We start from the raw sequence: 143,038 nt of genomic DNA, 5'->3' as shown, positions 1-143,038 counted from the left end.
TATTTCACATTCCTAAGATTTAATTATGTTATCAGAACAACAGGCATCGGGATTTGGAGTGCCAGAATTCACATTAGCAATTGCTATCAACAAAGAAAATGGGCACAGCATGCCCATGCCAGAGGAGATGTGGGCTGCTCTCCTCAATCTACTCACAGTTATTTATAGCCTGTTTGCAAGCCATCCACCTCCCAGGTTTAGCTTCAAGCTTGCTTCTTTCTGAGCACCCTCTCTCTCAAAGAAAAGCCTTTTGCTTCCTCCTTCCCCAGCACCACACTCCAATTTGGACAAATTTATTTAATTTTGGGTGGGGGCAAGAGCAATATAAAACACCTTTGAATGCACAACAGCAGAAAAGATTGGAAACAAGAGTGCCACAAATAAGCAGCTGCAGGGACACCTAACTCTCAGCAGAAGAAATTAAAAAAAAACCCTAAAAAAATAGGTATTTATAGTTTTTAACACTTCACCACATTGCAGCAGATCACCACGCATCTTCAGCAGCTTTCAGCCCTCCCCACAGATGGGGATGCAGGCACAGGATCTCTAAGGAAGGACACATGCTTGAAGGCAAGAAATACCCACCTATTTTGAGATGATTGTGAAGAAACTGCTCCGTGGTAGCAGGAGGGGAGCGATGGCTGTGCCTCCACACCAGCATTAACTATAACCTGCTCATCCTTTAACCAGCACCACTCTGAGGCAGCCCCACTCTGCCAGGGATCTTTTGCTTCCAAATAATTAAGAAACACAAGACACAGTGCTCGTGGTGCAGGTGCAAACCTACCCTGAGGAGCAGCCAGCACGGACAGCTCGAGCCTTCTCCCTCCCAGTCCCAGCTCCTGCTAAACCCAGCCCAAGGATTGAGGCAGGTTAGGAGTGGGTCAGAGTCAGCTCCCCAAGGCTGGGAGAGATTCTGCACTTAAGAGAACGCCCTCATGCCAGTCAGCCAGCACTGTGCTGGGTCTGTATGAAGGTGCTGCGCTGTCCTCACACACCATGTCACCCCTGTGCTCACAGGTTTGTCACCGGGCCACCACCAGCATCACTGGGGACAGCGCTGGCCCACAGCTCCCCCGGGGCATCCAGGCAGCACTGGGCCCCAAAACAGCCCCAAAAACCCTGGTCAAAATGCAGAAGTGGTGCTGGGTTAGGTCCAGCCCAGGCACTAAGGAAATGTTCAGTCAGGCTCTGACTGAGACACGGCAGCTCCTTACACGCCTAAAATTCCAGATGGCCCTGGAAAAGAAAGACATTATTAAAGTATATTGTAATAATTCTTTTTTAAAGTGGCAAATTATAAAGTACTTGCAATTAAAGTAATCGTTATTAATACATCATAAAAAATGGCAAACACCACGCCCCTTCTGCTAAAGGGGGGAGGAAGCTCAAAGCTTACAATTCTAGCACGTTTTATTTCACGTAAATTTATAAAGACAACAATCCTAGTCACGATTGTCACATTGTACAGCACATACCAATACAGTTGCAAACAGAACTCCACGCAAAACTAAGCGCTAACAGTAGCCTGAATCACTCTTCCTGCGATTGTCGTATCTAGACTAACAGTATTACACTAACACTGAAGGAAAAATAGTTCACTATAAAACAGTGATAGAACATTTTTATAAAATATATTCCGTTCCAATAGCTTTTCTACATACTGTATACTATAAAACTCTCCCACAAAAATTAGTGTCTTTAAATATACATATTTAATCTGAACTGCACCAAGATTAAAAACAATTAAAAATATCAATGATTTTTTTTTTACATTAACTTCACAGTATTTGTTTGTAGTAGAAGACAAATCCAGTGTTTAAAATGCAGAGCAGGACTGTTCCCTATGGAGACAGCAACTGCCCCACGGAGAAATAGTTTATGAAGAGACAAGCCTTAAGTGTGCCATGTTTCAGTACTTCTCCATAGAGCCATGAACCATTTTGAAAACATGCTCCGAGCTATTGCAACTTAAAAATAAGAGACACACAGAGAAATAGCCAAAAAAAAAAGTCACCTTAAGAACAAAAATAAGTGCAAACATTTCTTTACTTTAGAAATTCAAGCTAAGAGGAGTGGGAACACAAATACCAGACTATGAGAACAGTGTGTTCATGATGTAGTCAAGGATGAGAAAGTATTTTTTTTTCTTATTAAAAAAAAAAACAAAACAAAAACAACTTTTGCCCCATATTCACTGCAGCACAGAGCATGCTCAAAGCATCAGTTTAATGAATTATTTCTATACTAAGATCAGACAAAAACTTGTTTCAACTTTTCCCTGCTCCATACGCTAATGATGTTCTTATGGCACATCCTATTTTATGATCTTCTAAAAAAAATAAAACAAACAGTAATTGAAGACTGAAATGCAAACAAAAGTGTCACAAGAATGCAAAATTAAGATTACCAGCTTCAGTAATGCTGACTCTACATTAAACTCTTTACATGTTGCTCAACATGCAAAACCCATTGTTATAAAATTTAAAGTGTAAATTAACTAGTTTTGAAATAGATTAACAGTAATAATTCCACTTCAAAAACAAAACAAAAAAATCTAATAAATACTATATCAAGTATCTTCAGGAGAAAAAAATAACTTAATTTTAGTAGAAAGAAAAATAACTTAATTTTACTAGATTTTGTTCAGTGCTATTTCCAATCACAGCAAAAATAAAAAAAGAAAAAAAAAAAAGAAAAAACTGATTAAGTAGAATAAGACCACAGTACCAAAGCCACTTATGTTCAAGATACAGTACTCTCCCATAACTTTCATATGTAACAGGTTCAGCAAAAATATTTTACAGTTGAGAAATTAAACTGAAAACAAACCCCAAAACTATAAATAAAAGCAAAATTTCACATTACATGTACATTCATAGTTTAAGAGATGAATAATAAGAGGCTGTAACAAGTATATCCTGATTTTCCTTAAAGAGGAAGTACTTATATTAAAAAAAAAAATTCAATCCCATATTATTTATGTAGGTAGTGCTCAGTTTTTGGACCAGAGGGGGGAAGGCATCGGGAAGGTTTTTCTTCATAAGATGCAATACAGTATTTTAAGCACAACTTTTAAAAATAATCTAAATCAGTGCTTCAAATTCATTTCAAAACACACACTTAAGTTTCACCAAACAACTCCAGGAGTGTCAAGAAAGCTGGTGAAGCAATGCTAATGCAGCAGAAGGACATTCACACCCCTCAGATATTATTATTATTATATTTCAGTCCCATGTACATGTACCTTGAATGGGTAATTTGACTGGAAGGGAACAAAGTGATATCCACCGACATGCACAGACCAAATGATGATCTAATAGGCAAGAAAGTGAATCATCTGGAGTAAAACTGGCTATAGTTACAGGCAGCCTCAGTTTACAAACAAACTAAAAAAAAAAAAAAAATTACCCCAAACAACTTCCCCTGAAAAGGTGGAAGAAGTCAGGCCATGCTTTCCCTCCAGCGGTTCATCTTCATGCTGCCTCTTGGGAACACCAGCAATTGCACACAATTTGGCTCAGAGGGAATTGCCAACTTCATAAAAATAAAATAAAATGTAATTTCATGCTGCTGGTTTTAGCATGGCAGCAAACTTTTCGGGCAAGACAGCAGGGCATCTCCTAATGCACAAGGCATGAGTCACTTTGAACTAGGAAACCCCAGAAACCTGGTATCAGGAGGGGTATTTGGCCACTTTGTAGCTGCTGTTCCCTCCAAGGGAGATGGGATCAGCCTCTGGATATCGATATGGGAATGAAAATATTCACATATTATACAATCTTTTTGTATGTCCTAGTGTGCATCCTTCAACATTTCGGGAGTGAATAGGCTGCATACAGAAAGTGTTTTTCCATCCACATTCTATGCTCAAAAGCAGCTTTTCAGCAGGTCAGCCCAGTGAGGAGGATGGGTGGGAAGGGAAAATTTAAGTCAAGTCCCAAGGCAAAAACTTCTCATTTAGATTTTAGGACCAACGGCAGAACAGTATTAATGGAATAAAGAGAATAAAAAATGACCAGTACCAAAGATGCAGCCAGGAATCCTCAACCCCTGCAAAATCTGGGCCAATTCAATGTCTCATCTAGCTCTAGAAAATAAAAGCACATCTGCCCACTCTGCAATGAGTGGACAGGTTTCTCTACACCAAAATTTAAATCATAGTTCATCTCTTCAGATGTTTCTCTGCAACACACAGAGGGCATTTGGGGAACTTAATGGAAGCCAAATTTTTCTCCAGAATGTGCTGATAATCTTTTTCAAAAAAAAAAAAAAAAAAAAAAGTTAAAAAAAAAAAGGAAAAGAAAACCCAAACCAACAAAACCCTGACCACAAAGCAAGTACTTCCAGTGTGAAAACTGATGCTAAATCATTGCAGAATTACTTAAGATCATTTCACATTAATAATGTAACATGGGTGCACAAGAGAAGACCTAAAGGACCGTGCTAGGGAGGGTGGCAGGGAAAGGGGGGAGATGGAGAGGTGGAAGGATTGCATTAAAAGGCCTCTGGAGTGTATACCGCTGCATCTTTTAAAGATCATATACCTGAAGTGAATATCACCAAAACAAAATAAAGGAAAGGGAGGAGAAAAACAAAATTAAAATTCTGATGCTGCCTTTTTTTTTTTCCTGTTTTGTTTTAAAAGGCTTGGGGGGGGGGTTGTAGATGTTAAAAAAAAAACAACAAAAAACCAAACTAAACAAAACAGAAGTCACACATCTCAAACAACCAAGGACTTTACAAGGCCACAATGAAATTTGCGGATATGTCTGTAGAGATCCCCGGACTGCGTGAAGCGTCTCTCGCACCACTTGCACCCGTGGGGTTTCTCCCTGGTGTGCACGACCGCGTGCCGGCTGAGGTTGTGGGAATACTGGAAGCTCTTCCCGCACTGGCCGCAGGTGTAGGGCTTCTCCCCCGAGTGAGTCCTCTCGTGCCTCTTGAGCGTGTACATGCAGGAAAAAGTCTTTCCGCAGAGGGTGCAAGTGGGCACCGACCCGTCGGGGGACAGGCGGGTCCGCGAGCCGTCCTTGTCACGGAAGTGAGAGCTCAGGTGCAGCTGAAGGATGTGCGGGCTCGGGAACACCTTGCTACAGAGGGGACAAATGCAGATATGCCCAGGAGGCACCAGGACGCCCGAGGAGATGTCCGACGAATCCATGTCGTCCTCGCTCTCGTCTCGCTCTTGATCTATATCCTCCTCTCGGGCATGAGAGCTGCCATTCCCCGCGAACATGTGTCCTAACCCTGTCACTAGGCTTTTGGCTGAATTCCCAAAATGCTGACTCTCTGGACTCCTGGCTTCGCTGTCCTCCTGATCTGACAGCAAGTCTTGTTCATCTTTAACAAGTGGCTCGGTACCCTGCTGCTGGCTGTCGGAAGCCAGCTGTCCAAAGACATAGGAGGGGTGTAAGGAATCTCTCCCCGGCACGGGCTTGAAAGACAAATCCAGCGCGCAGTCCACATCACTCGAAGCCAGGGGATGGTTAACAGACCTTTGGGACAAAGGTCCTGTGGAACTATTGACATTAGCCTTTGTTTTTCCAGCTGCTGCGGCGCACGGTTCTGCCTCTGTCGGCACAGAGCTGACACTTATATGATCAGAGGACCAGGCGGGGTGACTGCTGACCTTTTCTTTGCCTGCTGCTCTCTCGTATTCTGCAACGCTGAATTTTTGTTTGTTTCCTGGGTCAAACTCGTGGACCAGGGGCACTCCGGCGTCTAGAAAATGCTCCGCTTTCTCCACACTAGCCGCCTCATCATTAATCTTCTCTTCGGAACATAATTCTTTATCTTTCAACTTGCCCTTGCAGACTTTCACAATGTCATACATGTGAAGGTAGCTCGCCGCAGCCAGCACATCTTCCACTGGGAGACTGTTGAATTCCAGCTTTCCCTCGTACATGAATTCGAGCAGCAGGCTGAAGGCAGGGGCTGTGACAATGTCACTGTTCAGATGCACAATATCCCTTTTGTCTAACTGGTCCCTGTAGAAAAGATGGAAGTACATACTGCAAGAGGCAAGAACAGCTCTGTGAGCTCTGAATTGAGCTTCTCCAACTAAAACAGTACAGTCACACAGGAAGCCCTGGTGACGCTGCTGACTCAGACACTGCAGCAACTGGCGGCTATGGTCTGGAAACTCCATTCTTCCTTCATAACCTGTTCAAAACAGGAAAAACTTGAATGCTACTGTAAACTAAAGCCTCCTAGCAGCTGTAACAAACAGATCGGCTTTTTGGTAACCCAAGCCAAAGAAACAGCCTTGGAGATAACATTTACTGTTAATTGTCTGTAATAGTTTTATTAAGGGGGGGGAGGAAAAAAAAAAAACACCAACACAACATGTTTCTCATCCTTTCGCACCTGCTCCGAACAGGAAAAACTTGATTGTAAGTAAACAAAAGCTAGTAAAGCAGCAGCCCCTCCAACCTTTGTTTCTCCCACTAAGCACTTTAATAAAATTATGCACAGGAAAGCGCACACACACCCCCGAAAAGAAAAAAAAAGCATCAACTCCCAGGCTGTCTTCCCAGCAACGCTAACTTGGGGCATCTTTTAATAAAGCATATTCCCCGCGTCACGCAGCACACACACACACACACACACACACGCACATTTAAACTTTATACTCAGTCGTTATGCACCGAATCACAACAAAACAGCGGCGGCTGGTGCTGGGGGAGCGGCGGCTCTGCGGGGAGGGGGGCGAGAGGCCCCGGCCCCCGCATGCAAAAAGGGCGGGGGGGATAAAGGGGGGAGGAAAAAAAAAAGTTTCCCTGGAAGTTATTAAAAGGCAAGAAGGAAAATAAGCGGCGGAAGGCCGGCGGGAGGGCAGGACGGAGGCTGCAGCCGGCTGCGTGCCGCGGCCAGGCGCTTACCTTGCGCGGGGCGCGGCGGGGCCGGCCGCGGGCGCGGAGCCGGGCGGGCAGGAGGGAGCGCGGTGCGAGTGCGACCGAGGCGCGGCGGGAGGGAGGGGGGGAGAGAGAGAGAGGCAGGCGGGAGGGAGGAGGAGGGAGGGAAGGAGGAGTGCTCGGTTTGCTAATTACACCGCAAGCTGGAGAGTCAGCTGCTCTGACTTCACTGCGATGGAAATGCTACCTCCAGCTGTGCGCCTTTTAATGCCATATGTTACTCCAAATCTCGCTACCAGCCAACCACAGCTTGCTGCCTTTTAAAGTTCCAGCAGCCCCATTTATAGCCCGCGATTAAATCCCACAAACTTGCCCCGAGCCCGCCCCCCCCTCTCCGACACTCTCGCCACCACCAGCCCCCAGCCCGGACCCCACCTCCCGCCGCAAAGTTGCTCCCCGCAGCCCGCCGCTGTGACCTTCGCCGGTGCCCGGCTCCGCGCAGCGCTGGGGGGGCCGCCAAGGGGAAGCACCGCGGAGCCGCTCCTGGGATCTCCCCCTTCCACAGCCGCGCTCCCCAACTTTGCGGGGAGCACTTTCCCCCGCCGGGGTGTGGCGTGGCGGCGAGTTCCCCCCGCGCTGCCCCGCTCCGCGGGTCCCCCCGCGTTACTCACCGGCGGGCGGCAGCGGCGGCGCTCGGCGTCCGCATGTGCGCGGCGGCGGCGGCGGCGCGGGCGCTCCGCGGGCGCGGCGCGAGGCTGTGGCGGAGCAGGTTGTTCGCCGGCCGCTCTCGCGATACTTTGGCCGCTGCGCGCCGCGGGTGCGGGCGAGGGTGCGGTGGCGAGCGGCCGTGTTCCCGTCTGGAGCACACAATGGCCCCGCCGCCCCGGCCAGCCCCGCCGCCGCCGGCCGGTGCGCGCTGCCGGCTGCGCCCTCCCCCTCGCCGCCTCCTCCTCCTCCTCCTCCTCCCTCCTCCCGCTGCTGCCGCCGCCGCTGCTGCTGCTGCTGCCGCCCTCCCCTCCCGGCCGCTGCATTGGCAGCGCCGCCGTCCTGCTCCCAACTCCGCTGCGCCGCCGCGGACAGGGCGCGCCCGCCCGCCCGCCCGCCCGCTGCAGCCCGACGTGCCGCGGAGCGCGGGGCCGGGGCTGCGCGGCCGCGGGAGATGCGCGGAGCCGGGCCCGCCGCGGGGCTGGGGCGAGGGGCGCGGCGCTGCCCCCCCGGCACTCACACACACGGATACACAGACACACACGTATACACAGCCCGGGTTTGTCTGTCGTTGCGCGCCAGCTGATAAATACCCAAATGCCGACGGATTTCTCAAGATGACCTTTTGGATAGTTGATTTGAATTTTAAATTTTAATTAGCTGTAATCGCATCAGAAGTGAGCGCCCTGCGAGGAGGGGGCGCGGGGTTCCCGCCGGGGCTCCCAGCCCGGTCGCGGCCGGCAGACGCGGCCGAAAGCCGCCGGGAGCTGCGGCTGCCGGAGCCCCGGTGCCGCTGCCCGGGATGTCGCGGCTCTGGCTTGTCCCGGAGCCTCGGGGCTGCAGCAGCGCCCGGAGGGGAGGCAGGGGGCTGTGGGTTGAGGCTCCGGGTCGAGGTGGATGTTGACGTTTTTGAGGGATGAATGTGAGAGTGCTGGTGGGTAAGGCGGAGTGGAGGGGTAGCGGAGCAGCGGGGGCACTTCAGAGTTCCCCTGCGAACGCCGTGCGTGGTGCCAGCTGGAGTCTCCAGACTGTGCTTTAGTCTCCAACAAGTACAGCAGGCAAACTCCTTTCCCTTTCCTTCCTCTAGGTTGCTTTGCGTAGATTGTAATATCTGCAAAATAGCAACTTTTTTTTTTTAATTAATCCACTTTCCCCACATTTTTCTACAATGGTAGCATTAGCACCTTAAAACATCAGGTTTAATTTGGATTTAATCTAATTTAATTTGGATCTCTGATATACTAAGGCTCTTTGTCACAGGAGCTGTGGTCTGCATCACCAACACCACTTTTCTTCCACAGACCTCAACTCTTTAACTCCATTGGCAGTGAATGCCAGGGTATTTGGGTGGGTTTGAGCATTAATGATTGCACTGTCACAAAGCCCTTCTCAGAGTAGCAGTATTTGGTAATACTGTCAGCTGTAAGGTTCAAATTGGAAAAGTCCAGCTCAGAATGTGGAGGTGCCCAGCTTCAGCAAAAGAGTTAAAGGTCCTGGGGTTAAATCTGTCATCCATTCAGTAAAGCTGAGAGCTTTATCTATTTGTCCACCATGGCAGACAGGACTGGGAGCTCTGTCTGTTTAAAGACAGTGTCATCCTGCAGTCACAGCCTGCACAGGCTCCACCAAAACAGGAGCAATTTCTTCCCCAAAATGCAAGTGCAATCTCCATGAAGTTGCTCTGTGGATTTTTTAACTTGTGGAGTTTTGTTGTCTTTCTACATTGGAAATGTTGGCAGAATTTTGTACTTGTATGAATTAGGCTTCTTGGCAGTTTTGTGTAGCTAATAATTCATGTTACCCTTTCTCCTTTAATAAATAAATTGGTAAAAGACAAGATTACAAAAAGAACCCAGGTCTTAATTCCTATTTGGGTGCTGTAAGCTCAGTGTAATTGTCTACAATCTAGCAGTGTCTTATTTTTAGGAAGCCAATTACAATTTCACAGTAAGTCTGTGGTCATTATCGGGTTAGAAGTGTCAGAAAATACAACAGCATTCCCATTTCCTCTAAGTATCCATTTGGCATGTTGCTGGCTTGCTTTTTCAGGACTCAGACACACTATACTCACCTTCACACCAAGGCAACGCTGGGTACAATGCAGGTGTTGTACTGATTTAGCTACGGCTGTATAAAATACTGGTAGTACAACTCACTAATGTAAACAAGCACAAAGTCATTACTGGAAGCAAGGCAACAGGAAGAACTGCCCCAGAAACTTTATTCTGAGAGCTCCTGCGCTTCTGACAGCCCTGGTGAGAGCACGACAGGGTGAGCAAACGATCTGCTTTCCTCTCCCTGGCCCCTGAGCCCTCCTCAGGCTGAGGGCTCCCCTCCCACCAAGCCCAGAGGAGGCTCTGTTTTCAGTCCTTCCTCAGTGGAGCAGAGCCAGGCAGAGCTGCTTGGCCAATACAGAGCTTTGTGGCTGGTGCCTGTGCTCAGAGGAGAGCACAACCACTGTGCCACCAAACAGCAGGACGGCTGAGTGTGGATGGGGGCTGATGGAAGCTGTTGGGAGTGACTATGTTCAGCATCCTTGTGCAGCTGTGTGCATTCCCGGGTCTGGCTAAAACTCTCCTGAGCTCCAGCGAGCCTTTTGCTGCCTATGGAGCTTTCCAGAGTTGAGCAGAAAGCCCAGCTTTAGGGCAGAGAGAGTAAAAATCAGTGGTGCTGGCAGGGCTTCCACTTGCCAGGCAAGGCTAGCCCTGCTCCTGGTTGGTTTTGCTGCCTGGACACCAGCCAAAGCCCACAGAAATTAGTAGAAAAACCAACTGGATCAGGTCCATAAAGCCTGAGGACTCGCTTCCATTCTTACCCCTTTGATCCAACAAGAGTAGGTATTTACTGAGTGGGGCCTCTCTAGCCCTCTTTGTTGGCCAGATGCAGAAGCAGTAGCAACAGGTTTTTCATGCGATTTAATCGTTTTCTCTCTCACCGCATTGGGCAGAAGCCTCTTTGTGTTTGTTTCTACATGACTTCAGTGCTTTTATGTTCTTTTTTATTTTTAATAGGACATCTTCTTTGTGATAGTCCAGTTGTATTTCAGAGGGAGAGTCAGAGCCTGAGACTGTCTGATGCTTGCAGGATTGAAGCTATTTTAAGTGCATTGGTCATAGTGAGGTTTATTTGCAGAAGTTCTTCCAAACTTTTTCAAAGGCTGTTTTATCCCTTGCAGACAGCAGCGAGCATTAGAAGGACCAAATGCTTCATTCTCTCCTGTGAAACGGGGAGGAATTTAACCCCAAAAGATGCAGACCTGTTGGTGGTAAGACAAGGAGCTGCCCTTGGCATCCACGGGACTTCCCCAATTAGCAATCTCCTCCAGCACTTACCCTGCAGTCAAATCCAAGGTCAGCATTTGGGGGGGGTTGCTCAGTTTGCAGTCAAGTCATAAAAGTGGGCACGACTTTCCCAAAGATCTTTTCAAGCATGTCATCCAAGACTCCAGAAAGCATTAACTTGCCCTGCTGCCATTCCAGACATTAATCAGAGCATATATTGCAGACAGTCTCCTCAGCAGTGTTCTTATGTGAGTCGTATTTGTTTTATGGCTGTCCTGCTGATTTCTCCCCGATAACGAGACCCTGCGTGTGCTGCAGTATTTGTGAGAATATATTGGAGCAGCCAGGGCCATTGTCAAATCATCCTAGCAAATGGAGAGGCTGGTGGCACTAAGCTGCATGTATAAATTACATATTGTTCTATTTGCCATAACGTGGTTGTCAATAAGGCTGCATCAATCTAGGAACAGGCATTAAAATCAAAAAGGACTCTGCAGAGGTACCACTGGCACAGGTCACATTTGACTCTGCAGTGAGAGCTTGCAACATCCCTGTCCGAGCCAGCCAGGCATTTAATATCACACCTGTACCTTGGCTCCCCTGTCAGCTTTCACTCAGTTATTCATCTTCCATAGTTCCACTCAGCTTGTCTAGCCCTTAGCTTCTGGTTGTTTGGGTTTTTTACAGTCTGCTGTGTTCTGTTTTTCTGCAAATGGTAAATGAAGGTACCTTTTCAGCCTTTATAAAGCCATTGCTTTTTCAGTAAAGAGAGCATGCTTCTTGCTTTGCAATGGTGAAGGAAATTTGCATGGCATTGACAAGGCACACTCTTCTTTTAGAGTTTTTCCCCTCTTTCACTCTTGTTCATCACCCTGGCAACTGTATTTTGACATTGCTTGGGTTTTCTTTGCCAAATTAGTTTAAAAATTCAAATAAAATTAAGCAGGTTCCTTCCTTTTTAATATTTGTTTTATTTATTTATCAATGCCCAGGAAGGAATCTGAGAACCCACATTATAAAATAACAGGTGTATAAAAGTTTGTAGCAGGATATATACAGAAGGACAGTGAAAGACCATAAATATCAGTGGACAGTAAGAAACAAAATTGGTGTCTGCTTTGGGATCAGACATAAAATTTATCAAACCCAGACAAAAGTCTTTAAAACAGAAGTTGAGTTGCTGTATCCTCAGTAAGGGTCCAGTGTAGAGTTACTAATTTCTTATTAGAGGAGAGAATTTAATAGGCGTTGCTCTATTTGTAAGCAAATAATGCACCGTGTTAACAATGCACTTTATTTTGGTAACTCCCAGAAGAGACCTTAATACTGCAGAAGTGTTTTGCTGGATTAGGACTGGGAAATCTCAGGATGAAAATACTTGCTAAGCAAAAAAATATAACCTAGAATAAAAGGCTTTCATTCTAAAGATGTTCTCATACAACTTTTGCAGCAGTTCCTCAGAAAACACTTCGTCCTAGGATGAATCAATGTTACCACAACCACTGCCCTGAGCTTTGTAAGGCAGAGATCTGGCATAGTTATCCCACTATCTGCAAAAGGTCTCTTAAGCAGGATCCATTCCTCTCCTGGGACTTGTGGGGTTGGCAGAACATGTTCTTGGAACAAGTGTTGGGTTCCTCATTAGATAAATCAGCAATCTCAGGGCATAAAAGACTCTGTCTTTTCTCACATTGGGGTATATAATATCAGTCTTCTCTTTTGCTTTTCCATGAGTCTTCCAAATCAACCTAGCCTGAGTACAAACAAGCATCCCAAGATGCCTGTTAAAGTAAGAAAATCCCAAACATCTCTCTTTTCTCCATTGTCCATACCAAAACCTGCCTGTTACACAGTTCAGACTGTCCTTGCTACAATGCAATACCCACTCCTGCCCTCCCAAACACAGCCCCATGGCTGCAGCAATCACCTCTACTATTCCTTTATCCTTTTATCAGGTGCTGAATCAAAACCAAGCTGCCTGTTCCTACCTCCAAGACCCTCTTTAACTTGGAGTGCTCACACTGGTATCATCTTCTAACCCTATTCCTTACCCTCCTAGGATGTTTTCCTCTTCCCTCACCCTTGTATCCTTTTTGTGCTGGCCCCTTCAGCAAAGGCAAGTCCTGCTCTTTGCTGTGCCTCAACAGTGCCTTGGTGTTGCTCACCATGCAGTCAGAGGAGCTGGGATGAAGATTCCGGTGACACTGGATAGGAAGGATTTTGGGGTGACTCAGGGAGCTCTGTGCAGAAAGAAGCTGGGCTCAGTGGGCTGTCTCTGCTTGACTCCTTAGGGAGCCCGAATTCCAAACTTGTGCCTCTGAGAGCAGCCCAGCTCCAGGTATGGAGAGAGAAATGGGAGGCCAGGCATGAGGAGAGCAAGACAGACCATTTCTCTAGTCAAAATGAGCTGCTTTTGTCTCAGGGCTGTACAGTAGCCATCACACTGGTTGCTCCGCTTCCCTCTGATGTATTCCAGGTGGAGGGGAAGTCCAGAGAATGCCATGTAAGAAATGCAAATAAAAATGTCTTTCTAGACTTCCTTCTTTTATGTACTGTCTGCCAGCACCTTCGCTCTCCTCTTCTGCTGTTTTGCCTATGGATGTATTTTATGCTTTTATGTTGCTCTTCTGGTAAAAGAAGAATTACTTGCTGTGAGTTTACATAACTTGCCTTTTACTGCTCTGGAAATGAATACGGGACTTCAGTCTTAATTAGACTTTCAGTGTAAGTCCTGCTTTAATGAATCACTGAAAGATGTGAATAACATTAAGCTTCAGAATGTGGCTGCAGAGTTGGATACCTGAGGCTGATCACCCCACTGGGTCTGTGGGAGGATGAGCACTTAGTACTGAGGTGAAGGTGCAGTGAGGGGGAACAGACTCCCTGAAGCCTGAGTAAGTTTGGATTTAGATGCAGGTAGACCCCTGCCTGTGGAAGAGTTTTGATTTCAGAGCCTGTACTCGTGTATCCAACACTTTGCTCCTGCATCATGGCTTCACAACAAAGCGAGAGACTTCACTGCATCAGGAAGTTCAGGCTGAGATCCAGGCTATCACATTACCGAGTTCCTCTTGCAGCGCAGCGACCAGCCTGAGCTCCGCCTGCACCCAGGGAGGAGAGGGATTTCAGTAGTTTGCTCTTGGAAACAAAGTGGGATGGTAAAGATGTCAGAAAATGTACAAAGCCTCGGGAAAAAAATATATACTCCCGATGCTTTTGCGAAGTGTCTGTCTCATCTGGTGAGCCTGGTGACACTTGCTGAAGAGCAAAAGACACTCAGCACCACACTCAAGCTGGAGGCCAGCCCATAGCAGTTAATAAGTGAAAGGAACAACCTGGAATGGTGATCACCTGCCGGGGACCTGCGGGTGTCGCTGGTAGGATGTCACCTGGTCACAGCACAGTGGGATGAACGGAGCACTGCTGTGGAAATGGTGCTGGTGGCCATTTGTGACAAAAAGGGGTTTTGTAGAAGCTGGCATGACGATGTAAGGCTCCTTTGCAGAAGACAAGGAAGGGGCCAAACTAAAAGTAAAACTAAATGGACTGGGAGAGTTGCAGAAGTAGCAGTGGGCCAAAACCCCGTGGTTTTTACATCTCCCTTTTTTGTCTGACCTTCATGACCCAGACTTGATGATGTGCCATGGGGGAATGGACCCCTGGGCTGGGGTGACTGTAGGACGCAAGGTTTTTGTAGCCAGCAGTGTACATGGTGTGATGTGCTGCTGCTCATGCCTGCCTTTAATTCCATAGTCCAAAAGGCTAAGTGCTTACTCTCAGCTGAGTGAAGCAGAGATAGCCTCCAGCTCTAGTCCAGAGCAACGTTCAAACTACACCTTTGTAATCAGGATACTCTCAGGCTCTCTGCTGCATCTTAGTGATGAATATGGGAGAGGATTTGTAACTACATGCATTTATACCAGACTCCTAAGAAGGCAGGGACAGAAAAGGAAAGCAGAGGTCCTTTTAAGATCAGTTCTAACAAAAATATAGTTAAAGAGGATTTTTTTAAAATTTGGTTATTGAGAGTTACCTGAATTCCCCCAGCTCTTCCAGCACTGCGTTTGATGTGGAGTCAATACTGAGAAGATCAGCCCTGATGGAAAATCTGAAATCCAAACAATTTCTCTCTCCTAATTTGGAGATCAGATTGCCCATTTGATTCATGTATACAGGTAAGGTGGGCAAAAGTAGCAAAAATTATATAGAGCAGAGATGAGAAATAAAGGAATTGCAAGGTAAATGATGTTTGGAATCATAGGGAACTCTGGGAAAATAAGCAAACACCAAGGAACAGTAAAAGGATAAAAATGGCAAAAAAAAGTACATTTTATTTACTGGAAAAATAAGACGGGTAAAGGCTAAATCCCACAATCCTTTACTCATGCAAGGATTCCTGTTGACTTAAATACTTGTGTAAAGTATTTCTCTGGGTAAAGGAATTGTTGGACTGTGTCCAAACCTGGGTTAAGGTTGATGTTTTCACAGAGGCAGCAGCCTTTCGTATGCCACCCTGGGTAGCAAACGGCATCCACGGGACACGTCTTACAGGACACACCGCACAAGTGAACAAACAACAACAAAAAGCAGCCTCTGCTGAAGTGCCTGGGATGCTCAGGGTGGCAGGGGGCTGGCAGGAAGGTGACTCAGTGCCTGGAGGAAGGGTCGGGGGTGCTGGCTCCGCGGACCCTCGGCCGGAGCTCACGGCTGCCAGCACAAACTCACACAAGTTGTTCTGGCGCCTGGCCTAGAACAACACGGGGCTGTTTTTTCCCTTTTGTGCTCAACTCTGTTGCACTGGGACAGCGTGAGATTTTTAATTTTATATGCAGAAGGAAGAAAGAATTCGACCTTTTCTTTTTTTTTTTTTTTTGCTTTTCTGTTTCTCCACTGTACTTATCTTTATGTGTGGCGGTGTTACAAGGCCAGGTCAGCAAATACTTTATTCCAGTGGCAAGTTTTTGTGCAAAGGTCACAAGGGGTTGCTGTGAGTGATCAGGGCACTTCTAATAGTCTCAGACAGATGTGCTGCTCCCACCTTTAATTTTCTGCTTCTTCTGTGGGCTGCCAGGTCCAGCTGTTGCAGAAAGAGGAAGAGAACAACAAGTAGAGCAGTAGAAGGGAGGAGTTTGGTGCTTAAAGCCTGACAGAAAAATGAGATAAAAAGTCCTGTCTCCCCTGTGCCCTGCTCTTGGCACCAGTGACTCAGGGAGCCACGTTGCAAACCTTGCACTTGTCCAGGTGTGCCTCAATGGAGATGCAGAACTCTGGCCAGCCACAGCTCTTCCCACACCTTCAGCAGAGCCATCAGAGTGAGCCTGCATGTACCTGCCCAGCAGCACCAGCGAAGGCTCCACTCTGCCAACGTGAGCCCAGTCTGAGAAAGAACTGCTCATCATCCTTATCCTCTTCCAGAACTTTGCATTAGGCGCCATGAACATGCACAGCCCTGGTGTCACTGAGGCTGAACTCCAGGCAGGTGCTCCCTGGATCAGGACCTAAATGGTTAATTTTCAAGTGGCTTCTTAGAGCAGATGTTCCCATGTGTATCCCCTCCTTCCTTCTTCTGACACATTTCCTACACAAACAGCAGATTGCATTGCTGCTGTCCTTTTGATCTGTGGGAGGGGGAGGAAAATCCCACACAAATGATATTAGTTCTCTTTTCAGGCAGGCTGGTGGTGGTGGGTATGGGCATGTGCCTCCCTCCCACCTCTCCCTGCCCAGATGCTTTTTCTGGGACTTTCTTCTTTAGTCCCTGCCCACTTCTGGAGCTGCTTTTGAGGTTGCTTACCTTAAAGTCTGGAAAGAAAGAGGAGGTAAGGGTGGGCAAATTGCAAAACACTGCTGTCTGTCTAAACACATCCAGAGGCTGGGGATGCCTGGATGCCTGGATGCCTGCTTCATCTGCTGCCACCCTGCTGGCTCTTGTGCTTGGGTATCTGCACTCCTTGTGGGCGCTGATGAGTTAAGCCACACTGCCTGGGTGAGGCTTAAGTTCTTACCAGTCAGGAGACTCTCTTTGAGCTTATGCCTAGATCATTCCCAATCCCAAACTTAGTGTCCAGCCACGTAGTCTCAGGCTGGTTGCTGAGGGGCAGCTCTTGCAGCCTCTGTGAGAGGTGACTCAGGGTGGGGTGGCAGGAAACTGCAGGGTCAGATTATTAAGGGGAGATCAGGCCTTCCCTCCTTCTTCCAGGATAAGAACCAGGAACAGCAGAAAACTCAGCAAGATTGTGGGTTCAGGATGAGTTAAAGGAGGTGATTCTCTATGGGAATGTAGTTCAGGTGTGTAAGTTTGAATTTAGATTCATCTCCTTGGTACAGCACCTCTGGGGTGTCAAGGCTGCATGGGTTTGGAGGACCATGAGAAAATTTCATGGTTAATAAATTCATCAAAAGGTGTCAAATGCAATGCACAGATTTGGGCTTATAAAGCCACACAGTGCTGACAGCATGAAAATATTCTGGGGTAGCATCACTGATTGCTTACCCTGTTCTTACATTCATCTGACCACATCACTGCTGTTCTATTTTGGAGAGAAGACACTAGACTTGATGTTCCTCCGGTCTGTCCCAGGATGACCTTTGTTTGTACATTATTATCCTGAGACAGAGAAGAAAGCTTCCTGTCACTCTGCTATGGGTGGCAGTTGCAGAAGCCCTCAAGATGTGTGATGGGGAAGATGGAGTCAAGGTGTGGTGGAGATGATGGAGTCAAGGTGTGGTGGCCACTAATTTTTCTAGCATCACCCACCTGTGACTTGGCTGAGGTGAACAAAACAGCTCTGCCTGAGCTCCTTCCTAGAAAGACCAGCATTGCTGTTCAGGAAGGAATTTTTGGGATGTCTGGAGGGCTTTACACTGCCAGTGTCCCTGGCTCTGCCACAGCAGCAATGTGGGTGCATTGACACAGGGCAGGATGCACATGTGAAGTAGCCTAGCACTGAGCTGGCAGCTGCTGAGACATCTAAACGTAGACAGTGGAGTTTCAGAAATCAGATCTTTTTCTTTTTTTTTTTTTTGGTCTTTTTTCCCCTGCTTTAGCATCATCCTCATTTCTAACCCTCAGCAGTGGGCTTATAGCATCAGTGCTCTCTCCCATGGCCTTTGGAGGCTCCCATAACAAACACCTGATTGTTATGAGGTCGATGATTCTTGAGGCAGGGGATGGGAAGGCTCAGACGTGACACTGTGACCAGCCAAAGCAGCAAGGCAGGGAGTGACTGATTGAAATGCTCTAAATAACAAATTCTTTTAAACCAAAACCAATTCCAAAGAGACTCTGCATATTTGCAGATGTTATTCATATAGAAGGAGAATCAAATATCATCAAATAACCCACTAAGCTTGACTTGCTCACTGGCTTAGATGGGATAAGCTAAGCTTTGCATGTTATTTCGCTCGATTTCTTGAGCTTGTAACCAGAACCAGGCAGTTTGCAGCAGTCAGCCCTCACGTGCAATTCAGCTCCTTCTTCTGTTGCTAAATTTATTAAAATTGCCCAAGAGTGTGCACTGGAGCCATCTCCATGTGGCTGTTCACCAGCATTTCTGCAGAGACATCGAGTACACGGGGATCCTGGGCGGGCTGTGTGTGTGGGGGAGGGCGTGTGCAGCCATGAGGGCTGGCTGGCCTCTGCCAGCACCTCTGCCTTCCCAGAACATCTGGGAAAGAGCCAGAACATCTGCCCCTGGCACAGGCCACCGGCCTCAAGCAGTGCTGCTCTTGCAATTGCTCCCACAGCAACAGGCAGCAGTGGGGAAAGGGAAGAACAGGCTTGTTTCACTCCTGCAAGGAAAAGTGCAGGTTTGCTTTTCTTTCTTTTTGCTGTCTTCTTTCTGCTTTGCTTTCATGGTGTTTCACACGCAGTGGTTTTTACAGTTGTGTTTGGGATGTTTCCTAGATGGTGATTTATGAATATCTTTGGATTTCACAAAGGTCTGATGTTTGGTGTTTCACCCTGTCTGCAGGAGAAAAAAATCACCTGCCCAGTTCTTTGTTTTTCTCATTTACATTTTTTTCTTATTCTTCCATTGCAACCCATCAAGTGAGCTCTCATTTCAAAAAGTACGGGGGTAGAAAAGCTACAGTTTGCTCTATTTTAATTTCCCTGAAACTTTTTTGAAATTCATGAAATGATGAGGAGTTAGAGACTGCAAAGAAAAAGCAGCCAGAAAAATGGGGACAAGAAAATCCCTCCCACTCGTCACCCTGGCATCACCCCAACATCTTTCATTTCGTTTTGTTCAGCAATAACAATAATAGGAAACACACTTTTTTATCAAGTTATCAAGTGTCCTTTGTGAATACTCAAAAAGGATAATTGTTTTTTTAGTTTATTACCATAAGCACTGGGCTTCATCGTTCAACAATTGGAAATGGAAAAGTTAAAAAGGAAAGCAGGTTATGGTGGGGACAGTCCCAGTCACCAGGAGCTCACACTGAATATGGGAGACAAGGATTCCCCCACAAGCATCAGAACCCTGAGGTCTCCACAGACCATAAGTGTACACTTCTCTTAGACATTCAGTCCATCAGACAATATTGGCTCTGCAATATCAGTAAAAGCTGAAAGCAATTTCTTTGTGCCTTTCCCAAAGCTGCCTCTCAGTCCCACCCAGCATCTGTCCCAAGGTACAAGCTCCCCTTCCCTGATGCTTTCACAGGTTATTCACAGGGCTTAGGTGGTTATCTTTCCCATCAGCAGACTGCATGATGCATTTCAGCTCTTAAAAATATAAACTTTCAGTTTCATTGCCTTGTGTGTAATATATGTTTATGAAGAGTGTGTCCATACAATTTATACCACTAAATTTTCAACCTTGTGGCAGCCCTTAGTAGCCTTAGATGCAGCAAGAATCAAATTCTTTCCCTTTAACATCAAATTGTTCGTTATTGTGTGATTTATTCAAGGGCTGCAGCGTGGAAAGTAAGAAATGCCTGTTGTTGCCAATAATATAATCACATGTGGGGCTTAATCCTGTAAACATGCACAAGGAAAGTTACTTACATATCTAAGTCTTTGGTGCAAGCAGCCATTTGAATAAACTCCTCAGCCTGAACATGCATCTGTACAGTATTTAACATGTAGGGTTTGAGCCAGCCTGGGGTCTTCGTGCTAAATATATAATAATTATTATAATGAGGGTATTAATGATTTGTTTGTGTGCTGTTCTTACATCTAGTGCCAAATATTATACAGAATGTGAATCTGGGAAGAATTTAGCCCTTCACATTTTATATCTGTAATAATCCATGACTGAATTGCTGGATTCCATCTCATTTGTATATGCCATATTTTTTTCCAGAACATCTGTTTAAACCCACACTGGATAGCTGCCAGATTAGTGGAAAGGATATGGTATAAAGAAGACTTTTGTTTCCTCCGAGCAAGGAGAAAAAATAAGTTACAAGTTGGTGCAGATTGCCGAGAAGAAGCAACTTTTTCTCTCCAGAAGCAGATGTCCTGTAGTGTTTGAAAATGAAATGTTTTTGTGTCTTGCAGGCAAAGGTTCTGTGCTTCAACAATATTGATTGTCAGTTAGTGCAGGCTGTCAGCCTGCCGTGGTTAACCTACCAGTTGTTGGAGAGACAATCATGAGCAATTAAGAATCACATTTCCCAGTTTCAAATGCATCCATATTGCCACTTCATTCAAAATCCTTTTTTTTTTCCATGTTGGAAAGTACATTGGTGAGAGAGAGAGAAGGAGTTTTCTTTTTTCCTCCTGCCAACCATATTTTCATTGCTGGCCAAATTAAGAGAGATATATAATGCTCATAAAGTTGCTGCAGTTTCTTGATTAAAATCTTACATCCAACACTCCTTTCAACATCAATCTATATTAATAAGGAGGGAGCACATTGCATTGCATGTCTCTGTGTTGTGCCTTAGACACAAAGCACCAGGGAAGCATCAAGGAAAGACTCAGCTGCAGAACAAGCAGTAACACAAAGAGGAAAGGACTGCTCTTCATGAGGACAGGAAGATTAAAACCAAGAAGAGCCAAGCGCTTAGCAGCTGAAATTACACCAGTGCTGGCTGTGCAGCAGTTATGGGAAAGGCTGATGGAGTCAAGGTAGCAAAGAGCTGAAATCAACCTGATACACTGAGAAAAACAGCCCAGGTGAGATGAAAATGGAGCACTACAGATTCCCCAAATCAGCAGTGCCTGGAAAGCCTGTGGCTCTTGCCACCCCTCTGCCAACCATCCTTCAAGGCTTCAGTAGTGGTGGCCTTTTAAAGAGAAATATCAGAGACACTGGGTCTGGGCACTCTCTTACCATAACTCAATTTGTCACAAGCCTGTGCCAGGCACTATGCACGTTAATTTGTGACAAACTGTGCAAACTGTCACCTTAGTTGGTGGTTTCAGTCCAAACACCTGGGAACCATCTCAACACCATAAACCAGCATGACTTAGAAGCACTTTAGGCAAAGATAAATCCGGCCTCCTTTTCCAGAACTTTTCCATACGAAATCATTTCCTAAAAGCAGCAAAAAGTCCATCAGTTCTTCAAAGACACCACACCACTCACAACCTCAAAAGAGGTTTCTGACTATCAGATGACTCCCACCATGGGGTTTCTCCACACCCCAAACCTCAGAAGCCCTTTCTGTGCCTCTGTAACCCACCTCTCCTGAAATCCTTGTGTTGTCTGGGTCTATAATGCTCGGGGGAAAGGGACAGGGAGCAGCACTTGCAGGTTTTGTTGGTGAGAATATGCCCCTTGCAGACACATGGGGTTCTGCCTTATACACAAGGAGAGCAAGAAAATGTCAAATCCTAAGCAAACCCATATACATAATTCAGAGATTGTCAGGAGCAACCAGTAGAAAATGTCAGCACATGCTTCACAGCTCAGAGGATCAGAAAAAGAAGTTGGCTGTGACCCTGTCCTTGGGATGGGTTTTTTCCCCCACCCTGCACTCCCTTCCAACAGCATTGTAAGCACAGAACAGCATGCAAACACACTAAGCCAGCAATGGACTTGAGCTGAGTCCCACAGAGCTGCTGTGGCATTGCAGCACTGATGGATGAATACAGTGAAATCTTCAGGATTTAGGATCTCAGCAGAGGTATTTCAGAAAGGATGGGCAATTTGGGTCAGCAGCACTGCAAATAAAAGATGCTCAAACTGAGGAATCCAAAGAAAAAAGGGAAATTATGCAGCTGAATAATATTGAAAAATCATTTCCTACATGCAAATGTACACAGGTTCTGATACCAAGGCTGATGTGAGTATAGAAGTGAAGAGTTTCATCTTTAGTAAGACTTTGTCAATTCAAAACTTAGATTAAAGGGATTTCTGCACAGTAGCTCTCTGACCATCTTCACCTCTTTGTACAAAACACGAGTTTGTGGTTTTACAATCACATTTTCCTATTTTTAAAACATGTTTTCTCTGCTGTCTTGCTCTGTGAGAAAGACATTGAAAGTGCAAGAGAAACTGTCTCAACAGAGGAAACTGAAATGGTTTCGTGCTTGACATGTGAACAAGGGAACAAAGTAAACACCGACAAAAATAGAAAGCAGTGCTTTATTTTCTCTCTGATCTTTCATTTTTAGGGGATATTTGTGATTACAGAGAACTTCCAACATTTCAGGCAAATGGGAAATTTTTAAACAACTGATGTAAAAGAGAGTTTAGGTGTTAGCATGCGATGAAACAATATCTTATTCTTATTGACAGCAGGATACAAAGATTGTTTGTATTTAGGACTCTTCCTGAACTGAGCAAGAGCAATGGATGAATGGCTTTAAATGGACTGCAGATCTTTGCAGCACACTCCATAACTCTGATAGGTCTGTCTCTTTGATTCATCTAGGGTTAAGCATTCAAGAAAACTAAACATGATTTTCCCCCCCTTCTCCTATGTCTGTCTTTGAGCTGAGGAGGAGTTTTCTATCAAGCAATTCAAGCTGTGAAAAAGTACCCTGAGCACCTCACTGTTATTTATGATCCCCAAAATCTTGCTCCTGGTACCAGAGATGAGAAACTTGAGAAAATCACTTGGTTATATGCTAATCTCGATCAAACTGTTGACACTGACATTAAGCAAACATACTGGGGTGTAATTACATTTCACACTGATCTATGAAATATTCATGTAATAATAACGAATACATACATGCAATCCTACAATATCATCATCATAAACTGTGGTCAAATATGTATGATATTTGCAATTCTTATACCTTGTTCATATAAATAAATATTCATTAGAACTGAAACTAATTACTGCATGGTTGAAGACAGCTCAGAATATTAAGCACTACTACTGAATTATGCCTTCAAAGACAATGAAATGACATTCATTTTTAAGCTGGGTCAGTTTATTTGTCCAGCTATGATAATATTTTTTTTCCAATGGAAAGAATAATGTTTATACTAATTGTCATGAGAATGTCTAAGCATTTTCTGTGACTAGTAATCAAATTAGGGAGCTGCAAGTGTCTGTAACTACACCAATGTTAGTCTATTTTCATATTTAAAATTGGCCTTTCCCACAGCTCATTCAAGTTTATGTTCCAGCCACATGTCCCACAGATAAATAAACAGATGCTCTATATAAAGAGTTAGATCATATTCTGAATGAGTGAGGAACATATGTCATCATTAAGGGAAGCTTCAGTGCCAATGCTGGCATTAAGGTAGAGGAAAGAAAACAAGGAGGAACTTGAAATAGAGCAACATAATCCCAAGGAAGTTGTCAAAACCAGAAGAGAGGTTATTTGTGCTAGAGTTGGCAAGAAAATGTTGTTCGGCAGTTTTTACTGAAAAACAAAAGAATAGCTAGAGGAAATTTTGATTTTTAATTAAAAAACATCCTCTGTTGTTGGTAGTTCTGGCCTGAAACCAGAGAGTATGTTTTTTTACCTTAACATGCCAAATCCCTAAGTTTTGTTTGCACTGAACTTTTTGTGCAGTGTTGGAGGTGCCCAGTTTTCCAGTGAAAACAAGAAAACAAATAAAACTGAAATTTCCCAAGAATATTTCTCTTTGTTGGAAATCTAATTTTTTTTTTGAGTGAGAAATTTTCATGTAAGTTTTTTTTCACATGCTGCTGATGAAAGGAGGATATCCAGATATAGCTGATGATAGATCTTTGCTGTCTGAATGCAACCAGATGACATTGCTTTTATTGTTACTGTAGTGTTGTGTGCTTCATAAATAGAGACTGGGAAGACAGTTCATGCCCAAGAGATCATTGTAATCTAAATATAAGTCTAGAGGCTTTATTTATAAAATGTACAGAATCAGGGGTTTTTAATTGCATGCAGAAATATTGTTCAGAGAAAAGTACTATGCACACATAAAAGGAATTTTAGTTCTGAAGTTTTGAGAAAATCGTAAGTGAAAGCTCATGCTATAAGTGACAATAAAAAAAAACAAAAGAAGAAAAAAGATATTTGCAAATACCTTAAGGATTTAACTGCAATTCAGTCATAGCAAATGAGCAGAGGACTGACACAGAAAACCTGGAAAAGACCAAAGATCTCCCTGAAGAACCAAAAGAGGGAGGTGAAGTCTGTGATGGGCAGAGATCACTGATGCTATCAGAGGGTTTATGCAGGATATTGATCCAGGTGATGGTTGATTTCCCTAAATAACAATTTTTCAAAGATACATCCAAAGGTGTGGTGAATAATAATGCGCAAGCTATTGGAAGGAACAGCAGAGCTGCTGCTACTCCGATTTTTATCGCTAAATTACCTAAAAATGGGTTAATTTTTTGGTTTTGGGGTGGGAAGGGAGAGACTGCCTGGAGGAAAAGGAAAGACCCAGTTGACTGCTATCAGCAAGGGGGGTGAGGATCAGGAAACTGGGGGCCAGGCTGGGGAGCCTCTGGCTGGTGGTACATGGAGAGGAGGGACGCTCTGCATCTGCACAGCGTGCACCACCTCCGGGGGAGGCTGCTGCATTTAGCAGCCACTTTTGGCTGCCAGTTGCATTGGTCAGTGGCAGTGTGTAAAGGTCTGGCAGTACACAGCCGGATCTGTGTGAGACTTGGCTGCCTGCACCATCTTTTTATGTACTTGATTTGAGAAATGAGTACACGACAGAAATTTCTCATGGCCTGACGCGACAGAAAACATCCAGTGCTTTGTAAAGCTGAAAACCTCCCTTAAAGCCCCAGATCCAGGAAACACCCGCCTGGCACTCTGCATTTGGAAAAGAAACTTTACAGGAAAATTGTTGAAAGGCTGTTTGGAGCAGGATTGTTTATACCAAGAAGCCTTATGGTATTTCTTGTCCCTGGCTGTGCAACTGCACCTCTGTCCAGGTGTCCAGCATTGCCACAAAATGAGTCTACACCAACCAGCCCCTGCCAAATGTCCTGACCTCCTGAAAAAGGAGTGAGGGAAAGGGCAGCCTAGACCAGGGTGATTGCTGTAATTGTCTATTCACAGTTGTTGTGGCCACGACCATCTGCTCTGGGTCCCTTGGATGGGCCAGTCTTCTGAGGCTGACTGGAAGAAGAGCAGAGCCATAGGTTGCCAAACCCAGTCAGCAGGCACTGGCAGGCTGTTGGCAATCAGGTATGTTCCTACCTTGCTCCAGCTATTTCATTTATGTGACTGTTTGGGGGAAACATCTGGCACAACATCTGACTGACACATATCGAGCTACAGAAAGCTGATAAAAACCAAAGCAGCCATCAGGGATAACAAAATGAATTTTTGTGCATCTTAAGCCTCATTCTCTTCTCTCAGCCACCAGGAGTGAGCCAGGAGTATCTCAGCTGAGGTCAGTGAAGGACAGGCTAAAGATGGTGTGACTTTTGGTTACTCCTGCCTGATAAGACATTCTCCTAACCAAGCCATCCAAATTTCCCCACTTGCACCATCACTGATTTTGTGTAGGATCTGGGATAGTAATTTTTCTTTCCCTCACCTCAGTTTCTCTCTCTAAATGAGGGAAACAAAAGGCTGCTTTGGGCACACATGTTGATATCTGTCAGTCATTCTAGAAGAGTTAAACATAATTACAGCCATTCTGGCTCCATTGATGATTGCATGTAACTTTTGGTGAACATTTAACAAGCAAAGGTAAAACAGGATCAGGAGCTGGAAACCCTTGCAGTTTAGCCTGACTGTAAAAAGCATGTTTTCAGGACAAATGATGAACCACTGCAACAGCTTCCCAGCAACCATGGTGGATTCTCCATGCAGAGCATTTACAGGCTGCCTAGCTTTTATTCTGACATTAAAGACAGGATCCAGAGGACTAGAAATGTGCTTTAACATTTAGCTTTCCTGTATCTCACAGCTGCTGTCCTCACTACTTTAAATTAAAGATAAGGGGGTGATGTGAGGGAAGCCCAGGTCCCCGTGGGGCTCAGACGCACGATCCAGCTACCGCGAGCGAACAAGCCACCTCATGTCAGCTGAGATGTGGTAACTCTGTGGGTGCTTGCTCCTACAAGCAATAACAATAGCTCCCTACAGCAACTGCAGGGTGCTACCTCAGCCCTGCTTTCACCACAAGCAAGTGCCATTCTGCTGCCTTTACGGGAGGCAAAGCAGGGCCACGGTTGCAGCAGTCACCCTGCTCGGCTGGGCTGACAGGCAGCAGCTTGTCAGATGGAAGGAGCTCCACTGAGACCTCTCCAGAGATGTGGTCATCCTTCAGATATCTTAGAAGTGGATAGTGGCTGTGCAGTGGCAAAGTTCAAACAGGAAGCCCACAATCTTCTCCCCAGGTCTACGTGAAGTTCTACGGCTTCACAAGCAGTCGCTGCTGCTGCTATCCAAAAGAAATGCTTAAAATACTTTCTGCTGTTGGAATATGCCAGAACAGCCCTCCTCCCACATCCAGCCCCCATATGGAATGATCTAAATGCAAAAGAAATGACTAAAAGGGTGGTTTTGGAAATAATTAGGTCAATTAGAATGTAACAAGGAGAGTGGTCTAGACATAGAGAGCATTTAAATTAGAAACAAACTACTCCATTTGGGTTCTTCAGTTCAATCAGCTATTTAATCATCAATTCATCTATGTGAATTCCTAGCAAATTAGGGAATTTGCTAATTTAATGTACCCTCAAGGTGGTGACTAAATTATATATCAATGTCACTGATGCCTGCTCTGTCTAAAGCAGGAGAAACACAGTCAAGCTCTTCAGAGTGGGGCTTTGGTGTCACACACTCTCCAGGGATCACACAAACTGATGTGTTTTAGAAAGGTCTGTAAGGGTAAAAAAGAGACTTTGGTTTTGCATTAGCTACTCTGAATTTTGTTTAATGTTTCCTTGCCCAAACCTGAAGCCCAAGCACAAAACTGCTAATAAATGAGAGGGAATAGAAATGAATTTGTTTCTCAGCATGTCCTGTACTCTAAAGTGGTGGGTGGACATTTTTGAAGCCAAAGGTAACAAACAATAATCACTTTTATAACTGGTACAGTATAAGCAGATCTAAAAGTGGAAGGTGATCTAGGAAACCACAGCATCCTCTTACATGATATGTTAAGAAAGCAGTCCTGGGGCATGTACAGCATGTCTCCCAGGCAATTGAAAATGCCATCAGTCCCTCCTAGTGGAGCTAACCCTTACCTGGGTGAACCTGGCCCCTGTGCAAAGCCACACAAGAGTTATCCATCACTCAGGTCACTCCTCTAATTGTAACTGACACATTCAAAAAATCTGTTCTGACTCTATAATTGATGTCCTGCCAGAAGCCAAAGCATCCCTCCTCTGGGGCTCAGATGTGATCATCTCACATCCTTTAGGACTGACACAGACTGAAGTCAAGCTCTGAAGAAAACAAGTGTGTGGTGTGTCTCTGAAAGGGACCTTTGCAGAAAACATGGGTGGGGAGGAAATGGAAGATGAGAAAGTTGGGTAGAAAGGAAAACAAAACTGGAATTTTTGAAAAATTTAATTTTGTGCTGCACAACCTGCATGTTTTACCATCTTTGCCATTCCCTTTCATTTAGACTCACCAATTTGAGGAAGCCCCCACTGTGTAGTCAATAACAGGATTCAATCCTGGGTCCTGCCTAGAGCAAAATGGATGCTATTATTTGTCACACAGTAGCTCTGCTTAAACACCCCGTAGAAAAGGGTGTGGTGCTGTGTGCTGAGAGCAGGCTGACAGCCCCAGAGATCCTTTCTGGATGGAGTGGTACCTCTACAGGTAAGAGGCAGCATCATTCCAGCACGAGGTGCTCTCTGGCAGACACTGTCATCTGCAGGGGTTCCTGAGAGGTGACACGGTGACGGAACCAGGCTGAACGTCACAGGGTTCAGATGTTTCTTGAGTGGTATTCAAATGCCTGGAGATAGAGGGATGGGTGCAGCCTTGGCAAGATCTTAAAAGCAAGATAAGGAGCAAGGAATAATTAGGCATCTGACTGGAGCTGAAAATTCACATCTCTCCTCAGGATTGGTGAACAGCTTTGGCTAAAATAAGATGCAGTTTGAATCTCTGCCAGTTGCCTGTATTAAACTGAACCCTGCTTTTCTTTTCTTTTTTAATTTTTTTCTCCTCAAGATCAGAGATTGCTTTGTTCAATGTTGGAGCACGTCAGAAATTCTTCTGTGATCCTTGGAAGTCTAAATGGGGGGGAGTGGAGAAGAAGGAGTTGCCACATTGCTGCATTTCACACCTGGTGCAACCAAGCGAACGCTGCCTCCAGGTCTGGGTCTGGGATTCAGCAGGGATTTCGTGGAATTACAGAAGCTGCATAGATACAGTTACCCACTTTGCTACCTCTCTGTGCCTGTTTTTAGGATATTTGTCTTGGTTAAATATAAACTCCAGAGAGAGGGACCCTCTGCTCATGCTGGGGCTGGCTGTTTTCAGAGATGTTTGCCCTTCAGCCCAGGACCTTGCACAGAGATCAGCTTCCTTCCATAGCTATTTGCTGGCTTTAAAATGACTTGCACCCTTCCCACATGGGCCTGAAATGGCATAGAGCTGGCCTCCCCAGGTCCTTGGGATACTGAAAGCTTGCAGGCACCATCACTGAAGCCCAGAGCAGACCCAGGAGAGGGGTTTCAAGAAAAATACCCTTTGACTTCAGCAGAAAGTGAGATTATTTGGGCAATAAATGAATACACCAAGTATAGACTAATGTGGTCAGATCTGAAATGAAAATAAAGACAATTTTAGCATTCCTTTACAGTGCCTGATTGAAGAATTTGGTCACATGGCAGGAAAGAAGGTCACTGATGAGAGCTCTTTTAACAGAAGCTCATTCGCATTTTAAACTGGTCACATGCCTTCTCATTTGTGTCTTCTCTGATGTGAGCCCCCTCTTCCTTCATCTTTATTTACACTAACCTGTTTTCATAATTTGCTTTGATTTGCAAGCAGACTTTTCTCTGTCAGCCAGTTTGAAGGGGCAGCAGAGGCATCCCCCTCGACTCCTGTTTGCCCTGTGCCCAAGAGGAATCTTTTCTCCTAAGGAAAGAGCATCATGGCAACTGCTTCGACACGATGCATTTCATGCTGACTGGTCAAGATCAATTTTAGAAACAAACTGTAGCACGCAAGTGTTGCTACTCTTCCATTTGTCTCTGCAGTCAGGCTCACATCAAACACATTCCACGTCACGTCACGGGCCCGAAGAAAAGGTTTGCAGCTAAAGCAGTGGGACTCACAGCTAACACTATCAGAAGTGTTCCATGGTGATGGCAGTGTAGCAAAACACAGATTTCTATCACAGAAACATAGATCATGCTCAGGAGGACAGCAGTGTTTGCGAAAGCGTGCAGTACATAATGAGGAGCATTTCACCACGCACAGCAAGGAGATGTGGCGGTGGCTACAAAGCAATAGATTTAATTCATACCTGCGAATAATTTGATCTTCAATTTTCCTCCACGTTACTTTCTACACCCAAACAGCTTGTACAAGCTATCAATGGGCAGAAATTGTCAAGGAGTTATGGCTTTTTAAGATCTGACTTTCTCAGCAGTTGCAAACGCAAGAGCAGAATGCTGATTAGCCCTGAGATGACATATGCATTAAAAAAAGGACCCCAGGAATATAATAATTCAAGGCTACTTCAAATGGATTGTGTTTTTGTAAACACTACACAAACAGTGATTTGGGGAATCTGAGCCCCGAGCTGAAAGCCAGGCTGAATGCATTTCCAGGGAACGTGCAGTTAGCACCTCGACTGTGCCAAGATTACAATGAGCATTTTTGACTATTGCTAACTATACATTTGAGCTGTGTGGGTCAGCGTGGTGACTCAGCAATCAAAGTTACTTCATCCTGCTGCAGAGGACTGCAGTTTGGTTTCCAGCACCACATTTAGGATTTCCAGGGGGAGCAGGAGATGAGTCAGGGAATTAGAGCAACCTTGCATTACTTAACTAGTGCTTGTGGCTTGATCAATGGCACTGGGAAGGCACTGCTGTAGGGAACCCCTGCAACAGTGTCGCAGTGTGCTCACTGCTACAGAGCGCTGTGGAGGCTGCCAGTGCACTCAGAAACAGGGGAGGAAATAGAGAAGACAAAAAAGACACATACTGTGAGCAAATAATGTGAAAAATTACTGTAGCATCACGTGGCAGGTATTATTTACCTTAATTTAGCAGAACTGATGCAGTCTGTATCCCATCTGCGATGCAGGCAGACACAAAACTTCTAAATAATACTAAAATTACTAAAATAAAAAATACTGCTAGAAAATACTGCTATTTTATAGGTATAGTAAATTCTTGGAATGTACACAAACCCCACAACATTCCTTAGAGCAGGAGTGTGTCCTTGCTGGTCAGCTGCATCAGGCAGGTAATTAACAAATGCCAGGATAAAATGAGGAAGGTCTTGTTTATCAATCAACATCCCATTAATTAGCTCACATGCCAATTTAAATTGAAGTGATTTGTATTAATAATGGTCGTCTGTGCAAGTTGTGTGGCTTACCTGCAGGAATCTGTCCTTGCTCCTGGGCTTAAATTTTGGCACATATTCCAGCCTAGGAAATACCCTCACAATTTCAGAACACTGATTTTTGAGATCTAAACAGCTATGTAACTGATAGCTATTTATTAATAGAACCTTTACATGGGAAACCATCACCTGATAACTACATCTGAAGTGAAAACAGAATAACAGTGTTATGTAAGAAACTCTCTAACTGAAACCATGTCATAAAAAAGCTCCAGTGACACACATAAGGGGGTAACATTATTTGCAAATTATAATAATGGCTTTCCACATCTGTTCTCATGAAGAGGGAAAGCTGTGTGGCTGCTGGTGTTTTATTTAAGGTTTGGATCCATCCCATATTGCTTTACATTTTACAAAAAACCCACAAAACTATTACCCTTATTCATTTTACCTTTTCTTATTTTGTTAAAGGCAGTGCTGTAGCTCAGGTTACTCGGAGGTTGTCATCATCCCAAGATCAGGTGAAGCCTCTTCTGGAACTGAATTATCCCAGGTGTGTTTTCAATTTAAAAATGACTCTGTGAGGACAAATATTAGGACAATCACAGCTGCTTCTGTGCTACTGCACGTGATTGTTATTTTATCATTTATAGACTTGCCAGAGCTCCCTGGTGCTGTGTGCTGTCCTCACACTTCACAAGAGGCAATGCCTGCCCCAAGGAACTTACAATCAAAAACCGCAGAATGGGCTGGGAGAAGGGAATTAATCAGTGATTGACTTTCTCTGCATTAAATACAGGAGTATCTGAGGCATGGAGATTCAATGACTTGGCTAGGTTATGCAGAGAGTCTATAAAAGAATTGGGAATTGAAAGTAGCCCTCTTCCATCTAAATCCAGACATGTTGAGTCATCAGTCAATAACAAGACTGATTTCCATGGCAGTGGTGTTTGGAGGCTTTAATCAGGTTTCATGTCCTATTATGCTGGGTACTGTGTAAATATAGAATAACAGATACTCTCTGCCAGCATGTCCTTAAACAGATCCCTGCTGATTTCAGTGGAACTCTACACGTCCAGAAGGATACCCTGGGGTAGATCTGATTTTCTAAATAGGGATGAGGCACAGTAGGCGGGAGTAGAACCTGCAGGATTTATGGGGAATATACCATTATAGGAAATGGGTAGCAACTTATTGGATCCCTTGTTTTATTTTGGAAAAGCTTAAATGAACAAGGGAAAATCATTAACTTTCAGTGATAGTCTGGTACCTATATGCTTTGAAGTATCTCAGTAGTGGTGTTTTACTGAAATGTAAAGTTTTTCTGCCCAAGAATAAATCAAAACCACTTAAAATAAGTTTGGCAAAGCTCTTCTCCAGTTTTGGACACAGTCTTTAGCAAAGAGTAACCTCTTTTCTAGCTGAAAATGTGGGACTGTGAAAGGTAGATGGAAAATAAAGATGCTATAATGGGAGAGCTGCGAGCACGTTTGGAGGACATCTGCTAAGATGTTATCGGTGGCAAAGAAGCCCTGCCCATTCGGTGACATCATTCCCTACAACTGCCAGCCTGTCCTGGCAGGCTCCGGGGCTGCAGCGGGAAGGGAACGCTGTGTGAGAGCCAGGCTGGATGCGGCAGAGGAACACAGTGGGCTTGATTCCCTCTGGGCTGCCAGGAATAAATGGCTGGGGAGCAGTCGCTCCTCCAGCTGAATGCAGATGACAAGGCTGAGGGCAGGGAAGGCTGCAAGGCCAGCCAGCAGATTGATTTCTTTCACGGTTGCCTTTGTTGTTTTAAAAGTTAGTATGTAAGATGAGCACCAAGAAGCTCCTGCAGCGATGGTGCTCAGCACAGGACATGGACATGTGGAAAGGTGGGTTCTGTCCACATAGCCCTGGGGGATAGTCCTGTCCTGACTTACACAGGCTCCTCTTGGATCCAGCTAATGCATGAGCCCTTCTGCTCAAGGCTGGGAAGCTGAGCAGACAGGCAATGTCCAAGAAAACTGATGCTACGTGCCAAGTATGCTGAGGGCTGGGGTGGGCAACCAAACAGGTACTTGTTACATCAGCACGTGTGCAGGGGTTTTGACCCTGAATTTTGCAGTGCTTGTGTCTGATTCTTGCTCCTAATATCTTCTTAAACTTCTCCCTAATATCTACTTAGCTTCTGGTTTCAATGCCTTACTCTCTACTAGCGTGCTAGAATCAGGACTGTGTTGTTGAGGCAGACCTCTAGATCACATTGATTTATTGCTGTTAGGTTTGTGTCACAGACCAGTTTGGCAGTGCATGAACGGAGCGCCCTTGCAGTGAACCTAAAGCAGTGTGATCCTGCAGAGCAGTTCAGTGAACTCTGGCCATCAGAGTTATCCCCTATATATGGATCCCACACCCCATAGACTACTGGGTATATAGTCCATGGGACCCCATTAAAGCTAGCCTGGAGCACCCCCACTTTCCTGAAACACCTTTGGTTTGGAGATCAAGTCCTCAGAAAACCACTCCTCAGGGCCACTACTGCTCACACACACCAAGTGCATTGCAGCTTGTTGCTGTCAGGGAATTTCAGGCTGAGGGCAGAGGAAGAGGGTTTGGGCTTGGAGAGGAGCCCAGCCCCCTCAGACAGGATGGACATAACTCACTCTGGCCACAGAGCTCAGCAGCCACAAGTCTATCTGTAGGCACAGCTAACAAAACCAGTATAGAAGTAGCCAAAGGCTAGAAAAAGCACTCAAAAGTTTTGTGACAGTAAGACATCTTATAGAAAAGGAGAACTCAGTGATTTCACTGAAGGCAAGTGTAGCATAAGTTTAGATAACAAAGAAACACAGGAGAGAGATGTTCGAGCAAACAAAAAAATTATAGTATAAAAAATTATTACTTCAACTTTCCTTTCACAGGACTGCTCTTGTATTACAAATAAAGCCGAATCTGAATATAGATGAAGACATCATTAAGCACAATTTTGTGGCTGCAGTAGTGTCAGACCAGATTGATGCTGAAATAGTCACTTCTCCCCTTAATTTTCTAAACTATATAATTTTGAGCAGGTGATTCAAAGCATAGCAGATTGTTGTGCACATGCAGATGCCATTAAAAACACACTGAAGAAATTACAGGCAATCTCCTCTCTTCTAGCATTATTATGAAAATGATAAATACGCTTGCCAGTCCCCCAGATAAATGTCATAGGTATATACACTTTAAAGGATATGGAAAGCCTCTGTCACCATAATGCTTAAAACCTTAAAAAGTTGATTGCAACTCTTGCTCTTTAGGAAACTGCAAATGTCATGAGGAAGACTGAGCTGCTCTGTGCTGGCTGTCACCTGGAGATCCATGTGGCCAGAACCAGTGCTCCAAGAACCCACTGCTATGCCTGTGCCCTCATCCAGCAGAGTGGCTGCTGCTCCTTTCACAGAGATCTGTATGTGGGGATCTGCAGGGGTAATCAAACACTGAAATAACCCCCAGCTCAATATGCTCACGCCATGCTTAGCTCTGTAATTTTAGGTGAAGAACATAATCAGAACTGGGTGTGTGAGGATTGGGAATGCAACAGGAACCTGAAAGTTTTTGCTTTTCTTTTAGTATGTGTCTGTAATGTCAGTATTTCAGTCTCAGAGGATTTGTCTATCTGACTATAGTTAAGATTGTGATGTTGTCTCACACAGATCATTGGAATTTAGCTTTTTCAGGTATCTTTCCTATCTAAGAATTCATGACAAGTCACTTTACAAGGAAGGGGAAAAAACAGTGGTTTGAAGCAGACTTCAGTGCCTTCACATCAAAGCCCAAGTGTTCTGATGTGCCTGCAGTGCCTAACGGTGCTTAGTCCAGACTGAGACTTGTGGTTATTATTGTAACAACAAAAGTGACTGCAGTGGGGTATGGCACACAACTGAGTATTTGCTAGTTTTGTATGTTTTATTTAGTGCATTTTCTATGCAAACCAATTGGGTTCCTGTTTATGTATCAAACTCCCCACAGCATGTTTGCCCCTTGTCATGGCTATCATATTCCTGGTGAAGAGGACTGTACTGCTCTCACTTTGGGGTTAGCAGCATTGACACCCCGCCATCCTAGGGCTGTCTAGCTTTAGCATCCCAGGAACAGAAGCAGCAAACCAAAGCTAGGTCTCCTGTCCAGCCTGTTCCAGGACTTCTAGCAAGCCATGAGGAAGAGCAGCAAGGCCTCATCCAGTGCTGCTCTCCAGCAACCTTACCAGTTCAGCTGACAGCAGTTTTGTAAGAAATTCATCGGAGAAGTACAGACTCATACATCTATTTAGTCTCAAGATGAATTTCTAAAAAGCAAATGCACAATGTTTCAGCATGACTGTATTTATTATTTTTTTCCAGAGAGCCTGCTATTGTTTTGCTATTGAGAAATATACCTTCAAACATTGGATTAGCTCAGTTTTAGAAGCACAGCTATGTTTATTATATTTGGCACTGTGAAAAGCACTTCTAATTTCTATTTTTATTGAGCTAGATTTTTCTCTGAGACCAAAACTGAGTTGTTTAAAAGTTAATAATGCCTAGACTGAGATACCAGCTCTGTAATTCTAATAAGATGTCACAGTTTTTTTCCTCTGAGTACAGCCCACCTTTTAAAAAGGGAGGAACAAATTCATTGCTGGCCCACAGAGATGCTGTCATTACTTGAATCATGGAATAGAGCTTGTTCTACTGGGGGTTAACTCAGTAATTCCACTTCATCTTACCATGATCATACATTTCTTCTTATGCCTGACTGGATAATTTTATCCAAAGCTTCATAATTTAAAAATTTAGAAATAACTTTTAAAAGAGATGCTGAATTAATTGTTATCTATATATGTGTTAAAAATGGATGGGAACAGGAGTGCCTGCTCCTCTGGCATGGTATCAATACACTGTCTGGAAATCATCCATTCTTTGCCACTAACTCCTACATTCAGTATTTTCGGGTAATGTAATACCAAGGCTCAGTTGATGCACCTTATCCTGAAGCACTTAATAAACTAGAGTTAACAGATGTGAAATCTGAGGAAGTGCTCAGGGAAATCTAGGGACTTCCCTGAAAATTAGGGTTTATAGACTATAATCCCACTGATGATAGCTGAGTGATAAAACCCACATTGTTTGTATTTATAACAATTCTTGAGTGATTTCATTGTTCTCAGAAAAAAAAAAGCTGCTTTTGTTCATTGTTGATACAAAGTCACTCTTGTTGTTGCAGACCAGGCACTTCCTACTTTACCTGGGTATTTTTATCCACAGTACTTTGCTGTGTTTGAGAGATAAGCCCTTTCTCCAGACTCTGAATCACGCTTCCCCCTCAGATTTGGGGAATGTCAGATCCAGATCGGGATCCAAACTTTCTAGTTTGGGCCTGTCGTTCATCATGGTAAATCAACAGTCGGCAAATCTAAACAATATGTTCATGTTGAAATCTGGAGGGTTTTTTTTAATTGTACTTCCTTTCTAGCAAACAACGGACGTTTATTTTCTTCTCTTCAGGACAGAAAACTGTTTACTCTATGATCTTATTTTTTAAACTGCTGCTTCATGTGCAGGGGGAAGTCCTAATGACCTTGCTCACCACGCAGCCTGGGAGCTTATCAATCAAGAGAGGGTTTGTCAGGAAGGTGAGAAAGCTCTCCTGAAATCAGATCTATTACCAGAGATTCCCCTGCCCCCACTGTCTCACGGCCAGTGAACTCCTACACTTACACACACTCTTTATTTCTAGATGTAACTACAGTCTGAAGGCTCAAAATTAGTTGATAAATTAATTTTGTTCTTGTTTTTGTTAAGTAAAATACATGTCCTCTGAGCTGCCTGAAAGTTTTGCACACTGGTGATGAATTTAATTTTAAATATATCTTTAAGGACTACCTACATTTTAATACACACTAAGTATTTTGTAAGTAATGCATGGTAGGTCAAAATGTAATCACAAACCAGGATTTTTTCCTTTCTATTACCTTTACATCCTAGAGTTCCCACAGCCATTCCATTCTGCCCTGGGTAACTGGGCCAGTACCACAGGGCCTGCTTACTCTGCTAAAGTGCCTGAATGGTACATTTTTAAAACTGTGCTGAAATATGCCCCAGTAAACCTAAAGGTGACGCACAGAAAATCCCACACTGATGTAGCTGCTCTGCCAGCAGGAACTGCTCTGTATGTTGGTGGGAAAGGAGGCATTACTCTTTCTTCATCTTCTATGAAGAAAAGTGAAACATTTCTCTTTTGCCTCATTGTTGGCTCCTCTAGCACACCAGTGTACCCAAAATCCAGGAATCCATTTGATGCTCAGGAACCCTGATGACAGATATGATCAGTCAGACCTAGCTGATCAAAACGGAAGAAAGTGAATTTCAGTAAATATTTACAATCATCAAAATGATGTAGTAAAAAAGCCTCTTATTATATCCAGTAGGTTTGTAAAGGCAGAGCTGTATTCCCAGCTTTACTGCTGTAAATGCGTTTTATGCACTTTTATGTTGCCAACAGTGCAAAGCTGTGGGAAGATGTGCTGTTTCCTAAATTCCAGGCAGCTTCCGATTGCAGAAATGTGATCATCAGTGATCGTATGTTTCTGAAGAAATCCAATCAGTTCTTACAACCCAGTTAACGTTTATGGCACTGCCAGTTTGAGAATAAGCGAGATCTCTTAATGACCGAAGAAGACGAATTTTGATAGCGGGAGGGCGGAGAAACGTTAATCTGTCATTGGTGCTCCCACAACATTGTTTTTTAGAGCAGAATGGCTCTCAAAAACCTTACCAAAAATATTGTCATGCTGTAAGCAACAGTTGAAGCAATTTATCATGTTTTGAGCCATTCCTACCATGAAAGCAGGACGGCCTTGAGTGCAGCATCCAGAATCACTACCCCAGCCCCTCCACAGGCAATTACTTAATTCAGCCTTCCAATGTGGAAATGGATATTGGAGCATCCGCCAATGTACCGTGGTACCTTGTTAGTTAGTTATCTGGTATTTTACTGGAGTGTAAGGGAAAACTCTGAGGGCAGAGAAGCAGAAATGAGGTTTAAAGGAGCCTGGCCCTTCCTAGAGTCTGAAATCCTGGGGCTGCCTGAGCCTCTCACCTATGTGGGGCAGGGTCCCTCTTTTTGGGGTTGCCCTTTGTCCAGAGAAGGGCACTCATCTGGTGAAGGGGCTGGAGAACAAGTCTTACAAGGAACAGCTGAAGGACCTGAGGGTGTTTAGCCTGGAAAAAAAGAGGCTCAAGGGGATCTTATAATTCTCTAGAACTCCCTGTCAGGAGGGTGTAGCCAGGTGGAGCTCGGTCTCTCTTCCCAGGCAATCAGTGATAGGACCAGAGAACATAGTCTAATGCTGCACCGAGAAAGGTTTAGGTTGGACATTAGCAAGAGATTCTTCACAGGAAGGGTGTTTTGACATTGGAAAGGGCTGCCCATTTCAGTGGGATGTGGTGGAGTCACTGTCCCTGGAGGTGTTTAAGGAACGACTGGATGTGGCACTTAGCGCCATATCTAGTTGACATGGTGGTGTTCGGTTATAGGTGGGACTCAATGATCTGTCTTTTCCAACCTAATTGATTCTGTGATTCTGTGAAATTGTCCATGCTTCAGGCAGCCGGTTCACAGGCCGAGTCAGGGCAGGCCACATCCCTCCGCTCCCGGGGCACAGCGTCCCCAGCGCTCTGCTCCGGGGCCGGGCCGGTGCCGGGGGAAGGGGGAACACCCGGCCGCCCGGGGCCAGGAAACACCGCCCCCGGGGCCTGGGGCCGGGCCGGCGGGTGGGCGGAGGGGGCCGGGCTGGCGGGCGCTGCTCCGCCGCGCTGTGGGAGCTCGGAGGGTGGCGAGGCCGCGAACCCCGTCCGGGGAGCGGCGCGGAGCGGAGGGGCGGCCCCTCGGCACGGGCGGGAAGCGGCGGCGGGACCCGGCGGCCGCTCCGCGGAGGGTGTGAGCGAGCGAGCGAGCGCCGCGGAGACGCGTGCGGGACGAGCCCGGCGCGGGCGGCGGGAGCGCGGCCCGGGGGTGCGGGGGAGGCGGCGGCGGCGGAGCGAGGCGAGGCGAGGGGCGGCCTCGCAGGGCGGAGCGGCGGGGAAGGCGAGCCGGCAGCCGGAGCGGGTGTGCGAGCCCCACGGGCCGAGCGCCTACGAGAGGGGGAGGAGGAGCCGCCCCGCCGCCCGGGGATGGTGAGGAGGAGGCGGCGGCTGCCGGGAGCCCAGTGAGGCCTTCGCTCGGCGCCCGCCGCAGAGCCCGCCCGCCTCGCCGGCCGCCCCCTTCCCCCGCTCGCTCGCTCGCTCGCTCCCTCCCCCCCTTCCCTCCCCTTCCCCTGCCGCCGCCGCCGCCTCCTCCCCGGGCTCCAGCCATGTAAGTGACCCGCTCCCCGGCTGGGAAGGGCTGGGGGAAGGAAGCGCCGGGGCCGGGGCCTGCTCGGCGCGGCCGCATTGTGCGGGGCCGGGAGGGAAGGGAAGGGCCGGGAAAGGGGGCGGCCGCTTTCCCTTCGCCTTCCCCGGGCGTGGGCTGCCCCGCCGGCCCCCGGGCACGGCCAGGCAGGGTGGGGGGCGAGGAGGCCCGGGCTGCAGGCGGCCCTGGCCGGTCGGTCCGTGCTGCCGGCGGGCCCGGAGCGGACAGGAAGCTGTTGGCTCCCCGGGGATGCGGTGGGTGAGAGGGCGGCGGGGCGGGGGTCTCGCCTCGGGCCTGCCCCCGCCCCGGCCCCTGCGCGAGCATCCCCCGGGGAAACGGCCGTGGGGGCGGCTGGGGGGTGGCTTGTGATATTTCTTGTGATATTTCTGAAACAGCGGCGAGCAAACTAGCCGAGGGCTCCCCATTTTCCCACCTCCCCCGCCCCCATTTTCTCCCCTTGTCTTCTGCGGCCGCGTTGTTCAGCCCAGCTCCGCTTTGCGGACCACTGAGTGTTTGCCGGCGGGGGTGTGATTCCCTCCGTGGGCATTTCGCGTGTGTAGGTGGCTGTGCAGCGCTTGTGGACTTGATATTTTTTCTTTTTTTTTTTTTTTTTTTCAGTCGTGTTTTGCAGAGGTGTAGGGAGCTGTCTGCAGAATCCCCCCCGCCCCCCCAGGTGAAGCAGTTGCCGAAATTTTCTTAGAGACTTGTAGTACTTGTGTCTGTTTCTTTGTAAAACACATAATCAAACATATAAACGTTCTGGTACTTCCAATTCATTTTACTGACAGGACACTGCTGATGCAGATGCAGCTTGCACCTTATTGGTGGTGTGTGCCTCCCCCCCGGCCACCCCGGTGGGAAATATTTAACTGTTTTGCTTTGTTTTCCTACCACCTCTATCATGTAAGAAGCAAATCCATGTTTTTCGCTTGTTTGTTTTATTTATACCACAGGAGGGATGTACATTTCAAAATACAGTTATAAAAGGGAGTTACTAACACTTAATGCTCAAGAGTATTTGTTTGCAGGTAAATAAATTTGACATACTGCATGACTAGTAATTACTTTCATGTAGCAGTTAGTTTCATGGTGACAGCCACAACATTTGTCTGAGTTAGCAGATTTAAAGACACTGTGGAGCTACCTTTGATTTTTTTTTTAATAGTAGGGTTTGTGTTGTGTGTGGTGTTTATAGAACTGTTTTTGGTGTGCAGCAGCGGTAAATCAAATTTAAGAATTGATCCAGTGTCCACAAGGTCACTTTCAGCTCCAGTATTCACTTACGGTCTTATAAAAATGTTCTGTAAGTGATTACATTAGCAATTAAATAGTTTCACAACTGTCTTGATTTCTTTGGGGACTGAACGAAACTTCAGTTACAAATACTTTAAAATGGAATTTGATTAAATAAATTTATCTCAGGTTGGTAGCAAAGTTCCAGGCAGCACAGTTCTTAAATTATATGAGCATAAACTGTAAAAAGACTTGTCCTTGTTTGGGAACATAAAGAAGATTTTGTCTGGGCTGCAGAGGGGCTTATGAAGAAGTCATTTTTCTGCCATCACTCGGTTTTGAAATAGATAGCTTAGTTTGTCCTATCAAACTGTTGTTGTGTTTGCAGCATGGACAGTTGGATGTCGTAACTGTGGCCCCTCACCTGAACAGCATTAACCTCCTGTCTATTGATCAGAGGCAGGAGAGCACAAATATTTCAAATTAGTTTTGTAAACCTAGATTAGGCTAATAGATTGGGGAAAAAAAAAGGGGGGGGATATGGCTGTAGAGATTTTTGTTTTCGAGTTGCCATTTTCCCCATAACTTAGTATCTGAGAATCCTTTGTGAACCTCGTGATCTGCTGCACTTGCTGCCATGAAATTCCAGTATAGATGTGGTGTCATTGGACACACAGAGCACACAGTAGCAAATACTGGTGGCCACACCTAAGTCATGGCCCACAATGCCTTTTTGTAAGGGAAACTAAGATGGTGGCACAACCTGGTCCTTCTAAGCTTCCTTGAAAGCTGTCTGCCCAGATTTGGTAACTGGGTCATGGTGCGAAGCTGCTGCAGGCTCAGAGGGCCTTGAGCACGTTGGAATCGCTGCTGCTCCCGTGAAACAGCCAGGGCAGGATTTGCGTAAGGCAGGAGATGTACTTCACTGGTCAAAGCCTGGTGGGAACATCTATCTGTACGCTCCACTTGAAATGCTGGCTGGAGCCCAACTTTGTTGTGTCTGTGCTGTTTTGGTGCAGTTGGCTGTCAGCTGGGAGCTTGCACTGGGAAGAGAGGGAAGGTTGCTCATGGCATCCCATGTAACGGGCCTGAACGCACCGCCCTGGCCCGCTCCAGCTCCCCTGTACCTGGTCTGCTCTCATGACAGTGTCATGTGGCCACAGTAGGCAAACTTGGGCAGCTGGATCCTGTTTTGCCTGGTGCTGCTGCTGTGCGTTATGAGAACATGTAAGGATGTGCAGCACGTTTGGGCTCATTGTGTCCTGGGAGAATCAGGACTGTGCCACACCAGGGCAGTGGGCATTGGTAACTGGTGGTGTGACAGGGCAAAGTGTTAGCCCAGGGGAATGCTTTTTTGTAATCTGCTTTCTGATCTGGGCTAACGAGTGCAGCCCAGACACAGTCTGACGTGCCAGGACTGAGGCTGGTGGGTCAGTCTCCCTTTAGTCCCTTGCTTACTCTCCCTCATGAAGATGAGGTGATTACCATAGGTGCTCCTGCATCCCATAAGCTTAAGCTTCAGCTTAATGCATGACTTTCTTTTCTTCCTGATCTGCTCTAGGGTGTGAGTGGAAACAAATGTAAAACTTTGCATTGAAAAGAGGACAGGAAGTACAGATTAATATTTCTACTTTCTTAGAGAAAAAAGAAGGTGAGGATAATGTATAGAAGAGAACGAGAGAAGGAGCTCTAGTACGACTCTCCCAAATACGGAAAAGGTGGTTCTGCTCCACCTTCTGTTGGATGCTTGGTTTGACTGACTCCTTAAAGCAGGTTTCATTGCTGCAGTGCCTATGAAAGTGAGTTATCTCATTATTTATGAAGAACTTAATAACCTTTAAGGCATTAATATGTACAAAACCGGTGTCACCATGATACAATGCTGATGTCATGCCATTCATGATTTACAGCACTTCAGCTGTGTGAGGACTATTGCACTGTTAAAAAAAGTACTACAGAAATGCATGTTGAAAAACAAGCAAAGAGAAGACTAAGAGAAAGACCAAGTTGTTTAGCTTTTGACAGTATTCAGTCCTGTGCAGACACAGACTGGAGCAGCCAGGTCATACTTACCTCAGATGCCCTCTCTTCACTGGGAACCATTCCTAGATGGCCATAAATGAGGACTGTAATCATTCCTTTTCTTTTTTTTTTTCTTTTCCCCTCTAAGGATTTTATGGAAAAGGAACTTTTTCTGGTTTACACATCTTCAGTAGTACATTGACCTATAGTTAACTTGCTCTTCTATTCCGAGTGATCACTCTTGCTTGCTGCCACTGTCTTCAATAACGTCTCTTACTAAAATAGATGTATTAGGCACAGCTTGAATGTGTGTTTTAAAATACAGTAGATAGAGCAGGTTTGCTGCTGCTGGAGCTGTGCCTATGGACATCTTGTTAGACAGTTAGAAGGGATCCCCAGCTCTTCACATTGCAAATTAAAAATAGCTTAAGTTTCTCCATGTGAAGTAAGTGCTCTGACATGGCTGACTGAAGGACTGAGGTGGGACAAATGATGCAGGTTGGTGTCAGGAAGTGTTTAATGTTTTTCCACTTTGTTGTGCCATGGCTTCTTTACAAAACTCTCCACCCCCTTCACCACCCCTCTCCCCTGAAATGAGGTGGGCAGGTAAAAACACATCCCTGAGAGCATGGCTTCAGTAGCAAGTGGGAAATGTTTCTTGGGTAGGAATGGTAGGGAAAAGGCAGTCCAAGCTGCTTGGACACCACAGAGAGTAGAAAAAACCAGTCCCTCGGAACTTTGTATTTCTTTGTTGATCTGCTTTTTTTGGCTCTGTTGTCATTCACATTTGGATTATTAAATGACAGTTTAGCTGATGACAAGCAGGAAGCTGCCAAGTTGTAATCCTGACGAGTGTTAATGCAGGAAAACCTGGAGTAAGTTAGCTGCACATTGGAGAGTTCTGGTCCTTCATGCTTTTTTATGTTTTTAATAACAGTATTGCCCTTTCTACAGCCTAGTTTGTCTTATAGCCTCCATTTTTATGTATGGTGGTTGGTAGGATATTGATTGCTCAGTGCCTCTAAGTGGTTGAATTCAGGATGCAGAGGTAGGATTGCACAGTCCCTGCACCCTGTATGACACAGAGTTAAAGCGTTAACTTTCACACCTGGGTGTTGCATTTCCATACTCAAGCTGTGATAATCTTGGGGGTTTTGTTCAACACTTTGCAAATTGCTCAATCCTCTAAGTGAGGTCTAGTCTCCTCTTGCCATCAGCAAGCAAGTGTAGCTTGCATGGCTGTTGAGCATTGTGCATGGCCATTTTGGAAGGAAAAAGCCTGCTGTGTTTGTCAGGTTCTGTCAAAATTGCTCTGGAGCTCAATGAGTTTGTTCCAAGGTATCTCTGGCAGCTGTGGATTACTGGTCTCTATTCTGCAGCATACAGTGTTCTCATATTTATTTATGAAATTAGGAATTACTACATGTCACTTGTTCCAGTGTAATTTTTTGTGTATCTTCACTCCCTCAGGCAAACATCTGTTTCGTGGAGTTGATAATTCTAACTAGTGAGATCGGCAGATTTGTAATTTGGAAAAAAAATCCAAACTCACCTTGTTTCTGGGGAGAACTTCAACATAAACTGTTAACTGGAAAAGCTGAGGAACAGTAACAAACAGTGTAGGTTTGTAGGCAGAGTGTCAGGGGAGTGACCTCCTTTCTCCATCCATTTCTGCTGGCAGTGGTGGAACTTCTTCAAATTCAAGCTCTGTGCTTTGAACGCTGCCTGTTTCAGATCACTCGGATGTAGTACAAAGCCCTCTGCCCCTGCTGGGGTTTCAGTTCTAGGTTGGATTCATTTTGACCACCTGTTTTCTTCCATCCAGTGTTGTGTCTTAGTGAGTTATGGGGAATTAGTTGCTTTTTAATCTAGTTTCTGATGGATGGCTATCACCTGCAATGCTCTGGGATAACTGATGCACATGTGCCAAATGCATGCAGAGATGGTATATATTTGTCAGGTGGGAATGGCATGTCTCTGTGGTAGGTGAGAGACTCCAGTAAAAGCTGGGTATTTGGTGGCAGTTTACAAATGCTGCTGGGTTTTGTTTTATTAAACTTGATGGTTAATGCTGGGAATTTGTCACCAGTTAGGTTTTTTGATCAGTCAGATGATACCAAATTGGATGGCAGCATGGACACTTCAGCATGTATAGAAGAAGTAAAGAAAACCAGGGAATATTTGTACCACAAGGAGAAAAATAATCAGATTCAATTTAGAAAAATAATAAAAGTTAATGCACTTGGGAAGTGATTACATTCAGTGAGGGAGAGAAATGCACAGAATGTTTCTGTGGTAGTCAGCCAATAGCAAGGCGCATTTTCAATAAGAAATGGCAATCTTGAGCTATTTAGAGAGGGATTTTGTCTCATAAAGCAGAGGGGTAAAAGTCCCAAGTTGTGCTTGGGTATATTTCATGGTGAGAAAGGCAGCAGCAAACTGCAGCCCAGTTAAGGAAGAGCAGTAAAATTGATCAGGGTGCTATAAGGGCTGATTGGGGATAACAGTAAGGTACGTGAGCTTATCTGTGGTTGTTTGTATACCTCTAGGAGAGGTAGAAGTTAAAAATATCAAAGTTAGAGAAGGTACTTTTTGGGGAGTCAAGGAGATCTGAGTGGGATTAAGGGGATGATGCTGAAGGTAGGAAAATCTGAAGCAGGATAGGAATATTTACTGTCAGAGGTTTATCTCTAAGACTCACTGTGTGTTGGTTAATAGACTATTGTCAGGCGGTAAAGAAACCTTCCAGGAGATGTTCTGGAAATCTTCCTTACCAGAAAACATTGAAAACTGTTTTTTGTGATATTTCAGAATTTTTATTTTTGCAAAGAACAAGGTGGTGTTGCAGAGATGGAGGTCTACTAGGTAAGGTCTTGAATCCACCTGTAATTCAGACAGCACCTGGTAGTGTTGTGAGTCTGCCCATGATCAGCCTACTCAGTGAAGAAGCAGGACTTCAGCAAACTTGTATTTTGGCACCTCTACCCGCCAAGATAAATTCTTGTGGAGAGCTAAGCCCTTGCTTAAGATTTGTAATAATAATAGAACAGAAAAATCCCAAACCAGCAATGCAGCAATGAAAACTACTCCCTGTTGTACACATTGTTGTAAATCTGCGACGTGCTTTGAAATGATGGTGTACTCTTCTTTTGATCCTTAGAAATAACTGGAAAGGAGGAAAACGGTGGAGAAACCCTCGTCCCTCTTGTGGAGCCTTCTGCTGGAGTTCAAGAATTTCAGCTGAGTGATCTTTTGCCATAAACTGGTTTTCAAGAGACATTCCTGCCATTATGAATGAAGTAGCGATAGTGAAGGAAGGCTGGCTTCACAAACGAGGTGAGTGACTCTTCCCTTCTGGGCAGTGAAATGACTCCAATCCCTCTCTAATCTGGTTTAGCAGCATGTCCTCAAATAATCCATTATTTTCATGTTCATCCTAGAGGGAAACAGCACATAGGGAGCCTGACTTTTTTTCAAGCTTTAGAAAATGCATGTTTAAGGGATTTTCTTGTGTGTGTGTTCATGTGTTCACCAAAAGTTGGTGTCAACTGCTTTGAAAATGATGATAAAGGTAGCAAGTGAAGGAGATAGTACTTAGAGTGCTAGAGGTTAAATTGTAGTAAATTTTGGTTTGTCTGTAGCTTTCCTTTTTATGCTAGAAGGGACAATTAAGATGAATATTTTTGATCAGTGAAAAATATGCCTGTATTTTGTGAGCAATTCTGTGCTCTTGCAGAGACTTGCTAGAAAGTGTGCTCTTATGTGTGTGTCTGAACTGCTCTGGGTGGTACCAGTGTCCTGGACAGGAAGAATAGCCTTGAGTTTCTGCACTCTGTGCATTTTGGTTGGACCATGAACGACATTTGATTTTTATAAAAAGTCTTTATTCTTGACAGAGTGGCAAAACTGAAAAGACAGTCACATGTGTGGTTAGGCTTTTTGCCTTCTTTTCTTCCCGAAACAGTGGTTTTGTTTTTTTTGGGAAGGTGTTCATTTTCAAGTACCACAGCATTGATCCTACAGGGTATTACCTGTTTCTTTGTACTCTACTATTGTTTCTTGGAGAGAACAGTGTCAGGTGCTTTCCATGATAGTGTAATTTTTTTGGACCAAAACCAGAATCTGTGTGGTCCAGCAGTAGGGAAACTTAGATGGTTCTGCAGACTCAGGATTTTTCTAGAGGGTTTGCAACAACTTGCCTGAAGGTGCAAAGGTATAACATAATTATTTATAGAAGAAATTTGAAATGCATTATCATAACCTTGTTAAAGGCTGGTGGTTCTTTGGCAGCAATAAGAAATATCTAGGAGTTTAGAAAATATGTTGATGATGTGTATTTAAGAGGGTGGAAGTGTATATTTCTAACAATTGGATATGCAGTGTAGTTTAGCAGGTTGATGCTTGTTGTACAAACATTTTGTTCCGGTTTTTTCAGGGGGGTGTGTGAGATTTTTTTCTGGTTTATTTCAGTTGGAAACACCTTTGCACTCATTAGCTTAAGTAGCTCATTCAGTAATTCTGGTGTACCCAGGCTGCTTTGTCCTGACAAAGTATTTGAGAACTGTTCTGTGTTTGGATTAAATAGAAGAAAGAAACACAGAATTATACTTCCCATTCCCATTTATGAATCTAGAAACTCTTCAAGTCAGAGATTTTTTTTTTTAGTTTTAAACAATGTTTTCAGGCTGAGGGTTTTTAATCATCTGTTGTTGCAATTCTTCCTACACTTACCTGTAATTTAAAAAAAATCTGTTATTTTGAGGAGCACTGCACAAAAATCTGAGGAAGAAACATTCATTTTAAACAGTATGGAAAAGGCATTGTCAGGATTATTCAGAGGCACGTGTCTGAAACTTTTAAACAATCATGTTGTATTTCAGGTTTGGATGTGTTTAGTTTTGGGAACTGATTTTTTGTTGTTTCTAGGATTACAATAAAGCTACTTTCGAGTAAGGAGACCTCTGGAGGAGGTCTTGGTAAAAGATGCCCAGATCTCCTGATTTTTTTTTTGTTGTTTTAAAATTGCCTTAGAGAAACAGATTATTATCTCTGATGGATTGCTGATAATAATATGATGAGATTACATGCTGAGCACATTCCAATTTTCAAAATGTTACTCTGCATGTTCCGCATATTTGATGCTGCAAATTTGTGCCCAAACTCCTAAACTGTTAAACATAACTTGGCATTTTTTGGATTCCAGGTTTCCTAATCTTTTTAACCTGTTTCCCAATGTCCTTTTGCCCTCTTGGTATGTGCAGCAAACCTATTTCATTCCACTCCATTGGCTTTGCAACAGTTAATTTGGTGTTGTCCTTGTGAGGAGGTTTTTAGAAAGCAATGCTCTATTTTCTCTTCAGCCTGCTGGTGTCAGCCCTGGGAATCTCTTGGTTTTTGTAGCTGTTCAGGGATAGGTTGACAAATTCAGTTCATTTGGCTTTGTCTTTGCTGGGGAGTAACTTATCCACTCTGTGTATGCATGTGTTTTGTTAAACATCTTTTTTTTTTTTAAATAATCTACATTTATTAGCAGACACTATCAGTTTGCTGGCTCTGCTAGATTAAGTGCTTCAACCACAGGATGTTTCCAAAACTGATGTCTGATACGGTGAGCTTCTGAAGTCAAGGCATAAACAATAATTAGTGCAGGGAGGGACTGCTAAAGGGGGGGATTTCAGATACAAGAAACATATATGTGTGTGTGTGTGTATATATATATATAAAAATGTGTGTGTGTATATATATATGTGTATATATATATATATATATGTATGTGTGTGTATATAGATATATAGTATTTTAGAGCATTTATAAAATCAAAAGTTGCACTGCATGTGCACTTTAAAGATCCTAAGGTTTTCCACATGCAAATATATTAGGTAGTGACTGGCTAAAATCCAGATTGGGCAATGATGCTCTCTCAACCTCTAACGTTCCCCATTGCTTTGGTTGGATTTGGTGTCTCTTACAGTTCCTGTCCTGAGCAGTCGAACAGCATGGCTGCGTGCAGTTAGACAGTTGCCACGTCTCACCCCAGCAGTGGCTTAATTTTGGTGGTTTTAATGATTTGTGTATGTATAAATCAGGCTGCAAAGTGCTCTGGAGCCCTTCTGGATGGCAGGTGTAAGTAAGCATAAAGCCATCATTAGCAGGAGCAGGTGTTTCGGCCTGGCAGGGAACTAACAGGGCTTTCTAGAACTGTGTAGTTGTTTTCTTCTGTCAGCATGCTTTACATTTATGTTTTTGTTTCCAAGATTAAAAATACAAATGGAGAAATGAAATTAAACATTGCTGCCTGACCGAGAGCTCTTGGCAGTTCTCTAAGTCAGTCTCTGAAGGAAGCTCCACTTCCAGTAGTGCAGATGTTTGCTTGAGCAGGGGCCAGTTGTGTCCATGACATGTGTAACCTCAACCAGGCAGAAATAAAAGAATTCATGAATGAACTTTGCCCTCCCCATCCCTTTCCCCATTGGCAGGGCTTGGTGCTGTTACTCAAATCCCAGCAAGGACAGACTCCTGTGACCACTCTTTGTATACCTGCATGGCTGGACTGTTCCAGCACACAGGTGGGAGGTGTGAAGGAGCTCAGGCTTGGGTTTGTGCATCCAGCCTGTGTGTGTACATGCAGGGTGTGCAGTCCCTGCTTGTGTGATGCTGAAGGTTTTGTTTAGTGGGAGAGGATGGGGGAAATGGTTCGGTGCAGAGGTGCTATAATTGTGATTGAATATGAGGAGAGGAGAAAATTATCTGCCCAAATTGCTGCTTGTTGAGCTCTGAGATTATAGGTTTTCTGAATGTACGTCTTGAGGATCCTTAATTTTGGTTGTGTGTGGGGAACTTTTTGGAGAACAGAGGTGTGCCCAAGTGTATTTTACTTGCTTTACTGATCCATTTTAAAGATCTCATTGAATTTCTTGTATCTTTCTACTCTGGTCCCTGTTTATAAAGGTCCTTCTATTGTTTTCAGTCTTCATCCTGTTTTTTTTTTTTTTTTTTTAAGTCTTTCTGCATGGCTAACAAAGAGGGGATTGTGTGTTTTGATACTCTGTCATCTCTGTCCTCCCTAGTATGTCCGGTTTTCTTATTAGGGCATAAACTTGTATGAAAAAAAGGAGTCTTTTGGAGGCAGGGAAGGAGGAGGAGGGAAAAACACACGCTGACATTTGAAAAAGGAAATTGAAAAATCTCAATTTCTCAGTCTGAGAAATCAGAAGCAATTATAAGGAGCTGGAGAGACCTGTGTATTCATCCATTAATATTTAGCAGGAAATGCAGAGCTGTTTTGTTTTTAAATAGCATATTAACACCACATAGTAATTTTAACCATGAAAACCATAATGTGTCCTCCAAATGTCATTTTTTATGGACTTCAGGCAGGTAAAACTATTTGACTGATGGAGTTTGTAGCTTACAAGGTGATCAAATCTAATAGAGGCCTTAAAATGAGAAATAATACATAAGATACCTACTCCACTTCTGGATATAATACCTTTTTTTCTTTTGGTTAAAGATTTTTCTGTAATGAATGAAGTGATACAGACACCCTAATAAATAACAAGGGGCCCATTGTGATTTTTCTTGCTATAGCTTCATTGCATAAAGTGGATCCAAGATCCATATGTAAAATACAAACCAGGACTAAAATGCTGATTGTTGCTCTTTTAACTTTCCCTAGCAGAATAGCACAGATGGTGAACTTTACCTTTGTTATTTGGAGCACAGGTTCATACTTTCAGTATTCTGTTAGTGTGAATCAAAAGAGGATTTTACAAGATATGACCAGATATATTTTTAAGCCAGGGAGTCTCTGGTGTTGCTGTTTTTCTTCAACTCTTCTTTCTTCTCTCTTTTCTGTTCTCACCATGTTCCCTACCTCTTTTTCTGTGTGTGTGTGTGTGTTTTATTTTGGGGTGTTTTTTTGTCCTTACCTTGGCTTCTGTCTGTCCCTGGGATGTAGTGATGCACTGTCTTGGTGACCTGTGTAGTCAGAACCTTTGAGGTTCAGATTAGTTCAAGGATCGTCTGCTTTTCATGGTATTTCAAAGAATGGCTGTGGCACTTGATGCAAAGGATCCTCAGAGCCATCTGAACTCTGAAGATGCCAGCTATAGAGGGCACAGCTGCTTCAGAGGAAAAGCTGGGGGGAATGGAAAGGTAAGAAACAAGATAGGGACTGAACAAAAAACTGAGTGGGGCTGAATGAAGAATGGAGTGGGGAGGTTGTGACAGAGGGAAAGAAGCTGATGCTGTTTCTAGAACTGAAGGGTTGGGTTTATAGGGAAATCTGTTGCTCTTCTTGTTGGAAACAAAAGATAAGCTGTGTCAGTTTGTGGTTTTCCTTGTGTGTCTCTTTTTCAACACAAGGGGCAATAGTTTTGCAATTCTAGCTCTTGGTTGCTTTCATTTTGCTTGTCCTGTTCTGGGAAAAGGGGACTGGGGAGGAACCAGGAAATTGTCAACTAATAAATCTGACCTTGGTGGTAGGCAAGATGCTAGAGACATTAAGAAAGGATGAGATCACAAAACATCTGGAGAAATATGAGCTGATAATGGCTAGTCAGACTTTTGGAGGGTAATCTCATCTGATGGAATTATTTGTGGAGAGATCATAGGAAACAGGCTGGGTCCAGTGTACTGTAAAAAGTTTGCTCTGGATGATAGGGGAAGTCAGAAACTGAGAATCAGCTGGTGCAGTGTAACTGTACTGTACTTCACTTCATCTTTGAAAGAGCTGGTGTAGCCTAGAAATGGCTCATCTTCCTTTCACAGAGCAGACTACTTGTTTTGGAGTGTTTCTGTTACTTTACAGCAACCTTTCAGAAAACTGTCTTCCAGAACATTTTTGCATGAAACCCATTCTTTATTCTACAGCTTCACATTTTTGAAGGGTGACATCCAAATGTTTCTTTCTTCAGTAAAAATTACTTCCAAAAAGTCTTTATTCTAACATTTTCACAAAACACTTTCAGTTCTTTAGGGAAGTGATGCTGGGTTAGATGTGTTTTTCATTGATTGTAAACTGACTGGAGCTTACTTGGAAGTGAGACTGAGCACTCTCTCTTTGAATGGCAAAGAGGAAGAGCTGGGATGTTGATGCCCAGGTTATTTATGTCAGTCCTGGAAGTTTACTTTCATATTCTGTTTTATTGCACATCAGAAGCGAAACAAACTAGGTCTCAATTTTATCTCCAAAAGTGGGGTAGCGTCATAGATTAATGTTACTTGTTATTAAAAGGGATTTGAGAATGAGGGATCTAGGACATTACAAGCCCTGTAAAAGCAAGCCTGGGAATGCTTGATACAGTGGATCATGCAGAAAGTGCCTGTATTGGCTTTGATTTTCTTTTTCATGGTTCCTTCCTTTTCCAAAAGGGAAAAGTAGGCCTCTGAAAAAGAAAAAAAGCTCTCCATGTTTTCTGTTCTTTTTTTCTCTCAGTAGGCATATTGGGAAGTCATCAGGTTTGGATGTAGGAAGAAAGAAGTTCTGAGTGAGTATGCTATTTTGAGGTAAAGAGAGAGCAAGAGAATAAAGCTTGCTCATTCCTGCAGAGGTGGTTTTAGGCAAGGTGTTGTGCCATGCATTTAAAATTTGGCGCCTTGTCCTCACTTGGAAATGTCTTCCCCTGCAGCCCCTGTGTGGATGCCAGAAGGTTCCTTCCCTTCCAAATGGTGCTGCTGCCACTGTGTAAGCGCTGTCAGCTGCGCTCCTTGTCTTTGCCTGTGCCTTGCCCTGCCCAAACTTGCTCCTGGTTATCCCTTGTAGCCTGAGATTCTGCCATCTGAAAAAGCTGGCGAGGACTTTGATGCTCTTACAGCAGTACATGGTGACATGTGGTGTCTCTCCTTTCATACACTTTCTGTGTCACTGATAATTCTCTTAAAAATTGGAGTGGTGGTTGGTGTCAGATTCATTTGGGAAACAAACCTTGATATCTGTTGGGGAAAAAAAAAAGGATTTGCTTAATAGCTCAACGTTTAATTTTAATGTATTTCAAAAGAGAGAGCATTGTGAAAACCAAATACTTGTCAGTTGTTTGGGGTTTTCCCCATTTTACATATTGGAGTGGCTGATTTACAAAGAAAAAAATTAGTTAAGCCTTATTTAAAAGTCATCTCTCATGGGGGAAGACAGAGGAGGGATTATTATTTTCAGATGCATTATGTTGTAGGTACAATGTGCCTCTTAAAGGGGGAACAAAAACCAGGAAACTATGTGAGGAAAGAGGAAGAAAAAGAATGGAGAAAGAAAAGCACCATATTAGGTGTGAAGTAGTGTGTTTTTGTGAGAAATATTTACTGCAGCTGAAAGGGGGAAATAATGAAGACTGAGTGCAGTTGGTAAGCATGCTACAGACCTCTGGGGTTATTCTTCCACCTCTTCAAGTTGAGCCAAAAATGTGAAAAAGATAGCTGGTCAAATAACATTGTGAAATTTGTCAGTTTATTCAAAAGTGCATGGTCATATTTGAGGACAGCTGAGGTAAACAATCATCGCAGACTGTGGGCAAGTCAGTTACTGTTTCCCCTGAGCCTCTTGGGTAAGCTGGGAGAGCGTGTTTTGAAGTGCTGTCCAAAACCCAGGCCTTTGGTGAACTGCATGCAGAAATACACTTTGGAGTCAGTGGTTCTGTGCATGGTGCAGTGGTATTTCATGCTCTTAATGAGACTGAGTGCAGCATCTGAGTAATTTATGGGGCTGTCAAATCAGTCTCCTCTGCCTGGGCTTTACTAATAGTCTCCTAATGAGAACCACAGGATAAGCATGCCAGAAAAGTGGGCTTTGTGTTGGTGGTGAACCACAGCCTTCACAGGAGATACCTGTTTTGGGAGGGAGCTCCAGCCTTGGAATGGTTGGGGTTGGAAGAGACCTTTGAAGATGATCTAGTCTAGCCCCTGTGTCATAGGCAGGCACACCTTGCACTAACTAGACCATGTTGTTTAAAACCCTATCCAGGCTGGCCTTGGACAATTCTAGGGGAGTGACATTCACAGCTTCAGTGGGCTGCCTGTGGCAGTGCCTCACCACCTTCAGAGTGAAGAATTTCTTTATTAAATATTATGTAGTCTAAATCTACTCTCCTATATTTTAGAACCATGACCTGTCACAATAAAAAACCTCTCATTTTTTCTTAAAAGTCCTCAGTATTTATAAAAAGTGAGCAGTAAGGTCTCTCCAGAGCATCCTCTTTTCAGGCTGAACAGCCCCAAACTCTCTCAGCCTGTGTCCATAGGAGAGGTCTCCAGACAAACATTATTTGCTAATGGAGACTCAAGAGGTTGACACTGGTGTGCCCTGAAGTGAGCTTCAGGTGCTGATGGAGGTCAGGCTGCTTACAGCAATTGTTACTAATTCTGAAATTTTAAGTGCAGCCCTTATGTTTATGTTGGCTTTATAAATCAGTTCCCACCTGTAGAAGTCACAAGATTTTGAAAGTTTTGCCTGTTTTTCTTCCTGAAGCAGAGAAGCTTGCTAGTCCTCATGACATTGAGAAAAATTGGAGAAGATAACTGAAGTGCCTGCTTCATGGTTTAGACTAAGTAGAACAAAAAGGGTTGTTTAATTACTTGTCAGAAAAAAGCTCCAAAAAATAGAGGATTTGAAGTAATTTGTAGTGTGTGTTTTTGTTTTTCTGGCCTCCTAGCCTTACCCTGCTATTTCTGCAATTGTGTCAGAGGGTCTGGGGATCACAGAGCACATCCTGATTACGCTTCAGAAAGCAGGCAATATGAAAAAATAAATTTCTGATTACCTGAAAGATGCTTGACAGGTCTAATTGTTAATAGAAGCATAGAAGTAAAATTGTATTTGAACTGCTTTTTTATGTATCAAATTCCTAAAATCTTAAGATTCAAGAGAAAAAATACTTAGTTAAAATTTTGCTGTATCTTCCTGTACAAGCCTTTGTATGTGCCATATTACAAATGACAACATATTGCTGTTTTGTACAGAGTGATGTAGTTAAACTGGTGTGGAAAATATTTGCACTGTGTAGGGTTTATGCCCAGAATTACAAGACTGCACACAATTCTGTGTATTTTTGGTTTTATGCCTACATTGGAGCTTCTCAGTTGGAGTATTAGTAAATAGTTACACCCTTGAACAACCTGTTAAGCAGCTCAAAATCCATTGCTAGGCCTCTGCAGAGTGGGAATACAGCTTTTTTTATTTGCTGGTTGCTTTTCAGGGGCTTCCAGGCATGAATTGTCTGGACTGGTGTTTTTACATGTCATATGTATCCTTGAGTCTGTCTGTGGTCAATAAACCATAAATAGCAATCATTTAACTAACTGAAAATGTTTTCTTTGTAATGTTTTGTTATTTTTAACTTTTGATCATGCAGTCTCCTTGCATTTGGGAACATCAAGGAATAATTCAAGACTCAAATGTATAGTTGCATAGATTTAGCTGTCCTAAATGTTTATTATTCTACTGGAAATTTATGCATAGAGCAGTCTGGAATCCAGTTGTGATTATCTGTGGCGGCAATGCTGGTTGTAGGATTTGGAAGTTGTTTTCTAGGTGGACTTTGGTTTCAGGGCAGAGGATATGAGTCCTATGCCAGTATAAATTCACTGATGAAGTAATTTTATGGGAAGTGGTCTTTGTGCTGCTGGGGCAATGTATTAAGAAGACCACATTTCAAATCATCATGGGTTTTTTTCTATAATTAAAAAAAAAATCCAGCCTTTTTGTGGTTGTTACTAAAAAAATGGTTTATCTGCTTTAGTCATAGAACGAATTGGAATGGACCTTAGAGATCATATAATTCAACCCCCCTGCCATGGACAGGGACATCTTCACTGGATCAGGTTGCTCAAAGCCTCATCCAGACTGGTCTGGAACACTTCTAGGGATGGGATATTCACAGCTTCTCCGGGCAGCTCTCTTTAATCTCTCTTAAAGACTGAAATTGATGACTTTAATACTGTCTTTGATGTTATTTTTCAGACAGTGAAAGAGCAGTATACTATTTGACCTTTTCAATTTGAAGTTTTCTTTGCATCAGAGATAGCTGTAAATCTGGTCTTCTTTTCTGATGTAGGTATATTTTTACCCTAGCAGGAACATTTGAAAGGTATATAACTGATGTATCTCCTGATGTGGAAGTCAAAGTTGCCTTATCACTTGCATGATAAGAGAAGCATTTATTCTAAATAAGAATTAGGTGAAAATTGCATTTTCATTTGTGGAAAACCATTGCAAACTTGCTGGCAACAACCTCCAGCTGACTTGCAGTATCTCTATAATGCCTCTTGAACACTTGTGACAGCTTGTTTCTGTTGTTTCTGTGAAAGTTTAGCCTGTAAAGTCAAGATATCTTGATCTGAGAGATGGGAAGATGGTTAAATTACATCATCATGGAAGAATAGCAGCATACTTAGCTTTAAAGCCATTCACGACTACATTGGCACCCCTTTGTTATACAGTGTAGCTGAAAACGAACTGCAGCAATAATGAACCAATCCATCTAAATCACAGCAGCTGAACAACTGACTGTTCTATCTCAAAATGCAAATGCTTTGTGCAGAATGGATTTAATTGTAAATGTTTGCTTAGTAGGGAATATGAGCCTTTTAGTTTGTGACAATAATTGTGAATACAAAGACCCACAGAATTTTAGGGTTTACATAGCTTGTCCCTGTTCTCATAACAATATTTCAAAGTCACTTTTTAAAATGTACCATTTGGCTTTTTTCTAGCCAGTGAATAGAACTCTAAATGCCCAATCTCCAAGTGGTGTTTTGGAAACTGAAGGATAAATTTAGCTCTATGTACTTTGATCAGGCAGAATTTTCTGTTATATTTCTTTCAAATCTATGTTAGAGCTTTTATGTAGCTTCAGATAATGAGGGAAAAAATGCTGACTTTCAGAGCTTGAATTTGTTTTGCTGTGCAGAAATGCCAAGTGTAACTTAGAGTATTAAGCATTTTCTTTGAGATTCCAGTAAGGTGCCTCTCAAACAATTAAAAGGTTACTGTGAGGAATTTCTTTTGTAGTCCAACTAACAAGCAAAACCCCTCTGTATTAAAATCTTCATTCTTTGTTAAATTCCTGAAGCCTGACCGCTTGAGTGCAGCTCAAGAGGGTGAATCTCTCTCACTGATTTGAATGAATTAAAATAAAAGCAGCATTGTCATTTTGGGAAAGGAAAAAGCTTACCGAGCTTCATCAAAAAAGCAAGAAAGCAGGAATACCTGCCTCCAGGCTGTTCTTAGGTATCTGTGTAAGGAAAAACAGATATAACTTGGAAAACAGACGCACAAAATGTGCCTGTTTATGCTTCTGTTGGCATTTTGTGTGTTCTTTAATAGCCTTCACATGTGGATTAGTCCTTCTGAAAAAAAAGGCAACCAAGCCCCCTGAAGAATAGGCCTTTGTGACACTGGAGAAGTTTACTGTGCCAAAGTTATGGTAAGAATTTGTAAATTTTGGCTGCTGAAGTACTTCCTTCCCCTGCTATGTTTTTATGTTGGAAACTTGTAAGTGTGGAATAGAGGGTGTTTTTTGGTTTGGGTTAGGTTTTTTTTTTAATGACAATGCAAACATTCATTTCACAAACTAAACCGCCCGTTCACATGACACTGCTGCTGTATATAAACACCCTGTTGATCTTGTTCTGCAGAAGTGTTTGTTGGGCTTCCTGAGTCATACGGAAATGCTCCACTGCTCCTCTTGGTGCTGTGCTGTGCACTTGGGCTGTATCTGCTCAGATTTAGTTTCCAAATTAATGTCCCTGAAAGGCATGTTGTTACCTGGAACAGGGCCTTCAAAGTTGGAATGTTTTCCTGTGCCCCATTTTTTCTGTGTCTTTAAAATTTTTCATTCTGCTATCTCAGGAACAGGTTTTGACTTAGTTATATTTAGAAGATGTTGGGTGCTTCATAGTTGCAAACCTCTCTTCCTCTTATATGTGATATTGTTTCTTCACACAGATCTTAGTTTGTGGCAGGCAATAATAACTCAGGCTGTAAGAGCTGTGCAGAGCACAGAGGCCCAAGAGGATGCTGCTGGCTGCACTGCCAGGTGAGCCTTCCTGGCAGCCTGGGATCCAGTGTGCAACACGGTTGACTTCACAGGGGTTCTCTGGAGCAACCAAGGGCAGAATTAGAGTCCAGGGCTAGACTGTCATGGTGACAAAATATTTAGAAAACATTTTCTTGCTTGAAACAAAAGCTTGGATTGTGCAACACAAAGTACTGTCCCAGTGTAATAAATGATGCTGTGTATTTTTAAAGGGTTCTGTGTGTTCCCTGACTGTCAGCTCTTGCCAGATTCAGCATGTTCAGGTAAAATGAGGCATTTTTTTCTCCAGACTGTTGCTTTTACAAGCTGGGTTAATTGTCACCCTTTATTCACTGGGGTTGCAAAGATGTGGCAGCCAAATGTGACCTCACATTTTGAACACAGTGGGACATCCCTGTTAAAGACAGATGCAATGGAGCAGTGTCTTCCCTTCAGCCATGGTGGCACAGCTGCATTAAGACCCATTGCTTAAAACTTACACCTTTTAATTGGCCTAGACTGATCTGATTTCTTGCCTGCTCTGTGACTAGACTTGGTGATTGCTTTTATTGGGTTAGAATGTGCTGTTCTTGCTGCAGTAGGAACTTTCTGTTCTATAGGTGTTTCATCCTTCCATAATAACTCATGTAACTTTCTTTTCGTTAATGCCTGAGGTTTTGTGATGCCCCAGTCTTACCAATATCTACACTCTTGACTTGAATAGAAGCCACAGGTCTAAAGTTTTTGTAGAAGATTCTTCATTGGGAATAATATAAAATGATTTTAAGATGAGTAAACCTATGAGAACAGAATGAAGACTGCTAGCCAGCCATGTACAGTTCAGTTCAGCACAGTGCACCATTTGCATATTTTTCCCAGTCTAGTCTGTGTTTCCTGGGTAATATCAGTTGTAATTTCAGAGTGAGCATGATTTTACATGTATCCCGCCTTCTCTGCCTAGAGCAGCAGGTGGCCAGATTTCTTTCTGAAAAACAGTGAGTTGTCTCAGCTCTAAGCAGATCAGCTGCAGAGACTTTTTTAATCTTCTAAGTTCCTATAGTTGTTGGACTGTACTGTTATTCTTGAAAGTGGAAAATGGAAGCAAAACATGGAGGGGGGGGAATATACTTTTCTAAGGTTTGCATCATCTTGCATCTTTGTATGCTTGGCATGTAACCGTGTCCCATTCAGAGTGCTGCTCTGAACAGAGCAGAGCTCGTTCTTTAGGCTGCTGCTTTGTCCCTACCACTAGTTCCTCTGTTGCATTGAGCTACAAAACCAGCTGCTTTTGCTTTTCATACCTATTTGTACCATCTCTAATTTCCTATTAAGATGTTAACTTCTGCCTCCCCTTAGCCTAGCATGTGTCTATACTGTGACTACAACGTAGAGGCAAGCAAGCAGTTTTCGTGCTTTCTCTTGTGCTAGCCTTTCACACTTGGGAAATGGTCCCTGTAAACAGCTGCAGTGCTGCTTTATTATCCTCTTCAAAAGCTCTGGCTCCTTGTGTTGCTTATAAAAGGCCCAATGAACTTGTAATGTGTGCGTACTGAGACTGCTGTTCCCAGCAATGCCCAGTATCGGTCTCCCTTTTTGTGTGTGTCTGTGTCTGGCTTTCCATTGTCCCTGTCCTGTGACAGTCAGCTCCCAGAACAGGGACTGTCTCATTGTTCCATGTGTACAGCAGGTGGCTCAGATCCAGATGTGTGTCTGAAGTTGGTGTGTACTGCAGTAACACAAATCATTATATTACAGAAAAGCTGCATCTAAAATAGGGGGAAAAATTCAGGTACACTGTAATAAGTTTTATGTACTTCTAAGGGTTGGGGTTTGGGTTTGTTTTTTTTAATTAATCCTCTGACATGTTACTGGTAGGATTATGCTAAAAATGGGTATATATGAAGTTCTCTTCACATTTTAAGAAACCTTTCCTATGGCTAGAGGAAAGCTTTCTTCTTGGGAGCTGCTCCAGGCTGCTAGGAATGGGCTACTTCATAACAGCTCTTGTTGGTTTCTTGGAGAGGTTTGTTTATTCCTGTGAATAGAGTGGGTGTGCTTATGGCAAAACCTCATGTTTCCGGAGACTTTCGTCTTTTCAGGCATTATTTTAGAAATGGAATGATACACAACAGGATATGTGGTTGTAGATGCATGTTCACGCTTCAGGGCCCATGCATACCTTTGTGACCATGTACAATACATGTGCTTTTTCTCTCATCATTCATGTGGTGAAATAAACCATGGAGGAACAGTGGATTCATTTCTCCTTTTTATGCCCAGAACACACAGAGAATGTATTGATGCTCGTCTTTCTGTTGACTCTTAAAACGCTCAGACCAGTTACTGGAGGTAAGGAGGTAAAAATGAGGGCACATGCCCATGCAGGCTTGAGATTTTATTCCTCAAATTTGATTTGAAAATTGCCATTTGATAAAATTGCGTTTGTTCTATTTCTTTTGTTTGTATGGTTTTTAGTTCTGAATTACCTACATGCACTATTAGTGTTAAGAATTCTCTTGGGGCATTCTGAGTGGCCCCACTTTGGGAAGGGTCATCAGACCAGATCACCTCAAATGGCTCTTTTTAATATAAAGTATTCTGTGATTCTTGACTGGTTTAATACTGGGATACTGGGGATCTCATGAAAAGCCCACCTTGATTTTGAAAGAGAATAACAACCTCATATATAGAGGTGTTTGGCTTTATTTTTCATATTCCTTGTGATGGCCATCAAAGAGAAAATAAATAGCAGCTTCTCAGTTGTCAACAGGCCTTTTAATTTTTCATTGTTGGCTGGTCTGTTCATATACAGAAGTTGGGATTTTTCAAGAGAAAGGTTCAAAACCTGGAATAATAAACCAACTGTGCTTATTTACTACTTTTTGTAAGTGCTCTGGGTCTGAATTCAAAAGTTACTTTTTGCTTTAGTTGCTAGAATGTCTAGTTTACTAAGATTGCTATGTAGCTGTGAAACTGCTGGAAGTTTTGCTTTCATTTGTTTATTTGGCTCTTGTTGCTGTGAGGCTTGCTGTCAGAAAGTAGAAATGTTTCTAACCTCATGCCAGCCTTTCTCCTTCACTTTTTTATAGTTCTGGTGTAAAAGAAAGGGAAGAAATTTGGGTGTAGCAGGATGTGTGGTAGAACTAACTCTGTTCTTTCTGAGCACCTTCAAGCAGGGCTTCTATTTTGTCGCTGACAGGAGTTAAATTAGGTGCCTGGTGGTGCTGCCTTCAGAAGAAACTGGTTGGCTTCAGCTCCTTCAGACTCTGTGGCAGAGGAGGTGTGCTTTAGATGCATGTTGTGTTGCTGGTGGCTGGAGTTTACAACTACAGCTTGTTGTGAAAGTTGAGGCCTGGGCCACGAGGTCCAGCTTATCAGCAGCAATTGATAGAATAGTCCATGGATACCAGAGGTGACCTGGGAGTTCATCATGGCTGATCCGGTGTCCTCAGCTACCAGCAACTCACAAATTTCTTCCTTTGACCAAATCAGTGTAGTGACTGTGTCATTCTTCAAGGCCTGTTCCTGATGGTTCAGTAGCAGTCCTGTCATTTTTTGGCCATTGAGCTGAGCAGTCACCTTTTGGAGTCATATTCAATAAACCCTGTGATCCATAGTGTGATGGATCTCTGCTGTTTGTTCCAGGATAATAGTCACCTCAAACAGTTGACATTAAGTGCTGCTTTATGAATGCCCTTAAGTTGTAGGTTATCTCATAACAGGTTCCCTGGATGGTTGCAACTAGAGTCCCAGAGGACAGAGTAAATTTTGGACCTGATGTGCTGTTTCACTTAGAAAAGAGAGCCTTTGAGGGCAGGGTTGAAGCCTGGCTCAGCCAGGAATGGGAAACCTTGAGTAGTGTGCAGCCTCTGGAATTTGTTTTATCTGAGACAGTATTGTGTGAAGTCTGGAGCCAAGGTCTCCATATGAAACTACGTTAGGCCTGTGTTTGGATCTGTGTATGAAATGAGATAGCTGTAGTACCAAAGGGACTTTTTTTTTATTTCTTATTGTTGTATAACCTAAACTATCTAGAGCAGGGAGATTCTTGAAGGATGCATGTCTAATACCAGCTTCCTGTTAAACTTTCACTAATTATTTTAAAATTATACTTAGAATCTGCGGTGGATGTTTTTAATTTTCTGCTTTGAAAACTTGATACGTCTTCCTTCCTTTTCCCACAATACCAGGATAGTGGTGGTTATTTTGGAAATTGTTTTCCTTGTTCAGGTTTGGATTTTTGCATGCAAACAGCCCTTATGTCCCATGCCCTCTTCCATTTTTCTTGGGCTGGAAATGCTGTTGCTAAAAGGCATATCCCTTACCCATTCCTTGTGGCCCAGAGGAGCTTGGTGGATCACTCAAATTGAAGGCAGAGCATCCAGGAGCTGAAGAGGTGTCTGGAGCAGGAGGGTACCATCAAGGAACTGAGAATTGAACCCAGTCTTCCCCTGCTCTGCCACAAACTTCCTCCTTATACAATCACCTCGGACAGGGTTATTTTTCTCTCTGTGTGCCCCAGTTCCCTATCTGTAAAGTGGTGATAACAGCACTTCCTTGCTTCACGGGGATGTTGTGAGGACAAATGCAGCTCAAGCTGTGGGGCTCTTGGATACTGTGGTAACTGGGAGCACAGATGGAAGAAAGGAAATGTTCCACATGAAAGCTTTCTGTTCTTTGAGCCCAGTGGTAGATTATGGCACTGATGTGAGTGTGGCTCCTACTGAAGTCATGGCTTGACTGGTGCCATGTCTTCCCTTCAAAGGTTTCCTTCCTTCTGTGTGCCAACAGGGAAAGCCCTTGACGTCCTCCTGGATGTGACTGTTTGGGTCCTTGGCTGCAGGTTCTGTGAGCCCAAGAGCCTGGGTGACTCTTGCTGTCTGTTTTCCAGCCTGGCCTGTTCACAGTTACTGAATGGAGTGTGTGCTTCTGGCACCAGTCACCCAGGGCATTTCACAGACTAACTCACACCCTGGAAGGAGTTAAAAATATGTATGAATGGATTTTCAGTTGTGAAATCCAGACTGCTGTAGCAGTTACTCTGAGCAAGCCCTGGACTGCAATGTGACCAGAAGAAAGCAATTGTCCCTGACACAACTGGTTAAATTTCATAGAAACCACATCCTTTGTGTTGCCACTGACAACATAACATTCCTTAATGTTTGATTTCAAGCAAAGCTTTATTACCCAGCTGTACATGCAAGCATACTTTCTTCTAAAGAATTTCTGTCCGGAGTCACCACAGAGTGAAACTTTCCATTTTAATGTGGACTTTTAGTCTTGTTTATATATAGTACAACCAGGTAAGAGACAGGAAACGTATCTCCTTAAATATGTACGTTGTGACATGTCAGAAGGGAAGGAGGCAGTGAGTTGAGTATTTGTTCAATAGAATCTTGCTCACGAAAATAAGTTCTATTTTGGAAGCTTTTTGGGCCATGAAGTAGAAGTATATTTCATTTATTGCTTACTCCTTAGAACATGGTGCTCATGTCATCTTTCTTCTTCACCTGCCTTGATAAATTCTATATTTAGTCATCTCTGCCCATCCACTTGAACAGGACAAAAATAACTTCAGTGTAATCCATCCTCTCCTTTCCTCTCCACCCCTTCCCTCCCCTTTCCTGCTGCTAGGTTTAGGGCATTCAGTTGTTTGGGAAGTGGTGTTTGTTTTGCTTTGTTTCCTTACAAGTAGGGTTGGAGGGCAGGAGAAAACATTTATACTCTGGCATAAAGTTGTTGTGAAGAGTATGCAAACTGTCAGAAACACTTCCTCCTCTCTTACAACATTTGCTGAGGGGTCAGAGTGTGTGCAGAGTGTGTGGAGGGAGGTGGAGCAGAGAGGTTGGGAAATGACTTGCATGTGGCATACATCTGTCTGACAAAAAGCCAACCGTGCCAGGGGATAAATGGACAAACAAATAGTGTTTCAGTGCTAAACTCAGAGGTTCAGAACTTAAAGTTTGCACAGGAGCAACTCTTCAGATAAATTTCCAATTGGACCTTGACTTGTGTTGTGCAAACACATAGTAGCTAGCACAGAGGAGTCTGTCCTCTAAAACCCTGCCTGGGAGAGGATCTGGGCACAGGCGTGCTTTGCATGGCTTCTCCTGTGCTCTGCAATGGGCATATATATATATGTGAAAATATGTATATATTTGTGTGTGTGTGTGCATATATACATAGCCTAACACTGATCAACACTGGCCAAAATCCCCAGAAGTATTTAAGCTTTAACCCCTTGCCTTTAGCATGAATTGAGGTGAAGTAGCATTTCTGTTAATCTGTCTGTGAACATTGGCTATTTTTGGATTGGGTAAAGAATGTCCACTGAATTTACTAAAATGCTTGCTGTCTATGTTATCTGAAATATTGTGGTCTTCCACTATTAAGCTGATAGGGATTTAAGGGAAAGGGTATTGTTTTGGTGAAACTGCTTTGAAATACAGCCTGCCAAGTTCTTGTATCTCGAGCTGAGTGTTGGGTTTGTTGTTGTTCCTGACAGACACGTTGTCTGGAGATGCAGGGGGACTGATTGTTCCAACAAAAAATGTTGCTTTTTGTAACTCAAGCATTTTTTGTTAAAGGTGTTAAAAGAGGGTGATATGGAGCAGAAAGATTGAGGGAAAACCCTTTAATTGTTGCCTAATAAAATTCAAGTTGTTTTTCATTAAATTTTTCATTTCAGTATCAGATTTTCAAAAGAAAGTGAGAAATTTTCCTCTTTTTTTTTTTTGCTTATTTTTGCATTCATAGAATTGCTGCAGGTCAGAAGGAAGAAAGAGTTGGTTTTGGAAATTGGTCACAATTTTAAAGATTCAAATTCTTTGTTCTTCCTCCTCTTTTGCCTGTGTGTCAATAAAAGCCTGAGCCATGTGGCAGTGTCAGAGTGGCAGTGCAGCCCCATTTTGAGTTGCACCCTGAGTGATGCGGGTGTGAAGGACAACTGATTGGAAGGACACTGATCATGTAGGGTCTTCTTTGGTGTGAGCTGTGTTGGGCAGTGCAGTGGAACCCCTCACCAGACCTGGCTTGCACTCAGGAGCCAGGATCCTGGTTTGAACCTCCACGCCGTGAGTTTCTAACAGGGCTCACTACCAGTGCCCACCTCACTTTTGTGCCCTGGTGTCCGATTGCCTTGGCCCCCTTGCTCAGCCCTGCTTTTGAAGCAAAGGGCACTTGAGTTTCTAGGAATGTTAATTCCTTACTTTGCAAGGACAAATACATGCTCAGAGTGTTTGGAAAGGAGCAGGCCCTGAATTTAGAGCTTACACTCCCAGGCACGGGGTAATCCTGTTAGGAGTCTGGGCTGCTGCGATGGTCCCGGGCAGGCTGTGCTGCCTCGCAGGCATCTGCTTCTCTCCTGACTGAGTCAAGTCAATATCCTCAAAACTGTAATTTACACTGTAATGATGGATTACACTTGTCATGGTTTACAGAATTTCGTGTTGTGTGTTTAATAAAAGAAAACGCTTTCTAATGCTTATTATTTCTGAAGTCCAACACGTCTGAACTAAAGCTCCGTGTATGCAAGGCAAACTATGCCTTAATTTTACAATTGTCTGATGGGACTTTGCGATTTATTTGTTGTTACTTCCTTAATGATGTTGCAGTCAGAGGCACTGTTTTGCTAAATGTTGTGTAAAAAGTAAATTGTAGCACAGCAGATGTTGGTATTTGGATGGATGTCGGTGCAATGGGGGGACAGCAACAGTCATCTCTGTCAGCTGTCTTCAGGCTCGGCAGGCCTGCTGCGTGGTTACTTTGGTGTGTAAAAACAGCTCGTTTTGCAACTGGGAAGTTTGGCATTACATTTGGCACTGAGCCATGTAGCTGGGTTAACACAAGTGTTTATCCAGTGATTTTCTCAAAATTGGTAACTTGGAGAGAATGTTATTAAACTTCAGTACAAAGAAAGGGGGAATATGGATGGATCTCTTTCTAAAAAAGTCATTGATTTTTATAATCCTAAATTCCATTAAAAAAAAAAAAATCCTTTTATTTCCCTTACCCCTGTCGTCTTTTCTTTTTCATCATCATCATCCTTTTCCCAGCTTACTGTTTACAGTTTCCTTTTTAAGGATTAAGACATGGAAGCATACCTAATGAAGTGCCATAACCACCTTTTTCTCCATCCTGTGTGCTGTCATGAATTAGGTGCAAAGAATAGAGGACTGCAAATGAAGCTGTTTGATTGCCACCATCCAAAATTTGGTAGAAGTTCCAACTGCAGCATGAAATGAGAACCTGCTTGTATGCATGTCTGCAGAGCACTTGATTTCTGTAATATAAATTACTGTAAATTTTATCTTTGGGCTAAGTACAACAATCCTTGCAGGCCATCAAGAATTTTTCATAGAACTCCTGTTAGTATTGGATGTATTTCTTTATGGAAGTAGCAATTTAGGCTGCATTTTCAGTGAGGACAGGCAGGAGCATGTAGGTGGTAGTTTTGCAGATCAGCAGCTTCAATCAGATTCTACACCTGAAGTTTGGAACCTGTTGATTTAATGTTCATTGAGAAACTTTATAATAAAGGACTAATTTTTCAAAACCATTTAAATCTTGTATTGCATCTGTGATTAAATAACTAGATTGCTTGGAAAGGCTTCCATTTCTTTTGAAATTGGGAATATGATTACACTAGGAAATCTGGATTCTCTGATGAGGGGAAGAAAAGTGTATAGAAAAACATTTTCTCAAACCAGTGATAGTGACCCAGTAGTGGACTTGTGCTTAGTTCGTCTTGTAGTTGAGCTGCAATTTTACCACCAAATAAAATACCAGTACAGTAATTTTCATTTGGGTCCTTTGTTCTCTCTTTTTTCCTTTTTTTCTCTTTTTTAAAGAAGAGGGTGTTACCTGTATTGTCCAATTTCTATAGCCAAATGTGTCTTCATTTAGAAAACTGTAATTTGCAATAAGTCTGCCCACAACCAAGGTTCGTTTAGTATGCTGTGGATAAGTGAAAATTTTAAGTGTTCCGTGACTGCTTTTTGGAAACATTTTTGTCTCTTAATTTGATACTCAGGCTGTAATCCTGAAGTTAAAAAAGTTTCCTCACAGAGGAGGGGAAATAAATGAGCAACAGCAGTAAATAGGAGAATAATCTAAGCCCTACATCTTCCTCAGACCCAGAGGGTGGTACAGTCTTTGTGGCCAGTGTGACACAGGAAGATTGTCCTGTGTGTTGGCTGTGCCTGTGAGGGAGCAGGGTCAGTGCAGGGGCCCTGTGTTCCCAGTTAGCTCTGTGGAGCATCCCTACGTGTCTGTGTGTATCTGAAGGATACAGCTTTGAGATTCCAACTTGCTGGCTTTGGCTGCATGTCAGCAAGGAGGTGCTGAGTGGGGAGCATACTCTCCCCACAGGCTGGGCACAACCTGTGCTTCAGCTGCCTGTGTTGGTGCTGGGACAGGAGCGGGAGAGGACTGGTGATGGCCACAAGCACGACTGTCATGGCCTGGGATGGGGGTTAGGCTGCAGCCTCTCCCTGCCCTGCCTGTGCTCTCAGCCCAGTCAGTGCCTTCCCTTCTGCCCATCAGAGACCCAGCTTGTCCCTTTGTCAGCTCCCGTGCAACTGTTTCAGCCAGAATTGTAACCACATCTTAACTCATCTCTAGCACAGTTCTCTGCCTCCAAAAGGTGCCTCTATCCCCCCCCACCCTCCTTTTCTCCTCCAGCTCCCCTCCCACCTTACTGGCAGCAGCAGGGTTTGCCGGGAGCCCTTGCTTGGCTTGACCTCTGGAGTGGCAGAGGAGCCCCCAGCAGCTGCCACCTGAGCTGGAAGCATCAGCTCAGGGACCAGTGGCAGGCAATGCTGTAAAACAGGGTGTGCTAAGCATCAAACAGTGCTTGCATGCAGGCTGTTCTGTATGTGTGTCTGTACCTTCCTTGCCAGAAGTCCCTGAGGCACCTGGCTTTCAGGAATGTTACCCCAGGTGACCTATAGGGTTCTTTCTCTCTCCTTTTTAAAAAAATGGAATTAATAAACAAGAAAATGGAAAATAAACAAGAAAAAGCAAAAAGCTGTCATTTAAAAGTTTAAAGCTTTAGTTATGGTTTTCTGATGTTCTCAAAGTGCGGCAATCTGACTTTCCTGGAGAGCTGTTGTAGTTGTTGCAAGTTCTGCACCTGATGGGTAGCTGTAATGTGGTTAGGCAAGGGATGTGTTTTGGAGTTTGTTTGGCTTCTGTTCTTTGGGGACATCCTAGTGAGAGTGGGAAGATGGAACTACAGAGAGTGGACTGTGTTCAGTTATGGGATGGGGCTTTCAGGATTTGGGTGGATGAAGGAATGTGTGTGGTGTGCTGTGCATGGAAAACCAGGTGTGGAAGAAAGGTGGGGCCGATGCGGCAGTCCCTGACCTCAGAAGATCCAGTGAGGCAAGTACCAGATTTGATGCCCACAGAAACTGGTGTGAGTTCAGGGCAGGCTGGGGGTGATGTTTATTTTAACACTGCTTGTAGGGGCAGTTTGAATAGAAAATGGAATTTTTGCCATGTCCTCCCAAAACAAAAGTAAGAGGCACTGCAGACTGGAAACTGTAATTCAGGCTCCTATCTTCTGTGTCCGTCTGCTTCCCACTTCTCTGTGGGCTATACTGTTCATTTCTTATGCTATTTTTAAAATGAAAAGTGACTTCAGTGTAGCAAGATGCTGCTGGCAGCAAGGAAATTAATTTATGGTAGAAGTGTCAAGGTAGGTAGGTCTTTGTTGTGTCTTTTTTCAAGTTGGTCTTTATTTCATTCATCCTTGTGTAAGAAACAGATCTTTGTGTGACTGAAATGCACTCTCTCCTAGAGCTTGGAGCTGTTACAGAGAAGTATAATGAGCTTAATATAATAGATAACGTTGAGGCTAAAAAATAGTTGTGATTATATTTATGTGTTTTTAGTTGTATTTTAGACATGTTTCAGTGTCACAGGGCTAAATTGTGGTACCACTGAAATCCAGCACGAATTTTGCTGTTTGATTATATTAAGACTCAACATTTCTACTGTCTATTATAAAAATAAATGAAATGTAATGATGTGTCTGACTGAGCTTGTGACCCTGTTGAAGCAGCAGTGTGGATTGTGCTCTCCTTTACAGTGACAACACACCTTAGTTCAAGGCACAGAAATCCTTGGCAGAGTTTCTTAGGCCTGTGTTACTCGGCTAAGCTTAGCACCAGAGCTGCCCTGGCTGTTCTGCTCTTACACTACTCAGTGGTGAAGTTGCTTTAATAAATTCTCTGCATGCAATTAAGTTACTTTGAAAAATTCCTCTGAAGTGAGGCAGCACTCCTGTTATCTGGAGGAGATTTTCATTGCTGAGTTTGGGGTAGTGACTCAGTAAAACTTATCTGTGGAATACTAAATTTGGAGGCGTAACCAGGAGGTTGCCATGATAACAAATATTAGGACTTGCTTTCTGGGAAGTGCTCCTAATTTTTCCATTGATGGCCATTAAATGTCTCAAGATAAATGAAACTTTTTATTAGAACTAACATGGTCTTCTTGTCCTCCTCCAGGATTTTGTAGACTTGCTAGTGACTAAATGAAGAAGGGAAATCCAAATTAGCCCCAGCCCTATAAAGACACCACCTCTTTTTTAATATTGTTTCTTATTTTTTCCATTGAAATGTTTGTTTAACTTAGCTTTCATTCATCTTTCTACGAAATATTTATCAGTTTGTATAAATGTTTTAAAATTCTACATTGATTTTATTTTCTTGGCACTTTTAAGAAATTTCCTGATGCACAGCATGATCACACAATTACTGGTAGAGCTTTTCTTGTAAGTGACCGAAAACAACTCTGTGCATTTATGTTGAAAATTAGGACTTAAACCCAGAAGCTAAAGGATAACAATACAATGTGTTAATTTCTTACTCTCCATAAATTGCTTATTTATTAAAGTCAGTGTTCTGCAGCTTAGTTTTTACTAAGAGAGCTTTTTTCCCACTCTTCAAACTGCCTCTGTAGTTGGTTCATATCTATTTTAGAAATGCTGCTGTTTCCATAAATCTCCCCTAATGTCCTTTAACCTTTTTTTTCCCTCCATTTCTGTACAATTCCCTGAGGTTTTGATTCACTTTGTGAATGACACAATGATGTGGTAATGGGAGCCTAGAAGAGCAAGCCAGGGACTCAAGGAGTGGTGGATGAAAACATCCTCAATGTGGATGTTTTTTATTTTCTTCAAGGCTGTGTCCTGCTTTTTCCCTCCCCTGCTCTTGCTTTCCCATGGGCTCTCACCCCCCCAAGCTACCAGGTCATGTCTCAGCCTCATCAACTTCGGGATTTTAATGAGGAACCTCTGCTGAGTGCTTTCCACGTTTAATGTTCATAAAACAAATAAATGCATCATAAAAATCACTCTTGCCTGAGTCTTTGACTCACCTAATCTTTTTTTAATGGGGCAGAGTGAGAGAAGGGACCTAAAATAATTTTTGATCAATTCATGATGCTTTTCCTGAACATCCTCTATGTTTAGGTCGCTTGAGGAATAAAAGTTAAAAACCTGTGAGTTCACCTTAATTTGTTCTGGAAGAGCTTTGGTTTGTGTATGTTTTTTTGTTTTGTCCCCTCAGACACACTGCCAGTCTCTAGATGGGATTTACTGAAGAGCAAAATTGGGTATGTGATATACAAATCAGGCATCTGTTCAGATAAGCACAAGTGTCATGCCTAAGGATTCTTAGGCAAAAAGGTAAAATTATTGAATCAGCTTTCGGAGGCTGTCTAGAAAAGCCCATCCTTGTTCAAACACACCAGGGTGTGGTGTGTTTGGTGTTTCTGGTTTAGTTTTTATTTTTCTTTGTATTTGTAGTAGACATAAAATCTTTGGAGCACCAAGTCACGCTGTTTGTATAAGTACATGGGGTGTATTTAAGAGCCTGATTTGCAGAAACACTGACCATATTCAGACTGAGCGTGAGGAATAGTTGTAGCTACCTCCTTCCTCTAAGGGAAGATATTTAAGAACTTGCAGAGGCTCATTAGCTTAAGTGCCTTGTTAGCTGCTTGTGCTATTTTCCATCATAGTGTCAAGGTAAAAATTACTTGGGGAGAAATAATTGTTCTAAGTATGCTTAATTCAGTTCAGTGAATCTGACACCTCCTCTGTCATTTTTATTTATTTATAAAAATGGGAGAGAGTTGGGTGCCTGTCAAAAGCACAGAAACACATGATGGCACTTTCTGTTACAGGAATGTTTTATTTTGTTAAAATCCTGTAGCTGCTTGCAAGTTTATTTCTAAAGATTTCTCTAATCGTGTTGGACACCTCATGGTAGTTTTAAGTCCTTTTGTTCACACTATGAGGGAGTGAAGATGCAATTCACTCTGAGATTGTTTTCAGTATAGCTTAAGAAATCACTTTATATTTTCCTGTAATTTATGTAGCTATCCTTAAAACTGCTGTTTTAAATGAAATTTCATTTACATCTTCTCCCACTGGAGACAGCTGTAGGTTAGGACTAGCCTGACTAAGCTGTGCCAAAGGTAGGAGTAAGGAGTTTTTTACATGCTGATTAATTCTCTTTTGCTCCTTTGGGAATATCTGGTATTGCTTAAATTGATTGCTGTAAGCAATATGGCAACATTTTTGACCTTCTAAACTGAAATTCAGCAAAAAAAGAAAAAGAAAAATATAAACCTCCATGTTTCAGTTTTACATAACTATACAGTTGAAGTATAGTGGTAAAAAATACTGGGGTGTCATCTTCTGCAGTGGTGGTGTTGGCTGGTGATCTTGAACCCTTTGGGAGAGATAGAATCTGAAGAACGTGGTAGTTGTCCATCCCCTGCACAGAAAAAGTATTGGGTGAGAATCTGTTTTTCTTTCTCTGTAATCTGGCTTCTCATCTCTGCCATGGCCAGCTCTGTGAATCAGAGCACCCGATGCCTTCCTTAGGTGTTTCCCACCTGCGCTGTTGTGTAACTACAGACAGGGGCAGCTTCCAGTACGTTTACTTTTCTACAGAGCTTTGTGGGAAGGCCGAAGCCAAGGCTGTGTGCTGGTTTCTGAAGTTAATTTACAGATGTGGGGTGCCAGGTGACCAGGAGTTGTCCTCCCACAGCTCCCCTTGCCGCTTGAAGACCAGACGGCTCATCCATCACCCTCCGCCCCACCTCTGGTGCCCGCCTCCCCTCTCCCCATATTCCCTCAAGATATGATAATGAAGCAGATGCCCTGGACTGCAACTCTCCCTGAGCTTGAGAAGTAGCAGGAGGTTTAGAAAAGCTGAAACCAAGGAGGAGGAGGAGGCAGCACTTCTCCTGAACCTGTTGGCAGTCACGTCAGTCACGGCCGTGCACCCCACAGCCATCGCACTGCCTGCGGGGGAAGAAAGTGAGGAACCGATTTATCGCACCCCAATCACCCCTCTGGGACTGTGGCACCCCACATCAGGGCCATGCCAGGCACGGAGGAGCTGAGCCGTGCAGGGCTGGCCTGGTTGCTGGTGGCCATGCACAGAGCTGTTCCCACAGCGCTGGCCGAGGGCTGCAGTGACCTCCCCGCCAGGGAGCAGCCCCGCCGGCAGCCCCAGGCACCTCATTGAGATTCCAGGCACAGGGAGCGCCTCTGCAGCTGTACGCTGGAGGCGGTGGCCGAGGAGGCATCCAGAGAGGGGCCCCAAAAAATCATCAAAGAAGCGGCCCCTTCGCTGTGCCTCTGAATAGGCAGACAAACCAGAGGTCCTCCTCTCTCCGCCAGCGTGTTGGGAAAGACATTAACATAACCTCTTTTTCTTTCCTTTCTTTTTTAATTTCCCCAAGCTACTGAAAATCTACTGTGTTTAAATATCTTGTTCTGACAGTTTGCATCGGGGAGCGAAGAGTGGTGCACCAGCCTGGTGGGTGTCTGTGCAGCTATTTTTATAAAAAACGAAACATGCTTGAGCTGAGAGTTTTCATTCAGGTCACCCTAGACTTAATTGTTTGGTGTCAGGTCGTTAAGATCCAGAATTAGCTCCCTGCACTTGGAAAGGGCTTGCTTCCGAGTGCTTTAGAAATGCAAAGGCAAGTTTTCAAGCCCTGCTTTCTTTTTCCAAATCTGTTTTGATTTCAGCTGGTTTTGAAGCGAGTGGACACTTACTCAGTTTACTCAAGCAGTAAGAACTAACTGTAAATCACCATCCCACTCCTCAGCACGAACGAGATGGCAGCTCCTGAAAGCTTCACATCTTTAAGGAAAATGGTCTGTTTTCTGAGCCCTTATTAGGCCGACAGGATGCAGACCACTTCTCATGGCCATTGAGGCTCAGAAATGAGTCACTGTGCCTTTGATGGGTGGCACATTAGCGTTTCGATTGGCATAACTTTCATGTTCCCTCGGACAGGAACTGGGGCTGTACAAGCAGGGAGTGCCCTACATCATCAGAGCGTGTGGGAATGTAGAGAAGGCTTGCATAACTCAAAAGCTCTAATTTTTTGAGTGTTATGCTTAAATACAATCAAAGGTGCTACTTCTGATGCTCAGAGCAGAAAGTTGAATGCATTATTTATTGGTAGATTTGTGGTAGCCACCTGACTGCATTTCATATAACTGAGATTTTGTTTTCTGTCAGTGCTCCTGGGCTTGTTACTTGGTTACTTTGGGCCATAAGAAAGTTAATAGTCGGTCAGGTGCTTTTGTAAGTATCAAGGGTAGCATTGGATGCAGACTTGGTTAACCTAATGATTTTTTTTTCAAACCATTGGTATGTATGAGTTGATTAAAACAAAAGCAGAGGCTTCTTAAATATAGTCTGTTGTGAATTAAAGGGTGTGGTGTTGGCTTTGAATGAGCTTGATGCAGCAACAAGCATGCAGCAGTTGGTAAATAAAGATGGATTTTCTTTTGTTCTGCTGGTGCTTGCTGCTCATTATTCTCCACTTACCCCGTGAGCTTCCCAGGGAGTGGCAGCTGTTTCTGATGTTAGACACTCTATCAGTGGTAGACAGCTCCAGATTCGGTGAGATACTGTTGTGGGGAGGAGAGGAAAATAATCTAACCCTGCATTATTGTAAATCCTCAGTAGAATTAACTTTTCATGAGCCAAAGGAGTTTTGTGTTTAACTTTTTCTGAAATATTCAGGCATAAGAGTGCTTTGCAGTATGTGTTACAGCGAAAAAGCTTTTCTGGCATGAGATGGATTTACATTCTGAGTGTGTGTTAAGTATTTTAATGTGCAGTGTGTGGGGGCAGGCACAAGGCAATAAAGGGAAATCAGTCTATAACAATCTTTGTGTATGTTTCCAGATATATACAGTTTGGGAATCTTTGCAATTTGGAAATTGCTCGGAGTAAACAGAATGATACATAAAGATTTTAAATAATAAAGCTAGCAAGCTACAGAGGAGTCTGTTTGGTTCCAGGATTTTATATGTAGGATTTATAACCCATGCTTTTGCTTTCCTGTCTCTGCAGTGTTAGCATTCTGTTACTGAAAACAAAGAAGGCTCTGCCAGGGCATTACACAAGCAATGAATCACAGAGGAAAAAATGTTTTGCTTTGTAAATTGTTCACTTTTCCATGGTGGATCATTATTTTTTTTTAGTGTTGTCTGATAGAATTTGCCACACATGCTTGCATTTACTGTACTCGGTATGATTCTTTCTAGTGTGAGTACATAACTGCTAATATTAGTGACTTCAAGTAACTTCTTCTTGTGATTCTTAAAAACAAAACCACAACAAGGAACAAAGAACACAGGGCAAAAATTGAAACAGCTCAGTTCACTCTTGAGACGTGACAGCTTGCTGAGTATATTGGAGGAAGGAAAAGGTGTTGATGTTTTTCAGACAGCTTTGTCCCAGCAGTTCCACATAATTATTTTTTTGTCTTATTGACAAACTCCTTTTCTGCCTCCAGTACTCAAGATTTGCTGTCACCTTTTGATGTGGTCCTCGTGGGCTGTAGGCCATTTATAGTCTTTTAGCTAATCATAAAACTATAAACTTGTTTCTTAAGAATATGCACTTTGTACATCTTTTTGATGACTGTTGGTGAGTCTGTGTTTCCGAGCTTCTGCAGAGGAATGATAGCTTGCTCAGGCTTGAATGTAAAATTATACTTGGAGATCTTTTCCTTGGGAAGTCACACACCAGGCAGTGTCTTGCCACTTTTTTGCAGGATGCAGAAGTACAACCTCAGTGTGTTATATAATAAAAACTTGTACCACAGATACTGCACTGTGCCTCATACTCTCCTTGGCAAGAACAATAATCAATAATATGTTGGATTGCCATATTACAGTATTCATTAAGCTCCAGACATGTGGAAAAATTTCAAATAAAATCATGTTATTTATGTGCAAAATAAAAAGGTGGATCAGGAACCATAACCAGCTAAAGCAATGCTTAAAGGAAGATCCAAGTAGAATGATCTCTGCAGAAAGGCTGGTGGTAATGAAATCCTTGATTTTTCACACAGAAGCGGTGAGTGTGGAGGAGGATGCTATATATGTATGGAATGCACAATTTTAAAGACTGTGTGATTAATCCTGTTAGAGGATGTGTTTCTAACAGAGGAGCAGATCGGTGGGATAAAGCTGTTAGAAAGTATGAGAGCCAAACATAAGCATCTAATCTTAGAGAAAGTCTCCTGTGACAGTACAGTGTCATTCTGTTTAAAATTATGTGTACTTCGCTGCAAATAACCAGATAATAATTTCAGAATCTGCAAAAAATTATTGTCCCCTCTGTAAATGCCAGTGAGGAGGATATGTAGCATAAATGAGGGAGTAAGGGAAGTAGAAATTCCCAGTCTTGTCCCTGTTCAGATATTATTTGTCCCATCCAATCTGGATTTAGTCGTAAGTGCAGGTATGATAAGGAGTGTGTGGTGGTCATTAGGTCTCCTGGGTGTGCTATATGCAAGAGAAGAAAATGCCAAGGAGTCAGGTATGTAACAGCATGTTCCAAAATCCTGATGGTCTAGGCAGCCACCTTCCCAACCTGCTTACTGGCAAACCTCTAGTCGAGAGCTGGGCTGAGCATGCCAGTGTCTTCTCGTCCCTGTAGTCACATCTGTGGTGTAACAGTAATGAGATTGGAGTAATCTCACTGATCTGGGCCGAGTTGGACTGATAATTTAAATGTGAAAGGCTTCATAATCTCCTGCTGATCCCAGAAAGTTTTCGGCATTTGGTTAAGGTCAGAATTAAAAAGATGATGACAACAAAACCTTCTACATTTACCTTCTTGCTTATAAATGTTAAACCATGACAGGTGAGTTCTGAAATTCCTGGAGCGATGATGACACTTTGGTAATCGCCTTACAGGCTGGTGTAGCACTTAGGGCAGTAACAGCCATCTCTAAAAGAAACAATGAGAAGGTTTGTGTTCCTTTTCCTCTTCTCTGTCTTGCCCCATACCTGTTTCATTAGTTCACATGGATGTTTTCTGCAGATGTGGCCACTGCAAAGGTGACTGTGTGGCTCTCCCTAACAGTTCAGTAGCTCTTAGTTTTTTGTTTTAGATGAGGAAATTGAAATCCCAGTGAGGACTAAAGAGGTGAAAGCAGCTGGTGAGGGCTGTGCACACCCATGTCTGTGTTGTGTGGGCGTCGGGGTTGCTTCTGCTTCTGTGTGCAGGAGGGAGAAGGATGAGTGTGAACGGAGAAGTGACACAGCTGCTGCCCAAAGCAGGTTGAAACTGCACCACAGATGGAGAGGAGGTCTGTGGGGACAGGAAGGAGACAAAGCAGCTGCAAGGGAGTTCCTGGGACAGGGTGCACTTTGCTGGGAGAGAAATCACCAGCAGAGGAAAGCTGAGCAATGGGAAAGTATGAGAGGAGCCTTGGAGAACAGCAGAGCAGCAGAAGGTTGCCAGAGCCAATAAATCTGGTGAGCCTTCTCCTCTCATCTGTCTTGGTTGTTTGAAGAGCTTGCCAGCAGGTGAACCTGTGGGCACTGGGCACCAGCCACTGCAGGGCAGCCTTACAGGGTGCACAGGTGTGGTCCTGCTGTGGCAGGCTGGAAAGGAGTTCAGCTCTGAGTGTGCTCTCTCATCTTCTCCTCAGTGTTAAACAAACCAGTGAGAAACCTTACAGAAGGGAGGAGGGCATGGTTGATGTGTGGCTGTGGGTATTTGTAGTTGACCACTTGCTTTTAAAATTTTTAAATCAGTTTTTGGAGTGAGCAGAATTGGAAAAGTGTGGCCACTACTGTGTTTAGAATAACACCTTGAATGAGATTTCTGTGACTCAGTTGAGTAAAACAGGACCTTTTAGGACCTAGAGGGGCAGCTTGACACCATGAAAAGCTGTTTGAGATTCTTGAGAGTGCCTGAGAAAACAATGATCTGGTAAATGAGCAAAAAACTCAGGCATACTGACAGTCATCCAGAAGAGCCATCGATGGGATTTCTGCTTCCTTCTCTGAAGACCTTAATAAATCCAGTAAATAACTGAGGTTTTGATTAACTCTTTCCTTCTTATTCTGCTGCTGGACATTTTGAATGTGGCTGTAATGCAATCATGCAAGTGTCACCTGTGCAGGTTACTCAGATGAGCAATGGGTGTTTCCTCAGACAAAGAAAGGTGGCATATCTTTCAGAGTAGATGTTTGTTTTTGACTTTGTGGTGGCTATACATCATCCAGTGTTTTCTCCTTCATATTGTGATATATCATCTTGTGTTTCATGCTTGAGATGTTGTGAGAGAAGTGAGTGATGTTATGTAACATAAGCAGAGAATTATCTTCTTATGGTCTGAAAGTGACTGTTGGTTTGATAAAGCAGTTGACTAATTAGTAAATTACCCATTCTTGTTTAAAATACTTGCGCTGCAAAATGTAAATGAAAAAAATTTCTCCACTTGTCAGTATGAAAAATGACAATAGCAAAAATAATACATAGGACATCTGCTCTGATTTTTTTAAAATTTAAAATGCATTTAAGGCAGATGTTGCAGAATTTGAATGGAAATCGAAGTAGATGGAAGAACAAAACATAGCTGTTTACCTTTTGTGAAGTCCAATTTTTATGGCTAACATCTCTATCAGTATGTGACTCAGTGCCTGTGTTTTTCCACTGTTTGTATCAGACTGAACTGAATGTTCTTACAACTGCTGCTGTCAGGATGACATATAGTTCCAATATTAACAGAAATTATTGGTGTGTCAGTATTTCGGGGTGTTTTCTGATGTTGTTTCCCTTTGCCCATCCTCTCTTTCCAGGAGAATACATCAAAACATGGAGGCCACGGTATTTTCTGTTGAAGAATGATGGCACCTTCATTGGCTACAAGGAGCGGCCACAGGATGTGGACCAGCGGGAATCACCTTTAAATAACTTCTCAGTAGCTCGTAAGTGTTTCTAGCTGCTTCCTTGTCCAGTCTGGGGCTGATGTCTTCTTGTAACATAGCTGGGAAGCTGCATCAGTAACATTCAGATCTGCCCGGAGCGCTGTGTCTAAACACAAAGTGTGTTTATTTGAGCTGATAAATCCCACTGTGTTTCTCAGGAATGATTGTAACGTGGAGGTTTGATGCTCTGCTTATTTTTCTTGGTTTTGAAGTTTTCTAGTAATTTAGCGTTTCTCGTTATTGAATAAAATGGATTTATTTGTTAATATTTTGTATGTATGTTAGTCAGCAAATTGCTTTAAAGTGGAAATTCACCCAGGTGCATGTACTTGGTGGGTAGGTACAGCAGAAGCATTTCTGCCACCAGATCTGGATTCCAGTGGCATTGGCATTGGTCAGAGTTATTTGTTAGCATAAGAGAATGCAGAGTGAGCACATGTTTTAACGAAGCACACTTGGATTTTCTTAATTTTGAACACAAACTCATAGTTCTTCTATCAAAGCCAACAAGAGGGTTTGGAAATAATAACATCTTCTAACCTCTGCACTCTCTACTATGCAAACATTTCCGACTTTGCTCAGGTGCTGCAGCACAGGATGTGATAGGAGACTCTGAAGATAATTTCCTTTTCTTGCTCATGTTTTTAACTTTTCACTGTATACTTCCAGCTTTTATTTTCTCCTGTTCTTAATCTTTCCTGTCTCGTGATCTGCCTGTGTCTCGTTCCACCACTTAAAAATAGATCATTGTGGCACCTGTTATTAACAATGATCTGTTCCATGTTCCTGGTGACTACTGGAAGCAAAGCTCTGCAGAGAGAAGGGTAGGGGCTTTCCCTCTTCATTACAAGGTAGCTCAAAATACAGGGGATTCATCTTTCTAGCTGATCATTAAGCAGGGATTTATTTTGAAACACCCTGCTCCTGGAAGAGGGCTGGGCAGCAGTAGGAATTAATGGAAATGTTCATTATTTTTCCTCCAGTAGCAGCACATACCTGTTGTGAGCGATGATGGGCGTACATAATGGACATGCTGTTTCCTGGTGCCTCTGTACAGGATTCCAAGAGTGCTTTGGGGCTTTTTGTGTCGTTTGAGAGGGAGAATTCTCGTAGTGTTTTCATTTCAGTAATGATATGGTACTTTTCTCTTTAGACTGGTATCTTCTTACAGATCAAGAAGGTAAAGCAAAGCAGAAGAAAGCCATTAATTTATAAATTAATTCAGTACTTGGTCTATAGCCAGAGGCTTTTAACAAATGCACTTTCTGGAGGACACTTCCATCCTCTTGCTGCTGCTAATTGCATTACTTGGGCAGCTCAGTACTAAGGAGTAAAAATGTGTCCATCACCTTTTCTTTGTCTAAGTTGCCTTTAAAATGGGTTAACTTAAATCAGTTTTCTCAACAGCAGTGTGGTGCTTTTTTGGCAGATTGAGCCCATCAGTCTCAGCATTTATAGATAAACAGGTTTGTTACCATGGCATTGGAGCATTGTCAGAGAAGACACAGCACGTGCCTATAGATGAGTTGTAAGAGTTGCCTGTAAGAGGCATCATGGGCTGGGTGGTGGGTGGGAGGATGTTCCTAGCAGTGGCTCTTGCCTGGTGGCAGCTCAGGAAGGCCTTGAGGATTGGAGTGGGACCTCCTTGCTAGAAGTCATTATTGTGGATTTGGGCCCACAGAAGCAGCTGTTTCCCCACCAGGATTTAATTTCTCATGTAGGCAGTAGCAGGCAGTGCTGCCAGCACTTCTGTCCCTTCTGGGTGCCCTCCACACTTTCACAGATTGACAGAATATTCTGACTTGGATGGGACCCACAGGATCATTGAGTCCAGCTCTTCATGTAAATGGCCCATATGGGGATTGAACCCACAAACTTGGTGTTATTAGCACCAGGCTCCAACCAGCTGAGCTCATCTCAGGGATCACTGTTTGGATGTATTTTGCACCACAGGCTTTCCCTTTGAGTCTGCTTGCCTGATCCTTTCATTCAGGTTAATGTGTCGTGTTAGTGTGAATGAATTTGAGCCGTCTCTGGAGGAAGGCTCAGGCCAGAGCACAGGCCTGCACAAGCCTCCTGCCAGTGAAAGGTGGGGGAAATAATTTTGTAAAAAAATAAATTATTTTAAATATTAAGATTAAATATTTTGTAAAAATTACTCTTTCTGTTTTCTTTTCGTCCAAGAGACCATGATAGCCCTGACTTTTTTTGTTAATTAGTGAACCAGATTTTTTTTTAATGAGATGGCAGGCTGTCTCTGTCAGTCTGTTCTTTGGAAGTGGTCCCATGTTTCTGATTAAAATCTTTACCCTCTTCTGCTGTACCAAAATGTAGGCTTTTTTATCTTTGCAAGTAAAAGGAGGGGTTTTTTAAAGGGGAATTTTATTACTTGTAGTGTAAAATTCATATTGAGTGATTTTGTCAGCGCATGAGAAGTGGGAAATAATTAGTGACAAAGCTATGACACAAGACAACAACTAATGGTCACCTGTCTTTTCCTTTAATGGGTATGAAGAAAGTATTAGCAATAAATAGGGTGTGATTTCCATGTGCTTGACAGTCCTTTTTTCTCCTACACTGGCCTTTTCCTTTTGGTCTGTGAGGGTTATAATCATACATTTTTGAAAACTCATTTCTAAGCCCCTCTAGCTAAAGAGAGGCGTACTATTTATTTTAAATAACCTTTTCTCCACCTAATTTTCCTTTTAAAATAGCCATATACTAATGTTTACTGTGTTTAAGGAGTTTATTTTCTCTGAAATAAACCTATTGAAGATTTAAAAAAAAAAATTGACAACAGACAAAAAACAAATACAGAAGAACCCAAAGTAACACTCGTGAAGCATGGTGCCTGAGTGTTTGAGTCTTATTTGTGTTTTGTGTTCTGTACATTACTGCTAAGAAGGTAGAAGGAATAAAAAAATCTGTACCTAAAAGTTCTGCTCCAGAACTCCTAGAGATGAATAACCAGTAGAGGCTGAGTTGTAAATCTGTGAGATAAGTAGCCTTCATACCAATTGTAATCTCGGATTATCATGTATGTCTCCCTATTAGGTTATAAGCCTTTAAAACCATATAGCTGAGAAAAGCAGTATATTGTGAAAAACCACATGGAGAGAGAGGCTGTTCCTGTTAGAAAGGGATTATTGCTCCCGGCTGTCAAAAAGGAAGATGGACTGTGGTGGTTTTGTTGTACTGCTGAAAACATAATTGCTCAACAATACAAGAGCTCCTTTTGGGACAGGACTGTGTGTCTGCAGTCAAGCATTTTTCAGAGCGTGCAGGATGGCCAGATTAGTGGTTGGATTTTTTTGATTTTTTTGTGTGCTGTTACTAAGAGCCACCTTTTTGCAGGTCTGTAACTTGGTGCTCCTGGCCCCTCACTTTTGCCATGCTGAACAGTTCAGAGTTGATCTATCCAGTGGTGTTACAGAAAACAGACACTTCGACATAATATTTGTGTTTGTCTTCCAAAAGTTTTATTTCTTCATCATTCTGTTTTCCTTATTTACCTTTTTCCTTTTTTTTCTGTTTTCTTTTCTCTGTTTCTCCATACCTTTCCTTAAAGAAACCAAAGCAGGAATAGGGAGGATTCTTCCTAGACATTATTGTTTTAAGTGTGATGTCATTATATAGGGAGCAGAGTTTGACACTTTCATCGAAAGTAATCTGCCTTTTAGCTCAAGTGCTGGGAAAGCAAATATTGTGACATTTTAGAAAGTCACTGGGATAATACTAAGTGTCTTTCAAATACAAAATGGTAATTTACATTTGAATGCCTTGGTGTCTATTCCTGTTAGGAACAATTTCTCTGTCCTACTTACTTTAAAAGACCAAACGCCAGGAAAGAATCAAGAGGTTCTTTGGAGAAATTTAAATAATTTTCAACAGGCTGCTGTTTATAGTGCCTACTCTGTTGCAAATGGGGAATACTTACATTGGCCTGTTTCACAGGAAAAACTTCCTTCAAAGTGGGTAGCCCTCAGCCCCTATTTGAAATCGAATATTTTTATAGCAGAATCCCCAAACATGCCATAAATCAGACCTAATGGTACACAGCATCTCTCTCTGCTCTGCTGGAGTGGTGCACATTGCAGTAATACATTGATGATTAGAGAAGGTGGATTTTGGATTTCTCTAACTTCAGCTACAGTGAAGAGCACAGAGTTAGGTTTAAGAAAAAAATACTGTTCATTTGTTTAATTGATAAAATCCATGGGATTATCGTACATGGTGAGAAACAAGTGGTAGTTTCAAACTTTCTACAATCTATATGGTACAGCACTTTGGTAAAGTAAAGCCTTCTGTATTTCTTGATATGTGCTGTTATGATTGAGCAGGGTAATTAGACAGCATATTGTTCACTAAACAAAACAATTCTGGGTGACATTCCTGAATTATAGTGGTTATTAACTGACAAATCTCTATTATTCATCTTGCTGTATGCCTTAAAGATTGCTGGATCAGCAAGCTTAACAAATATCAATGGACAGTGCTGATTTAGGGGGAGAGTGACATGTAATTGGTCCATGTCTATAACAGAAAAAACCTTGTGTGGTTTATCATGCTGAAATTAAATGGTTAAATCTAGAGTTCATGGCTAGTTTAAATATCTATACAACTACTTCAGAATATGAATCTAAAGTGTTTTTAAAATCTAAGCAAAACCTCTGTGTTTATTTCTTTATGATGCTGTACTTTGGGATAAGTATGGGAGAACAGCTCTGGATTAGCAGAGGGTTAGGAAGTAGCCTGATGTTGTTCTTTGAGTCTGCAGACAGATTCAGTGTCTTAAGGCTGTATTGTGCAGGCTCCTAGAGGACAACCCCAGCCTTCCTCTAATCACGTTAAGCAGATAAAAACAGGGGGCAGAACAAACAAACAACAAAAAAAGAAGGGCAGCTGAGGAGGTGGGAGGTCTGGAAGCAGGAGTGAGATCTTTGGAGTGGGATTTATCAGCCCCAGGCTCACGGGGCTGCGCCAGCCCGGGCAGTTGTGTTGGGCTCTCACAGAGGCGGCTGCAAGGCCGTACCCAGCGCAGCCGCATCGCTGCGTGGAAGTTGTTTAATCTGAATGAAGGAGTGCCATTTATTGCACTAAAGCCTTTGCATGACTCATTAATAACTTTCTCTTATCTAATTGGAGTGCTCTAGGAGGACTCAGTATAACCTCAGCGTGCTATTAAAGAAAAATTATATTTTCTTGTAATGAAAAATGCAGTTGCTAATTGAGAAGCTTATAATTCCAGCAGCAAATGAGGCATGAAATATATTGCCAAAAATACAGTGCTCAAAAACACTGGCAGTAAATATTTTATCTTGGTGCTAATTAAGAGCTTGAACTTAAAACTGAGCATTCTAAATTTACACAATAATGAAATTAACCTAATGGTTCCAGTGTAACCTTAGTAATGTTACTGTTATTCTGATGGATTCTGTCCTCCACTTGCACATTGCTGATGGTGGAGGAAGCTCATAGCTCTAGCAGTAAACAGAAATTTCTTCTTGTCTTCATAGTGCCTTTTTATTTATTTAGGAGTCTATTTAGAAACTGAAGACCAAATAACAGCAAGCATGTGGTTTCATTAACTGCAAGGAAAAGAGTTTAATGCAAGAAAAAAACTCCTACAATTATATTTTTTTCCCCTGCTGACTTGGTTTCTTAATTTGACTTTCCTCTAGCAGGATCTGTTTAATTAATTAGCTTTTCTATTAACGTTTTTCCGAAAAATGTGGTGGTTTGGCTCCTGTTGTTATTTCATTGATTTTCTTCTGTTTTTCAGATCTCTGTTAGTAGAGCTAAAGCATACCCTTTATCCCAGAGCATTTTCTGGCCCAAATTTGAAGGATAAACACTTGTAATATCCTAAGAAGCTTAAAGTAAAATTTAAAAATTAAAAAAAAAATTTTTTTTAAATTTAAATTAAAACATTTTAAAACAATTTAAAAATTTAAAATAAAAAAAAATTACACTCAGCTCTCAACAGAACATTTTGATAAAGGAAGTAGTGGCTTAGCATGTAGCTGTACTTCTGTAGCCTTTTTAGGCTGTGCTTAGAGCCTGGCAGGGATGGAAGCTGCTCGCTGCGTGTCCGTGCAGCACCCGACTGCTGCAGCTCTCCCGAAGGCTTTTGGAACGGGGTCTTCCCAGGGGGTGCCTTTGCAGTTTGATGTTCCCTCTAGTGTTTGAGGACTGGAAATGCTGAGTCTGATCTTCATCAGGTTGCTGCAAAATGATCAGATGTTCTTCCTGCAGCTCCCTGGAATCCATGGACAGGGTTTTACGTGGGAAAGTCAATAGGAGGGATGTGGGGGCTTGACTTCAGTTTCAGTGTATGTAATTGCTACATTAACAAATGGCTTTGGCCGTGTGCTGTGCTCTGCATGACCTTTAGAGTATGGGACCTGAGTCTGAATGGCTTCTGTGTTATCACATCACATTTCTGCTTACCTCTATGGGCAGACCAAATGTGGAGCCTTTCAAAGCAGAATTTGATTTCAGAGCTGCTTAGATGGCTATCTCCCAAGCTATTTATTGGTTTCATCAACACAGTAAATTGTCTCAAGTCTCCTAAAGAAGTACTTACAGAGATTTCTATGGCTGATTAATTGCAACAGTTTGCTAGATAAGAATAAAGACAAATGATTATTTAAACCTGCTTATGTACCATGACTCTTTCTTCCTTGATTGTGGTAGAGTGCCAGCTGATGAAGACAGAGCGACCTAAACCAAACACATTTATCATTAGATGCCTCCAGTGGACCACAGTAATTGAAAGAACATTTCATGTGGAGACTCCAGAGGAGCGGTATGTTTCATTCATATTTAATGCATAAACTCCTTGCAAAAGCAGATGCAAGTGTTCAACATTAATAGTGAGTCCTCTGCTGAAGCTCTTATTTATCAGATGATGTACGTCTGGACTGAAAAGTGACAAAGAATTTGAGTGCCTTCAGTTTTAGTGCATTTTGCAGTATAAAAGCAACCCTAAAGGGAGGGTTCCAGAGAGTGGATTTTGAGCAGTGTTTGTAAGTGAATTGTTGCTAGGTTGGGTATCCAAAATGGACAGGTGCAGGTGTGTAGCAGCACACAGGTAGTTATTTCTGGAATGTAAGGTTCATTTCTCAATGGAAATGTTGTGGTATGTAAAATGAAGGGTTTCTGACCTGGGAGTTTCTGGAAGGATGAGCACAAATGAAATAGAGATTCAGGCAGAGTTGAGTTGTATCAAAATAGTGACCTTTTAAAGTCTATTTAGACACCCAATTTCTAAAGGAAAAGTTAGTTGTATCATTGCTGATTGCTAATGTTTTATGCAAATTAGATAATAAAGGTGATAGTTATCTGCTGCAGGTGCAGATTTCTGTTTCATCTTTTAGGAAACAAAGCTAAGAGCTGCATCCTGTGCTCTCATCATTGGAGAATTGATCTCTTACCTCCAGAGAGAACAGTTCTCCAGCACAGCTATAATACGACTACTGAGTATTTAAATATTTACTTGCTCTCCAGAAACTGAACTCAAATTATTCCAGTATCATTGCCCTAAGGGAGTGGGTATCTTAAAATCCTGGTCCTCCCTAGATATGATCCTAGCACATGTTTATTTTGAAGACCAGTAAATTCTACCAAGAATTACTTATTTATTTCTTTCATAGCCTTTGCATGCACTTCGCATGCTCCTTATTATTGCTTTTGATTCTGTTACAATTATCAGAAGAAGGTTTAGTCAAATTAAAAGCAAAGAAAAAGAAACTTGTCGTTGTTTCTTTTAGGAACTTCGTGGTCACTGACCCTAAAGGGAGTGAATAGCAGTTTCCACTTGGGGGAAGATTGTATTTCAGTCTTGTTTTGTTCCCTCCTAGCCAATTAAGTCAGCTTTGTGACACTTCAGGGCTCAGAGTGTTAGTCACCTCTGTTGTGTACTCTTGAGATGTAAAAGCTGAGGGTGAAATTCTGTTATCCCAGAAATCAAAGATACTCACTTCAGGAGGGCTGAGATCTCAACCAAGTCAGTAACAAAAGAGATATGAAGGTCAATATGCCTTTAGCTTTCTATAAGCCTTTAGAACCAATGTTTGCTTTTTTGGAAAAAATGAAGAGAGAAAAGTATGGAAGAAGTTGTTCTTTTTGTAGTAATTTTGAATGTAAAAATATGCCTAGTAAATAAGAGAATGTGTTAGGGATGGTGAATGGAGCAGTCTCTGCTGGGAGGATAGGGAGAATGTTCTGAATGTTTGACATCACCTTGCTGCCCCATACAGGGCTGGATGAATTGTGCACAATTCAGGCAAAATCCAAAATAAAAATGCACAAGGCAAGAAGGACCTTGTGTGGTGCAATTTTTATTAAAATCTTGTGTGGGATACTTTTTCCCATGGACTTCGCTTCCTCTGGGGAATGATCTGCCTCTTGCATCCATTATAAATGGACACTCACATGTTCAGATATGATTTGAAAAAGAAAAAAACAGCTTCATAGGACCAGTGAAAAATTGGACATTGATAAGGGTGGCACAGCTGCACTGCAGATTGTGCACAGAGTTGTTCAGCATTGGCTGCTGCTGAACCTGCTGTAGTTGCAAAATATTTTACCTGGGATGTCCTTAGGAGTAGAATTTAAGCAGTCCCTAGAAACACCAACTAAATCACCACATCCTGTTCCCTGCATATACAAAAGACAGTAAACATGCAAGTTCAGATTGTCCACTGGATGTGTCTTCAGCCCCTGTGTGTGTCTTTAAAGCCTGTCCTGAGACCCTGGAAGCCCTTATGAGTTGTATTCTTTATGTTCAATAAATTTGCAGTGAAATCGAGTGAAGGCCAAGAACTTTCACTTCAGTAGCTTCAAAGGTGTGAAATCTCTCCAAGGACACTGGAGTGGAAGTTGTCTCCATGGGAGTTGAAGGGGTCACGTTAGAGCACTGGTTGCTGAAACAGCTGTGGAAACTTTATCGTAACCAAGACCTGTGCCTAAGATGAAATGTCACTGCTTTTGCTGACATTCTGCTAAAGTTTACACAGCAATTGCTGTAATAACGTCATCATCTTTACAACAGAAGAATAACCAAGTGTCCTGAGCTTTAAGATCTTTTCCAAGAACATCTCTTGCCACTACAGCACTAAAATTCAGGATACGTGTTTGAAGAGGTGCCATAGTGTCCCCAGGAGTTGGATGTGTGTTTCAGTACACCACAGAAATTTAGAAACTGTCTTTAATTGCTTTGTGTAAGCCTTTTGCTTTTTGTTTTGGCAAGTCTGTTTTGGTTATGTAAATCTCTGTATGACCAGGTCATATCCTGAGCTGTTGACTGAATGCCCATTAGAAATTCTGTTATCCAAAAAGTCTTGTATTATGTCCAGACTGGGAGGACTTCAGTTGTCTCTTGTTTCTAGTATGATTAATAAAGATTTTAAAAATGCATTTTTACAGTGCTTGAAAATGCACATATTCATCATATCTTCCATTGATTCATGAGAGACTATTAGTGGCTCTGTATTCCTTGGTGATCCTTGCCATGGCAGATGGTCATCTAAAGCCACAAGTAATTAATGCCTTTGCCTATATTTTGCCAGGGAAGAATGGACAAAAGCCATCCAAACAGTAGCAGACAGCCTCAAGAAACAAGAGGAAGAGATGATGGATTTCAGATCTGGCTCTCCCAGTGATAATTCAGGTGCCGAAGAAATGGAAGTTTCTATGACAAAGCCAAAACACAAAGTGGTAAGTGGGTATAGCAGGAATGATTCTTTTTTTAGGTCTTCTCAAATATAGACAAGAAGTAGCCATCAAGTCTTGTCTATACCCCTTACAATTACATGATTGGCTGTAGATGCAGCTTCTGGAGGAAACAATTGTCTCAGCTGAGCAGAGCCTGCCTGGGTCTGCCAGAGTTCTGAGTTCACGTGTCCTTACTGGATGGCTTTCAAGGCCAGCTCAGGTCTGGCTTTGGTTTGCCCATTTTCCTGTGGTACAGAGCCTGAAACCAAAGCTCCTGCTGGACCTTGTGATTCTCTAAACTCCTTGCAGACTGGTGCAGAGGTATTCTGATGGATTTGGAGGATTTAGGGTGGGTCCGTGGATTTAATTGCTCTGAACTAAGGGTTTAGGCTAACTGCAGCCAGACACTGCAGTGTCTGTCCATAGTGCTCCTACAACTTGGGGTTTTGCATTAGGCACTGCCTAGTCTGAATGCAGAGGGCCAGCTAAGGAATGGCCTTCCATGACATGAGTATGTGCCAGAGGAGATCTTTGCCCTGTTGAGCCTTTTTAGGTATCTGTCCTCAACTTCCCTTTATTTCTTTCTACCCCATTGTGTTCTCTTCGTATTTCTGTTTTCAAAAGTGTTCCCACCTGTTCCTGCAAGAGGGAATTGATAGAACCTTTCCCCATGCAAATCCATTGTCTGTGGATTTTAGGTGGCCACTTCCTTGTGTCTTCATCTCACCATTGTCATCCTCACCCACTTTCATAAATTTTTTTCAGTTTTGGGAAAAGCGATGAAGCTTTTCTATAACAAGATATCCACCAGTGTCTTCACTAAGCTTGTATGTTGCCCTTGTGTCATGTCAGTGCTTTCAGAGTGATGTGGTTGGCTACTTTAATGCTACCTGTGTCAGAGCTTGCCAGCAGGCTTCTGGTTCTTTGGCTGAACAGATCCTGCTCTTGCTGAGCAGCTCTTAATAGTAATGTAAGAGCTACCTAATTCATCAGATGGATACAGTCTCCTGAAACAGTGACTGTCTCTTCCTGGACATGTTAGTGAGGATAACCAAAATTCTTATTGGGGTCCTGACATCAACTGTATTGAGCAATTTGGCAGAAAATCTCCTCACCCAGCTCTAGGGAAAAATATGGAAGTTTGCTGTTGGGAGCATCTTAATTTTCTTCCCAAACTGAGGCTGCAGCAGCCTTTGGTTGTGGCAGTCCTATTGTTGCCATGTTGGCAATGGTCACTGATCCAATGGTACAGTCTCTGCTCAGCCTCTGATTCCTGCAGTGTTTTTCTTCATGGTGAAACTAATCAGAGTAAATGGCTGATCTGGGATGCAGTGTCAGAGACTGGAAAGATGCCTCAAGATATTTAGGGGTACATGTGTGTGGGGAAGGGACAGGTGAGGCCTTGCTCTGGTGAGACAGTGAAATGCCCCACCATCCCCCTAGAGCCTGTATCCCAGCCTGGCAGAGCTGCCAGTCACTGACACACCAGAGGCAGTGCTCCTTTCTCCCCAACCCTGCTCCTGAGAGGCCAAATGACCACAAGTCCCACCTGGGGGAAGGGACAGTGAAGGCCAAGGGATATTTAGGGTCCAGCACAAAGCCATCACCTGGTCTAGACCCTACCTGTTCTTGGAGTTTCTGTCTGAACACATCTGGAGCCCAGGAGCTGGTAGCTGTAAGTGTGCTTTTCTAGATATTTCCTGTCTTTTTCTCCTTGTTTCTTCTTTTTGGCATATTTTGAGTAATTTACCATCGAATGGATTTAAAATTTGCTAAGGTGAATGGTCCAAGTTAATGCTGTGCAAGGTGTTTTATATTGACTGGATATTGTAGTGAACCTTAACCAAAGTTGCCTGATTTTCTAAAGTTTGCTAGTAAGTGTTTTGTGTTGTTTTGACCTCTTGAGGATATCTGGTTGGTGTTTCTTCTGTGTGTCCAGCTCAGAATAAAGAGAAGGTAGTTTTCAGTCAAAACGTATGTTTTCTGGCAAAAAGGTCATGGAATCCCAGGTATAGAAGCTTGATCAGACACAGCTGTGTGGTCTGAGAAAATCTGGCAGAAAACACAGGTGTATATTGGAGCTTTGTCAAAAGAAAGGAAAAAACTGCCTGGTAGGGTTCCACTTCGGAGTCCTAAATGGCTGCCCAGAAAGATAAAGAAGCACGTGTTGGAAGGGCCAGAGAAAAAGCTGATGAAGTTGCAGATTGCCTCGGAGGCTGAAACAAAAGCTCGCCTCAGGGTGGAGTGAGAATTAACAGCCCAAAAGCAACTAGCCCGAAACCTGAGAAACCTGTTAAACAACTTTGTGCGGGAACCAAAGAGCTTTAGAGTTGAAAATTAACACCATTGAGGAAGCTGTGGGGGATGAACCAGGGAATCCAGCCTAGGGGAGGAGTTGTGCCTCCCTGACAGTGATTTCAACCATCTCAGCTCTTCGGAGGAGCTTGATGCAACAAAGCCAAACCCCTCCCCAAACCATAAACGCCGCCCATCGGTAAAAAATGAAGAGGTGGGACTCCCTGAGCACGATGTTACTGATGTCACCTCCCTCCACTCCCTGGAGGAGGGATTTGTCTCAGCAAAGCCAACCCCCACTGCCCCTCACTCCAAGCCCTGCTATCCAAAGGCAGAAGTGATGGTGATGATATCACACTCTGCAACAGAATTGGTTAATTTGCAAGGAAAATTAGCAGTCCTCCTAAAGAAAATAAAACTGAGAATATTTTTAAAAATTTTCGCTGGTGGGGAGTGAAACAAAGCTTTCTGAGGTGGGAGTGACCTGTTGTGTGAAAAGTTTAAACCTGTTGGAGTGTATATTAATTTGTTGGAGGGGGAAGAAGTCATCCCTCTCCCCACTCCAACATGTGGTAAATTGCTGGAAGAGTATGGCAGACAGTGGGCTTCCAACCAGTGCATGGGAAACAGCCAGTGCCCTGTTGGCCTTCTCCAGTGTTATTGTTATTTATTGCAAAATTTAAGGATCAAGCCCAAGACAAAAAACTCTCTGTGCCAGCTCCAAAAAGTGGGAGAGGATGTTGAATTCAAATACCCTCGAAGTTTCCCTGTATTTGCAATGAAGCTTTGCAGGCTCCTCCTACCCTGCCTCCTCCTGGCAACAGGGAGTGTTGAGCCTTGCCACCACCAGAGGCCAGAGGTGGGACTGCAGAATCCATAACCTCTGGGGGAGAAATTACTTTTGTCGCTGTGCAAGTTTGTTGTTTTAGTCTTGGTAATAACTCTGCATGTTCAAGTATATCCTGACTAGCCAGAAGACTGGGTGTATGTCTGGAAGTGGAATGAAGAGCTGCTTAAGCAGAAGTGGAAAGGACTCTAACTGTACACACAGCTGTGAGATCTGCAGCTGGAGACATGTAAATTACGTGTTTAAAGTCAGCTCCGGACAAAGAGGAGCACAGAGTGACTGTATTGGACAATATAGTAAACAGCAAATCCATTGGAGAGAAAGCTGCAGTGAAATCTGAAATCTAAAATGAAATACATTAAATGGTTTGTCATCTTATATTTTCAGAACAGTGTCCCCAGTATTCCAGCACAGTTGTTTGCTTCTGGTTTAGTTGACCATCCTAGCAGGACTTTGTACCTAACAATTGTAGTAGCAAGTTTCAAGGTAGTGAGCAAGAAAGAAAAGAGGGTGGTGTCCTTTTCCCTAAGGACCACTCTAACATCACACACATAGAACAAATAGATGTTATTTGTTGGCTTTTGGACTGGAGTCCAAATTTGCAAAACTGGATGTAACAGAATATGTAGATCCAATGAAAACTGTTTTGTCTAAAGTGGAAAGGCCTCAAAAGAATGGCTGGCTACTCTAATTCAAGTTGGCCTACATGGGTAAGAATGCTCATCAGTGTTGTTAAGGTACTAGATAACTTACATTTCATTAGTGATGGTTGCATTTTTTATATGTTCTAAGGTTATTTTCACAGACTGTTAATTATTCAATTAAACTTTCTATAGCAGAGAACACAAACGATTGCCAAGTAGATGCTTCCTCTTTTTGAAGTAGGTCTGAGTGGGACCAAACTTTCTCCTTCTATAAGTGTTCCATGAGAGGATGAAGTGGTGATAGGACAGAGGAGTTGCTCTCCTTTGCTGCATCAAGCATTTACATGTTTTTGTCTTGAAGGGTTTGAAGATATTTCTGTTCATATATGTTTGTATAAGTTTGTTGCTGCAATATTTTAAGCTATTAATATTTTCTCTCTGGTTGCCAGAGTGGGTGGTAAGATTCCTCCCTCCAGTTTAGTTTTGGGAGCTCACACATAGGATTTCATATGATGATGGAAACAACCTCTTCTTATCTTTTCAGTGAAGAATACAGAATTACTGTATTGAGGGAAATGTGTGTAGTAATAATGAGCAATGTGTGAGGCATGATTGTACAGAAGCAGGGAATGTTGAACTGTTGGTGGACCTGGAATGAAGGAGAAAAGGAGCTGACAATGGAGCTGGGAAGTTCCAGCTGTAGATAAAGAAGGCATAAGTGATTAAGAGAAAAAAATTTGGGGTTTGAGAACTGCTGAAGAGTCTGGTAAAGTTAGAAAGTATCTGGGGCCTTGACTAAAATTATGTGCTGAGGAGGTTGGAATGACTGAGTGTTGGTGTGTATTGGACCCCACCCCTGAGGCAATTCAGTTGGTTAGTTAGTAGAATTTTACTGAATGTTGTTTCCCCATGGTGCCCACTGACCTCTTCCTCTTTCCCTGGGTGCAGGTTCTGGAAATCCCCCTGAAACCTGCTTGGTGGGAGGGATAACAGTGGCAACTGGGACATGTATATTTGTTCAGGTGGTGCTGATACCTGAACCTATAAGATAATGGTCTTCGAAAGGCAAAACAGCCTAACTATTGATCCTTACAGAGTTAGACAAGGAGTGCAATGTATTGCACTATCAATAAGTCGTAGAGAATCCTAAATTGAACTCACCAAGCTATTTTGGAGCCCAGCTTACAAGTCCAGCCAGTACAAAAAATAATTGCATAAAATTGTATAAGACCTTACAGAAAAGGAGTGCTGTCTCAAGGAATACACAGGAAATCATGGACTAAACTGCTGGACTCTTCAGGCACTGCAGCCTTAAGAATGGTTCATGAACTCTTCCCCCAGATCCTGATTTGCATCTCACCTCACCTGCAGTGAGGAGGGAGTGGGAAGCACTGAACTGCGTAGGATACTAACTAGACTTATGTTTTGGTTATTGGAATAGCAATTGCCCATTGTATGAGTTTTAGTGTACTTTCCTCTTCTTTCCTTTCTGCTCTGTCTGCTAGATCAGACCACAAGGGGAAAGATACCATTACTGTGGTCTTGTCTCAAGGCATAGGGTGGTTGTCAGAGACTAGAAAGATGTCTCAGGAAATGTTAGGCTGCATGTGTGTGGGGGAAGGGGACAGTCAGGCCTTGTCCTGGTGAGACAGTGAAGTGCCCCACCACCCCCAGAGCCTGTATCCCAGCCTGGCAGAGCTGCCAGTCACTGACACACCAGAGGCAGTGCTCCTTTCTCCCCTAACCCTGCTCCTGAGAGGCCAAATGACCACAAGTCCCACCTGGGAGAAAGACCCATGAAGGCCAAGGGATATTTAGGGCCAAACACAAGGCCATCACCTGGTCTAGACCCTACCTGTTCTTGGAGTTTCTGTCTGAACACATCTGGAACCCAGGAGCTGGTAGCTATATGTGTGCTTTTCTAGATCTTTCCTGTCTTTTTCTCCTCATTCCCTCTTGTTGGAATATAACTTACCATTGAATAGATTTATAGTTTGCTAAGGTGAATGGTCCAGGTTAATGCTGTGAGAAGTGTTTTATGTTGACTGGATGTTGTAGTAAACCATAAGCAAAAGTTGCCTGATTTTCTAAAGTTTGCCAGTAAGTGTTTTGTGTTGTTCTGACCTCATGAGAATATCTGGTTGGTATTTCCCCCATATGTCCAACTCAGAGTGCATGAACCACTGGAAAGCCCTTTCAAAAGTCCCATTGAGTGAGTCGATAGAGACCTTACAGGGAGTAATTTTGTCTCTGGTTTTTGGTACTGCTCAATGAAACACAAGAAAACTGATCTCCTAGAGAGGTGGGGAACATCAGAAAAAAGGTGTGGGTTTAATCCCTGGAATCAGAGCAGCGTGTGCCTTTTAATGAATGTGTGCACTGGCTAAGAGATCAGAATGGCTATGGATTAATATGTTCAGTGTTACTTGTACAGTTCAGTGTTGAGTCATGCAACAGAGCATTCAGTTAATTGAAAGCTTATGGTTTTTTGTAGATAGTTTGATTGATTATCTTTGGGAGTGCAGTGGCATTCGTTTTTGTGGAAGAATCATTTCTGCTCCTGAATTCTACCAAACAAAAGGATTAAAAAACCCACATGTGCGACATATGCGATGCATTCTCACGTGAATGAGAAATTCTGGTCTGAGAATAATAGACTTCTTGTTAGATCGTGTAATTCATTTCTTCTTTATCTGTATCGTTAACAGACCATGAATGAGTTTGAATACCTTAAGCTACTGGGAAAAGGCACTTTTGGAAAGGTCATTTTAGTTAAAGAAAAAGCAACTGGACGGTATTACGCTATGAAAATTCTGAAGAAGGAAGTTATTGTAGCAAAGGTGAGTAGATGGGAAACTTTGGGATGTGGTTTACCCTTGATGCAGCCTTTGTCAAAGTCATGGGAAGGATTCTTAGAATGGTTGTAAATAATTGCTCTGTTAGTGTTTGAAATGGACCCCTGATCTGGGGAATCACTTTGCTGATTTCCTTCTGCTTACATTTCAGGATGAAGTAGCGCACACGCTGACAGAAAACCGGGTTTTACAGAACTCTCGGCACCCCTTCCTAACAGTAAGCATTTCTGCCTCTGCACAGTGTAACTTGATATCCCCACCACCAAGGCTTTCCTTATTTTTTGTTTCTTAATGCATCTGAGGTCTGTGTTTACAGAGTGGCTGTGTACTTCTATAACCTTCCATTTTAGGGGCACATAAATGAAAATGCTTTTTCAAGTTTTCTGATTCTTGCAGGACAGGTCTTCAGCACCTCTTGAAGACAGTGTTTCAGGCTGTGGTTTGATATTAGGGCTCACCCATTTAATTGCTATCTTGAGAGGAGTATCTGCTTTCCTTGCCCTTCAAATGTTTGGTCTCCCCTTTGTGGCAGAGGTCAGAGTGACTCTGCTTTTGTGACAAACAAATTCAGGAAGATATACTGGGGAGAAAAACCTTTGATTTTGTCTTTGTTATTTTAAGCTCCCAGATACAGTTCACCAGTGGAATCAGAGCACTGGTAATGCCAGCCAAAGGATAGTGGTAGGAGCATGTGGAATGGGAAGGAGAAGAGCAGGACTGTGCTTTATCTGTTGCTTTCCTTTTGAATTGTAAAGTCAATCCATACTCTCATTTTAGACCTCCAGTGCCAGTAGTCTCTCTGGGCTGAGTTCAGATATCCAAGTTCCATCTCAAGATTTTGTTTGTAATATTTACTACATGTTGTCTTTAAATTTTTTACAACTGCTTAAAGCCTCTAAGAGACTGTGTAGGATCCTGGTTGTTTCATTTGGCCAGGTACAAGGGCTTAGCTGGAACTCAGACCTTTTAAGCATGACCTCTGGAAGTAAATATTGCTTGTATTGAGTAAACTCAATAATGTTGACATGTCTAAAACCTGGTCCTTCATTTTTCCAGAAAAAATATGACTGGTTTAAAAGTGCCACCCTTCATAATGAAGACAACAATATCATATTCAGTATTTTCTTTTTAATGCTTTTATAAACCCAGATATCCAGAACAAGGGTTGTCTTGAGACATTAGCTACAAGACAGGGTCTAGCTTGGGTGCTAGGAAAAGGTTCTTACCCAGAGAGTAGTTGGACCCTGGAATAGGCTCCCCAGGGAAGTGGTCACAGCACCAGCTTGACAGAGTTCAAGAAACTCTGAGGTCCCTTGTGGGATTCTTGGGGTGGTCCTGTGCAGGGCCAGGAGTTGGGCTTGATGATCCTTTTGGGCCCCTTCCAGCTCAGCACATTCTGTGATGAAAAATCTTAATACTATGGCAAATAAGTTGATGTTACTCTTGCCACAGAAATCCATGTGACAGGACTATACACAGGCACCTTGTGACTCTCCATCACAGCCTCCATCTGGTCTGTTTTTGTGAATTGCTCACAAATTGGTATTGCCAGTGTTGGCCAATCCCCTGGCAGGCTGTCAGCAGGGAGCAGTTGCAGGCAGCAGGGCAGAGGCCAGGGGGCTGGTGTGTGAAAATACTTGTGTTTCATATAAGAGGTCTTGTAGCCAGTGTGGTGAAACTTTGTGCTCCAGGGTTTGGTTGTGGCCTCTGTTCTCTCAGTTGAACCTGTGGCCAGAGGAAGAAACTTCTGTCACTGTTGGTACACTTTGAGTCCCTGTTAATGGGCCAGAACTTTGTTTTGCAGCATTTTAGGTGATGATAGCTTCTGCAAGGAATTTGTTTAATGTTTTATTAAATTTATTTAGTGAAATAAGTTGGCAGTTTCCTCAGCTGCAACAGGAAAATAAAACTATTATATAAGATTTAAGGACAAAACATTTACTAAAATAGAAAATTTCATGTCTGCTTCTGAAAATCTATTAAAAATGCTTTTCTAAATGTCACTATGATCTGTCTTCTGAGTTTTGGTTTAAATCTGTTTCAGGCTTTAAAGTATTCCTTTCAGACACACGATCGCTTGTGTTTTGTTATGGAGTATGCTAATGGAGGGGAGGTAAGAGAAGTACAATAATGTTTAATACTTTAGGATTTTCCTGTTCTACTGCTAATTTTGCTTGAAATTATTTAGCTAAGGCCCATTTTTGCAATTCTAATTAATCCAAGTTGTCTCAATTAAATGGAGATGTTCACAGATTTAACTAATGTGAAGAAGTAAGACTTAATTTTTTCAACTCCATTTTTAGAACATAGAGGTTTTGGGCATAGGTTCATATTTTACATGACAGCAGTATATTGTAATCTGACATTCAGAAGTTCAAGAAGGCAAGGTTGCTTTATAGTTGCTCTAGCTGTCAGACAGGTTTTAACACTTAATATTGTGAGTATACTTGGAGGGAGAACTAGAAACTGCTGACTGCTATTACTGTCAGGAAGGAAAAGTTGGTATATTAACATTTCTTTTAAATCATGCATTAGTCTTTAGATTTAATATGGAATTGTAGTTCAGTCAAAAATAGTTTTATAATTTTCTGACCCTGTAAGACTGTAGTACATGTACTGGTTATCAGTGTGTGTCTGTGAATATGAGACATAATTATCTAATAATTTAATTTATGATGCTTTTTAACACATTTGGGAACACAGCTGGGTGAGGGTGGGAAGGGGTTTTCTCTTAGTTAATAGCATCATCCAAGCAGGATGGCTTGTGAACTGCAAGGCATAATTCAGAAACATTTGAAGTTAACAAATTACTGTTCTTGTAGTTGTTTTTCCATCTGTCAAGAGAGCGTGTCTTCTCTGAAGACCGCGCTCGGTTTTATGGGGCTGAGATTGTTTCAGCGCTGGATTACCTGCATTCAGAGAAGAATGTGGTTTATAGAGATTTGAAGGTATGTAGAAAAATAATTTTCAGGCTTTTGGGGTTTGGCTTTTTGTTTGTTGTTAAAAAAAGCAAATGATCCTGAGCTATTAAGAAATCCTTTCCTGACTGAACTTTATCCAAACTGTTGTTGCAGCTGTTGGGCTGGACTTTACAGGATGTCTAAACCCTTTGATAGTCCAAGAAGCTGCATAAGGCATTTATTGTGACTCTGGCAGCATTTCAGAGAACTTGAAGGGTTACTGGGCTACAGGGGTTTCATTTTCACTTGCCTGCTTATGTTCTGAGAGAAATTTTGCTGGTGCTTCTGCATGGTGGAACATAATTCTGGTTTTACCAGAGGAATGGAAGTTCACACTGCATGGACGTTGTGCTTCCTTGCAGTGTGCTCACATCATCTTCATAGTAGCTGCTTGCAGTTAGAAAACTGCCTGTGCTTCAAGTTACTCATTTGTTTGGGGAGCACAGAAGGGGAAAAGAAACCCCAACCAAACAAGGTATCTCAGGGCAAACAGACTTGAGAAATTCTTGAGGAAAATGCAACAATAGCATTTTCTTTCTTCCTGAGAAGAGTTTTCAGGACAGGATGAAGGGATGCTGGTAGTTTATTTAGGGGCATTCTGAAATGAAGCATGCTCTGTAATGTTCCCAGACTATGTCAGAGTAATTTTGGGATCTCTGCTGGGATTTTGTCTCCATATCACTGTGATTCCCCTGTAATGCACTTTATTGATACACTGAGGAAACTGTCCTAATACCTGTGTGACTTTCTCAAAAATTAGAGGCTCAGGGTGGGATGAATACCATGTGCTGAGCTGAGTAAATGTATACAGTGATTCTCATTAAAAGGGTCTTATGGGAAGTGGTTCCTTAACCTTGCATATGATTTCTGTTTTATTTATTTAATACTATTACTTACTGATACAGATTATTTAATAAAATCAGAGTAAAAGCAGGGATGAAGTTGTGTGAGGGGGAATGCTTAATACACTTTCTAAAGAACTGGTGTTCTATTGATGATGATACTGTAGAAGCATAAATACAATGTTTATGTTCTGCATTCTTCCTGTATATATGGTTGGTTACCCCAAGACTACAAATTAGTTACTTTATGCTCCCTAAAGAACTGAGCAAAATGTTACAAATGTATATTTACATTTTACATGCTCTGGCTATGACCCCAGTGAGGATGAGGTTCAAAACTGATCTGCAAAATTCATGTCTTTGATTATCCTGCTCAGGATTAGTGTATGTTACAGGTAATCATGTCTTTTAATTTGGCTTTTCTTCCCAGTTGGAAAATCTTATGCTGGATAAAGATGGACACATAAAAATAACAGACTTTGGACTATGTAAAGAAGGCATCAAGGATGGAGCAACAATGAAGACTTTCTGTGGCACTCCAGAGTATCTTGCACCAGAGGTATGTTTATGTTGGCTGTTGTGTTAAATTGCCTTCTTTCACGCCTTCCGTGGTAGCAGTAGGAGTACAGAATAATTCCTGTGCCATGATGTGCTCATGCACTAACTGCTGTTATATAATTACACATCCTGAGACTCCTTTATTCATCATGATCTGGAACACATCTTTAGCATAATGATACATGATAATTTTTTGGCGGGGTAGTTTCTTCCACTTGACAGAATATGTACGTTTTACTGGAACAGTGCTTGTTTCTTGTATCAAATACATAATTTTTAAAAAAGCCCTTTTAATCACTTCAAATATTTCATGATAGATTATCTTTTTTGCAGCTTGCTATGTGTTTTCCTATTTGAAAGGTTATCAGTAGGACTTCACTTGAGAAGTAGAAGTATTGTCCAATTCTTTTACTGTTTGAGGGCAGTCAAAGGTGACATGCTTTCAGAAACAGGACAGACCAAGCTGTTTCTGCATTATTTAGCATGGCATGCATTAGAAGTGCTGACTGTTTTACGACTTATAAAAGCACAGGATATTTCTCAGTGTTGATTTGAGCACTCCAGTTTCAGAGGAAATAAATCCAGGCAGGGGATCTCAGTTCCTAAACAGTTTTGGGTAATTTTTTTGTGGAGATTTTTCTTTTTCCTTTTCAAGTGCAAAATTCAAATGCATGTTTGCAGGTTTGTTCCTGGAAGCACTCTGAGTTGTGCAGCAGAGGTGGTGTTAGAGCTGGGGGTGAGTTGCGATGGATAAGAAGTGGGGTCAGGTTGTAGGGGGTGCGTGTACACTCGGTGCTCTGGGCACACTCTGAGCTGTGTGGGAGCAAACTCCTGAACTTGTAGGAAGCCTGAGCCAAGGTGGGGTGCCTTGCACCAGGGCTGATTCCCTTGCAGTGGGGCTTTGTGTCCCGTGGCATTTGCATTTCCATCCTGCTTGGAGCACGCACAGAAGCGAGCCTTGGGCTGCCGGCAGGTTATGGATTGTTGGCACAGCTTTCCTCTGAGTTGAGAGACTTGAACATTGCAAACCTGCCTTGAACTGAACTGTGCAAAAGTAACAAAGATGGGAAACCAGCGTGGAGGAGGAATATTTCTGCTGCAAGCTGATGTCTTTGCTGATCAGTGCTTTTGTGCTCCTGCTTTCATAATGGTGGCAGCATGCTCTTGGGTTTTGTTTGGTTTTTGTTTTTGTTTTTGGTTTTTTTTTTAAACTCACAGCTGCTTTCAAGGGCCTCCAGTCCTTTGTAATAATGAAGAACATGGGCACCTGTCGAAGTAGCTTGCAGCAAAGAGGCGGAGCCAGTCTCATGATGACTGCCAGCTTTTCCATGGATCACCAGAAGTCTTCAGTGAATCTAAATTGGGGTCCATGCCCCACAATTTGAAATTTACTGATGCAGAGAGTAATTAGCAGCATGACAGAGTGTTTATTATTCATAAACATGCCTTTTATTTTAGCTTCCCTCTTAAAATCAATTGCTGAACTTCAGTTTCTCATCAAGGATTTTATGAGGACGCTAAAAATATTTATTGTTTTGGTTTTTCCTAACTTGGAATGTGGGGATTCCCTGTGCAAGCAGTTGGGCTGTTCTTTCTGTTCTGTTACTTGCTATTATTTTTTCTTTTTAATATTTATGATGAGTTGGCTCATCCAAAACTCCTGAAGGACAAATCCTTTTGATTTACTCAGTTCTCTCCCTTACTTGCAAGTCCCATCTGTGAGTTGGAGTGTTAAATTCTGGGGAGGCTCTTGTCATCTGGTTGATAGCATGCAAAAATCTGGAAATTGTGTTGAAATGATCTGTGCATTTAAGGTCATACATCCTTCAAAGCAGGGGTGACAGTGCTCCTGTCTGCATTTGTAACTCGAGTCCAGCACAGCAGTGTGTCTGTACAGTTGTTGCATCGTTGTTTTTAGGTTCATACTGGAATCTCATGCATGGATGACAGTGACTGAACCATGTCAACTTTGATGTGTCAGATGCATCAATGGCTGTGATGTGTACAGCTGTTCTGCCTTCTCTTTTGAATTCCATCTCACAACAGTCTAGAGCTGCTCGTTAAGAAATTATGATCCCTTAATTTAGGTGAAATGACCTTGTTACTTTACTGCTCCCCAGCTATCCAGTGTCTTGCAATAAATCATGGATGAGTGCAATATTTTTTTTTGTTACAGTGAAGTTTTGATACTCACAGCATTGCTCTCTTCTACACAGTCATTAATATGATGATATGCTCATTGTGCTAAAGAACTTTGAAGAAATAAGCATTTTATAATTAGTTTAAAATTAATGGAGGTGAAGGAAATGGTTGTAGTTAGTAATCTAGTTTATAATACAGAGCATTAATGCACTTTTTAAAGTAACATGTGAAGTGTTTACTGCGTTTCAGAAGCACCTGTTACATTAACTACGTGCACGGCAAAGACCTCTGTGGTTTTCTTTTTCTTTCAGTCTCTCCTAGTGCATCTCTTGCAGCAGTTTAAAAAACAAAAATACAAATCAGAGGCCGTGTGAGTGTTTTATTTTAGGCAAGCCGAGCGTAGGGGAGTGTGAACAGGAAGCGCTGGTTGAGCGGGGTGACTCAGAGCGGGAACTGCATTGTCACACAGTCCCCGTGAGCCGAGGGGAGCCTAGGGCTGCCGTGCCTCGGGAAGGACAGGGCCGGCTCCTGGAATCCCTGAGCTGCATTGTCACACAGTGTCCATGAGCCGAGGGCTGCCGTGCCTCGGGAAGGACAGGGCCGGCTCCTGGAATCCCTGAACTGCATTGTCACACAGTGTCCCTGAGCCGAGGGCTGCCGTGCCTCGGGAAGGACGGGGCCGGCTCCTGGAATCCCTGAACTGCATTGTCACACAGTGTCCATGAGCCGAGGGCTGCCGTGCCTCGGGAAGGACAGGGCCGGCTCCTGGAATCCCTGAGCTGCATTGTCACACAATGTCCGTGGTGAGCCTAGGGCTGCCGTGCCTCGGGAAGGAAGGACGGGGCCGGCTCCTGGAATCCCTGAGCTGCATTGTCACACAGTGTCCATGAGCCGAGGGCTGCCGTGCCTCGGGAAGGAAGGACAGGGTTGGCTCCTGGAATCCCTGAGCTGCATTGTCACACAGTGTCCATGAGCCGAGGGCTGCCGTGCCTCGGGAAGGAAGGACGGGGTTGGCTCCTGGAATCCCTGAGCTGCGTTGTCACACAGGGTCCATGAGCCGAGGGCTGCCGTGCCTCGGGAAGGAAGGACGGGGCTGGCTCCTGGAATCCCAGCCGGCGGCAGCTGTGCCGGCCGCGTCCATGGAGGGGGCAGCTGCAGAGCCAGCTGTCGTTTGGTGTGAATCATACGGCCGGGGATGCTGGAAATAGACCGACGTGGGGTAATCCAATACCTGGCAGCCTTTTGATTTTTACTGCAGGCCCTCTCCCTCGTTCAGATAATTAAGGGGAATAATTAGTGAATAAAGAGAGGCAGAGTGCAAACAGTTGTTCTGTGAAGTGCTTCGATGGTGCTTTTTTATGTGCAAAACCTTTAAATCAAGATTTATAAGATGTAAAGGCCTTGCTTTTGTTAAACTTGCACTGACTTGGGCTCTTTTACCTTTTTAATTTTGAATGTTAAGTATTCTGAATCGCAGGAATGTAAAGCTCACACAGACACTGTCCAGTGAGAAAACAGGGTGGTGGTGCAGTTGTGGTTCATGCTCTTGGCAAGAGTAAGCAGCTCAGTGCAGGTCCCTGCAAAGAGCAAAGATGATAACTAAAACCTGAGGACAGGGTTTGGAACATGAGATGTTGGTGTCAGCTACAGACAACTGCAGAGGAGACACAAAGTCTAGAGAAGTCCTGGTAACATCCACTGGCACAGGCCACAAAACACTCCCCACTCCCTTCAGCAACCCGCTGTGCACAAGATCAGAAATGCACTGTGGCAGGGCTTCTCTGGAGCAAGCAGGAGAGGTGGAGAGAGCTGCTGGGGTCCTGAGCCCCTGCACCAGCCGCTGCTTTGCTAGGTAGAAGTACCCAGGGGAAGGGAAGAATGAGCTGTGCTGGGCTCCTTTTGCTGTGAGAACTGGCAGAATTCCACCCCACTGACTGTTCCTGTGTTTGCAGCCCTCTGAGCAGAGGCAGGAGTGCCTTTGGAGCAGGGCAAAGGGTTGGAGAGGAAACATTTCCTGACAGTTTGGCCGCCATTTTACAGCCTGAGAGCCGGTCAAGTGTTAGAAGTGTTGTTCTGGCTCTTAGTGTTTTATATAGATTAGTCATTGAGTATTTGTGGGTGGTCTTTCAGGATGTGCAGAGCCACAACTTTGGGGTGCAGGTTGATAAGAAGATGATGGATATCTTTGGCTTTTTGCTTGTGAAGGAACAGGTTCATGGCCTTTTCTTCATGTACTGGCTCCTTGGTGGGTTGGGATTTTTTCTAAAAACTTGGATCCCGTTTGGAACAGTTTGTGATGAATAAGTGAGAGTTTAACAGCTAGCTCTGTAATGTGAGAAGAGTTCTTGGCCTTTGGACTTTCAAAGTTGTGCTTATCATGACTGTAATGTGAGGGAGGATGGGAGAAAGAAGACAAGGAAGCTGCTGTAACACTCCTGCTGCCTCCTTTTCCCCCCTCTGCTCACTCAGGGTGGTGAGCGTGGATGCCAGTTCTTTTCACATGGTTCTTCTGCAGATACTCTGCTGGTAGATATGGCTGTGTGATCAAAGATGGACTTGCTGGGGTAAATTTTGCTTCATGTGTTCATGCCTGGTGTGGGAGTATCTTCTAAAGCCTTTTCCTTGCAATTTGCAGGTTCTGGAGGATAATGACTACGGCCGTGCAGTGGACTGGTGGGGATTAGGAGTTGTGATGTATGAAATGATGTGTGGACGGCTCCCTTTCTACAATCAGGACCATGAAAAGCTCTTTGAACTGATCCTTATGGAGGAGATCAGATTTCCACGCACATTGTCACCTGAAGCAAAATCCCTCTTGTCAGGTTTGCTGAAGAAAGATCCTAAGCAAAGGTGAGGCTGTTGCTTAATAGTTGCACTTTTTAAAGGTATTTGAGACAAAATTGTAATTTAATTTTTAATCTATTCAAATTGATTATCCAACAAGATGCAGCAAATGGATCTGCTCATTTATTTCAAACTTTTTAAATGAGCCGACGGCGTAAATAGTGACACAAAGCAGCTTTGGTGCTAAACTTCAGAGTATGGTGGCTGCCATTATAGCCTGGGAAAAGCAAGTTAACCCCACCTTTGCCTGTAATGAATCCAGTGGCTGCTGTGTTGCTCTACACCAAATACTTTTGCCTTCTGTTGCAGTTGAGACTGCTGTCCCTTTCCTGAATTTTTGTCTAGATCTGTGCCAGTGTTTTAGCGTCCTGCTTTGGACAGTAGGTGGTGGTGTTTGTACCATGTTTGTAGTGGAGTTTATACCATGCTCAATTGACTTTTCCTATTTCCTCCTTTTATTTTTGTTTTTCTTTTATTGCTGTATTTTTTTTTAAAAATAACCCTTGATTTAAAAACAGAAAAAAACACAAAAGAAGCCCCTAATAGCTAACAAACAGAAAATGGAACAAGATCCAAAAAGGATGTTGACCTTCACAGAGATAAACATCAGTTTAAAAACCTGCCATCTTGTCAACCCAGACATTTTTAAAACAAATAATATTGTGACTCTGCCCCTGATCTCCTGTCCTGAACCTTCCACTGTTAATAGGCCCCAAGTAGGAAACCTTTCATGTGAGGTGCAAGCAGAGAATTCCGGTTTACTTTCTGGTGTTTGTTTAGTCTCCGTGCTTGTGTGTGCACATAGCAGGAAAATGGGATTGCCACTACCTGGATACTTGGAGCATGGATTTCAGTCATCACTGTAGGGTATTTCCTTCACTATTTTTTGATGGAAAATCCTGCTGGGAGGTCTCATAATGCAAATCCACAGTTTTTAATGTTGGAGGATTCATCTTGGTGGTGCTGTGGGGAATGTGGCCAGCCCTGTACAAGGTGGCAACAGCTGCAGCCCCTCCTGAACCCAGTGCCTGTGAGAGGACCTCCAGGAGAAGGTTGTGTAATTGATGAGCAGCCCCCAGGCTCTGCTCTGCAAGCCTGGCTGCAGCCCCTGCCAAGAGCATTCCTGTCCAGTAAAGCACTGGGTTAAATGCAATTGTGACCCTTTCATAGCTTATTCAGGTGGGGCCTTTCAATCACTGGGAACACAAGCAGCATCTGCTGCAGTTTGTTCTTAAAGGAGCATCTCTGATGAACCAAAATGCAATTTGTTTACAAACAAAGAATACCCACTCGTTTCTAATTACGAGATTTTCCCAATGCCAATAATTACTCCACAATATGCTCACTTTATACAAATAGCCACTTCTTCACATGGATCTTCTGCAGGCTTGGAAGCAGTGCTGCTCTGATCTGGTGGACAGATGATTTTCATGCTGCTGATAGAAATAACTGTTGACTAGACAAGCCTGCACACATGCCTTATTGTAATTATGCCTAATTACACTGGTGCTTCCCAAGCTTTTTTGGATCATGGACTGTTCTTAAATACTGGTTTCTCCCCAGTCACTGTTCCCATAACTTTTTAACTGAAGCTGTGGTTCAGCAAATCCCCTGTGCTTTGTGACATTTCAGGCAGCATGGAGAACTGATCTGGAAGCACTGGAGGTGGAAGTCCTGCATCCTGCCCTTGTAGTGTTATGTTCTTTTTTCTGGGTGGTCTGGGTGCTGGGGAGGATGCCTGGCATAGTTGGTAGTTGACTCACAGTGTGCTCATGGAGCCATATGGACAAAAAACAGCCAGAGAGCTACTGAAATACATTCACTGAAAAGTAATATGTGTGATAGTCTGTGCTTTGGGGAGCCACTGTGTAATTCAGCAGAAATGCCCTCTGGTGCCCAGTGGTGGACAGAAGTTGGTGTCATTGTAAGTGTCAGAATTGGCAGCGTAACTTTGGATGAACTTCAGAGTGAGATGGAGGAGGCAGCCAAAACCATGAGAAAAAGGAAGCTGGGAGGTGTTGTCACTTCCCCTGAAATCATAAAAAAAACCCAACCAACCCAACAATAAAGGTTGATATAATGAAGCTTAGTGCCAAGGATACTTTAGGTTAAATATCAGGGAGCTAGGTAATTGTGATCTGTATCAGTGAATTAAATCTTAAAAATGACCTGTTGCACCTGAGCTGGATGTACTGAAGCAGTGTTAGCACACTCTGTTCAGTAATACCAGTTCAGTCTCAAACTCCCAGGCATATGGAGAAAATGTGAAGAACAATAAATTGCATTCTGCTTTTAATCATGGCTCTTTTCTAAATTTGGTCGTATGAAATCCATTTTGTAAGAGAAAAGGAATTTTGAAGTTTCTTTTGGGATTGATAGAAGTTTATTAATCTTGTAATGTGAGTCCTAATTTTCCTAAGAAGGAAAAAATCTATTCTGTAAATATTTCCTGTTAATGTGACCTGAAATTCCCCTTTGCTGCTTTGTGACATGGATCAAATGAAAGAAGGTAATCAGAGCATATTTTCATACATGAAATAACAAATTTTTTACCTTTTATTGTTCTTCCTGTGTCTGTGGAGACTGCAACCTGTGAAAGTGGGCATGGATGAGAGCACCCCGTGTAAGCGGGCTAAGTTTAGATGGGTGGGTAGGTTTACAATCAGTGTCTTGTAAGCTCTGAATCTTGGCAGGTTTTGAACTTGAGAGAACTTGAGGATGGTTTAATCTGAAGTGCCTTAGTTCCTTGTCATAGGCCAGGGTTGTTGAGCCTCTCTCAGATGGGGTTTGTCACAGGCTGCGTCACCTGCCTCTCTGGTGCTGTTGGACCTTGCCATTCAGCAAGAACAAGAGGAAAATGATGCAGCATTTCAAAAACACCTGTTCAAAAATCTGATGCGCTCAAAGAGTTGCAGTTGTGGCTTTGGAGAGCTGAAGGTGTTCCCTGGGACCTGGTGGTCAGTTCTTGCAGTCACCTGGAGATCTGGTACTTCATTCTTCCCTAGCCATGATGGTTCTTTCCATATCCACATGAAAGTTTGGTCACAGATGTTCAGGAGTGTCAAGAGTCAATCAAGCCCTTACTTGTATAACTCCTTGGTTTTTTCCCTAGTGAAAGGAGGAGATTTGTTGTTAAGCTGTGTGTCTGTGTCCTCTCTGCTGCTCTGCCACAGGAAGCTTAGGTGGCTCTTGAGCACCCTTGCTCTCAGGCACAGGGAGGTCTGCAGCCCTCACAGCCACTGCTGGCATTGGAAGAGTTAGAGGTGACACTTGTGGGGACTTCAGGGGCCTGGAGGTGGTCCCAGCTAGCTATGGCCAGCAGAAGGAGGTAACCTTGAGGAGCTGGTTCTCTTGGACAGCACACTTTATGGACATGAAGAGTTTTGGAGCCACACGTGACAGGTGACTTGTGTGTGCCTTGAGTAGGAAAGTGCTTCTGTCTCCAGACAGCTTCAGGGTCTGTGTAGCAGCTGAAGTGCAAAATGCTCATGTCTTCATGTTTCACCAGGTGCTTTGAGACAGGCTGAGATTTAGCTGTTGTGTATGATAATTTTAGTCTAAATCAGTCCTGTCCACAGTGATTTAGACAAACTCAAACAGTTCTCCCACAGAGATCTAAATTGAAGCTGAGAAAAACATAAAAGGCAAGTTTACAGGAATTTTTTTTCTCCCAGCTTTCCAGAATTTACTATTTTAGAGACTTTCCAAGCTTCACCAACCTCAAACATGACTTCTCTCGATTACTGATGTGAAGTGGGAGCTTTTCAGTGCTTTTTGGATCTACCATGTTTGTGTCACATGCATGTGGTTAATGAAGAAGTGGGGAAGTAAAGCTCAGCAAAGAGCTGGGAGTTAGCTGCATTTGGCTTTCCAAAAGTTTTAATCTCTGAGCAGGAAAGCACCCAAAGACTCTGTGTACAGGGCTTTGGGAAGAATGTGGCCTTTTCCTTCCAAATATGGAATCTTCCAATCATGCTGTTCTCAAAGCCAAAGACAGCTTCTCTGTGCTGATAGTGCCAGTCACAGGAAGCTGATGTGGACAGAGCTCCCAAATCCTTCCTGTGGCTATTAGAAGCCACTGAAGGTAAGGGCCATAGTAAAATAAGCTACTGGTGTCCGTCGTGACTCTATCAGAGAAAGAGAAATGGGAGTCTGTGTGCTTGGAGCTGGTGAACACCAACAGCCTTTGCTGGGCTCTTGTTCTTGAGCCTGGTGGGGATGTTTGTGCCATGGTAGAATCGGGTTTGGGGGCAGGGCTGACTCAGAGAAATCATGTGAAGACAGGGCTGGAAAACCAGCAGTGTGCAGGTTTCTTTTTAAAGAGCTGGGAAGATTCTTTTTAAAGAATGGACCTGGGAGCTGAGCACTGTTTACTTCTACAAGTAAGTGGGCAAGTAGAGATACATTATTTTTCATGTGATCCACTAATTGCAATCTTCTTATGTGTTTGCAGACTATATTTATACATATATTTTAAAAATACAGTACAGCAAATTTTTAGATTTATTTTTATATGATATATCTGTGGAATGATGGCTGATTGCCCTCAGTTTATGGAGCACAGACATTTGTCATTAAATGGTTAAAGGGACTTAAAAGCAATATGCAGTTTCATAAAAATTTAAAATGTGAAAATCATTTCATTTTAATATTGATGTTGCACTTTATTAATAATTTTCACTTTTGGATTTAACTGAAATAAGAAAGTCTTTCAAGTGTAGATAGAAGTTGAATGAATAACCAGAATTGTTTGGTGGTTAGGTTTTGAGGGGTGTTTTTTCTTGTTTTTCTTTAAATTGCTTTTTGGCTTCCATACTTTCTGTTCTATTTCTTTATATACTGTAAATTTCTGTAGCTTTTGCTTTTCAAGTCCTATATATATATACTATTTTTGGTTCTGTCTGAGGACTTTAATGTGCAGAATTTACCTTTATTATCCAAGAACCTCTTCAGAGCTCTTATTTCTGCTGCATTTTACTTTATTTATTGCATGTCCCTATGAAAGACAAACCTGCTGCCCTTTACATTCTCACTGGTGCTTAATGATGATTTTTGTGCTAGTTGCCAATTTAATTCTGTTGTCCTTGAGATGGACCTTTCGTAATAATTCTGAAAAAACAAAACTGTATTTTGGGATAAATCCATATCCAAAATACGAGGTTTCTGTTGTTTTACCATTCACTTTGACTGGATTTATGTAATTTTTAAAAGGTAAGTAAAACATCTGGAGTCTTTCTTGGCATTTCCCTGAATATGTGTTTGCCCTTCATGGAACACAGGCTCGCATTAGATAACATATTCTGCAAAGCACTTGTACATGGCTGCAGCCAGCCAGCCTTCCTGCCTGCTTCTGCAGAACACATTCAGGTGCTTCTTAGCTCAGAGTCACTGCTGAGCTCCTGTGCAGTCTGTTGACATCTGTGGATAAAGAGGATTGACTCCACCCCCTTCATCAGCCATCATCTTTGTGCTGTGGAAGCAACAAGGAGTCTGGCAGAGACTTGGCAAAGCCACTGCACCTGGAGGGAACCAGCCGAGAAGTGATTACTCACAGAGTTTGTTTCTGTTCCCAGGCTGCCCTGGAGTTTGTCTCTGTTCCAGGCTGCTCTGCAGCTGTAGGAAGTGCTGCCAGGCAGATGGGAGAGCTCTTGTCCAGCTTGGTTTGGCCCCTGGGGCTCTAGGGTGGACTTGGGTTGGTCTTAGAGCTCACCTGGGGAGGAGAGAGTCACCCAGGTACTGGAAAGCTGAGGAGCTGTTCCACTGCACATTTCCTAAAGGATGATAGGGAGCAAACCCCTTAGGTCACTGTGGCACTGTAATGGAAGAGGGCAAGGAAGCAAGCACAGCCCCTGGACTGTCAGGCACCTGTGCTGCTGGGTGTCCCTGGTACAGCTGTGGCCTCTGCCAGTTTGCTTTCTCTGAGATGGTGCTCAGGCATGGCTGAGGGCTTGAATGCTTCAGGATCCATTCCCAGTGAGCACTGAGAACAAAGTGTCACAGTATTTGACTTTTCCATGCTGAGCTGTCATCCAGTGCTGTCCCAACAGCGTTGTGCTTTCATACTGTATTCCAGAGCATGCAGTCTCAAGCAGTAAAAATGCCACTTCAATGGGTTTTAGCACAACCTTCATATTTTCTCTGATATTTTGAACCAAATTCCTCCCCTCTGTCCCCAGATAATCATGACCTGGGGCATGGGCTTACCACAGGTGGCCCAGAGGACATTCAGGGCCAGATGTTGTGCACAATGGATGAGGCCTGGCCAGGTGTTGGCTCCAGGCCCAGAGAGCAGGCCTTGTCCCTGATGTCTGTAACAGTATAACTCTAGCCTGGGTCTTGTAGAGTCATTGCTTCAAGCTCTTGAAATGGGGTCAGTATCTCAGCTTGCAAGTGGCACCAGGCATGGGAGAACAGGCAGATCCTAGAGATCAGCGTGGGTGAACATGGTAACACCTGAGCATTGTTTTAACCTTGTTACCTGAGTCTCCTCCTGATTACCCAGTATCTGTTTTGTTTTCTCAATGCCTCCTTTGCTTGCAGATGTGGTTCAGTCTTTTAGAGAACGTTTTAACCTCCACAGCAAAATTTAAGCATCAGTTAGCTCAACACTGCAGCAAAACTGATTGCATCTATAAGCTGTGTGGACAGTTTTATTTTGGAATAAAAGTGCTTTATCTTGATATACCTCAAGTCAATAAAACACCCTTTGTGCTTTCCTGAAGCCAAGGAAGAGGAAAGATTTGCATATGCTGTGATATTATCACTGCAGTTGTCAACTGTTTTCTTTAATGGAAATTTAAATCAGGTTGCATAAATCAGTTTGCCTTAAAAAGCCTTGTCTCTCTTTCACTTCAAATTCAGTTTTACTGCTGGCATCACTGTGCTCTAGAAGACTGTAAGGGGTAGTTGCATGTTAATGTAGAGGGAAGGATCTGTGCCTCAGACCTTTTACTTTACAGGATCTGCTGTGGTCCCCAGGACAGCATCATTCCTGAAGGGCAGTTTTTTTGAACTGTGGTTATTGTTTTTCTTTGTCTAAGAGAGACATTTTTTTCTAATTCTGTTTGTTAGTATGTTTTTAAATCTTTTAGTGGAGCTGTGTTGAAGCCTAAAATAGGCCTTGCACAAAAAACCAAACACACAGCAAATGCTAGAACTGCTCCCAAATGCATTATATAAACTCCAAATTTCTTCAGTACACTGCAATAAAAATTGTATTAGAAAAAAATAACTGTACTCAAACATTTAATTACTTATGTTGCCTCCTACAGGTTAGGTGGTGGTCCTGATGATGCCAAGGAGATTATGCAGCACAAATTCTTTGCTGGCATTGTTTGGCAAGATGTATACGAGAAAAAGGTATTTATACAACTGTTCTCCCAAGGTGAATTGTAGCTGTGGATGTATCAAATGTTTCAGATTTTGTTGCTCTCTCAAGATACACAGAAACCCTCTACAGAAAAGGTTTGCAGTTGTTTTTAGCAACAACTTAAAATACTGTGATCAGATTACTTCTGGATTTTTATTTTGCAATGATAGGAGTATCTTTTAATGAGATACGTGGTTTTATGGCTCAGTAAATAGGATGTAATCAAAATAGCTTCCAAATTTAGAGTATATAAACTTTTAAAATGGCTTTTCCTATGAACTCTTGCTGCCATTTCTTGCTGTTGACTGAAGCATCCCTTGCAACCCAAGAGTGGCTGTTGGTTCCTGAGCATCTGAAGCCAAACTTCCTTGAGGGAATAGTAGAAGATGGGCTCTTCTTTCCCATTCCACTTTTCCTGCCTTTTCAATCTAATGTTGTCAGCATTCAAGACAAGTCCAAAGACTAGACTTACATCAATCCAAGCCTAATACTTTTTTGTGTGTGGCAAAGGACTGATATGACGTGTCTGCACTTGGTGGTATTTCTCATGGGTTTTCTTTGAGACCCACTGGGTTTGTTGGCTTTTCAGTAGGAGCCACTGAAGTCAAAGAGCCCAGCCCTTCCTGTAAGAATGTGTTTCATCAGTTGTCTGTGCCTCACTGCCCCTTCCTTCTCAGATAACTATTTCACACCTCCAAGATGCCCTGCTTTGTGCTCTAAGGGTGGTGTGCTGTTGTCCTCTCAGATTCAATTCTCAGCAGCCACATTCTCATAACACTCATGAAATGCAGCCAAACGTGTATCTGCTGATTCAAGGCTCCCATCTACTGGTGCCACATGATCTCACTCTATTCCAGCCTTGCCTGATTTCCCTCCTTCCCCCAGCAGTCCCTCGTGGTATCAGATCTCATTTGATCTCTAAGTACAGTTTGGTTTTCCCTCGAGTTGGTGGGAGCAGGTAAGAAACTTGGCAGAAACGGAGTTCCCATATTGTAGTGGGAGCATTGTCCAGTGCCTGTATACAGCTACAGAGAGGGCTCTGTTTCCTCACAGATCTGTGTGGCTAAAAGAACTGAAAAATCATAAAACAAGTTTTTGTGCCTTGAGAGTGTGGATAAGACATTAAGACCTCAGTCCTTTCAGAGCATCCCTTGAGGGAGAGCTGCATGCAGTCATGAGGGCAGGAGAGGGTTCCGTGGAGTTTATTCAGTATAACATGAAAAGAAGATCTGAATTCCTATTTTAAACAGGAACTTGTCCCCATTTTTACCAGCTGACAAACTGAATGCTTGAGGGTTTGCTGTTTTGTGCAGTTTAAGGTAAAAAGCTGATAGTGGGGCTCAAATATTTTGAGTAAAGTTATTTGTCATTTGGTAGTAGTCCCAGTTCCCTGAACAGAAGAGAAATCACACAAACTGGAGGTAATGTTTAATTTATCCATAGCACTGAGAAAGCCTTCATAAGTTGTTCTATAGTGGTAATGATTGAGATTATTCTGAAAACTATCAGGAAATCTGAAATACTTGCATCTTTTAGAGAAAACTGTGTGCTAATTGAGACTCTCCCTGACCTTGGCCTATCCAAGGAGTCCACATCCTGGCTTTGCTTGTGTCCCATTAGTGTTTGCATCTGAGGCAGGCACACTGTGCAAATGGAGAGCCTGTGAGTAGTTGCTGCCCACATTCTGGTGGTCCAAAGAGGGCCCTGCAGCATTTAGCTGAAGTGCAGTCCCATGGATTAAAGCTGCATTTTGTCAGCTGCTGAGAGCTGTTTGTGTGCTAAGCTTGGTTCCCCACCATCTCCAGCAATGCTGGGTATGTGTATGAGTATGGGCTTGGGTAATCCAGAACGTTTGCTTTGTAATTAAGCTTTTTGGAAACATAACTTTGCTTTAAATTATAAGGAGCTTTGAATAACAGGGGTTGTCCCCCAAATTTAAAATGTTTATTAGGCTAAATTGGAAGAGTGCTGTCTGTCTCTGGTGCAGAGAAAGGTGCAGTTTAATTTGCAGTATTTTGCCCACCCACAAGCAAAACATACTCAAAGAGCTTTTAATCACACAGGGATTTTTTTCAGGTCCCTTTTTTCTCTTAAACCAGCATGAGCCTGTGGGTACCAGTGCTGGTCTGCAGCCGTGGGAGGCTACAGGTGGCACCTCCCTGCCAGTTGAACTGCAGAGCTATTGCAGTGACAGCTTCCCAGTAAAGTGACATATTTGCTTGTTAAAGCCAGCGTTGGAGCTTTTTGCGGCTTCCCCTCTGTTTCCAGCTTAGCGCTCAGAATTTGACAGCGAGGGGGAAAAGATGTCTTGTGGGTGCATCATAATCTGTCTCAAATTGCTTTTAACAGATACTAAAATAAAAAGGAAAATGATCCAGGCAGTGCTAGCCCATTCCACATTTGTGCTGGCTTGGGATTGCTGCTCCGAGTCACTCCAATGTGCTCAGTTCAGGTGGCTGCTGCAGTGCCCAAGCCCTAAATCACTCCGAGCTGTGCACAGCAAGCAGAGCAACTGGGGGCACTGTGAGTGCCAAAACCACCATTAGCTTAAAAGGACAGATAGAGCTTCACACACACACATGCACAGCCTGTCAAACCCAGGGTTGCTTTGGGAAGTAGGCAGAAGCTGCTGCAAAGAGAGAGAGAGGGAATAGAGTTACGTGAGGAAGAATATTCCTGCCTCACAGGGCTTTTATATGTAATATGTTGGTGTGATTTGATTGAGAAGTGTTACTAACATTATAATGTAAAGCATTCCCTCTTCAATAGCTTCAGGGGACTGCAAGGCTCAGAGTAACTCCTGACTTTGGGATATCCTATTTCCTGTTCCTTTTTAAATTCATGACATAAAGACCACTTCTGAGGATATATTTTTTTGTGAGGGTAATGTACCCAGCTCCTTTAAGCCATTCTTGGGCACAGAGAATTGTGAGTAATTGGGAAAAAAAGATGATAAATATATACTATAATTGTGTTCTCTTATAATAAACAGAGCTTTTATGCTCCGATTTTAAATGGTAAATGTTTCTTTGTATGTGGGAGCACTGCCATATGTATACATTACGTTTCTTACTGTCTTTACATTGAAAATGAACACATTTGATTGGATTGCTGTTCATAAGACAGGACACTGTTAGGTGCTCTCAAAACAGATCAGAAAGACCATCCTGGTAATAGGGAGCTTGAAAGTTGGCAAATGATTCTTCACATCCAAGCAGGAGGTAGAGTGGGATGTGGGGAAGAGGTGTTTTGTGTATTCAAGATTTGCTGATGTTTTCCAGGTAGTGATTTCTGTCGGTGTCGTTCTTGTTTGTACAAATGCAGAAGTGCATGTCTTGGGGTCACTGCATCATTCCATCCATGGAGCAATTTACCATCCACCTTGCTAAAACTCTCCCTGCAGTTTTGGATTGGAAGCTTGAGGCTTCCTCAGTCACGCTCCTGAATTGCTGCCCGGTGTGGCTGTGCGCTATTAAAAGATGGCCATGCATAACCCCGGTCGTGGGTGAGCAGGATCCCAGCCCTGTCCCTGTGCTTGGGAGGGCTCAGAGCCCTGTGCACATCCTGGTTCTGCCCCCCATGCAGGGGAAGGTGGGCAAGGTCTGAATCCTTCTCCAGGGCCCTCCAGAGTTGTCCGCGTTCCAAGTGTGTGCATCTGTATGCAGCCAGCTCCCCATCCCGCTTCCCAGGCGCACTCCTCCTCCAGCCCCAGCCAGGCAGCTCCGCTCCATCTGGAGCTGCTCTCGCCAGAGCTTGCCTAGGTACCCATGGATGATTTCCAGCCTGTCTGCCTGAGTTTCAGGAATAAACCCCAACAAGTGCAGCTCCTGGTGTAGCAAGAGGAGGATGTTCACTGCTGACTGGGCTCAGGTTTTTGTAAGCACTCCAGGTTTTCGAAGTTCAGAGTTGACATCAAACTGCTTTTGGGGACTGTGGTATTTTCAGGGTCCCCCGTGGCAGGAAGGACTGATGAAGCTGACTCCATGTTCTTAGAAGGCTAATTTATTATTTTATGATATTATAGTATATTAAAGAATACTATACCAAACTATACTAAAAAATAGAGAAAGGATACTTACAGAAGGCTGAACAAGATACTAATGGAAAACTCATGACTGTCTCCAGAGTCCTGACACAGCTGGACAGTGATTGGTCATTAAGTCAAAACAATTCACATGTTGCATAAACAATCTCCAACCACATTCCAAAGCAGCAAAACACAGGAGAAGCAAATGAGACAATACTGTTTTCCTTTTTCTCTGAGGCTTCTCAGCTTGCCAGGAGAAGAAATCCTGGTGAAGGGATTTTTCCAGAAATTATGACTGTGATAGGTGACCAGGAATATTAAAGATTAGTGTTGCTGCTGCCTTGGCCTAGATTCTGCTGGGTTGGTCAGACCTCCAGTGTGAGCTGCCTGGGCACAGTAGCACTGTAGCTGAAACTTCCTGGTGAATGTTACAGCCCTTGTGGTGATACACAGGGTTAGCTGATAAGTTTCATATCACTAAGCATCTTTCTTACTTCTTAAGCATTTTCATCCTCCTTAAGCATAAATCTGACTAGATGAGGTTGACAGTTTCCATATAATTATGTGGGGAACTAGTATGTGTTGTTATTTTTAAACACTGGTCAGCATGTATTACTTGAAGAAATTTTAGGATTCTAAGTTTTCTTTGTGCAGTTAAATCCTAGAGAAAAAAAAATGCCTTAAATGCCCCATAAATAGTAAGTGCACACCTAAGTATTTTTACTGTATATGCTTCCTTCGTGAACTGGTGTTTTTTAGACATTTTAGGAAGGTAGAAAAAGGCACTGTAGCTTATAACTGTGTCAAATTCTACTTGTTTCAAACAGCACTGCAAGAACCTGTAAATGGACACTTTTTTTTTCCTTTCCTTAGCTTGTACCTCCATTCAAGCCACAGGTTACATCTGAAACAGATACAAGATACTTTGATGAAGAATTTACAGCACAGATGATAACAATCACTCCTCCTGACCAAGGTAAAGTTTTTCCAAATGTTTCCCACTGTGTTCTCCACACCACCAGAAATAATTTGCTCTGATAGGTCTCTTCAGCCCATATGAAAAAGTATCAGTTTAAACTTGAGGGTTTTCCATACGTATTTGACCAAGAAGTTGGTAAAATGAAAAACCTGTTTAATAAGAGTGAAATTATTTGTACTGTGGTCTTTTCCAAATCTGCACACTCCCACTGGAAATCAGTGATAAAAATGTTTAGCTCTTGTCCATATCCACACACACTGTGTATATGCAAGCAGTCAGTTGAGCACGGGCTAATGTCTCATCAAAATATTGTATTTTTGTGATAACTGAGCATGTTCAATGCTCTCAAATAGCAATTGCCAGAAAATTCAGAACAGTGAGGAGTGTGGATTTAAGCAATGCAGCTCCTAGCAATTTTAAATTGCTATTTCTATTTTCTGAAATAATTTTACCGTGCATATTATCTTATTGTTGATTTGCTGAAAATAAAACTAAATGTAGCAAATGTTACCTAATGTTTTTTATTCCTCTTTCAGATGACAGCATGGATTGTGTAGATAACGAGAGAAGACCTCATTTTCCTCAGTTCTCCTACTCAGCCAGTGGAACCGCTTAATGTTTTGCCATTCAGAAACAAAACAGACTGCATTTTGGGGACCTTACTTCAATGGACACTAGAGAACTTTCTATATTATCAAGTTACAAACTGTGTTTGTATTACGACTTAGATGAATTTGTAGGAAGCCTCACAGATTCTGTATTTAAAACAATTCTTTGATGCGTTTTTGAGGAGAACAAATCCATTCTTTAAGTATTATGTCAAGGCTTTTATGCTGAATCACCATAGGTTTTTAAGAATATACACCAAAACTGTTTACTTTAGAAATAATTAAGGTATTCAACATATCAGCAACTCTGACCAGAAAATCCCCTTATTTTATTTATTTCGTACAGTTCATTATCTAAATACAGAATCTGCACTCTGATCAATTAGATTTATATAGGAAGATATAAGACTTTAGTAGCTAGTGCAATAATATAAGCAACAAAGTGAACAAACTCTGGAGGGTTAAGGTTCAAACTCATTTTGGACAGCAGTGAAGTGTCATCCAACTCCAGAAAACCAACTATAGGAACAGCATTAATGGCCTCAGTGAGGTAAATCAAAAAGCAAAAGTTATTTTTGTTATAACATCTGCTACAAGACATTACATATCAAACTGAATCCGGTGGGATTGCCATGCCTTACAGATGAGTATTTCATTCTAGGCAGTGCATTCTAATTATTCCGTTTGCATAGAATCTAGGAATACTTCATAGGATTGGCTTCTCAGAACCTAGAAAACGCTTGATTTACCAATCTAATATGAAAGGCAACAACACAAAATCACCCACTTTCACCACTGTACAGAAATACCACACAGGTCTAAGTGAGCAATCATCCTCATGAGCAAGTCAGCCAGACACGAGTACATTTGGCGCTGAAGTAATGACTTGTTGCCGCTTTTTTTTTTTTACGAAAAGATATATGAATATATATAAACACTTAATGAATTTTTGCATCATGCCAGATCATTTCTTCTTTCTTGAGTGTGCATTAAAGGTATCAGCCAACAGTTCATGGTGCCTTCTCACTCTTGAAGATTCAGTTTAACAGTGTTTCCCATGTATAAAAAAAACTAGGTTGAAACTTCATATGTGTTTGAATAATAATGGTGTTCAAAAAGTGAACTCTTTTTTTGTTTTTCATTTTTAATCTTAGTGGGAAATTCCCCACACCCTATTTTTGTTGTATCATGTTTCTTTGTAATTTTCATAAAAGCAGTCTTATTCTGTCTCTGCTGCAAATAAAGTTATTCCATTGTAGGTTGCGTTCTTTAAATTGTGCTTTTTTTTGTTTTTTCATTCTCTTGACTGTATAAAAAATGATGACATGTATTCCATTTAAGTAGCATTTAGTATTTTTATTTGAAAGGAATTATATTATGAAAACCCTCTCTTCCCCTCTCCATCAGACACTGCTGTGCTTGCACAGAGAGCCCATCATCTTGACTTTTTTTAACAACATTCAACTCTAGTATTTTTACTATGATACGAAAGTTTCCCTCCAAATACTTAAATAAAATTGCTTTAATGAGTTAGGTTCTTATTTCTTGTGGTAAGAGCCTTCTGAATTTGTAGACATGTAACAACTGCTCCAGTTTCTCAAGTTTGATGTGCGTATCACTGAGGGATTCAGGTTGTTCTGTTCCTCCTCAGTTGTTTCATCTCTGTGCTGATCATTATGCAAAGATAATTTTGGAAAACGCTTGTTCAGAGAAAAGCAACCTATGCCAGGAATAAATTGTCTTGAGGTCAATGAGGACTGGCCTTGTTTTGCTGCCCTCCTGGTGCCAGCAAAAGGCCCTGATCTGCAAAGGTATTTCTGTTCCACCACCCGGGCCAGTCTGTGCTGCACAATCTCTAACAGTCTCCAGGCACTAATGTTAATCACAGCTGGGAGGTGGTTACAGGAGGCTGGAATGTCCTATTTCAAACAAGAATACAAAGAACAAGATACGAACATCCAAGAACAACTGCAGTGTGCTTCAGAATAAGCAGCAGGAACTGCAAGTGTGGTAAGCCGTTAGACATCCAGCACATTTTTTGGTTCAAAGAATAAGCTGCAATTCCCAGTGCAATTTACTGTGTGTTTATGCAAGGAGGGAGGGGAAGAGGAGATCTGTGTCTCTGTAGGACTGGTGCTGGACAGCCTGTCCCGTTCAGCAGGTCTGATCTAACTGCTCTCCTTCCTTTGCTTCCAAGCCTTCATCTACATCTCCAGCCAGCCCAGGGACCAAGTCCAAGGAAACTTCTGCAAGTCTACAAGTCTTGACAAGTTCTGAACCAACACAACTTTGTGCATCCAAATATAGGCAACACTACTGAGCAAAGGTTACCATTATCTGCCCCAGGAAAATCTGCTCTGTCAAATGCAGGAGCAGGCATGGATCAGGTTGTTTTGTTGAGGCTGATTATGTCTCAATGTTTTTCTGCCAGTTGTTGCTAATGGATTGTTTTAATTCCCTTATATAAAATGGAACTCAAAAAAAAAAAAAAAAAAGCTGCCAGAAATCTCTGAATCTTAATATTGTTAGCAACTGAGAGCTGTGAGGGCCACACCTGAATGCTGGGTCTTCTGGCCACATTCCCTCATTTTGCCAGTGCTTGTTCTAAATACCCTACTTGTTGTCCATAATTGAATGGTTATGGCTGTTCTAGCTGTATATCTGCAAACATAAAATGTGTTCCTTACATTTTTAACACAGCAAATCCTTTTTGTACCATAGATGCAGAGACTGTTTAAATCTTGCATGTTTCTTTAGCTCTTTGATTTAAAACCCCAAAAATTTTCTAACAGTTGTCTACAGCCAGAACCTCCCCATTCTTCCTTCAAGCATTGAAAAATGTCATCTTGCTCTGGTATTGCACATTGCAGCAAAGCTGGTGCATCCCAGGTTCTGAACACCAGTGCTGGATCTATGTTACAGCCCAGGAATGTCGCTGTAAATTTGAACTCTGAGAAAAACGGGAAAAGCCCCTTGGCAAGAGCACATGGGTAAGTTCTCTGTGTGCCTGTGACTGCAGTCTGGAGCTGAGGTCAGGTGGCAGTGGTTGAAACAGTTACACTCCTCTGAGTGCACCTTGGGGTTGAGACATGGGCTGGAGCCAGGTAATTCTGCAAATTCCATTTTATACTCCCTGGTGTAACTAAAGCATCCAGTACAATCCCATTAGGATAAGACAGGCTGTTCTCCCTTCAAAGTGGATGAAGATAACTCTGGTTCATAGCATTCCAAACTTTGCACAAACTGTGACCTCTACCCCCCACCCCCCAGTACAATAAGCAGCTTTTTCTTCATTTTTCTTTCTGCACCTTCACTCCTTCAGCAGGTGACCTCCACCTGCTCTCCATCTCTCTTACCTGCCTTGAGTTCTAGCTGTTTTTTGAATTTGTTCACAGTTTTCCATCTGAGAAACAAATTATGATAGTGTTGGAGGTCTAGGGGCAAAACCTTGCCTGGATTGTTTGAATTGGACGGTCCTTGTTCTAACCAGTGGGAAATTTTGTCTGCTGCTTTGGCTTGTGCCCATGTGTTGAAGTGCTCAGTACACCAGCACTGTGTTTTCATACTCCTGAGCGTTTGTGGGGCCTTCTCAATCTTTGTCAGAGAAAATACCCTTTGCTTCTTAGAGAGCACATGCCAAAACAGATTTTTATCTCCAGTAGCTGGCTGTAGGATGGTGGTCTCAGATCAGAGGTCACAGCCCACAGTGGGAGTGCAAACTCCAAGGAGACAGAGGTGCAGAGGGGGAGCCCATACACAGAAAGTGCCTGTGCAAGTTGTACAGATCTGCCTGAGAAGTTTGGGAAATGATGATTTAGCAGGTCCAGATTATTTCACTGTATCTAGAAGAGCTTCAAAGGTGAAAACAAAATTGAAGAAACAGGCGAATGTGAAGGATCTTGTTTCTTCAGCGTCGCAAATGAGTGTTTGTCTTCCACTTCGAGCTCAATTTTTGTAATAACAGGGAGGTTAATTGCCACGAGGAGTAACAGGCGAGGAACACACAGTGCCTGTAGCGAGCGGGGTTATTGTCCCCCTGCAGCTGAGAGTGCAGCCCTGTGCCCGCTCTCTGCTGCAGCATATGCTGCATTCTAATCAGCTGATGGCTGCTTGCTCTCTGCCCAAAATCATTCTCAACAAATGCAATTTGTTACAGTAGTTCCTGCTTGACACTTTTAAAAATTTCTGTAACTGATGGTCAACACCCTGGTTTTGTGAGGGTGGTGGGTTCTTAAGGACCAAATCAAGGTATTCATGTGTAAAAACTCCACTTCCCTCTGTGGTTTTTCAGCCTGCACATAGCTCAGTTCTGTTTCCCGTTTGCTGAAGTGCTGCTTCACATGGGGTTTTTTTGCCTGTAACTGGGGTTTTTTTGCCTACTCCCAAAGATGGGCTTTGTGCTAAATGTAACCCTGTTTTCCACACTTTCTTGATGTTTTTGTCAGGTTACTGTAACTGCTTGTAATGCTGCGTTTCACTGGGGCTTTGAGTTTGTTTCAAGAAGATAAATGGCAACACAGCATTTGCTGTATTTTCTGGATTTTGAAGGTCTGTCAAATTCTCCACATATTAATACATTCACCCTGCAGAAGATATTTTTATGTTGGAGTGAAAAGTCTTCACAGTGGACACACAAACTCTTCACCAAAAACTGTGATCTTTAGTTATTGGTAAACTCCCTGTATCTATTCCTTTGTGCTGCTGTGTCCTTACAGTACTGATGCTGTTACCGAAGAAGTTGTGTAGTACTGAAAAAAATCTATATCAGAACAAAAAATAGTGATTGTGATCTTCAGCAGAGTGCCTGAGAGTTCATTGAAATTGGATTAAAATGAACATGAAATCCATTCTGAAACATGCTGGACTCTATGGTCCTTGTGGGTCCCTTCCAACTTGGCTTATTCTGTGATTCTGTGCCCCTGCTCTGCATTAGGAGTTGCTGCACTTTAGAGGCTCCTTACTCTGAAATTGGCTTTTTATTTTAATTTACTGGGACACAGATCTGACTGCAGAGAACAATTCCAGCACCTTCTCCCACACACAAGACTGGAATTCATACAGCATTTGATTTTTTTTTTTCTTAAATAGCTAATGAACTTTTCTCACATACTTGATAAATTTTTCCAGTGATTTTTAAAGGCTTTATAGATGTGCAGAAAGATCAGAACATTAGCCCTTCAATGAACTTCCAGAACAAAAAATTGAGTGATATTCTTAGGATGGTTGCAGCACAGGTAAGTTTTCCATATGATATTTTTAGCTCTTGTGATTGTTCCTTATTCTGGTGAGATTGGGAGAAACGAAACTAAACAGACAGAAATACCTGGTGTCCATTCAGTAATGAGTGTAGAATGAAACTGAGTAAAAAGCAGAGAGAACAAAGTCTCTTGGAGCAACTGCAGATTGGAAAGTTGCAGAGGAAAGGAAGTGGAAGAAAGCGGAACAAAATGTACTTATTTACGCAGGTGAGGTCATAAATTTAATGTGTAACTAAGATAAAGGGATTAAACTTAGTATCTCCCTTTACTTGATTGTAAAACTTAGAATCAGGTTACCTCTCCAAAGTTTTACTTTCTGTGGTGACTTGCTCAACGTGAAGGACGTGAGGATCAAAGGTGGCTGCTTGGTATTTAAAATTATGTTTTTTTAAAATTCCCGTAAGCAGCAAAGGGAGTTGCAATGAGGGTGATGCTTCCTGGACTGCCCAGTGATTTTTCAGGTAACTTTGAGAAACTTCTCATAGCTGTGCCTTGCTTGAGGTAGGAGAGGCATCCCAGCAGTGCAGGAAAGCACCGAGTTTGGCTGGTGGTCAGTGTGTGAGTGGCACAGAGCTGTCTGGGGTTCCCCTCTGCAGAACACTTAGCTTTCTTTCCAGATCACTGACAGTAAATTGGCTTATATTAGCAATCTCTCTATAATCTCTCCTCACAAGAAAGTAGAAGTCAACAAGGACACCTCAGACAGGGAGAAAACCCTGGATGTAAATCCATTCATTTTCCTAATGGGTTCAGCTGCAGTTTTCTCTGAGCAGCACTGGATCCGGGCACGCAGGCTGGTGGAGCCCCAAGCACCCGAGGGCTGCTGCACAGGAAGGCTGGAGCAGCACAAAGAAGCTTCCAATTCCCCATCTGGAAAAAGCCCCCACAGGAGCACAGGCAATGGCAATGCCATCTGTCTTCTGCTGAGCAGATCTCCTCTCCTGGGAGCAGGAAAAAAGCTGGCACATGGAGGTGGGCTTTCAGTTCCCTGCTGCATGGAGGTTGGATGCAGATTGCTGCGTGGTACCTGTAGAGACCAGCCTGCACTACTGAGTTCCTTTTCCCTTTTTTCAGGGTTTTTTTTCAGAATTCCACTTTTCTTTATTTGCCTTATGACATCATTCTCCCGTCTATTCCCAGCAGACAGGGAACAATGGATTCCTTCTTCCTCTTCTCCCTCGCTTTCATTCTTTTTTTGTGCCTTACTGTGTCTCTCATCTTCTGCAGTCTCTTCTAGAGGGTGTGTTATCAACTGACAGAATATCTCTTTAAATAATTATTTTCCTGATGCTGGATGCTCCTTGGGTCACTGTGGAGACTTCCTCTGACCCCAATCTATAGGAACACTTACGCTGTGTGTACAGACCATGTCAAGGTTCATCTTGACTCTTGACTGGTGTATTTTGGCATGAAACACTGGCCTAAACAAAGAAAAGAGCAAGTCTCCCATTGAGTTTTAAAGTGATTTCCTACTACTATTGATATTTTTAATATCAATTCTGCTACAGATAGGAGGAGATAAGTGCCCAGTGCCTTTTGTCACACACTGTTCCTCCTTTAGTAGAGTTAGAAGGGAATTTGGTTATCCCTTACTGTCTGGCATCCATACCTGTTACAGGACATACCTAAATTTGTGTGAATTTCCATCTGATCAATATAAAAACCTGGGGAAAACAAAACAGAAAATTTGTCTGCCCTTTATCTCACTTTGCTTTGCTTTGTGGTATGAACTATCAAGTTTAACCTATCTAGAGTTCTCTAAAAATGTAAAGTACCTGATAAGACACTAACTGAAAATTGCTGATGGAAAATATTTACATCTTCTCTTTAAAACTCTTACAAACACTTAAGAACTCATTAAAATGTGGGAAACTAAACCCAAGCTACTTCAGCATCCTCAAGTTCACTGCTTCAGCCTGCAGCCTGTATATCCTGAGACCAATTTACCCACTTTTCTGGGTGTGAAAGGCTTGCAGTCCAACTCAACAATATTGATAAATCTCTTGGAACTCGAGATTTAATCCTGTCTTTTCCCATCCCGCTGCAGAACCAGGGAAAGCTTCCCCTCTCTGGCACCTAGCCCACATTATCCCCTGGGTACCCACTGATCTCATTTTCTAAGAGGAACTGAGGGGGAATTCCTGCCAGGCAGCTCTGTGGAAGTTGCCCAAGAAGTTTTAACACCCTATTCCTGGATGATATTGTCCCATCCTATAGTTACCCTGCTTGGCTCCAGCTAGTCTGCAGATGCAGGTTCAAAATAAAATCAACCTCCATTCTGCTCCCTCCCCCCTTATTTGGGCAGCTAAGTGAAATCCAAACATATGGACTCCATAAATCCTTTGTAAATGGCCTCGTGTGAAACACTCAGCCAAAGCAATGGTTATCATTAAACAAATAATGACACCACTGGAGCAGAACACAAATTACACACGGGGGCAGATCCTCAGCTGTGCAGCCCAGTTTGCCCAGTGACACCAGGCTCACTGACACTGATCCCTTGGTGTTGGTGCTGCCTGCTATGAAACCAGCCTGGAACCCACACAATCCTCCTGCAAAGCTTCCAGGGCTGCCCTTGCAGGGCCAGACTCTGAATGAAAGGATGTTCTGCAGCGTTTGTGGAGGAGCAGGATGTGAACAGTGGGACAGGCTGCCCAGGGAGTGGCAGAGTCACCCATCATCCTGGGGGTGTGGATGTGGCACCTGGGGACAGGGTTTAGTGCTGGGCTCAGCAGTGCTGGGTGGATTGGATGGATTTGATGTTTCTTACAACCTAAATGATTCTGTGGTTCTGTGACAGCGAATTTTCAATAAACACAGATCATAATCAAGAATGCATCCACAGCTAGGCAAACCAGAGTAAAACAACTGAAATAAAATACTGCTGGAGAGAGGTTTAAATATAGACTGACTCGAAAGCACGTGAAGAGCTGTTCTACTGCTGGGGCAAACTGTCTCTCAGTAATATGAAGTGCCACAGGGAATGTGTCAGAATAGTTTGCTACAACAAATAAACACACACACACCCCAGCCCACTGAATTTTTTCAGTAATTATAAACTCTTACATGCAATCTAAATAATCCCAGAACTTTCTGAACAGTAATGAAACTGTGGAGCATGTTGCATTAAAATATGTATCAAAATAATCATCTTAAATTTATTTTACACCTTCCAAGGAGCTCAGTTCATCACACTTTTGCTTGTGTGGCATCTGACCAGATTGTCAAAACCCATTCTTACAGGGTACTGCAGGGTACTATAACTTAAGTGATTCATGGATGCAGCTGTTGGAAGTGCTTGTTGGGTTGTGAAAAAGCTTGTGGTGCCAAGTGCTGATCTAGGAGAACTCAGATCTCCATCAGCCGCCTTGGCTCCGAGCTGTTACTGAACAACAGATGGTAGCAGGAGTTAAGCAAACTAAGAAAATATTCTAAGTTAAAGGCCTCACAAGAACTGAAATTCTTGAGAAAATACAGAGAACAAGTGTTAAGGTTGGAACTAGTTTCCATGTCCAAGTGATGTATGCCACTAAACTTTAAAGGGTGCTCTCATTTCTGGCAGCACTCATTTTGGTGGAAGTTTTCATTTAACTTGGGCAGAGCAACCACGTATGGAATTAATATCACAGCCATTTCAGGGACAGCTCCAAGCCACAACTGCTGCTCATGAAGCTGCACTTGCCACAATGTCTGGCACTAAGGAAAAGAGGAAAGAACCCCAAGTTGTGCTGTTTTGCAGTAGATTACAAGCAGCAGCAGCAATGAAGGGACAGCATCACGAGCATGGATGATTCCTCCAGCAGAACAAGGACAGCGCTGCAGTTCACAAAGGGGAACCTTGTTAATGCCAAGGGGAACAGACATGTACAGGCTCTCACTGTGTCCTTATCAGCAGCAACAGCACAGAAGGGGCAAAGCCACTGCAGGATGTAAGAAAAACTGATCTAGCAATGATCCCAACAACAGTGCACAGAGTAAACAGAGTGAAGTCTTGTACCAGGGAAGAAAGGAAGTCCCTCTAACTCCATGTTCAATAACTTCTACTTTTTGGTCTCACCAAGACAGAGCACTCCAGTATCAGCTAGGTGAGGAACAAAAGGAATTTTCAGGACTTATAGAAGTTTGTGTTCAGCAGGGCTGATCCAAAGTCACAGGAATAAAGCATTTTTCTATAATACTTTACTCCATGCCCTGGCTGAGCAAGAAAGATCTTGCATTCCTGTGACCCATCTCAGTACACAAATTTCTTCAAACCAGCTCTGTAAGCAGCAGTACAGGCGACTACACCCAACTGAAACCAAGTTCTCTCATTTTTAGAGAAGTGAGGACTTCCAGAACAACCTGGAGTGAAACCACTCAACAGAAGAGAAAACAATTTACAAAGGAAATATTCAAATTGGCTTTCTTAACATTTTTGGGAGGACACCATGAAAATCTGCACATTGACTACATATTTTCAACCTTACATTTTCCTGTGCTTTAACTCCTTATACTGGTTATCCCAACTGATCCCAGGTTTCTAAGCTTGTTTTTACTCCATTTAAAAATACTTCAAAATCTATTTTGGGGCAGTAAATAATCTTGCTATCATGGAAAGCAAAATGAGAACAATCAGATTACTCATTTGGGGAGGTATTACTCAGTGCAAGAAAGCGTGGGAGAACCAAGCTCCAATGAATGAAATGAAACTCACTGGGATGAAATACATAAAAGTGCATTAAATTCTGTATGTAAACTACTTGGTTGAAAATTGAATCATTTCTTTAGGTTTAGAAATCAATATTCAGCAAAGTGCTGCACTCTACAGTGCATCCCACCAAAACACCTAAGGATATGAGTAAGTTTGATCATATCAGTAGTTCTAGCAGAGTAAACAGGATGTAAGAGTGGATATACTCATTGCCTTTTACCAGTTCCTCATTTCTGGCAGCAGCAATCAATGCTCTGGAGAACAGAAGAAGGCAGAGAGCTCAGAGTGCTGAAGAGTTTCAACATCGCTAACTCCTAAGTGTGTCCACACCTCAACACAATGTTTGCAGTCCTCAAAAAAGTCCTTTGTGCTTTGGTAGACTCTGAAGAGCACAGATGTGCCCCATGTGTGACCTGGAAGTCACCAGGCTTCTTGTTCCCCTCTGTGGTTTCTCTGCACTGCAGGGTCTCCAGGGCCACCAAAGCCTTGTGTGCAGCAGCAGGAGCAGCAGCTCTGGCACACAGGGGTCTGTGCTGCCCCTGCTCCTGCAGCCCAACAAGGTTTGCCTTCCCTGGGGCAAGGACACCTCCATTTCTCTCCTCTCATCCAGTGCTGCTCATCTCATCTCATCAGAAACACCAGTGAGGTTGGTCACATGTAATAGGTCCATAATAAATCTGTGTGGCTGTTCCCAATTATGTTCCCACCCTTCCTGTGCCGGGATGTGGAGCTGGACACAGCTTTTGTGGGGCTTCACACCATAACATTCCTGTGGGCTGAGGTCACACTGACCAGCCCATCATTCCCCAAATTGTTCTCCTCAAAGACTGGCACAACTCTCACCTTTTCTCCACCACCAGGACCATCCCTGAGGTGCCACTGCCGGTCAGCACCCCACTGCACATTTCCTGGTGCAGATTCACAGTCCTACCCTTGGCATGGACATCACTGAACTCTTTCACATCTTTGTGAGAAGCAACTTGAGTAGGGTGTTAATTCAATGCAAAGAAATGTGTAATGGAAATATTTTTTTTTTTTTTTTGGTGGGGTGTTTTTCTTGTTGTTGAGCTTTTTTTTAAAAGAAAAATGTGACATAACTTACATGTCAGCATATAATCACCCTTATTTTTCATACTGATACATTAGAATTCAAAGAAAAAAATGGGATCAATTTATGATTTTGCATCTGATTTACATTTTGCCCTTGTCTTTACAGGCAGCAAAATGGTCTGGTCTGAATTTCAGGCCTTATTTATGAATGGTACAAAATATCTGGGATTTCAAAAAATCGGTTTTATGAACATCTGACCTACAGGTTAATGAGGGGAATATTTTAAAACACACTTCCTCTCCAAACTAGCAGTCCAGTTATTACAGTATCAATTGAGCAGTGAGGACTTGAGAAAAAACCCAAGAATTTGGGTAACAAAAGCCATAAACCCAACGTCGTGCTGCCACCCTGTGGCTTGAGGATAAAACTTCTGCTGCGAAGGTTGGAGCAGGGATTGTTTCATTTTAAACCTCTAATCAGATTAAAGAGCACTTCTGCACAAGGAGCTGCTGGCAGCTGGTGGAATTCAGTGCAAGTCTGAGAGAAATCGCACAGAACAGATCAGGACAGTACTGGTGCAGGTTATCAAGGGGACACCTGCCCTCAAAACCTTCAACTGGGTCTTTGTCAGGAAAAGAAGAAACAGAATAAACATCTGTGTCTTACAGAACAAATAAATGAAAAGGGGATAATGATTTAAACTATGACACCTGAGCAAAACAATGTAAGAAAATACAATTAAATAAATCCAAAAATTTAAAGTAAATCCTATAACTACAAAATGTTCAAGCAATAATAAGCTCTGCAAGAGATAAGTGACTTAACATCTATCACAGGGTTTTAATGCAAATCACAGCCATGAGAATAAAAACTTTTAATAAAAGTGTAAGACGTATTAATTTGATTCCAGCTGAGTTTTTTCCCAGAGGAAGAAAACAAAATAACAAAACCCCAGAATACACACCACCACCAAATATTAAAGCTTGTGTTACAATTGTAGCAGTTCAAAATGCAATCAACTGTAAAAGCTATGGTATTTTAATATCTATCAATATAAAATATCTATACAAAAAAGTTATATATGTGTGTGCATGTGTATTAGCCCTTAAAATATACAACATCGTGTGATCACTTTCACCATATTCCAATTTTAATAAAGTAAAATAAAAAGTAATTTGGAAGAATTTTATTCCAATTTTCTACCCACAAGTATTTGCCTTTAAATTACACAGCTCCTACTTCTTTCTTAAGGAGTCATTTACATTTTCTGAGGCTTCTTGGCTGCTTTTAATAGGTTAACCAATTTACCTCTCTAAAAACAGTGTTCCAAGCTTTGCTACCTTCCCCTTCCCAGTAGTGAAAAACCCTAAAGAGAGTGGAGGAAAGCAGTTACAGGTGATCTTCCTCAGCCTTACCTGTCCTCACTCAGAAGCCTGCTGGGGGCAGGATGCTCTCTGGGAAGAGCCCCCCACATCCCTCTCCTTTCCCAGGCTGCCAGAGCCGAGGTTGTGCTGCCAGCCTGGGCTCTGGAGTCCCTGTGCTGCTGCAGCAGTTTTGTTCTGCACATGTCTGAGCGCTGCTCTTGGGTGGGTTGAGGTTTTCCTCGCCCTCCCTGGACGACCCCACACGTTCCTGCAGTAGCCTGGATCTAAGCTTAGTCTGACAGTCCATGGTAAAGCACTGCAAAGAACAGAGGACAAAGCTTGACAGACACAGAACAAGCAGGAGGTGCTCTGCCACACTCTATCCCAGCTGGAGCTGCCCCAAGCACAGAGGGCTTGGTGTCCAGGCAGTCAGTGCTCTAAGAATCCAGATGGGCGGCAAAGGCAGCACAAAGAGCTTCTAGTTGCAGAATTTGCCATGATGAAACAGTATCACACCTAACCAAAAGCTACAGAGCAGCAGCAGATGCAAGTTTGTACACATACTCCATACGTGGGAGCCTAATGACAGGTAGGTTTTGCTGGGAGATTCAATTTTTTAATCCAGTTTGATCCTGTCAAAACCCAAAGCCATCACGCAATGACTGGTAGGGAGCATGGTGAGAGAGAGAAGTATTTATTCCTTGTATGGCACTGGCATTTGCTGCTGTCTCACCAATCCAGCCAGAGGCCAGTTGAGAATTTTCAAAGGAAAACAGGCCCAACAAACCAAAGATAACTGTTTCCATTTCTACTTCTTGGCTGCAACTCTTCAAAGTAAGATTCAGAAGATTTAAGCCCTTTACATATTGCTGCCACTTCTGATGGCAGCAAGCTCAGCACAGAAGCAAAGCATAAATGCCTTGCCCATACTTGTAAGGAAAAAAAGGACATTGTCTCTCACTCTCACCTGCATTATTTGGGGTTTATGCCCTGTCCTGAGATAAAATACAACAGCATCTGGTTATCACCTGTTCAGAAAGGAATACCAAAAAAAAGCCTATGAACTGGCTACAAGTCAGGACCCAAATGCGTAGGACACTAAAACAAAAAGAAGGGGAAGAGGCTGAGGTGCTGGCTGTATTAAACAAAAGACACATCAGTCACAGAATGGAGAGATAACATTTATTTATTTTTAATTTTCACGTTGTCTGGATCACCTGTAGAATGGCTCACTTTTCTCTTGGAGGAAAGCAGACTTCTGGACTGAACTGCAAAATATTTGGGAATTCCTCTGTGCACAGGACAAATGCTATTGAAGGAGACAGCTCAAGCGTATTTGTTCTTTTCAGTGAGCTTATTTACAATGTTGTGGGTTTGTTCTAATATAGTCTGGAGATACTGGAGACTACTGCAGTCATTAACCACCTCAGACTGTCCTTAAATATCTGGTGTCTATGAAACCACACATTTCTAGAACTGACTCAGTTATTAGTCTTAAGAGAAATTGTTTTATCCTGATCAGATCAGCTGACTTCCTTTAGGACATAAAGGTCTGCTCTTTGAGACAAATGTCACCAGTAATGATACACAGGCCTCAGAAGTTTCTCATCCATCTGTAAAATCATTACTGCAGGATATTTTTACCCATCAATATGCTGGCTCCTCAGGGGATCTCCTTCCCTCGGAACAGCAGGCAAACTTTGATTTTTGACACTTTGCACTGAGTGGGAGGGGAAGAACATACAATTACAACAAAAAAGCATAGGATTGAACCCAATTTCCTGCTCAGCTAATAAACCAGACAATTTCTCTGGCTCTCATTTATAGTCCTAGGGGTACGCTATGTGTTGTATTGTATCTATTACAGCTCAATGATCAGTGGCAACAGACAAGTCCTTGTAAGGGGGAGTTAATTAGGCAAAGAGAAAAATCTTTGTACTTCTCACCCAAAGATTTTTCCCTTCACACAGGTTTGTTTTTTTTTTTTTTTCTGTAGGCATTATAAAGATTTACCAACAGTCTCCAGTCTTACCTCCCATTGTTTATCTGAGAACTGCAGGACTAGAAAAAGAACTTTCCTGAATATATCTGAGTCTTTTGGTAGCCACAGGCAGTTTTGTCACCTTCTGAAGCCAGAGAAGAAGATGTGGTAACCACTAAACCCCATTTCTCACATGTAAGAGGGACCTCCCCTATGCAAGAGCTGGCCATGCTGTTCTGTGCTCCTCTCGCCCTTCCCCTCCCAGCCTCTAACCTTCTTCCAGCCCTCCTGCTTTTCTTCTCCCAGCTCCTCGTGCTGCACTGGGTATCTATCCTAATGCACAGCCATCTTTCAAGCAGCTAGAGGATAACAAATAAGAACATTAAGCCATGAAATTTATGTCATTGTTTACAGAGGACAGCTTTCTATGAAATACAGCAGTGACTAAATGAGCCAAAAAAACATTTCTATCACTAGTTTGAAACACAAATCATTTGTAAACATCATGTTTCATCTCTCCCAGAGCCTAGAAGCAAAACATTATTTTCAGTCTCTCACCCTCAGGAGAGAGTAAGAAAAAGCAAACACATACTTAAAGGTTTCAATTCAAAAAATATACTTGACTGAAAAAACACTTTAGTTCACTGCTTAAAGCTTCAAATGAACCAAAGCCAAGTTTTAAAACTCTTTCCGAAAACTAACATCTAAATGCAGTAAACCACAGGTTCTTCTCATCCATAAAACTCAGCTTTGTGATTTAAAATAATTGCCACAGGATCAACATTTTTATCTGCCCTGCGATACCAGCTGGGGACTGCACCAGAGATCTGCCACCATCCTGACTTTATCTATTAGAGCTTTGAAAAGACAGATAATGCTATGGAATTCCTGCACATTCCAGCTAATTCTTCCACCACTAAGTCACCTGACTTGAGACTTTTCTTTTTGTTTGTTATGGGAATGAAGATAAGACACATTTCAGAGTTGCTCAAAATGAAGACTGGAGTAAGAACCAGTAAAGTCTCCCATTTTAACTGGCTCCAAAACATGCAGAACAGGAAAACCAATCAGACCCATCAGCATGTCCAGGCTGGCCCAGATGGTCAGTCTAAGCTGGCACAGATGGTTGGGAGTGAAGTGACACCCCTCAGGAAACCCTGAAGTGCACAAATGCTTCTAAAGTGTGTCTGCACAGTTACACAAAGTGCTACACAGGCTAGAGAGGATGTCATCCTGCACCTCAGTGTGGCTGATACACCCAAAGCCATGACACTGCAGCTATGAAGGGCTGCTCTCCTGCAACAGCCACCCCCACTCTTTGCTAAAACATTTACCATTCTCTTTGGGTAGCTGCAGGATTCTGACAGGCAAACACCCAGAATGCCTCCAACACAATGTCAAATAAAGGTGTCCCCACGAGGGAGAAGTCAGGCTCTCAAATTGCACTACAATGGACTTTCCATCTCTTCAAACAGAAATGGCTAAAGTGGAGGGAAACAGGTAAAACAAGGTTACTCCACCCAAAACACACAAATTACAGCTGAGAAGACTGGGAAGCATGAGTGGCAGGCTTTGCTTCAGGAGTTCAGGGCAAAGAATTTGAGAAATAGATCATTAGCTGTGCCACAAGGATTTCTTTTCTTGTGTGTGTCAAACCTATTCCTTTTATTCTGCAGTCTGAAATCAGCCACTCAAATCAGCATTTTCCTGAGGTAAAGACCACTGCAGTTTTCTCTTAGGCATAGGTGGTTTGCCATATGAAAAGTGGCTTTTTAAATGAAACCTAGCAAAATCAGTAGAAGAAAACTACTTTGAGGGGCTGTCCAGTAGTACTTTACTTCACTCTTACAGCACAAACAATACCAAGCCTCTGCAGTGATTTGAAAAGAAAATGAGGAATGAGCTGGTTTATGGAGAGGTACCCCTGAGTGCTGACCATTTTTCAGACCACTTCATGAGCTATTCCTGAGGGGGTATTCAGAAGAATATGAAGTTTACAGTGTAGGTGATAAACTCATACAGATAATTGCTTTCCAAGAAAGACCTTTCAGTGAAAGTACTGGAAAATTTACTAATGAGAAAAACTTTTCTGCTCCAAGTCTGGTGTGCTAGTGTTCTTTCTATCAAAGTTACCATAGAAAGATTAAAGCCATTCAAACTGTCAGTAAACACAAGATGTTTGTGATAGCTTAAAAAAAATTTAACCAGAATCAGCAAATTCTCTTATTTGGAAAAGCCCTCAGGCCTGGCTGATTTTCCTAGTAAGCTCACAAAGAAAATGTTGTGTGTCCAGAATGGATTCACACTCACCTGAAAGCACAGAAGGAGCAACTGATTTCTACTCTGATCCCACAAAAATGTGTCCTAACACGACCAACAAGCGAAGAGAATATTCTGAATCCTGTATCATATCAGGAACATCAGGTAAGAGCACAGAGTGATCCCTTCCAGACAGGCATATCACAACTAGGGAAAAGGAGAAAGCCGACTCAAAATAATCTAAAAAGCTTTAAAATATAAATGTTTATTTAGCTACAGTATTTAAAAGTACAATATAAAGATATAAAACATAGAAATTCCATAACTAATTCACATGCTAAAAGGAATATTTGATCAGCTGCAAGGAGAAGACTTCATCAAATTCATGGATGTTTTAGCCACAAGGGTTATTTCATCAAGTGTCAGACTTGAAATACTGAACAACCATTGCAGAGAACTTGCTCTCCCACATCACCATAACTAGGGGAAAAAAAAAAAAAAAAAAAAAACAGAAGAAACAAAAGTCAGAGTGCCTACTGTTTCTGGAACATAACAATGGCACACTATTCCATTATCAACTGCAACCACGGGACTCCCACACAGCACACTCAGTATTTCTTTATACCACAGAATTGTTTACAACGAGGGAAAAAAATTAAGATTATTCCTTGGAAGTGCATGCATTCAGCACTGGCCAGCATGCTATACTGCTGGTGGGAAAGCAAGAGAAATTTTTGCCTCCTACATCATTTAAGTAAGAAGCTGAACTAGACTTGTACTACGGCTGATTAGAATGCTTCACACACGCATCTTGGTTTGCATACTTCAGACAGTTTTACTGCTGCTAAAGCATGGGAAGACTTTAACTCCTTTACGTGTATGAGCTAGATATCTACTGCACCCAGCTATCAGGCCAGGTGTAATTAAAATAAGCTTCCAAACTCCAAAGGCAAACTTACTCAACAGCGGAGCACAAGGAGCAGGTCACCGTGTTACAGCAGCTGCAGAGCCTGCTGCAGCTCTGGCAGACGAGCCGGTCACACTGCGCACACGCCTCCTTCACATCGGCCGCTCTCACACACGACGAGCAGGCTCTGGACGCTCCCAGCGGCGGAACTGCTCGGCAAAGACACGGTAAAGAAGGGATGAGCTTTAGAGCAGGGCAGAGAAAGCAGTTGGAAGTCCCAGGGGCTGCAGAGCGCGGTGCGTCCGCGCACAGCTACAGGTGGCAGCACTTGGGGAATGCCAAGGGACAGGGAGCGCCGCTTGGAACTTTCCTGGTTCTTTATCTGCTCCGAGGCAAGACTAAGGAATGCTGAAACAGAATATACAACAGCAATTCCGAAATCCGTCAAATCTAACACTTCCTTTAAGGAAAGTCAATAAAGAAGAACTACACAGCACAAAACTACTCATCATAGTACAGACCTCCTTGGGAGGGGAAGCCAAGGGACAGCACTGGTCTCTGCAGCGACCAGGGACAGGGACAGAGGGAATGGTCTCAAGTTGTGCCAGGGGAGATTTAGGTTGGATATTAGGAAAAGGTTCTTCACCCAGAGGGTGGTCTGGCACTGCAACAGGCTCCTCAGGGAAGTGGTCACGGCCCCAACCCTGCCAGAGTTTAAGAATCATTCCGACAACGCTCTCAGGCTCACGGTGGGAACGTCGGGGATGTCCTGGGCGGGACAGGAGCTGCACTTCGATGGGTCCCTTCCAGCTGAGGGCATCGCGCGGTTCCGTGGCACGGCCCGGGCACTCACCCCTGTCCGCGGGCCGCCGCCGCAGTTTCCCGTCGTGGCCGATGAGGAGCTGCCCGCTCCAGCGGGGGCCCTCGCCCTGCGCCTCCCCGGCCGGCCCCGGCTCCGCCACACGGGCGGCGGCCGCCGCGCCCTCCATGTACGCCTGGGCACCCCTGAAGAGCAGCCGCCGCGTCCTCTCTGCCGGCGGAGAGGAGAGCAGAGTCAGGGGCGGGTTCCCCATGCCCGCGGGCCGCGGCGGGCCGGCACATCCCCCGGCGGGGCGGCCGGCCCGGCGCTCTCCCCTCCGCGCCCCGCTCACCGAACACCTCCCGCCGGTACTCCTCGCCCCGCACACCGCGGCTCAGCTCTCGCAGCCCCACGCGGGTCTTCAGCTGGAGCGGGGCCGCGTCCCCGAAGGGGCAGGAGCGCTTCGGCATGGCCGGACCGACCCGCGCCCGCCCCGCCCCGCCCCGCGCCGCGTCACGGCCGCGCCACCGCCTCCCTCACATCCCGGCCCGGGCGCTCGGGAGCCGCGGCCGCTCCATTCTTTCTGCAGGAAAGCGAAAGCTTCGTCCGCAGCGGAAAATTTCTCTTCCCGCCGCGTCCCGAGCGCCCGGCGGGGTTGCCATAGGCGCCGGCCGGCCCCGCCGCCCCGCCCGCTGCCACCGCCCCTCAGGCGTCACCTCCGTGCGCCCGGAGCGGCGGCGCGGACTCGGAGGGGCAAAGCGAAACCGCTTTTGGGACTCGAGTTTGTCAATAAACTCAGAATCACGGATAAGCTGGGTTGGAAAGGAACCACGAGGATCATCGAGTCCAACTCTTAGCCCTGCACAGGACACCCCAGGACGCGCACCATGTGCCTGAGAGCATTGTCCAAACGCTGCTTGAACTCTGTCAGGCTTGGGACTGTGACCGCTGCCCTGGGGAGGCTGTTCTAGAGCTCGACCACCCTCTGGTGACTAACCTTTTCCTAAACCTCCCAAACACAGCTTGGCCCATTCCCTCACGTCCTGTCGCTGGTGGCCAGAGAGAAGAGATCAATGTCTGCCCCTCATGAGGAAGTTGTACCTGCAGTGAGGTTTCCCCTCAGTCTCCTCCAGGCTGAGCAGACCAAGTGCCCTCAGCTACTCCTCACACAGCTTCCCCACCAGACCCTTCATCATCCTCGTGGCCTCCTTTGGAAGCTCTCTTATTGCTTTAATCTGTTTTTATTTTGTGGCACCCAAAACTGCCCCCAGCACTCGAAGTGAGGTAGCCCGAGCCGAGAGCAGAGCAGGACAATCCCCTCCCTTGCCTGGCTGGCGATGCTGCGCCTGATGCTGCGGGACAGGATTGTCCCTCCTGGCTGCCATGCACGGCTGACTCATACCCAACTTCCCATCAACCAGGACCCCCAGGTCCCTTTCCTCGTTCCCCAGTCTGTTTCTACATTCAGGGTTGCCCTGTTCCAGGTGCAGAAACTGGCACTTTTCAGTTTCAAGCTTCATGGTGATTGCCTAGCTCTCTAATTTGTCGAGGTCGGTCTGCAAGGCCTCTGCCTTCCAGGGAATCAACAATTTTCCCAATTTTATCTGTAAACCTACTTAGTATCCTTTCCAGTCCTGCATCCAACTTATGAACTCTCTTTTCCCTTCTTGGCAGGCCCCCACACTACACTGGGCTCACAGAGCTCTTTGTGCAGTCTAAACCCCTGCCCAGGCTTGGGCTGTCTGAATGCTGTGGAACCAACAAAAAAGTGCACAAGCTTCAGCATTTCCTTTTTGAAAGACCACCAAGGAGGCTGGAGAATCCCTGTCTGGCCAGGGGGCTCTGGCGGGGGCCCCGGCACCAGCCAACATCAGGAGTGGGTTCACCACTTATGGGGACAATGAGTTTTTGTGGACTGACACCCAAGTTTCAGCTAAATCTGGAGTTCTCCAAGACCTTCTGCTGCGAAAGTGAATTACTTTGCAATTAATTTACTATTTACAAGTGGGCTCTATAGCACCCCAGGTGTTACATGGCTTAAAAGTATCAGATGCCATTTCAAGCGGCAGCCAGTCTGGGTACTATGTATATTTTGAAAATACATTGTTTTCTTCAGGGCAAACAAGTTTAAAACGGTTGGAGTTTAGGCGCTGTGTTTTGTGTCACTTGAAGGTGATCTGTCGAAACAGTTTTATTTCTTCCAGACACTTTCTTCCAGAGGTCTCTGAATTCAAAACTTCCCCTGTGTGTACTGTGGATAGAATCACAACCAAGTACAGGGGCGATTTTTCCATGAACGAACTTACAGTCTGCTGAGGGTGAAGGATTTATTCCTGGTTTCTTTGTTTTGTTCTGGTCAAAATCAAGTTATCAAGTAAAGACTTATGTTTCTTCCTGAAAAAAAACCAAAGAAACAAACAAAAACTTGAAACACCAAAACCCAAACAATAATAACCTTCTCAAAAAGTAGTGATAGAATCAGTATTTTTAAAAAGCCTTTCATTCAGAAATTCATTAAAACTTCAATGTACATTTTCAATACTAGCACAAGATTTAGAATGGCAATTATTTATATGAAAATGCAATTATGCGAGACATACAACACAGATCAGTGTGCTGAAAATGGGCCACAGCACCTAATGGACTAACTCTTGTCTGGTTTCATGGCTCTAGTTCTTCCAAAACTACTGAAACCCCAAGACCAGTAGTACTGAGCACAGTGCCTGACTATGGCTGTAGGATCACAGGCTATCCTGAGTTGGAAGGGACCCACAAGGATCATCAAGCTCTGCATCCTGGCCCTGCCCAGGACAGCCCTAAAAATCACACCAATGCCTGAGAGCATTGTCCAAACACCAAAATGATGAGAGTGAGTTGCTGAACTGCTAATAGTTTGCAGGTACAACCACTCTGGTTTCATACAGGTTAATGTGATTTTTTAAAATTACTCTTCTGTAGAGCTGATGAGCCCAGTCTTCTGGTCTGTGGAGCAGAAGCCATGGTTGTAATTCATAGCAATTCCCAAAAATCCCTCTGAGCTCCGAAATCTTACTCCTGCCACTCTTTCTTTATCTGCAAGGATTTCTACTTTGGCTTTTTCTGCACATACTTGCAAATGCATGCTTAAGGATGTTCAGCAGACTTTTCCAACTGCATATTGAAAACTCACGGCCTTTTCTTTCTGTCTAAAGAAACTACTTTGTAAATATTCACTAGCTAGACACTGATGTTCCTGAAGTTCTCTGGGGAATATGGGTTAATCAGAATGTAATTGCAGTTGGAAAGAGCCATGTCAGGATAGAGGACAGAGGATCACACGTTTCATTAACATGGCATGGATGGAACTTGGCTGTCTGAGAACTGCATGAAATACAAAGAAAGAACTAAAAGCACTATTCCACTTGTGGGGAAGGAGTGTGTCACAGACATATTTTATGAAAAATCCTTTGCTAGGATTTTTTCTCCTGAGAAGCTGAGAGGCCTCAGAAATGAAATGTAAAATTATCTGCTGCTGTGGAATGCAACAGGTGCATCTTTGATTGGTCTCATGTGGTTGTTTTTAATTAATGACCAATCGCTGTCCAGCTGTCTCAGACTCTCTGGCCAGTCACAAGATTTTATTATCATTCTTTTCTATTCATTTCTAGCCTTCTGATGAAATCCTTTCTTTTATTCTTTTAGTATAGTTTTAAAATAATATATATATCAAAAAATAATAAATCAGCCTTCTGACCATGGAGTCAAGATTCTCGTCTCTTCCCATGATGAGGTTGCCTGCAAATTCAACATTTGGTGAGCCACAAGTGCGAACATTGCCACAGGAGTGCTCTGAAACACTGATCTCAAATATGAAGTAGATTTAAAAGGAAGCATCTCATGCTGCAACAGTGCTACTGGTGCTGTCATTGAGGAGTAAATTTAAGGGCACTTTTGCAGAATCACAGGATATTCTGAGTTGGAAGGGAATCACAAGGATCATCAAGTCTAGCTTTTGCTGAGGGCTGATTACATTTGACACATTGCCACTGCTACCCCGTTGCAGGAACCTTCTATTGCAGCTCTGAGTCGGTCTCAGGTGGTGACATCTCTTAATTACTTTGTAAGACTCACCTTCACCAACATCTGCTACTGACCAGCTCTCTCCATTTGCAAGCTATGAGGGCAAAATAATTCTGTCTGCTCTGTACCAGCAGGCCTGAGCACCCTGCAGGGAGGGAATTGCTTCACCTGCCTGTCTTCTGAATTGTTACCCAGCAGAATGGTGCTGAGTGTTTTATTAGCTCCAGAGCAGTGAGCCTTGAGAAAGATCCACTGGTCATTTAGAAGTAGATAAATAGTGATCCAGGCCTTAAAATACTTTACCTATTCCTTCAGCTTTACTTATGCCAAAGGCCACCTCTCCATGTGCTTGTAGTAAAACTTCCCACTTTTTTTCTATTCCTCCATTACTAGGCCATTTAGAAAGATATCAAAGCACATCACATAGAGGTGGGACTCTGCCTCCTCCCTTAAATAGGGAGTTTCCTTAGTTCAATTGGTCTAAAATGAGTGGCTTTCGGCCAGCTTGCTGGTTCTTCTTTAATGTTTTCATGCTAAAACAGTTAAAGAAATAATCTGGAGATTCTTTCAAGTGGAAATTATATGATAGTGGCTGATATAGTTTGCCACGTACTAGCATGCAGTCTGTGTTATGTGGGCTGGGCTATCAGGGTGGGCACACATCCCCTAGTGAGCTTAGGGCAAAGCACCACACCCCATGTGCTCAGTCCCACTGCACTGTCCTTTCTCTGCTCTGCAATATGGATCTGAAGATAAAAAAAAAACCCTCCTTGCATGAAACCACTTTTTCTGGAAGGGCTAGGGGTTGTTTTCTTTCTTCTGTGTCCCTTTCTTAGTACATGTTTACCAGACATGTTTACAGCTGGGATCAGAGGGCTACACCTTGTTCAGACATTATCTGTTCACAAAAGCACGTTGTTTCATGAGGACTTGCTAACACAGAGTTCATGCCCTCATCTTGATGAGGTCTTGATGAGGTTCATGCATCCAAAAAGTATTTGACAAGCTGGTGATATGCAGGATTAAGGGCTAGCTCTTGGGAAATGCTGCTGTTAAGAGAAAGCTCTGCCAAGCCAGTGCTTGCTCTTAAGTTAGCACAGCATGGTTGAGTTTCAGAGCATGTTTCGTTCCTGCTCAGCAGATCAGAGCGCCCAAGGGTCCCACTCACTAGAGGGCACCCTCAAAACTAGAAATTATTTTTGCTGTTACAAAGATGTTATTGTTCTGCTGACAGGGGTTTACAAAGAGGATGCTTTCCCCGGGTTTTTTTCATGGTTGTTGTTGTTCCTGGCCCTCCCATAATGTGTTTACATTTCTGTTGCAGTGTTTTCTTTCATTTTGTTTCTTTCCATTATTTTAATCTGTCATGCAGAAAGGAATACGAACTCTGATAGTGAGAACTGCTATCACTGACCTAAAATAGTGCCAGGGGTTCTGTTTTCTTTCTCTGCAGGCAACAATGTTTTTGATTTAATGCTAGGTGATTGTCCTAAGAATTCTTTAAATCTTTGTCCAAGTAGTCCTATCCATTATTGAGTGTGGATTTACATGGAAGAGGCTCTGAGAGGTAGCTCTGTCCTTTCACTATCCCTGCACACTACAAACATCCTCTCCCACACATGGCTTGGGAAGGGATGGGCAAAACCTTCCTCCCTCCACATTGCAGCTGTATCCAGCCCTGCTGTTGTTATTTTGTTGTGGAAGTGAATCCTTGTTTGAGACAGTTTTATGTTGCTCCTGGTATGCTCTCCTCTCTCCATTCCCCAGAGCAGCCATTCAGCTGGAATAACTCAGGGTGCATCTGCTCAGCTCAAAGGGGCTGTGTCAGTGCAGGCTGGCCAAGAACCCAGCTCTGCACTCACCATGTCTAACAAACCATGCCCAGCAGCAGCCCACAAAGTGTGTTTATTTTAAATGTGTGTGGCTGTGTTGTCAGCCCTGCACAGAGAAGATCTCTGTGCACAGAACAGAAGCTGCACAGAGTCAAGGCGATTCCCTGAACGTTGCCAGGATAACATGCCACAGCTACAGGCACCATCACAACACTAATGTGGAAATTTCCTGAGCACAGCCTTTGCAGATGAAATCCATTTATGCAGGGAAGTCTTGAAGGCACTCATTCTCTTTGCTCTCTGCTGAGCAGTTTGCATGAGTGGTGTGGTATAAGCTATAAAAGTAATGCTCAATCCTAGGCCTACCATCCAGGGTGCCAATTAATAGAACGAGACTTTTTGTGCTGCTGGCATGTTTCCTCTGCATGGAAATCATCAATGCATTTTGCACAGGGCTCAGACTTTTATCAGTACCAGCTTTAGTATTTTAATTACATAGTGTGGGGAAAATCAATCTCTAATAAACAAAATGCCTTATCCTATTTGTAATGCCTTAACTAGCTAACTTCTTTTATTTCTTTCACTTGACTTCTTTTCCATGTATATTAGAATCTATTATAACTTGTTCTGTGTATTTATGCTCAGTAGCTTCTTATAATGTATTTACATTATTGTTTTTAATTTTTTTTCTGCATGAGGATATCAGAGAAGATATTGCAACACAATGCTATCCTTCTTTTTTCCTTTCCTATCTGCAAGATTTAGAAGACCCCAGATTTTTGGTGAAGGTGTTCAGTATTGCCTCTGTTTCTTACACTGATTCATTATTGCTACCTAAGCTGTAGGAAAGGTTACTTAAATGTACAAATGCATCACCAGTGTAATGGGTTCAAATATAAAACTGTGCTACTGGCATTGAATAACTGATGGAATAATGAAGAAGAATAGCTTGACATTCCTCCTAGCTCTTCAAAATTCACAGCCCCCACCCACTTTGTCCCAGGAACTGGTTGTTCTTCAGGCCAGGTCCAGCACCCAGCAGATAAGCTTCTTGCCATTTTATTCCAACTTCAGTTCTGGCAAAGAAGAGAGATGTTACTTATTGGAGCTGTTACCTATTCCAGTACCCAATATATGCAAGTAGAGATCACTGAAGGCACATTATTTTGTCTGCAGAACATACAGTACTAAAAATCAGTGGACCAAATACTCAGGGAATGGGTTTGATGTCTTAGTCCCCTTTTCCAATAATTTCCTTTGGAAGCTATAGATAGAAACTTAATGCTGTTTCAGAATGACAAGGCAAGCCTTTTGTGAACTTACTCGGTAAATGTCTTCAAGCTATATTTTATCTCAGACAGACATGACTGAGGCCCCGTTGGTACAGCTACAAACTGCATTCCTGAATTCTGAAAGAGCCCAGCTCCCAACAAAAGCATGAAACAGTGATAAGAGTCATTGCCAAGGTCACCACAAGGGCACAGCCTCAATGGCTGCAAGAAATGAAGCAGCAGAAAATTGGAGTACAAAATCTGAATTGTTTTCAATGCTATGGGATGGTAACTGAGCAGCAGATCTGTGCCTGTGGTACTGACATACATGTGACTGTGCACTGGGAGCAAAACGAGTCTTATCTGTAGCAAGACAGAGTCTTGAAACTAGAATATCACATTGTCTTGGTAATTCTCCCTTTCTTCTTCACCCATTTGTTTAGGATGCAAAACATGCCATTACAATGGATGCAGTACAGTGGACATGTAGCAGGAATCTGTGGTACTTACTCATCCACATGAATAATGGGAAACACCTTCCCTGCCTCTCCTGGCCATTATCCCCCTCAGTATAGCCCAGCAGACCATCTGCTTTATTCAAGATGCAAATGCACTGCTGGCTCATGCTCATCCTGACATCTCATTTAAACCTCAGGTTGCTCTTGGCAGAGCTGCTCCTTAAGCAGGTGTTTCCCAGCCTGTACTGAGACATGAGGAACCTTGGGCCTCTTCCTGAGCTCCAGGAGATTTCCATGGCCCAGCCCTAAGCTTATCAATTTTTCAGCCATTCTGGAATTCAGAGCTCAAAGGGCAAGTTTCCATTCAAGGTGGAGGGCTGCACTATTTTAAGAATCTCAATGGAAAGACAGCTCTAATTACTATAGGTTTGGCACAGTGAGTTTCCTCTTCAGAAGCAAAGAACACTATGAAACACCTCTTTATGATCATGACTGGTAATACACTGTATTTCCATGCTTGTCATTTTGTCAGACTCACCAAAAGCTGACTCCAGCACCATGTGCTTGGGAACTTTTCCATTTACAGGCCAGCCAGGCTGACAAACCTCAGTAGCAAACATCATTTCCTCATATTTCAAGAATTAGGCCCAGTTAGCAGGAAAAGTTTTGTCTTCTGTAGCAAAAAATGTATACTGCCACCTCTGCTGGAATGGCATGTATAGCTGAGTGTCCTTAAGACAGTCATATATATATATTCTGCAGTCCTTAGGAAAACTTGTCTCCAGTGAC

At 43.1% G+C, this 143,038-nt stretch overlaps 3 protein-coding genes across 7 annotated transcripts; 1 reads left to right on the top strand and 2 right to left on the bottom strand.

Annotated features, from left to right (window-relative positions):
• Positions 1 to 3,783: 3,783 nt before the first annotated feature.
• On the bottom strand, positions 3,784 to 7,594 carry ZBTB42 (zinc finger and BTB domain containing 42). Of its 2 annotated transcripts, none has more exons than XM_030950492.1 (2): positions 7,529 to 7,594; positions 3,784 to 6,165 (listed from the first exon to the last, which is right to left on the bottom strand). In XM_030950492.1, exon 2 carries the CDS (start codon positions 6,149 to 6,151, stop codon positions 4,724 to 4,726), a length of 1,428 nt encoding a protein of 475 aa, XP_030806352.1. In that variant the 5' UTR covers positions 6,152 to 6,165; positions 7,529 to 7,594; the 3' UTR covers positions 3,784 to 4,723. The 2 variants fall into 2 exon arrangements, with proteins under 2 accessions (XP_030806352.1, XP_030806351.1); XM_030950491.1 differs by lacking the exon at positions 7,529 to 7,594 and adding an exon at positions 6,885 to 6,927.
• A 30,956-nt stretch (positions 7,595 to 38,550) lies between these two features.
• Positions 38,551 to 117,594, top strand: AKT1 (AKT serine/threonine kinase 1). Of its 3 annotated transcripts, none has more exons than XM_030948563.1 (14): positions 38,551 to 38,642; positions 45,508 to 45,683; positions 77,505 to 77,633; positions 84,330 to 84,441; positions 87,206 to 87,353; positions 93,845 to 93,976; positions 94,143 to 94,208; positions 96,036 to 96,104; positions 96,814 to 96,939; positions 98,224 to 98,352; positions 103,129 to 103,343; positions 110,609 to 110,696; positions 115,607 to 115,709; positions 116,249 to 117,594. In XM_030948563.1, exons 2-14 carry the CDS (start codon positions 45,638 to 45,640, stop codon positions 116,326 to 116,328), a joined length of 1,443 nt encoding a protein of 480 aa, XP_030804423.1. In that variant the 5' UTR covers positions 38,551 to 38,642; positions 45,508 to 45,637; the 3' UTR covers positions 116,329 to 117,594. The 3 variants fall into 3 exon arrangements, with proteins under 3 accessions (XP_030804423.1, XP_030804421.1, XP_030804422.1); XM_030948561.1 differs by lacking the exon at positions 38,551 to 38,642 and adding an exon at positions 39,011 to 39,056; XM_030948562.1 differs by lacking the exon at positions 38,551 to 38,642 and adding an exon at positions 39,197 to 39,346.
• A 15,401-nt stretch (positions 117,595 to 132,995) lies between these two features.
• On the bottom strand, positions 132,996 to 135,145 carry SIVA1 (SIVA1 apoptosis inducing factor). 2 transcript variants are annotated; one of them, XM_030949778.1, is made up of 4 exons: positions 134,982 to 135,145; positions 134,684 to 134,860; positions 133,883 to 134,039; positions 132,996 to 133,130 (listed from the first exon to the last, which is right to left on the bottom strand). In XM_030949778.1, the coding sequence occupies exons 1-4, from the start codon at positions 135,097 to 135,099 to the stop codon at positions 133,085 to 133,087; spliced, it is 498 nt and encodes a 165-aa protein (XP_030805638.1). In that variant the 5' UTR covers positions 135,100 to 135,145; the 3' UTR covers positions 132,996 to 133,084. The 2 variants fall into 2 exon arrangements, with proteins under 2 accessions (XP_030805638.1, XP_030805637.1); XM_030949777.1 differs by lacking the exon at positions 132,996 to 133,130 and adding an exon at positions 133,168 to 133,403.
• Positions 135,146 to 143,038: the final 7,893 nt, after the last annotated feature.

This window comes from Camarhynchus parvulus, chromosome 5 (assembly GCF_901933205.1).
Source record: "Camarhynchus parvulus chromosome 5, STF_HiC, whole genome shotgun sequence".
Lineage (NCBI taxonomy): Eukaryota > Metazoa > Chordata > Aves > Passeriformes > Thraupidae > Camarhynchus > Camarhynchus parvulus.
Note: the sequence above shows the minus strand (reverse complement) of the source record. Positions and strands in the feature narration are given on the sequence as shown.

Bases quoted from the DNA above. Each gene is read 5' to 3' on its own strand.
- AKT1 (XM_030948563.1), top strand. From the start codon at position 45,638: ATGAATGAAGTAGCGATAGTGAAGGAAGGCTGGCTTCACAAACGAG. The intron at 77,634-84,329 runs GTAAGTGTTTCT...TGATTGTGGTAG, and splicing joins AAATAACTTCTCAGTAGCTC to AGTGCCAGCTGATGAAGACA. The intron at 115,710-116,248 runs GTAAAGTTTTTC...TTCCTCTTTCAG, and splicing joins AATCACTCCTCCTGACCAAG to ATGACAGCATGGATTGTGTA.
- ZBTB42 (XM_030950492.1), bottom strand. From the start codon at position 6,151: ATGGAGTTTCCAGACCATAGCCGCCAGTTGCTGCAGTGTCTGAGTCAG.
- SIVA1 (XM_030949777.1), bottom strand. From the start codon at position 135,099: ATGCCGAAGCGCTCCTGCCCCTTCGGGGACGCGGCCCCGCTCCAGCTG. The intron at 134,040-134,683 runs GTGAGTGCCCGG...TTTGCCGAGCAG, and splicing joins GCGGCGGCCCGCGGACAGGG to TTCCGCCGCTGGGAGCGTCC. The intron at 133,404-133,882 runs GTAAGTTTGCCT...TTTTTCCCCTAG, and splicing joins TCCTTGTGCTCCGCTGTTGA to TTATGGTGATGTGGGAGAGC.